This window comes from Myxocyprinus asiaticus, chromosome 4, assembly GCF_019703515.2.
Source record: "Myxocyprinus asiaticus isolate MX2 ecotype Aquarium Trade chromosome 4, UBuf_Myxa_2, whole genome shotgun sequence".
Taxonomy (NCBI): domain Eukaryota; kingdom Metazoa; phylum Chordata; class Actinopteri; order Cypriniformes; family Catostomidae; genus Myxocyprinus; species Myxocyprinus asiaticus.
Window position 1 is genome coordinate 44,216,326 of NC_059347.1, and position 144,179 is coordinate 44,360,504.

Below are 144,179 nucleotides of genomic sequence, written 5' to 3' on the forward strand. Positions count from 1 at the left end.
TCATGTTATGGGAACAGGAACATAAATTTGAAACAGGGTGGAATATTGCAATTCACACCCATTCAGTAAGCCATCAAAATGGTTGTTAATCACCATATAATACAACACTTATAATACACTTATATTAAGTGCTATATAATTGTAAAATGATAAACTACACAAAATCTTCACAACCAAAAATAAACTGAAACTCACTTTTGTCTAAGTGCATTTATCATAAACATACACATGCTTTATGGGATATACTATATGTGAAGCTGATTTTCTCATGTTTTCATGAGTTTTGTTAACTTGAAAGTATCTTTTCCTCCTCAAAATCTTTTTATGCTCAATGCATGTTGATTAACTGTAATGTCATTCCTATTCATTTAATATTATAGCACATTTTTGGTGATAGATTTAAAATAGTGCTGAGCTATAAAAGGGCCATTTACTGTAGACATTTCCAGCGCATGTATTCTCCAACATAGTCTCATGACAACATGACAAAGAGATGGTGAAATCGTAAGATTTATATGACTTGACTATAGGTATAACTTTTAGAATTACCAATCAACAAACAGAATTTCAAATCCAATCAATATGAGCATCAATGTTTTACGCAGCGTTCACATTGTGTGGGAATTACAGTAGTTACGAGATGGCAACTCAGATTCAACTTGGAGCTGTTCAGTCCCTCGGACCTGGGAAATTCTTTGTTTCTGTGGCAACACCCATAATGCCAAAGCGGCTTTGATGATAATAGCAAATTATTTATCACTACATTCATTCATTAATTTACCTCTATATGCTTTTGCAAAATGTTTAAGAACATAAAAAGTGTTCCAGGTAACACTGGCTATAATAAAATGGCATATCAAGCAGAAATATGTTATTTTTACCTTTAACTGTTGAGGCCACTGCCATATTGGTTCTTTTTACGTGAAGAGCTTTCATAGAATTCAGAGTTTACAACTTATAATTACACGTTCTACAAAGACATGAACACTTTTTACAAGTCGGAATCTCATAATTATGGTAATTCTGACATGACATGAACGCACCATTAGCTTGCCTCCAATCAAACACTTTATTTGAAGAACGAAAACATCTATGAAAAAATTTGGTTGCTTATTTAATAGTTTTTAGCCTATGCAATACAACTGGCAGATGTATATCAATAAGCTGTAATACACTTCCCTCGTCTTGTTCAAAACCCCAGTGTTTACTTTTTCCATGGTACAAAAAAGTTAATTTCCTATTAAAATCATGGTTTAGGGTTTGGTTAAACTTTAAGGTATGCTTTAGGGTTTGGGGTTTGGGTTAGGGATTAAACTTAGGAAAAAATCATAAGAACGCATGTTCAAAACCCCATGTTTTCTTTCTTCCGTGGTACAAAACAGTGATTTTCCTATAAAAATCATGGTTTTTATTAGGACAGAAATGACCTGTGTTATTTCTCTGTTTTTAGACTCTGTTTTTAGACTGGGTTCTCTATAGCCAGTGTTTTGGCCCTGTTTTGTCTGACCTTTTTATATATATATATATATATATATATATATATATATATATATATATATATATATATATATATATATATATATATATATATATATATATATATATTTTTTTTTTTTTTTTTTTTTTTGTAAGTCATATAGAGGATTTATAAATTAATTGTAACCTACACACAAAATGTTATAATTTGGTTGTTAAAAGAATTGTTCATGTACTTGGCATGGTTTAATCAATTGTATGTGTGATTCAACTTGGTTTGTCATTTCCAGTTAGTAACTGCATCTCCATGGGCGTTTCTCCCCCGCCCTCACAAATACACACCCACATACTCCCACACATAATTGACAGTGTGTTTAACCGCAGCTGATGAATGCCCTTGATTTCCCATGTGTCCGAGACACAGCAGGAAGTCAAGGTTGTGTGAGGCTGACTCGAATGTAACCGCCATTCATCACAACCAGGAGAACGTGATAGGGGACGACACAAACTGCACCTACTGACTTATCACACACACTCTACCTGAGTGAAATCACAGACCACATTCACAACTTAGAATGATAGATGTTTCACTGTTAAATGCTTGAGTAATATCCTTTCAAAGTGAATTCTTTTCATCATTCTTTTCAACTGTTAGCTTTACCAAAGTCTCGCCAATCGATATTGTTGTTAGATATGAAGGTAATGTTTTATTGTCTTGTATGCATATCTTATCTAGTTATTTGTGCTAAGGTGTCCAGCTTCAAAGTGATGGATGTATTTCTTATCATAAAATCCTATCACTAGAGTACTATTTTTCTAGAGGTTTGAAAATCTAATAAGCAAGTGTTTCCCCAGTGTTCTGTTGTTTGTATATCCATCCAGTTCCTATAATGTCTACGCTGATGGTAAAATGATCTCTACAATGAGTAGACTGAAACTTTCTCCCTACACTGTCTTGGGCTCAGAAGGTTTCTGTAGGCACATGTAAAGAGTTCTCTGACAAAGAAAATCTTATGTACAACGGGAACAAAAAACTCTAGCAAACTTACCAAAGCAAAGTTAACTATTTTCATTTGAATAACGCTCAATCTAAACTTTGTTTTTTTATTTTATTTATTTATTTCCACCTTTTTTTTTTTCTCCCAGATGCAAAAAGTTGCACAGGAATTGAAGTGAGCACAACTCCTGTGGCTTGGGTGGCAGAATAATTTTCTCTTTAAAGTATTCTTTATTCATGTGTTATTTGTTTATGCAGATAAATTATTAAAAATTTGCTGGATTTTGCAAAGGTTCTAGTTTGCAGTTAATGATTCCCCTCCATTCTCTCCCGATGGGTATAGTTCGTAATTTTCTTGAATATAAAAGCTGCATTATTCATGCGTATCGGCAGACCACATCTATTAATTATGTCTTTCTTTTTAGGTGCTTACATTTTTACAATGCTATTTTTACTGCTTAAGAGGGGACAGAGGACTACATTGGAATTAACACTGTGGCCCTGCAGTAAGGTTAAATATACCTTTGAAAGTTCCAGTAGTTCATGGGAACATTAGTTTAAAGAAATTTAGAAAAGGCAAAGAAGAAGAAGGGAAAAGAACAGAGAAGAGAAGGGAGAAAAGGAGAGAGACAAGTTTGTTGAGAAACAGAGATGTAAATGCCCCTGTTTAGAAATTTATAGATGTGGGAATTGAGTGAGACTCTCTTCAGAGTCATAAACTATTGATGTGTCTAATCTTTTAGATCCTGCCAACATAATAATCATGATCTGGATGACAGTGAGAGGCAGAGCCACACCCTCTTCTTCCCCTCATCTTCCCCCACATCAAACACACACACGTGCTCACACGCACACGCACACTCACACGCACACACACACACACACACACACACACACACATATGTCTCTGCATAGACATAATGATTTTTATAGTGTACGAATTATAGATTCTATCCCCTAACCCTACCCCTAAACCTAACCCTCACAAAAAACTTTCTGCATTATTACATTTTCAATAAAACATCGTTTAGTATGTTTTTTTAAGTGATTTGAATTATGGGGATACTAGAAATGTCTTCATAAATCACATTTATAGCATAATACCCTTGTAATTACCGGTTTGTAACCTAAAAAAAAGTCCTGGTAAACCACTTAAACCTACCCACACACACACACACACACAATTCCACTTAATGCTGCTGTGTCTCTTTCTCTCTGTTAAAACACATATTTTTCAATTTCCGAAAACAATTTGAGCCAAACTTTGTAAAGACTACCCATTTTAGTAAAATCAATAAACACTTCACTCTACATTAACATTCACAGTGTTTTTTGCTTAAACAAATACTTAGCTTGCTCTCTATTGAAGTTTGAGGCACACTTACATTTACCCCTACATTTACACAATCCAATTTAAACAAAGTTAGCTAAGCCAGAGTATGTGTCATGATGGCCTAAATGAAATAAATATCACAAATGAGATCTCAATAATATCTCAATAGTTTCTCTAAGACAGCAATGGGATTACACGGAGGGCAAATTGACTTTTGTTTATGAAATCAACTCTCCTGGTTCTTAGATTTGTTTTCCCCGAAAAAAGACCCTATTTATCTCATCTGAAGTTTCAGAAGAGGTCACTACACCTTCATGTCTTCATCTCTACATTTCTCCAGTTGTCTACACCACACACCCACAACCACTCTCTTCCAAAATCCCATCATATGGTTTCCTCTTTCTCTCCTCTATAGAAGACTGAGATCTACAAAGTGCTTCTTTCTAACCATCCTACCACCTGTCCCCTTGACCCTATCCCCTCCCATCTTCTGCAAGCTGCCTCTTCATCAATCTTACCCGCACTCACACACATCAACACGTTTATCTCACAACCGGAAACTTTCCCAACACATTCAAGCAGGCTCGAGTAACCCTAAAGTAAACCCCACAGTAGTCAATAATTACAGGCCAATTTCACTCTTACCTTTCCTGGATAAATCTCGTGAGAGAGTTGTTTTTAACCAATTGTCTGCTCTTCTTACAAAGAACAACTTACACAACAGACATCAGTCTGACTTCTAAAAAGGACCCTCAACAGAGACTGCCATCTTGTGATTAGCTGAAACCCTGCGACTGATGAGAGCCTACTCCAAGTCTCATCTGTCCTCATCCTCCTTAACTTGTCTGCTTCTTTCGACACTGTGAACCACTAGATTCTCCTGTCCTCTCTCTCTGACCTTGGCATCATAGGAACTGCGCTTGGATGGTTTGAGTCATACCTCACAGGCACATCCTTCAAGGTCACCTGGAGAGAAGAGGTGTCCAAGTCACACCAGCTGACCATTAGTGTTCCTCAGGGATCAGTGCTTGGACCCCTCCTCTTCTCGATCTATGCTACATCACTCGGGACTATCATTAAGGCACATGGTTTTTCCTACCACCTGATGTTCTAGCCTGATGACCCCACAGTCTCGTATCTCTGCCTGTCTCTGTGGTGGAATGAGCTTCCAACCTCCACACGATCTGCTGATACCATCTCAGCTTTCAAGATCCAGCTGAAAACACATCTGTTCCACAAGAACTTAACCAATCCACACTAAATGCACTTACTATTTATCAATAATAATAAAAAAAACATTCATTGTCTGTCTCTCTCTTCTGCCACTTTGAGAACTTCAAAGTTCTCTGTACTACTCCAGCCACTTTGAGAACTTGGCAGTGCAATACTGAAGATATTGTTGACTTCTGTAAGACAAATTGCTTGTTAAGTTCCTCATTTGTAGGTCGCTTTGGATAAAAGCGTCTGCTAAATTACTAAATGTAAAAATAAACCTCAAAAATGTCTGAAACTGGGCTCAAGTTGGCCAAGATCCCAAAGTCAGCAATCATATGCCAGAGATTGTAATATGAAGTACATATCTCATCAAATTCTTCTTAGAAATATTTTCTGGCATATGCAATCACATTAATTAAAAAAGTCATATTTTCTTCAAATTATAAGGAATTATAGGAGAAACATCTGAGACAAAGTTGAAACTTAAAACATTATTGTGAAACCCCATTAAGTCTCCTCGTAGGAAAGAGCAACCTCTGACCTAAATATTTACTTTATATTTAATAATGAGAAAAAGAGAAATTGATTACCTCCTAAGGAAAAACAATGTAGCCCTCAAATGCATTTATTTTGTCTGACAATATGTATTCTCCTGATTGAAAAATCTTCTTGTTGAGTGCCATAAAAGACTGGTTAAGTGTGTGATTGTGGTTTGAATGGTTCTACATAACTTGTGCTATTCCAACTGAACAGGCTTTTTTTTCTTTCTTTCTTTCTATCTTTCTTTTCTTTCTTTTTTTCTTTTTTTTTTTTTTTTTTTTTTGTCACAATCAGAAGGAAGCACATTTGTCAACCATCATGTCAAAGATTTGACTTTTATCATTTGTTAGGCCATCTATAATAATGAAAGCAATGAATTATAGAGAGTAGTTTACATCTCATAGCTGGAAGGTCCCCTGTGGTTTTTAGCAATCTGCTAAACAAATGAAATGCTTGATTTCAAACTGATCTTTAACATATGCCACCAGTCATTAATTATTGACTGACTCAGCCACATTTATATGCACTATTGTTTATCTCCAATTAAATATTGCATGCCACATTTTACTGTATGTGATTTGATTGTTTGTGTTTATATGTAAAAGAGCGGTTATGATAGACACAGGAAAGAGTAAAGGAAATATTAATAATGTTCAGAATATTTTATGATTTGCACAACTATACTTACACGGCTCACACAGACTCTGATTCAGTCACTGAAGCATGAAGATGATGCCATTACACAGTTTGATGGTCTGTTACAAGCAAGATGCTTGAACGCAGGAAAGAGTCTGTTTGACTTGTAATACACTCTCCCCAATCAAACCTACACACATTTGTTTATCTTGACTTTCAATAAATTTTCATTTACTTCTGTTGTAGTTTTACTGAGCTAATGATATTTCCTATCCCCTAACCCTACACCTAAACCTAATCCTCACACAAACCTCTATACATTTTCATTAAGACATCCAGGGTTGGGAGGGTTACTTTTGAAATGTATTCCACAACGGATTACAGAATACATGCTGTTAAATGTAATTTGCAACATATTCCGTTGGATTACTCAAGGTCAGTAACGTATTCTAAATACTTTGGATCACTTCTTCAGCACCGGTAGATTTTTTCACTTGTTTTGACTATAAAAACTCTGCCAGTACAGTAAGACAAAATACACTTGTTAAAAATACATTCTCTGAAAAACCTAAATATCTTATGCAGTGTTGTTTCAAAAACAATATAAATCAAATTGATCTTGTTTTAAGGATTTTTAGATATTTTTACAGGAAAACAATACAAAAATTATTATCAAGAATACGATTTTTGCCTTAATATCAAAGGTCTTACTAGAAAAAACGAAATTATGATCCAACGATCTAATGATCCAGAAAAATATGATCGTGCCTGGTAACGTGCATGTAAAATGGTTAGAAATAGCATTTTAGCTTAGCGTAAAGCTGACAATTTACACAAGGTTTATTTCTATTTCTTCTGCTCCAAACTTACTTCAGACTTACTTCTCTGTCTGCTCGTATGAATGTAACACATCTTAAGAAAGCGTTTCACCACTGTTCAAATGCACTTTGGATCTCATCATTTACATGTATAAATATTTTCCATCTGAAAGGACTAAATATTAAATGAAACAAATGACAATAAAATGCAAAGTAATCTCTTCAGTAATCAAAATACTTTTTGAATGTAACTGTATTCAAATTACCAATGATTTAAACTGTAACTGTAGTGGAATACAGTTACTTATATTTTGTATTTTAAATATGTAATCCCGTTACATGTATTTCGTTACTCCCCAACCCTGTAGACATCATATGTTTAGCCAAATCATTAGCTGGGCCCCACAATGTAGCTAATTTCATGTTTCACCATCATTTACAATCATTGCACAAACATTTACTTAGCTATCTAAATGGAGACACCTTAGACTTCTATTAATATACAGTATAATGCTAATTATAATTACTATTGACTAAACCTAACCATACCCCTAAAATAAATTATTAGAAATGTTTAGGGGAATAAAAACAAACAAGATTTTTCCATTTTTCAAATCCAATTTTAGATTTTCCAATTGAGGATGTCCCAAAATGTGCCCAACGGAAGATTTGGTCAGATTAAGCTCACTTTTGCTAAATATAGCTACATGTAAGTATGTACACATATACGCTTTTGTATAATGCTAACTTCATCCAGCTAAGAGGCAGAAGAAAAGAGAAAGGTACTGTACATTCATATGAACACACACGTTCCTGGAGGAACATGGCTGAATTGGTGTTGTTCTTTGGCTTGCCCGTGTGTCTTTGGTGTGGGCCTCTCTGGCATGTTCAGTCTTGTTCATCAAACAGAGGAACTGAAGTTCGTTCATGAGCCCTCTCACAGAGTCTGATCATTTTGGATTCTGAGTTACACATAGGCCATATTATTAACATCACTGCAGGCTATGAGCTTCTCCGAATGGGCATGTGTTATATCCTGCCGTTGGTTTGAAGATGATGAAGATTATTGTTTTGAATGTTCATGTTAGTCTAATTTCTTGGTTTGTAGTACCCAGAGAGAAGAATATGGGTTTTACAGGCGTTACCTTCTACACTGTTGTCATTGGCAACATCAAGATTATTTTTTGATTGGCCAGCTTTTTATTATTATTATTTGAAAATATATCATTCATTGTTTCTAAATGCCTGATGAAGGTCATGCATTACAGAACTTTTTCAATTAAAATAGAATTTCTTTCAAGCTACTGCATTGTATAGGCTTTTTTTTCTCTCTCTCTCTTTATAGTATTTCCTGTGTCTAATGCACCTGCCTACTACCATTCAGGTGTTCAAGGGGTGTTTATGTTCTTTAATGTTTCTTAGTACCCAATTTTCCATAAATTTCATCTTTTTTTAAATTGTGTGCTCAAATATAGTCTATCGTATGTTTTATTTTTTTCTAATCAACATTTCTTTCAACTTGTTTAAAACAGAAACAATTTTGAATTATCTGTAAATACTTGAAATAAAAAGATTCAAATTCAAATTCAAATAATGTATCATGACCATTAACCATTAGTTTTGTAAACACTGTAGATGTTTCATATGGTTGATCAGAGCGATATGAAACCCCCCCCCCCCCCCCTTTTCTTTTTTTCCCCGGCCTTTCTGTCTCTGTTTTTCATCCTTCAGAAACATAATGGAAACTCTTTTCTACACAGTGATTATATGATTTGCTCTGCTAAGGCCTGTGTGTTAATGGACAGACAAATTATATAAATGCATCTCAGAAATAATGGTGCACAATTGCTGATGCATGTAATAGCCATCAGTGTGGCAGCGCCGCGGCTCGTCGTGAGGGAGCAATACAATGTTCCGCAGCTTGAACAACGTTGACCGACTGCCTCTGAACCCATATTACTCATCCGCTTATAAAGATAGGGGGATTGAAATGGTGCAGGGAGAGGATGAGTGATATGCTTACACACGCTTACATGTGCAGGGTCTCAGAACTTTGTTTTATCTATATTTTATTAAACCTTTGTTTGCAAAATGCCAAATGAAATATGCACAGCCTGTTTGAGATTATGAAGTTTAATGGTGGACTTGGGGGTGGGGTCTTCAAGTAGAGTTTTAAGAGGGCAAATTGAATGTGGGGAAATATTAGAGTGATATAAATATATTTTAGTGATACTATGAGAGTAGCCAGACAAGGGTTGCCTAATGAATCGGTCTTTGGGGTTAATGATGTCCTGTAGTTCAGTGTGTCCCATTCGTTTTTGACATACTGTATGTTCCTCCCACTGCCTCAAGGCCAAGTACCTCTTAATCGACACCAAAATAGAAAAGTGCTCCTTTTAACTCATCATAATGACAAAAAGTAAAAAATCCTGCATAATATTACACTGTAAAAAAATTTGTGTGAAATTACAGTATATTCCCGGTTAATAATTGCATTACTTTCAAAGTAATTTCACAGTAGGACTTCTCTTGTGTCTAACTGGTTAATGACAACTTTATAATGTAAATTCACAGTAAACAAGAGCAGTAAATTACTGTGATGTTAGCAGCATTCTGCTGTTGAATCACAGTAATTTGCCAAGCAGGACTTACAGCACTGTATTGTTTTAATGTTATTCATTTAAATGTAATTCACTGTGAAGTTGCAGTTAGTTACTGCCTTATAGTTGCTGTACTTTGACAATAACTTACTGAAGAAAGTGCACGGTTCCTTACTGTTAAATTACAACCCCACAATGACAATTCACAGTAAGCGAGTCCTGTGAATTACTGTGATGTAGCAAAATTTTGCTGTGTAATTTAAGTAAATTGCAATGTTAAAGTTACAGTACAATACTGTGTTTTACTGAGCCTCATTCAGCAGTATTTCACTGTGACATTACAGTTGCTGCCTTAGCTGCAGTACTGGGACAAGTTACTGTCAAATTTCTAAAATTTTATTCCACTTAAATACAGCAAGAGCTCAGTGGCCTGGGCCACGAGGTTCTGGTGATGCAGAAGTATTCTGCTGTATAATTACTGTGTGTGGCTTATGGTATGGATGTGTATTTTATCCCTTTATTTATTTCCTGTGATATCACAGTAATATCTTTCATTTAGCTTTACAATATTGTCTACTACTTACAATATTTTCACAGTATTTCATGTTAATTTTTCTACAGTACACTGCTATGAATATACATGGAAAAACTGATTCACATTAAGAAGTACCATGACAGCTGTGCTACATTCTGCTGCACAAACACAGTAACTACATGTGACTAATACCTTATATCTTGCATTTTTACAATACAACATACAGTAGCTTTGCCATTCAGGTCACTAATTCATTCACATTTGAATTAAAATGATAAAATAACCATAACATTGCATTTCTAACATTTATTCAACACTTTCTTATCAGAAATAGATTGATAATCTGGTTTTAACACAAAAGTACTGGTACTACTACTTTCAGAAAAAGAAAAAAAGAATAAATAAAATGAATAAATAAACAACATTACAAATAAATGTTTGCCACATATTCCTGGCAGAATACAGCAGAACTTAGAACACATTGTTGATCAGAAATGCAAACAAATAACAATTCATGCATAAAATATATCATATTAAATGCATCTCATTCCTTCACCATACATATGTTTAATGTTTAACTCTCATGTTGTCTATGCTGACAGCCACTCAAAATTTAAAAAAATTCCACAGAAGACTGCAAACTTTCTGATTAATGCCATAATGCTTTTCTCTTGATTTAGAGCCTGTTTGCTGATTAATTCCCATGATGCATCTATGTTAAAGGTTAATACAAATACTTTAGTAGCACCCCAAAGAAACACAATAAAAACAAAGATTGAATGCATATTCTTAAACAGAAAGAACATTCTTAAAATTGCCATGTCTATATGAAACACAAACCATGCTTTTCATGCAATGCCTGGGAAGAAAAGGGTTTTATTGATTACGTTCAAAGATAACATAGAAATTAAAGCCTGCAAGTTATTTTTTGTGACTGTTTGTTTGAACAGACCCTGACAGCAGATAACATCAAATGTCCACTAAAAACTAAGTTAGTGTCAAATAACTGAAAGGCAATATTTTCTGCAAACTGCTCTCATGCAAAAGCAAAACATTTATAGCCACCACTAAATTGACTTATTGGGCAGAAACCATTTCAAATGATGCTTTACTTAGTAAAATCTTGGACAAAATGTGTCTTTGAGATGTCCTAAGTATAGTACTTCATAGCATTTGTATTGTGCATCTCTAATACTTCTAATACATTATAGACATTTCAGTATTCAGTATTCTCTGTTCAAAGTTACTGTTGCAGACATAGCTAGCATTTGTTGGCTGAGGGGATGAAATAAACATTTTCTTCCTTCAGCATAGTTGGGATGCAGTGATTACCAGTGTTACTATTACTATCACCAATGCTCCATATATAATGATAACATGACTGTTTGGTTACATCTGTATAAACTCCAGAGTGCATGAGGAATCTTCGGGATACTGCAAATTAAAATTATAATAGCTTGCAAAAATTGCAGCTATGCCATTGGTGAACTCCTTGTGTGGTCCCATGACCACTTGTCCTTTAATGGACAGCATCCAGGCTGCAGGTTTTATCATGTCACCTGAAATAAACAAATATCCATTATTTAAAATTGAGAAGTGTAATAAAAAACAAAATAGTTAATTTAAAAGGTTTTTTAATAACAATATCATGATGGATTGTTCCCCTTGGGACAGTTCTCCCAAAAATAAAAATTCTGTCATCATTTACTCACCCTAATGTTTTTCCAAACATTTATGACTTTCTTCTGTGGAACACAAATGAAGATATTTTGAATAATGTTTGTTTTTTCCCATATAGTGAAAGAGCTTGTTTCAGTGACCACTGACATTCATGAAATGTAAGTTATAAAGGTTTGGAACGACATGAAGGTGAGTAAATGATGGCTAACATAACACTCCAAATTGTGTTGTAAGCTTTGGTCAATTATACAAAGTATGGTCTAATTCAGTTATTTCAGCATTACCTTGGACAATCAAGCGGGGGTGTCTGGTAACATAAAAAGTACTTTCAACATCATCGGGTGTGGCACACAGCTATAAAACAAAATGTACATATCACATATTTATGACAACACATATTTCACCATAGCACAAATGAGGCAAGCTCTCAATTAGTATGTCTCAATATCTATTACAATGAAAAAGCACTTACATCTGAACTAAGTATGATGGCATTCGTGGCCTCTTTAAAGTAAGCCATCAAAAGCAGAAGGATGCATGCAGGCTTGTCTGAAGCCTCTGGTTCATATTCATCCAGGACGCCCTTGATGCCAGTATGATGAGTTTGTTCCTGGCAGAACTTCATAACTGTATTTCCTCTGCTGTTCAGAGCCTCTCTCAACTGGTTGAGGATGGGGACATCAGTTAAAAGCTTAAAATGAAAGAACAGACCTCTCTGAGAGAACAGGAAAGGCCATTCCTCAAACTCTGAAATGGATGGTCCAGGGACATTGTTAATATACTGGCGTTGGAGAATATATGTCTTCTCCATTAGTGGCTCAGCTCTTTCTGTCCCAGTCATTCCTTCTTCAGAAAAGATGTTGAGCAGCTTCCTTTTCACGTTCTCTAATAATACAGTTGTTTCTCCCAAAGGAAGTTCCACGGGACACCACCTCACACATCCACAGGGTCTCTAGTCACATGTCTTTCTGCATCAGTATGAAGTCTCCTTTCTCTCCGTTGTCGTGCAAAAGTATTTTTCCTGTTTTTATATTCCACTCTTGTTTTAATTTGCTGTAGAAGGGAGTAACACCCATCTCCCACCATGTCACCATTTTTTCCAACATCAGCAAAACATTTGGAGTAATCCTTCACAATAGACCGAACGACGCTGTGACACATAGTTCTGGTAGGGTTAGGATCATGATGTAACATCTGATCCACAACTCTCTTTACCATATCTTTTCTGTTGCCAGGTGATGGCCTTGTTTGATTTGCTATAGCATTACAAACTCCCATTGGCATCCGATCCCAGTTGACATGAAAGTCTACATACCATGGGCTGATAATCAGTGGGGATGGCAGTGAGTAGTTAGAAGTGCTCTGGGAGCAGGAGGGTAGTGCATGAGAAGTACTCCAACTGCTTGTGGTGACAGATGGAGAGCTGTCAATAACTTGTTGTGACTGAACTGTTGTTTGATCTAAAAATGATAGTTGAATGGAGGAAGAGGGACAGTATATTGTCTTAAATTATGACAGATTCCTTTGCCATACCTCTAATTGTTTTTAGCCTATGGGCATTGACAGTAAGATAAACCATAATTTTGGGACATTTACAATGCAATATTTAGTGTCAAAATAAACAATTTGGACCAGAGGCAAAGCATTATTCAGTTACAGTACATGTGAGTGAAACAATATACAAATAATTCTGTCATTCTGTCAAAAAATGTCATTTTCTTTTATCTCTTCATTTCTCACAAAATTAAGCCAGAGCTACACAATTGAATTTATATATGACAACCATACTACTTTTACATCACTAAATATGTGGACGCTTTCCTTCCCTAACTGTGCTGCCTCTGTTGTTGAGTTTGCTAGATCCCTGCCTTCTCACAAAGTTTCTAAAAATGAATGGCAAAGAGAGATGAGAAGTATGTTACACAATTCATAAGCTGGAAGTGTATAATAATCAAGCAAATGCGCTTGTTTGATGCAGACATAATTTTTTTTCAGTTGCACCTGATTCACAGTAGACACCCATGTCTCTCAACTTAACAAAACAACAAACAACACAGAATCATGGGCAGTAATAATAATCTTCCCAACATAAAGTTCTTCATCACTATTCCCGAGCAAAACAAACATCCCCTTCCTGTACACAGTGCCATCCACTGTGACTTCATTACATGCCACTGCAGCCTGTGACTGAAAATTGAAACTGGCCACCGACTGCCTAATCCTCTCATTGTAATCATCCACATGAAACTCTGTACCTCTGTACTTGCACAGTTAGAGGGAACAGGTTGTCTGCACTCAGATATGCTTGTAGAAGTTTATGTCTTTCTGCCAGAGTTTTGCACAGATTTTTAAAGTTATGTTGTTTTCTGTTACATTGCTTGAAAAAGGTGTGTCTGCTTTCAAACCTTCAAGTCCACAAGTAAATAAGTGGACTAAAGTGAAGAATAAGGATAATGGCACATATAATGATACTTTGGTTTTAAGGGATGATTAGGGAAAATAGATTTCCTATTGTAGATATACTCCTCAATTAGGATTCTCAGGTATGCTACTTGGCCAGCTGAGAAAGCTGGTGCACAAACCAGCTCCACTATCTCTTTTAGTTGCAAGATGAGCTGCCATGCCTCATTTTCACAGGGATTCATAATTCTATCACTCACAAAGAGAGGCAGCAACCTGAGAAAGCACCAGTTTTGAACTGCATGTCCACTTAATCTCTCACTTCCTTGAGAGAGGTCTGCTGGTTTGTCATTGGTGTCATTTCCATTACATAAAAAAAAATGTTTGCATTGATTTCATTGGATATATGTGAAGTGTTTCTCCTCTGCTAGCTGATGAATGCAAAGCAAGGTCATAAGATACAACACCCTCAAACAAGTTGTGGCCTAAACAAGGCGGAAGCCAAGGCTGGCAAACATGAAAAAATGTAAGCTTGTTAAAAGGAGTGTCAGACTTGATGCCACATACAGGTTGTGTAACGGCAGTGTCTAAATCATTCAGATAACTTTTATATGAGTGTACTGTTCTTGCATTGCCACATAAATGTGGTTAACTCATAAACGTGTCTTTGTTGATATCACAAAAGTGGCGAAAATTATCAGCCCTACTGAAGTTTTTCACAAAGCCACCAATAGCATGGGATCCCAAGTTGTCTCATGAAATAGCAACAAGAGCACCTTTTATAATTCTGCCATCACTTATCACAATGCCTGTGTCCCCTAGAAATGTTAGATATTTGATTAGACATTCAAAAACTTTGTTCATTCAAAAGTACATTAAACTATGCTCCTTCCATAGAAGGACAAGTTGCATTGGGTCTGCAGTGTATCTATTGTGTGGCAAAATATCAGTCATAGTTAAGTATACAGCTACAACTTTGTTTTTTGTTTTTTCCTGAACTAAGCTGGTTAACAACCTCAAAGGCATCTTGGAATAAAATCAGGCCAACAGAAGAAGGTTCTGTTTTCAACAGTACATTAGCCTGAACCCCCATTCCATCTCTAACATCACAATATACATTCTCATTAGGGATTTCCAAAAGTGTTGCAGCATACTGTTCCTGTACAGACTAATTTTTGAACAATGCAGCCAAAGTATCCAGTACTGGAATATACTGGGCAAAGCACACTTTGCCATTTTCATCAGTACCCAGGTACAATTGCACCGGCTCACCATAATTAAAACGCTGTTTAAAAACAGTCTTTCTCTTTTAGTCTGTAATCAAAAGTCCACTGTTGTACAACTTAAGTAGATCCCCTCTATTTATTTCATCAGTTATGCTGTTAACAGTGGCCTCTGGTATTCCAAGAGCCCCCAATTGAACTTGCAACTCCAGGTGTGGAAGTCAGTGTCTTTACTTGCTAAGCAACCCAGGCCCCCCTTTTGTCCGCAACTTTCTTAAGATGTCCACCCACTAAACTCAAGAATGAAGCTGTTTGCACATCAGTCTGATTTCAAGCTGATTGCATATACTGATATCAGTCACCTGGTTCTCGGCATAATTAAGCTTTGGGAGCCAGAGATCACAGGTTCTACTCATTTCTTTAATTGTGCTTCCTTGCAGTAGCGGCATTTTACAAAACCCTATAGCGTATTTCTTTATGCCACACTGACATATAGAACCATAAAAGCAGTAAATATAAAACGATGAGCACAAAGCCATCAACATACAGAGTTTAAGATAAAAGCAATTTGAAAACCAATACAAACACTCACTATTATCATATTACCACATGAATGCTAGTTTATTAAATAAATAAACTGCTTTTAAAGTTACTGTATGTAATTTCTATTGACAGGACTACTGAATGGAACTGTTCAATATTATGTTTATAAACACTGTTTCAAAACAATCCTGTGTGTGTGTGTGACAGTCCCTCAAATAAACAGCAATGTTTTGAAATCAGCACAGCATTTGATTTAGTTGTCTCTGCACATAAAGGTAAAATAGTATAATGTGTTTTGAGATCTAAAATACTCATGTAAGCTTTAATAAGAACACACTTCTTGGGGGCCTGGGTAGCTCAGTGGTAAAAGACCCTGGCTACCACCCCTGGAGTTCACTAGTTTGCTAGTTCAAATCCCAGGGTGTACTGAGTGACTCCAGCCAGGTCTCCTAAGCAACCAAATTAGCCTGGTTGCTAGGGAGGGTGGAGTCACATGGGGTAACCTCCTCGTGGTCGCTATAATGTGGTACGTTCTCGGTGGGGCACGTGGTGAGTTGAGCGTGGATGGCGTGAAGCCTCCACACGTGCTATGTCTCCGTGGCAACAAGCTCAACAAGCCACGTGATAAGATGCGCAGGTTGATGGTCTCAGATGCAGAGGCAACTGGGATTCGTCCTCCATCACCTGGACTGAGGCGAATCACTATGCGACCACAAGGACTTAAAAAGCGTACTGGGAATTGGGCATTCCAGATTGGGTGAAATAAAAAAGAACACATGACTTACCTGTCTGTCATCATGTAAATTCCAAAAGTAGATTACATTCGTTTATCAGTTTAAGACAAAAAAATGTTTTACCAAAGGTGACCATTGTTTTATTAATCTTGCTTTAATGTATTGATTAATGAAGCTGTGCAGATCGATGAAGAAACCGAAGACAGGGGCAACTCTGTGCAGATGCTTCTATAGTGATGGGAGATTGCAAACGCCTCACCTTTTTTATTGTTTATTGTTTCACATTTACTTCATAAGACAGGGATTCCAACATCATAACACACACAAACATGAACATAAAAACAAGGAAAAACTTTACCCCATATGCCTCATCTTGAATGTAGGCAGGAGTAATGAAAAAAGAGCCGTCAATTCGGACAGTTTCAAGTTCATGTGTGGCCCAGCAGTCAACATAAACAAAGCCAAACACCATGATTGTGTTGTTGGCTGCCGGTGAAGTGGACAAATTTGAAATAGGCTAGCTGCTGCTTTTACATGATGATGACTGTGATTTAACAAGTAATTCAATGTCTCTGTTATTTAAGTGCACCAGAATCTGTCTCTTTAATCCATTTTCAATAAGATGTGTTTTCTCTTATATGATTAAAATATAATATTCAATACATTTAGCCTACCGCATGTCATTGAGTAGGACGTTTTTATACATATTTAAAACAGATTTTAAAATGATACAGTTTTATGTCTAATATTTTAGACAAGAGCAAACGCCATGATTCTTTTAAGCCAATGAGCATTAAGCTGCATCATCGGCAAGTTGTTTCCAACCATGCTTTAGTTTGCAGAGTCAGGGGAATGTTTAGAATCTGTGGTTCTGATCCTGTTCAGATCGCATATAAGTGGCCAAGTCACGTGATTTCAACCAACAAATTTGGTCAAAACAAACAGAGGAATGTTTTAAAAGCTCCACTGTACTTACAAGTTAACACAGAAAAAATACACACTTCACCTTTGTGTATGACAAAAAAACAAAAAACATTAAAAAGTTTGTTTGCCAATGTGAATTGACATTGAATTACAGTATTCCACAAATAGTGCTCTTTCAGTTGGTATCATATCCCACAATGCATCATGTTTTTCCACAGTAAAATGACCCAGCATGCATTGATTTCACAGTAGATTTCTGACTACAGTATTTTATTGTAAAATAATACTGTTTAATCCTGTAAATTCCTGGCAATTATTTACAGTGTATAGCTTGCAAAACACACAAAAAAAACTTTGTTTCGCAAGCTATGGTAGTGTGCAGGATTTTTTGCTTTTTGTCTTGTTAATATATTTCCCCTTATGCACCTACCTATAACTTTTCAGGTGTGCAAGGGGCTTTGAATTATCGTTTGAACTCATCATAATGGAAAGAGCTTTGTATTTTTTTGGAAAGTACAGTGAGTATTTTAACATTTGCAGATTGGCCACACTGACTTCCATTGTAAATGTCTCACTGGAACCAAGATTTTTGCTTTTTTTAAAGAAAAGGAGGGACAAGTCAAAATAAATTTTTGTGGTAATCAATATTATGCCACAAATGCTGTCGATGGAGCATAACTTGTATTGAACCTGGAACATTCCTTTAATACAATTTACATTATACTTATTTTGGGTGGATTAAGTGCACTTCATATGAGCTGCAAAACTAAATAATAAATAGAAAGTAAATAAAAAATGTGGACATACATAGACTGCTATAATTTACACTTTCACAACTAGTTAACTGTGACAGCTGTAATTGTAATCTCGATTATTTATTCAGTTAATTGAGCAGTTTTACTGACAAGGGTTATTCACACAAATTGACCAAACTTACAAATAACTTTTAACTTTCCTTAAATCGTAATGGAATGTGTTAAGCCATTAACAACAACAACAACAACAACAAAAACACACACATGAGATTAATTATTTTTTTGTTATTTTAATCTTTTGACAGCCCTAATATATTTATATTATAAGTCATAATTTCTGTTTTATAGATTTAACAAAGCAAAAACAAAATCTTTCCAAGTACCCACATCGAACCTGCATAACTACCCACTGGTTGGAGGTCACTGTTCTAGAAAATGAAGTGTTTATCAGTAGCATAGGATGTGATGAAATTAAGAGAGGTTGGTTTACAGAGATAAAAGCATACTTTGTCAGTGGGTTTGGTCATATTGAAGATAGCTGATGATAATGTGAAGACTTTAATACAATGTAAAATAAAACCATATTTATAGCTGTATTATGGACAAATAATGCACATGGTCAGGGACAGTCACTTGCGGTCATTAATCAGACTGCATGTAAGGTTCTAGTTTTAATACTTACTCCTCCACCCAACATTATAATTTTACAACACAGCATCATTTTTGCTCCAGGCTTTCCATGCATGACCAAGCATGCCCTCTGCAAAGGAGAGTGGATGCTTGTAGCTCATTGTAATCTGTAATTAAACCTGGCGCTAACAGCACAGCTCTAAACCTACACACAGATCAGCTAACGGCTAGCTACCCTGGCAACTATGCTACTGAAGGAGACTCATGATGGGACCTGACAGCACCGCCCGGGGGTTTCTCAGAGAGTGTGGAGCCTAAAAAGGTGGCAGTAAGGAGGGGCAGGGCGCGTTTGAGACTAGCAGCTAGACTTCCTGTTGAAGAATGTGACTATGTAAGGAATTTTTTATTTGATCACAGACAGTGGTTGAATTCAAAATCACATATGTGCATACGGAACGCAGAAGCATACATTTTGCACTTCATGCACACTAAGGCACATTAAAAGTCATGTGGAAAATTAATGTGCAAGTGTGTTTTGCATGAAATCACATGATTACACCTCTAATGCGTGCACTGAGATGTAAAGGAAATATTAAATACTATGAACGTACAGGCATACAGAATATTATAGGACATAGAATATTCAATTCAGACACACAGCATGTGCAGTCCACGTGAGTTAATGTGTTTTGACAGATCATGGAAACACAGGGCTTTTTTTTTTTCCCTTCAGCTATTCCTCTCTAACATTTGCATTTGAGTCATGGTTTTGGCACTGTGCCAAGCATATTCAGACTTTCTCCTTTAACAGCGTGGTCATCACTAGGTTACAAAGGGCAGAGGCTGTCACCATGAGGACATGGGACATTCAGTGAGCCATTGAATTAATATCTTTACTCTTACTTTCTATGGATTGAACAGAAACAGAAACATTTTGTCGACTGATGTCATTATATATACAGTATAAACATGGCTGAGGGATGTTGAACTTCCTCCTGAGTTATGCTGTAGTAAGAGGGTGAAAGGTCATTTAGGATTTTTCCATTAGTGAGAAAAAACAGAGTCTGATAGTCATGAATAAAATATTATAAAGTATACCAGACTGCAGCTTTTACCATTTCAATTCATGAGAGACAAGAAGAGTGAGAGAGCAAGTGACAAAAAATTAGTGGGGGTGGAGGATGAGCAATGGTTGTAGTAACCTATGAAAAATAAATTTTTGAGTCATCAAACAAATTTTTCACAATAAAGAATGCATACTGTATGCACACACTCATGATTATTGTATAGTACTAATACACAATATTTTCATCATTTCTATAGATTAATATTTCAGTGTCATGGTTAGGGGCCAGGTTGTTGCTAGGCAGATTTGGCATTCAGGTTTTCCTTATTTCTCCTTTTACTCAGTTTAATCTGAACATAAGTAAAAGGGCTGCACAATTGATTGAAAAAACAAGATTGAAGATTACAATTACAGTTGTCGCAGTTACAATGGTGGCCAAACTTTTGGAATATACAGATTTTGCTCTGGTTTGGTACTTTTATTCACCAAAGTGGCATTCAACTAATCACAATGTATAGTCAGGACATTAATAACGTGTAAAATTACTATTACAATTTGACAAAAATGTTCAGAACTTCTTAAACTACTTCAAAGTGTTCTCATCAAAAAATCCTCCATGTGCAGCAATGACAGCTTTGCAGATCCTTGGCATTCTAGATGTCAGTTTGTCCAGATACTCAGGTGACATTTCACCCCACGCTGCCTATAGCACATGCCATAGATGTGGCTGTCTTGTCGGGCACTTCTCACTCACCTTACAGTCTAGCTGGTCCCACAAAAGCTCACTGAGGTTAAGATCCATAACACACTTTTCCAATTATCTGTTGTCCAATGTCTGTGTTTCTTAGCCCACTCTAACCTTTTCTTTTTGATTTTCTGTTTCAAAAGTGGCTTTTTCTTTGCAATTCTTTCCATAAGGCCTGCACCCCTGAGTCTTCTCTTTACTGTTGTACATGAAACTGGTGTTGAGCGGGTAGAATTCAATGAAGCTGTCAGCTGAGGACATGTGAGGCATCTATTCCCTATCTGTCACTCACTCGATGTTGTGTCGATGTAGTGACACTAGAGATCACGCTTAGGAGCCCGAGACACCTCAGGTCTTTGATAAAAGGCCAATGAAAATTGGCGAGTGGTATTTGCATGCCACTCCCCCGGACATACGGGTATAAAAGGAGCTGGTATGCAACCACTCATTCAGATTTTCTCTTCGGAGCCGAACGGTCATGCTCACTGAGCTGAATACTACTGTTCATTCACCTCTGCTGGATCTGACGGCGCATTTCAGCGGCTTCTCCCCCCTCTGCACTGGTGCACTGCAGAGAGTGCCCCTGGGTGCTTCAGCAGAAATAAAAGAGTATATTTCTCTAAAAGAGTATATTTCTCTAAAAGAGCGGCACACACGGAACGTCTTTTTAAAGACGCGTCTTTTTAAAGATGCATTTCCAATTGTGTGTTATTCCTGGTTGCGCTCGTTATCTCTCGCCTTCTGATGGTCACGATCACTGTCTTTCGTGTCTGGGCACTGCTCACGCGGAGACAGCGTTCGTGGATGGTCATGTTCTCATTGCGAGAATATGTCCATGGCAACGTTGCGGTCGCGGCTCGCCTTCGTAAGAAAGCGAGCCACCCCAGAGGCTCCCGCCTCAGTCCTTTTACCCACGGGTATGAGGCCAGCGTGGCTAGCACTGGGGGCGATTTGGGGACCCCAATGGGACCGCCTCCGCCGGGTATCCCCCCGCGGACCTCCCAATCCCCAGCACGCTCATCTGCCCCGATCGGGCTTCCGGATGAGTCTGCTGGCTCGTCTCACGGCGAGTTCGACCTCTTATTCGGAGCCCGCGAAAGTGATGAGCTCTCGAGCGCAGTATCGGAGAGCAGGCTCGTTCAGTCGGAAGCCTCAGCTGGGCTCCTCCCTTCGGGGTCGATTGTCCAGTCACAGGCTGACGCGGAGACAACGACATGCTTTCCCGGGCAGCCGCGAGCGTCGGCTAGAATGGAACTCACTGCTCTTCCCTGAACCCTCGCGGCTCTGTGATTGGTTCCTGGGCTCGCTGCACCGCTCAAAGCCACGCCCCGCCCCCGTTCCTTTCTTCCCGGAAGTGCATGAAGAGCTGACAAGGTCACGGGAGGCACTTTTTACTGCCCGGTCCCGATCTTTTCAGCTTCCCCGCCCTCACTACCCTCGATGGTGGGGCAGCCAAGGGCTATTCGGCAATCCCCCAGTGGATAAAGGCGCTCGCAGTGCACCTATGCCCGCAGAGCACCACCACCTGGCGTGGGTGCCCAAAGCCCCCGTCCAAGGCCTGTAGGTTTACGTCGTCTCTGACGGCCAAGGCCTACGGTGCCGCTGGACAAGCCGCCGCGGTCTCTCGGGCGGACGATGGCCACACTAGTGGTCCAGAAGCGCCACCTTTGGCTCAACCTGGTCGAGATGGGTGAGGCCGACAAGACACGATTCCTTGCTGCCCCCATTTCCCAGGCGGGCCTATTTGACAACACCGTTGAGGACTTTGCCCAGCAGTTTTCGATGGTAGAGCAGTAGATGGATGCTAGCCGGCATATCCTGCCCCGGCACGGCTCAAGATCCCGCACCCCGTCTACTCATCGCCAAGGGCGTCCCCCTGCGGTGACTGCACCGGCTCCGCCGCAGCCCGCCCCTTCAGCCCGGCCCCGGCGTGGAGCCCACAGCAGGAAACAGACGCCACCCGTCTTGCGGCTGCCCAGAACCCATGAAAGGCTTCAAAGCGCCCTTGAGACGGGCGACCCAGGGACAATGAAACCCGCTGCTCTGCAGCTGGTAAGCAGAAATCCATCTTTTTGTTACCTTTTGCATTTAATTGCGCTGCATGCCCAAGTGGCTGCAGTACTCAAGAGCTCAGCAAGAGCAGTTTCCTTGTTCCCTGGGTCACATATCCGGTGTGCACGGCCGTCATCACGACCACCGTCCACCACTCTATTTGGCAGGTTTGGTGCTCCAGCGGCGGTCTCCCGCCCCTGAGCGCCCAGCTGTGGCACAAATCCGCCCCTGATGTGACAGTCTCCACGGGTCACGAGGGACAGGCCTCTTCCTCCCCCGTCCCAGGCTGTTCCGGGGGTGGTCACAAGGAGCCAGGTAAGTGCTTCGATGTCCTTAGACTTAGCACGGCCACGACGTGGTGTGGCACCTTGTGCTCTGCCCCGCCGCGAGGCCCCACCTGCCGGTTCGTCCGATGACGTTGTCCCTTTGGTCCCCCTTGCGCGGAACTTGGACGCATGGCTTGCGCTTTCCAATCCATCATGAGGGCTGGTCTGGACCGTTGACTCGGCTGCGCGATTCACTTCGCTGGGCATCCGCCCAGGTTCAGCGGTGTCCACTTCACCTTGGTGAAAGACAATAATGCTTCTACCTTGCGCGGAGATCGCTACCCTCCTACGGAAGGGCGTGATAGAACCTGTCCCTCCAGCCGAGATGAAGAAGGGGTTTTCAGCCCCTACTTCATCATACCAAAAAAAGGCGGTGGGTTGAGGCCAATCTTGGACCTGTGAGTTCTGAACTAGGCTTTACACAGACTCCTGTTCAAGATGCTGACGCAAAAACGCATTCTGGTGAGCGTCCAGCATCAAGATTGGTTCATGGCGGTAGACCTGAAGGATGCGTACTTCCACGTCTCGATCCTTCCTCAACTCAGACCCTTCCTGCGGTTTGCGTCCGAGAGTCAGGCGTATCAGTACAAAGTCATCCCTTTTGGCCTGTCCCTGTATCCTCGCGTCTTAACGAAGGTCGCAGAGGCTGCCCTTGCCCCGTTAATGGAGGTGGGTATTCGCGTTCTCAACTATCTCAACAACTGGCTAATCCTAGCTCATTCTCGAGACATGTTGTGCGCACACAGGGACCTGGTGCTCTCACACCTCAGCCGACTAGGGCTTCAGGTCAACTAGGAAAAGAGCAAGCTCCTTCCAGTTCAGAGCATCTCTTTTCTCGGTTTGGAGTTGGACTCAGTCTCCTTGATGGCGCACCTTACGAACGAGCGCGCCCAGTCGGTGCTGGCCTGTTTGAAGGCATTCAAAAAGAAAACAGTGGTTCCACTGAAACGTTTTCAGAGGCTCCTGGGGCATATGGCATCCTCGGCGGTGACCACCCCGCTCGGGTTGATGCATATGAGGCCGCTTCAGCACTGGCTCCAGACTCGAGTCCCGAGATGGGCATGGCGCCATGGGACACATCGCGTGGTCATCACGCTGGTCTGTCACCGTCTTTTCAGCCCTTAGACTGACCTCTCGTTTCTACGGGCAGGTGTTCCTCTAGAACTGGTCACGACAGGCACCTCCAAAACGGGCTGGGGCACTTTTTGCAACAGGCATGCAGCCGCAGGCCTCTGGACGGGTCCGCGACTGCATTGGCATATCAACTGCCTCGAGTTGTTGGCAATTCTGTTCGCCCTGCGGAGGTTTCGGCCGTTGATCCAGGGCAAGCATGTGTTAGTTCAGAAAGACAACATGACAACAGTAGCATATGTCAACCGCCAAGGCAGTTTGCGCTCTCGTTGTATGTCACAACTCGCCCGCCGTCTCCTCCTCTGGAGTCAGCAGCACTTCAAGTCGCGGACAACCTCAACACTACAGCGGACGCGCTGTCATGACAGGTTACCCTCAGGGGAGAGTGGAGACTCCACCCTCAGGTGGTCCAGCTGATTGGAGTCGATTCGACAGGCACAGGTGCACCTGTTCGCCTACCAAGAATCCTCCACACTGCCCGCTCTGGTATGCCCTGACCGAGGCCCCCCTCAGCATAGATGCGCTGGCACATAGCTGGCCCCCTGGCATGCGCAAATATGCGTTTCCCCCAGTGAGCCTGCTTGCACAGACCCTGTGCAAGGTCAAGGAGGACGAGGAGCAGGTCATCCTGGTAGCACCCTACTGGCCCGCCCAGACATGGTGCTCGGACCTCACGCTCCTCGCAACAGCTCCCCCCTGGCAAATTCCCCTGAGGAAGGACCTTCTTTCTCAGGGACGGGGCACCATCTGGCACCCGCGCCAGACCTCTGGAATCTCCATGTCTGGCCCCTGGACGTGACGCAGAAGACCTAATCGGTCTACCACCTGAGGTGGTAAACACAATCACTCAGGCTAGGGCCCCCTCTACGAGGCGCCTGTATGCCTTTAAGTGGCGTCTGTTCGCTAAGTGGTGTTCTTCCCGTCGGGAAGACCCCCAGAGATGTGCAGTCAGATCAGTGCTTTCCTTCCTGCAGGAGAGGTTGGAAGGGAGGCTGTCCCCTTCCACCTTGAAGGTGTACATTGCCGCCATAGCAGCACACCACGATGCAGTCGACGGTAAGTCCTTAGGGAAGCACGACCTGATCATCAGGTTCCTAAGAGGTGCCAGGAGGCTGAATCCCTCCAGACCGCGCCTCGTTCCCTCATCGGACCTCTGTAGTTCTTCAGGGTCTACAGCGAGCCCCCTTTGAGCCTTTGCAGTCAGCCGAGCTTAAGGCACTCTCCTTGAAGACTGCCCTCCTGACTGCGCTCACTTCCATCAAGAGGGTAGGTGACCTGCAAGCGCTCTCTGTCAGCGAAACGTGCCTGGAGTTCGGTCCAGGTTACTCTCACATGATCCTGAGACCCTGACCGGGCTATGCGCCCAAGGTTCCCACCACCCCTTTAGGGACCAGGTGGTGAACCTGCAAGCGCTGCCCCAGGAGGAGGCAGACCTAGCCCTGTCGTCGCTGTGTCCGGTGCGCGCTTTACGCATCTATTTGGATCGGTCAGGGGTGCCTCTCTAACAGACATTTGCAGAGCAGCAGGCTGGGCAACACCCAACACCTGTGCAAGGTTCTACAACCTCCGGGTGGAACCGGTTTCGTCCCAGGTAGTGGCACGCAACACAAGTGGATAAGCCTGGGATAGTTGGCTGGGTGTATCGCTTGCACATAGCGCCTTCCACCTCCCTTGGAGCTGAAGACATGTGCCATTAATTCCCAGTAGTGTTCACAAACTTTGTTCCCTGGTTGACTTCCTCCGAGCCCTGTGGCAGTCGAGTTTTTGGAGAGACTCACTGCCGGCCCAGTACACGCGCTAACTAAGAGCCCTGTTCTGGGGTAGGTGCTCCACATGTGGCGGTTCCCTGTAAGGCTAACCCCATGCGATATATCTTCCGCTAGTTCGTTTCCTTGCTGGCAAACTGCGTCTTCCTTGGGCAGAGCCCCTCTGCCCAGTCTCCATGTTTGTAGTAACTCCTCCCCCATTGGGCAGGATCTACCTTGAAGGCTCTCCACATGGTTGGAAAGACCGTGTGACGTATTCTTCCACTTAAATATCCCCCCCCTCTTTGGGCGAGGTGTGGTCTCTGCAGTGTCTTCCCCTTGGGAGGGACACCCCCCGACTAGACTTGGCGGCCCAGTCGGATAATCCCCCTTCTTTTTTAGGGAGTGGAAAAAGAGAAGGGGAAAAAAAGCCACGACTGGGTTAAGCCTGTCTCTATCTTTGGGTAGTCGACTTGTCACCAAAAAGGGCCGTTCGACACTCATAACTATGTTGGGGGAGGTTACGTGTCGACCTGGTGTGCTGGCTATGAGGCACACAGCAGTCTGCCCACCACACACCGGCAGTTCACGTAACACAGTTCAGCCAGTTGTGGCGTTTCATATAGGGACCCCTAGTGTCACTACATCGACACAACGTCGAGTGAGTGACAGATAGGGAACGTCATGGTCACTGGTGTAACCTCCGTTCCCTGATGGAGGGAATGAAACGTTGTGTCCCTCCTGCCACAATGCTGAACTACCTGCTGAAATGGCCGGACCTTATATCAGCTCCTCAGCATAAAACCTGAATGAGTGGTTGCATACCAGCTCCTTTTATACCCGTATGTCCGGGGGAGTGGCATGCAAATACCACTCGCCAGTTTTCATTGGCCTTTTATCAAAGACCAGAGGTGTCTCGGGCTCCCAAGAGTGACCCCTAGTGTCACTACATCGACACAACGTCTCGTTCCCTCCATCAGGGAAGGGAGGTTACACCTGTAACCATGAAGTTTCTCAAACTAGATACTCTGGTGTACTTATCCTCTTGTTTAGTTGTACATCTGGCTTTCCACTTCTCTTTCTGTCCTTGTTAGAGTCAGTTGTCCTTTGTCTTTGAAGACTGTAGTGAACACCTTTGTATGAAATCTTCAGTTTTTTGGCAATTTCAAGCATTGTATAGCCTTCATTCCTCAAAACAATGATTGACTGACGAGTTTCTAGAAAAAGCTGTTTCTTTTTTGCCATTTTTTACCTAATATTGACCTTAAGACATGCCAGTCTATTGCACTGAGGCAACTCAAAAACAAAAACAAAGACAATTTTAAGCTTCATTTAACAAACAAAATAGCTTTCAGCTGTGTTTGATATAATGGCAATTGATTTTCTTGAACCAAATTAGCAATTTAGCATGATTACTCAGGGATAATATGTTGGAGTGATGGCTGCTGGAAATGGGCCTGTCTAGATTTGATCAAAAATGACTTTTTTCAAATAGTGATGGTGCTGTTTTTTACATCAGTAATGTCCTTACTATACATTGTGATCAGTTGAATGCCACTTTGGTGAAATAAAGTACCAATTTCCTTCCAAAACAGCAAAATCTGTACATCGTTCCAAACTTTTGGCCGCCAGTGTACATTTTTGTGAAAAGTGTAAATTACAGCATTCCATTTAGGTGTACTCCCATTGCGCCAAACTTTACCATTTACAAAATTTTTTGGGGCCATTGTGTGCATGAATGCAAAAGCAAATCAGAGGTGTTTAAATTAGTCTAAAGACATATCAGTAATGCTCACTATCTAAATTATACTATGTATAATTTATACAAAATGTGAACACTTTGTTTTTCATGCAATTAAAATCATAATGCAATTCACAGTTCTCAGCTTGTTTTGATGCATAGCCCACATAAAGAATATGGCATGTAGTTGCACTAAACAAAATAAGTATTTTAATATATATAAACATCTAACTGAATATCACAATTACAATAGCAAAGGAAATAATCGTGCAGTGATAATGAAGGGTGAACCTGAGAGCTATACCTCACTCTCTGTCCACAAATCATTTTCTGGGTGAAGTGAATACATGTTGCATCCACTAACTGCACTGACTGAGCTTACAGAATTATATTAAGTGTGACAAGCATTGATGGAGGAGGCCATGATGATAATAATGGGTGGAGCTGCAGTGGTCTGAGCTACAGTGATAATGGGGATTTAACAAATTAAGTCACGCAGTTATTGAAACTGAATTCAGAATGGGCTTAACTCATCTCAGTTTGAGAGTAAAAAGTATGACTTTCATTTATGAAAAAAAAAAATCATTTAACACAGTTCTGTTACAAAATACTTAGCCTATATGTTTTGCCAGCCCCAGGGCAAAATGTAAATGCAGGCATTTTTGTCAAACATTTATTACCAGAATTGCATATACAGTAGGTGAACTTGTTGCAAGTAATCTTAAATATCTATTTCTCCATTTTTTTCTGTGCTGCATCAGGAATAACATGTATAGTGGTAAGACTGGCATTGGTGTGGTGTGTGTGGTAGAGTGTGTTTGAGAGATGCATGAGCATAGTGCAAATACTCTCGGGCCTGCACCTTTATACAGTGCACACACCCTTCACTCATGTTTTTCTGTGCCTCACCTGGGGTTTTGGGGGAGTGTATGTGTGTTTGTTCTGTGTATGAGCATTCTGTGGTTCTTCACAAAACTACACAGTTCCATCACCAAATCTAGGATATATAGTTGCATTCATACTAAATTTCAATGGCTCTTTCTGAAGCTATTAAGATCCCAAGTTGCCCCATCTTAATGTAAATATCATCACATGGCATTTTAATGACATTTTGTCAGATCAGACAGTGCAAGCAGCGTGGCTAATGTTTTGCACTGTATGAAGGCTTATCAAATCATCTTTGAGTGCGAGTGTCTGTACACTATGTGTGTGCACCAGAGTTTTGACTGTGCTGGTCAATGTGCACAATTCTGTGACATCATGCCCTGAAGACTGAGTCTAGACCTGAGCCAGCCAAGCTGCCCTGATGACCTACATCCCACTGTTACAGCCATCATTCCATTCACACACACACGCGTGGAGAGGGAGCGAGAGTGGAGTTGGGAAATGTAAGAGAGTGGAGGAAGAAAAGGCAGAGTGAAGTGGGGTGGAAGAGAAAGAATATAACAATGAGATATAATATAAATGTACCATATACAATATACCACACATTTTGTATACAGCATATTTTGTGTTTAAATTCAAACAAAATAAAATTGGGAATTAATTTAAATCTTGTCCCTTTCTTTTATTTTCCCCTCCATTTCCTTCTTCTCTTAATTTACTTCATCTTATTTATTTTTCAACATTGTGTGTTTCAGCACAATAAGTACTGTATGTGCTTTGGCAGGAATCATGCCAATGAAACTTTACTGTACACTCTGAAAGGCAGAGACAATGAAAAGAGAGGGATTCAAAGTTCATCCACAGATATGGGTGGGAAGTAAGTTTTAGTCAAAAAAGAAAATCAAGCATACAGGCTGAAGATATGGCATTTTTTTTCAACAAAAAAACCCCCCAGCAAACTACTAACTCTTTTAGTAGAGTTAGTAGTAGGTACCAAAATGATGCAAAACAAAATTGCTTCTCAGTTCTGGTCACGTGTCTCATTACGTTCAAACATAGTCTCCAGAAGAGCACATCTTGTCTCTGTTTTTTCAGATTAAGCATAAAGGAACCAGACTGACACTGTCAAAGAGGTTTCTCTTTTCCGCACTCGGTTTCTTTTGGTATTGAATGAGTCAGTTGGACTGTGCTAATGTGTATTTGTCTGTGTGTTTGTGCACGTGTGCATGTACATTTTTGTGTATGCATGTGTGTGTAAAAAGCTGTTTCTGAGTCCAGACAGCATACAGAATCAGACAAAAGTGTGTGTGCTTTTGAGACATACATTAAAGCAGACATAATAGCATTGAAATAAAAGCTTACATCCCCTACATATGGAGCTGCCCCCCCCCCCCCCCCCCAGACACACACACACACACACACACACACACACACACACAAACACACAATCTCAGTAAATAGCTACAGCAGGAGACATGACAAGATTATGAACACATTTTCACTTGAAAAATAATTTCGTATGATGTCACAAATTTGTTTATTCCAGTTATCACACCATTTGTCATGTTTGTAATATCAAAAATGTCAAATTCGGTGCTATTATTCTAGTGAGTCAGCTAGACATTATAAACGTGCATGTATAGTTTGTTTCAATAAGAAAGCTGAGTAATTTTCCCAGTCTCTTTATTATACCCCCCCCCCCCCCCCATACACACACAGTTGTTAGAGTTGTTGCAATCCTTAAAGATTAACAATTCTACCTCAGCTGAGACAAAGACAAATTCAGATGACAAATGATCTGCCTAGCAGTCAAAGGTGACAGCATTACAGAGAGGGGGAGGAAGACGCATGCAAAAACAAACACAGAGTTTTTATGCAAATGATGAATTTGAGTTATGGAGAAAAATATGCGGTTTGTTGTTCCACTAAAACACATAGTCATTCCAACAACTTGCAATATATAAGACCTGCCACTGCTCAATAAACCTGCTAAAATTTTACCAGGAATAGTGTTGAGGAAAAGATTAATTATCACAAGAACAAATGCAATATCTCTGAACTCAACTGTTCAAGTGTCTCTACGTTTGTTTGCATGTTTACATGCTTCTGTGTTTTGAGCATCCTCTAATTGTGTACAAAAGATCATTATCACCCAGCAGATTATAATATTTCTATAGCCATCATACGCCTAAACTGCTTTTATACATAATCTTGGATGTGTGTGGTATTACTGCCTGTTTTGAGATGTTGGTATGGTCCCAGTAATCCCTCTCCTAGACTCAGGATTAAGCCAGCCAGGCCTGAGAGGAAAGGAGGAGTTAAAAACAGAAGCCCACCCCACCCCCAACCCCCAGTCCGCTCCACCATCTTTGTCATTGCCAACACACACATGGCACTCACCATTCCCCCCAAACACCCCAGTGTATACTTCCACTGTATAGTTCTCTTTTTAAGATTAAACTTCTTAAATTGTGACGCATTGACTGTGCAGACGTAAAGAGGATAATGCAAGACCCCAGTCTCTGGTGGGCCCCAACTGTGGCTTAACCCCCTTCACTGTGATTTCTGACAGGTTTCAGACATGGTGACAATTGTCAGAGGGCAAAGGTCATTTGTTATGGGTGTAAGATCCCAAAACATCACCCAAAATGCATCATACAATGCATACAATGAAAGTAAATGGTGACCAAAATGTTAACGCTACGAAAAGCACATAAAGACAGCATAAAGTAATCCATATTACTCCAGTTGTTTAGTCCATGTCTTCTGTAGCAATCCAATTGGTTTTGGGTGAGAACAGACCAAAATGTTACCCCTTTTTCACTGTACCGTACATCATGCCATTGCAGCCTCTAGGCACGATCATGATTTCAACGATCTGATGTCAGATTTATAGTAAAAATACTATAAATCCTTTCCTTCCATGAGGAAGGATAATATTTTGGTCTTTTCTCAACCAAAACCGATTAGATCGCTTCAGAAGACATGGATTAAACCACTGGAATCTTATGAATAAATTTTATGCTGCCTTTATGTGCTTTTTGGAGCTACAAAGTTTTGGTCACCATACACTCTGTATGGTCTGCATTGTACAGACCTACTGAAATATTCTTCTATAAATCTCTTTTTGTGTTCAGCAGAAGAAAGAATGTCACACATCTGGGTTGGCATGAGGGTGAGTAAATGATAAGACAGTTTTCATTTTTGGATTAACTATTCCTGTAACAGCAGGTGTAAATATGGTCTTAGAGAACTGAATGGATGGGCCTGATGTGGATATGCCTGGATGTGGATATGTCACCTGATCCTTTTGATAAATGATGAAGTGTCCCAATTCTAGATGCATTATTGTTTTTTCTTTAGTCACTACTGATATTCAGGAACTGTTGTACCACTGTTGCATCACCAACGCATTTGCCACTTCTTGTACGATATCTACATCAAAGATTATCAAATGAAGACATCAATCACCATCATCTTCATCATCATCATCCTCCTCCGGCTATGGCTCTCACAGAATTTGACTTCCTCAAAAAAACCTGTAATCCCTCCAACGGTCCAAGCTGTCACCCGCACTCTGAGGTTTGCTATTATAAATGTGTCTCTGTCTGCGTTTATGAGTCTGTTGCCCCCCTTTTCCACACATCCCTACAAGAATCCCAACACTACTGTAATTTCTCCCTAACACTGGCAACAAGTTCACCTTTGTTTCCTGTTTGGCTCGCGAGACCAGCAGTCTGTAAGCCTTTCTATACTCTCAGAGTGGAACAATAGGCAAGCTATGCAGCCTCTCCTTTGTGTCTGTCTCTGCTCTTGTATTGTAAAGCTACTTTATTTGTCTACATAGCCTAACTATCGGCTTGCATAGGCAAGATGCCCACCAATTCATTAACTTAATCTGTTTTTCATGAGGAAAAGAAGAAAGGAGGGAGGAAATAGTGCTAGAATCCATAATGGTGTTGTGTTTTGTTTAAAGTGATGCCAGAAGATTTGGATTGGTCATCCGCCAGAAGCCTAGGAATGTGTTGCGTTGAACGGTGACAATCTGTGGAACTATGTACAAATGTTCAGGGGAGATTACTGACAGACATCAAAGTGAATAATGGGATGTAAAAAAGAGAGAAAGTCTTTGAAAATGTGAATATGACAGCAAGTTGATCATCAGAGAGGAGAAAGTTAGTCTTACTCCAGATAGCCAGTGTGTGTGTGTGTGTGTGTGTGTGTGTGTGTGTGTGTGTGTGTGTGTGTGTGTGTGCTTTTGTGCAGTAGTGTATATTGCATCAGTGGCTTTCGTAAGGATCGAGTGAATAATTCAGTTACTGCAGGCGCATGTTCCATTACCTCAACCCCTCTGACATCAGTCTTCAGCCCCAGAGGTGACTACACTGCAGCCATTAGCCTCTCCTCATCAGACACTTCCACCATCCTTTGGGGGGGTGTAGAGAGGTGAGGGTCTCTCCCATTAGATCTGTCCCGTTCAGATTCAGAAATTGAAAAAGCCAATTTGGGATAATGGTTGCTAAAAAATGATTGCACTAATCAAATATGTAGTTGTGAAATATTAACTGGGAGTTATGTCTGTGGATGAATAAGGGATGTTAAGTTAATGGTGTGTACAGTATATGTGGTAGACTAAGAAGTTCTGAGAAGTGTCGATTTGTTTGAACTTGGACTTTATGTAGGACATAAAGGTCACGCTTTGACACAGAATCTGCTCCCTTTAGAGGAGTCTAACTACAACAAATGAGGATTTGAATTTGACAGGGAGTTTCAATACATTGGAGCAAATGTTTTGTCAGGTAACCTAAATTGTGCTTCATGTAGTATCATTTGAATTAACTAACTAGTTTATTCAAATCAAAAATATTGTTTACAATAATATAGTGGAATTAACCTGACTATGTTAGGTTACATCAATAAAAGTAATTTTTTAGGGTCAGATCAGGTATAAAATATCTCTTTAAAGGGATAGCTCCCTAATTAAATTATGTCATCATTTACTCACCCTCATGTGGTTCCAAACCCATATGATTTTCTTTCGTCAGTGGAAAACAAAAGTTGATGTTATAGGCAAAACGTCGGCCTCAGTAACAATTCAGTATTATTGCATCTTTTTTCCATACAATGAAAGTGAATGGTGACTAAGGTTTTTAACATTTTGTCTAACAACTACTTTTGCATTCCAAGGAAGAAAGAAAGTCATAAGGGTTTGGAACGACATAGGGTTGAGTAACTAATGACAGAATGAGTACAGTTTCACTTTTTTACAGAGTACAAAACAAAATCGTGGCTTGCTGACTTTTGTTTTATAAGTGCTTGGTACTAATTTAGTAGATTTTAAAGTAATACCCAAGGAACTGCCTTGGCCAGATAGCATCCTAATGGCAGCTAGTGTAGTGTAGCATTTTGTCCAATGCTTTGAGATACATTACTGATTAGACAGAAACTGATAAGATAATTGTGCCATTTTAGGGGCCGTTTACATGACGTTTTCAACTAAAAACTGAAAACTTTTTATGCGTTTTGGTTGTTAAAGGTACACACGACAACGGCGTTTTGGGGCCTGAAAACGCAAACTTTTGAAAACGGGTTTCAAAGTGCAAGTTTTTGAAAACGATGCCGTTATCGTCTCCGTGTAAACATACAAAAACGCGAATTTGTGAAAACGATGACATCATGCGCACGCGTATTTCGTGTTCAGTCTATAGGCATGCGCACGAGTACTTCAAAACAATGCCCGAGACATTCAAAACTACAATGGCAGACTACAGGACTGTAGTGCTGCTCAAGATTTTGAGTTTATTGATGCTTCTCTAGCAAAGTAATTGTAGTAATAAAGCAACCTCATTGTCTGTCCAGACAAAATTGCTCGATGCTTTCACCATCTTCATTGTTTGTATTCACCACTCTGTGGAAATGTAAGCGCAGCGTAGTTCTAGCGGGAAGACTAGCAGCTATACATCTTCACACCATTAGCTAGCTAACTCCTAGCCAATCACATGTAAGCCAGTGTTTTATAAGTCTGCTCACAATCTATCACATTGCTGTTTCAGTGTGCTAACGCGGCAGCCTCCATCACCCCACCACCACCAGTTGAGTCCCGACCTGCACGGGGGTAGGCTCCTCACCCCTGCCTCCTATCTCCGGCAGGATGTGACGGTTCCGAGTACAACTTCTTCGGACCGCCAGACGGGGCTTACGCCAAGGAGAGACATTACATTTCTGTTTTATATTCATCAAATAAATGGCATCTTAATTTTCACTCAAGTTTGCGAGTCTTCCTGAGTGTTTCTTTACAATGACATCGCCAACTACTGGGCTGGCATGCATAATACAGTATTTTTAGTCATTTTCACGGATACGTGTGAACTGGGATCGTTTTGACAACGTTGTCGTCTTTATGCGAAACTTTTCAAAAACGCAAAGGAAAAACTTTTCCGCTTTTAGTACATCGTTGTCGTGTAAACGTACCCTTAGTAAACCTGATTGTTAACAGCGATTCTTGATCAATGTTTTCAAAGGCAAGGCTCGTAAAAACAATGTTTCTGTACAAATTTTTACAATGCCTCACTCAACAACTCCAACATCATCATTTATTAAGCTCTGGAAACTAAATCAGCAGGAAAAATTATTTCGAGAGTTTGCCTTGGGGCAAATGAGGATATTCTAATGTGTCATATAAAAACCCTACACACTCAATGTAACATTAGATTTAATATCTTAATAGCTTTGTTGGAAGAGTGAAGGAGTAAAAAAAATCATGGATTAAGAAAAAAATCCAATTAAAATCAACTGATTGGCAGACTTCTGTACTGTGTTGATGGGAAGGATGTGATATTTTTGCACGATTGGTCTTATTAAGAGCTTTGATGAGAAGTCTGCTTATTACTTGCTGATACAGATGAGATGGGCTCCAACTTTATTAGTTTCACAATAAAATTATAATTCAGTCCCTTTGGCTTTCTTTGGGGCATTTTGACATCCAGCTGAAATGATTCCTTAGAGCTGATCATTTATTAGTGTGCAAAACTTATCAACTTATATTAAAGTTTTAACATGTTCTTGATTAGACACTTCTCAGGGTTTATAATGTTATGATTTATGGAATAAATAGTATTTACTAAGAGAAAATTGTAGCAGCAGTGTAGTAAAAAAATTGATAAAATAATTTTATATATTTAATTTGTTTTGATTGCACGTACTTGTTTATATTTGAATATAATATGTGTGAATACATGCATGTGTGTGTGGGTATGCATGTGTGTGTTGGTGGGTTTGGGTGGTTTACGAGGACATTTTTTTAGGTTATAAATTGGTAATTACAAGGCTATTATGCTATAAATGTGGTTTATGAGGACATTTCTAGTGTCACCATAATTCAAATCGCTAAAAAACATACTAAACAATGTTTTTTTGAAAATGTAAAAATGCAGAAAGTTTTTGTGAGGGTTAGGTTTAGGGTTAGGGGATAGAATCTATAGTTCGTACAGTATAAAAATCATTATGTCTATGGAGAGTCCTCATAATGATAGCCGCACCAACGTATGTGTGTGTGTGTGTGTGTGTGTGTGTGTGTGTGTGTGTGTGTGTGTGTGTGTGTGTGTGTGTGTTTCTGTGTCTGTGTATCTGTGTGTGAGAGAAGTTTAGTGATCTTTTCCACTGCCATTTTTCAAGGTGACACGGCTTGGCTCCTTCAGGGCTTTCTTTCCAATTCTTTTTGGGATTGAAATTATGATGAAGTAATTTTTTACCAGAAAATTGCCTCTGTCACTTGTGGTATCTTTCTGTAAATTTCTCAAGTGTATTTTCCCCTCTGTCTATCTCTCTCTTTCTCTCTCACTTTCTCTCTGAAAGCCAATGTCATTCTCTTTCTCTCTCATTACCACAGCAAGGATTGTGCCTGAGATTCAGCATGTTGACATTTGACATGCAGAATTGGAAGAGGAGACAATTATCTACTGAACTCTGATCTACATACCTAAATATCATGTTGAACAGGGATGGAAAAGACATTTAAATGCAACACAAACACATTCACCAAAGCTTTCATTCACATGTAAAAAAAAAAGAAAAAAAAAGGTCTCATGTTCTGTAGGGCCTATATGTTAATAAATCAATGTCTCAGTAAAATGTTCTCTTACAAAAACACCTGCTTGTTTTCATAGCACAATATAAAGGCATTTGTCATTTGAGAGCTAAGTGGAATCCCTTTGAGAAATAGTGCCCTAATTTTTATTTTCAATGGAAAGTTATCCAATTATATGTAAGTTAACTTCTTGATGGTCGATTCAAGGACAAAGGAGTTGCATAAATATCAGTGTTGTATAAAGTATCCATTTGTCATACTTGAGTAAAAGTAAAGTTACCTTCATGGAAATTGACTCAAGTAAAAGTTAAAGTAGCACATGAGAAAACGACTTAAGTAAAAGTATTAAAGTAACTGGTATTAAATTTACTTAAGTATCAAAAGTACAAGTAAATTGCATAAATTATGGAACAGTTCATTAAACCCATGGCAACTTATTTGATTGGTGGTGCTCATCAATTACTCACCCTCATGTCATCCCAAATGTGTTTGACTTAATTTCATCTGCAGAACACATACAAAGATTTTTAGAAGAATATTTCAGCTCAATAGGTCAATTCAATGCAAGTTAATGGTGGCCAGACATATCAAGCTACAAAAAGCACATTAAGGGAGCATAAAGTAATCCATATTACTACAGTGGTTAAATCCATGTCATCTGAAGAGATTCAGTTGGTTTTGTGTGAAAACAAACCAATTTGTAACTCATTTTTATATTTTATATCTTGCCATTGCAATCACTAGGCATGATCATGATTTCAAGCTCGATTTCACTTTCTAGTGCTTGATGCATGCGCAGAGCCCTAGGTGGCACTATAGCAAGTGTAATCCAGCTTGAAATCCTGATCGCCAACGAGACTGCTAATGTCAAGATTTATAGTCGAAAAAGGAGTTATATTTTGGTCTGTTCTCACCCAAAACCAATTGGATCCGTTCAGAAGACATTGATGAAACCACTGGAGTCTTATGGATTATTCTTATGCTACATTTATGTGCTTTTTGGAGCTTCAAAGGTCTGGCCACTATTCACTTACATTGAATTGACCTACATAGTCGCAATATTCTTCTGAAAATCTTTTTTTGATTGTGTTCTCCAGAAAAAAAATAAAAGTCAAACACATCCAGGATCGAACGAGGGAGAGAAAATTATGAGAGAATTTTAATTTTTAAACAAACTATCCCTTTAGTGGCGCATTCAAGTCACATCAGAATGATCATATTTATGGGATGAGTGTCAGTGAACACCACAGTCCATAAAAATTGGAACACTGAAGGGGGGAGTTGAGTCATATTAGTGAACAGAACAGAGAATTGTGGGGGTGGGCTCTTTTCATTTTGGCCAATAAGCCAATAAGCAACCACCCAGCAACCACCCAGAACACCCTGGCAACTGCATAACAATGTGCTAAAAACAGAGTTAAAACAACTTAACAACAGCATAGCAACAACTTGACAACCACCTAGAACACCCGGGCAACTGCAGAGCAATGTGCTAAAAACACAGAAAACAACATAGCAACAGCATAGTAACAACCTGGCAACCACATACTGTAGCAATGCGCTAAAATACACAGCAGAGCACCTTGACAACTGCATAGCATGCCCTAGCAACCATCCTGAAAACCCTAGTTACCACATACTGTAGCATAAATGTGCTCCACAGCAAATATAACACTTTTGCAACCACCAGAAAACTAGTTTTGCTTAGGCAAAGACCATTCATCCATCTTCATAAAATATAAAAATAAATATGGTTGGACATTTTCATGAGCACTGGTACAGTAAATATTCATGTAAAATATAAATGTAAAATGTGAACGCATGTGATTGACTTATATGAACATTTCTCCTGAAAAGGCAGGAGACTGATCGCACATAACTTCATTATTTAACAGCTTTCATAATATTTAAGCCTAAACTTATCAAATTAATTAGTCAAAAAACAAATTTAAACTTACATGAGCAGTTTCTTGTCTTCCCCAGAGGAGACAGACGACGGAACGCGTAATCTGGAACGCGCTTCGCTTATGATTTTGATTCAGATTCATGATTTGCAAAACGAATCATTCAGACCACTTTTTGAATCTTTTTGTTCAGTTCAAAGGAATCAAATTAAAAAGATTCGACTCAAATGATTCTTTCAACGAATCACACCTCTATCGCCGATCTGCACGCATTTTTGCATGTACAGCTGTTATTTTTGGGGGGTGTTATGTCGCAAAGTAACGAAAGGGTCTAAAGAAATGTATCAGAGTAAAACTATCAATTTTCTCTTCAAAATGTAGTGAAGTGAAAGTAAAAGTCCAAAAAAATATTTATACTCAAGTACAAATATGGAAAAAAATAAACTGTACATAAGTACAGTAACGAAGTATTTGTACTTCGTTACTACACACCTCTGATAAATATGCTTTAAACTTTAAAACCAGAGATATCTATCAACTCTTTTAATGATTCTGTCTTTAGACTTCAGCATCCCTCTCTCAAAAATAATGACCAATATTTAGTCATTTGTGAGGAGCAATATGAGAAATAATATCACAGTTTAGACATTCTATTTGACAGTAGTATGTTACAAAAGCAAATACAATGGAGAGAAGAAATGAGAGAAGAAAGAAGAGGGGATGCACTAAGCACTACGCTTTATTAAGCCTCTGTACAGTGCCAAATGTTTGAAACTTAACCATTTTTCAGACACCATATGGCTGTATCCATCTTTGCATCATTAATTTATTCCAGTAGTTCTGTTGTCTATCTAAAACCTTGTAAAAATACACATATCAGTTAATAATCTGACCATGTGTCTCACATTTCAGGCAGCATAGTACATGAAAAACCTTGTTAAAATACAAATATTGTATGTTGATTTCAGAAAGGTTACGTGCCCTTTAACCTATCTATTCCACTTCACAGGTTACATGTATTTCTTTTTACAACACTCAGCCCTTTGAATAGCCACGAAAAAAAAGCTTTTTGTTCAAAAACAGTGTTGTCACTCCAGGACAGTGCCTTACAGTCTCCAGTGGACCAGTCTGGCTTTATTGTCATGCTTGCTTTTTGTCATTACATCACAATTATGAGTTTGTTCATACAGGGGAAATGGAAAATAAAAAGAGAAGAAAAAAAAAGAAAAGAAATGTAGGTCAGTGGTGATGTGCTTTAGGCAGTTAGTCTCTGCCTTTCCCTGTATGGGTCTATGGCACTGTCTCTGTCTCCACCTCCCCCTACACAATTTCACACTCTCCTGAGCTATTTGCTATTTAAATTGATAGAGTAGATGACCCCTAATGAATTACTGATTTATGGTGAATTAACTAAATTATTTATTGAGCCCAACGTTATACACTTAGCAGTTTGTGTAAAAAATAAATCATTTAAATTAGGCCATATAAGTCATTATTTGCACTGTAAAGAAACCTTTAACCAATACAAGTTACCAGATATTTGGCATCTGTTTACCTCAAGTACTGCATCTGAATCAAACGCCTGACAGATCCATCCTTACTGGCCAGATCATCATATTTATCATTGTAAACAGTAAAATTTACTTTTTAAAATGTTGCCCACGTTGCCCATCAATAACATGCCAGAAATATAACAGAAATATTATTCTCAAAACATTTTCTTAACCTTTAAATGAAAGGATATAGTCTTCATATTTGTGAATTCTGGTCAAAGGACCGAAAGTAGGCTAATGTTGTGTGTCTTTAAAGGCTGTTTGCTCTCTAGCTGGTGTCTTCTCATCAATCACATGTCAAAATGTGAATATCAGAATTAGTTTTATATGTAGGCTATTTATTATTGATAGATATGCATTAAACTTGTATTATTACACAATTCATTAGATGTAATAAGCATGTATTTCACCAACACCAAATATGTCTATCTTTAAAGTTTTGCCTGCATTTTACAAACTAACTTGACATCATATCCTCACATTTTTTTTCTCAGTTTCTGTATGTCCAGTCATGCAGTAGGCTACAGCGCAATCCATCTCTTTAAATTACAATATGAACATTACTTCACCTTGCCTACTAGAACTGCTGCTGCTTCTACTACTACTCCTACTAGCCTACTATAGGTTAATAGTAGTAGTAGTAGTAGTAGTAGTTGTAATAATAATAATAATAATAATAATAATAATAATAAAAGCAAATGGAAAGTAAAAAAAAAAAAAAATAAATAAAAAAATTAAAAAAAAAACATGACAGGTGCGAGAAGTGTTTTTTCTTCTTTTTTAAGGTTTTCTAGAGACTTCACTAGTCACTTTGACGTGCGCTGCGTCGGCTGTGTGCGAACTCTTGCCATAAGCACCAGTGTCTTGTCCGCATACGCGCAGCCCGAAAATGGTCTGACTGTCTGCTTAACACAACTTAATGACTGAAGACACTGGAAAGTGGGCGGAGCGAAAAGTGTCAGTCCAATCCGGGCTCCTGTCAGCTTGCCGTGCGCTCTCTCCTGCGCTCGTGGAGGCAGTGAAAACCTCCACTGGGTATATGCGCTCGCAGATGTCATGTGAAAACCCGCATGCTGGCCTTACCGCACAACTGAAGAGTCCGACCACCGCGCCGCTCGCTCTCGCCCGCTTCACGCGCACCTCTGGAATGGTTTTGCACAGCCGTCTCCCGTTCTAACGTTGACGAGACGAAACTTCATCATCACCGAGGATCTTGTGTTTTGTTTTACTCTGGTTTATGTTTGTTCCTTCATGACTGCGCGTTCGGGAGCGAGTCGCCATCACTATGCGAGGTAGGAATACAACTGTTTTTGACAGCTCATTTGAATAATGAAGTAGGGTTCAGTCCGCACAGTTTTCCATCCTGGTGCTGTTTCTTTATTTCTTTTTTTCTTTCTTTCTTTGAAGTAATACTTTGTTCATGGGGCTTTGAGGGGTCCATGCGTACACAATACTGTATACATTTGTTAGATGAATTAACATATGGATAATTTGTCACGTCATCAACTGCATAACTTCATATTCAGGGTTTTGACCATAGCTACACAAGCAGAAGACTTCCACAGAGAAATAAGCCGCACATCATTCCCAGTCTCATGTTTATGAAGTCCACGCGACGTCCTCAGCCAGTTGTTTTATCTATGGACAACATCTCCCCTCCAACTTTCCTAAAGAGTGGAATTGTATTTATACGAGCCTAAAAACTTAACACCGAAAATGTTCAGTTAGGCTACGTAGCCTACTTTGAGGCTTGTGCTCTAGTTTTGAGAAAGATTGAGATATGTCAGGCTCTTTTTAGGTGAGTAGTATCTTAAGGCAGACCTCCACGGTGTGGGTAAAGAAGGGTTTGTGTCATGCGTTCTACTGACCCATTTCCGTCAGTCAGGTGCCGCTGCTCGCTGAAAGCGTCGAAGTGCAGCACCAATGTCCGAGCGACCCGAGTTCACTCGCGCATTGGAGCAGCGCGCGCTTTCCCTCTTCCAGTCTTCACGCTTGTTGCATTTACACCTGCAAACTAATGGACTGGATACTGGATTTAAAAAAAAATGTTACGTATTTGTCGACTTTTAGAGAATAAAAAAAACCCCGGCAGAATTGAACAGTAAAGTGCAAAAACTGTAGTGTAAAAAAAAAAAAAAAAAAAGATGAAGTGTGGCTTGTAATTTACTTAATATAATATTATTCGTTTATCGCCACTGTCAGCGCACTTCAGTAGGCCTACTTATTAAAATGCATATTTCGTGTTTATATTGTGCTGATAAAAACAAAACTGTTAGCCTATTAAAAAGTTTTGTTTCATACTTTAGATAAAGGCTGATATTTTTAATCAGCTAATAACGTAATAATAATAATAATAATAATAATAATAACGATATTTACAGTCCATTGAGTTTTTTTGTAATTGCACAAATAAGATTCAGATCGTTGGAAAATAGAAGAACTAGGCTACTGATGTTGAGCTACAATCTAAATTGAATTATTTTGCTCCAATTAAGGCGCTTGATTCAAAGTAATATATTTTCCCATTCTAAACAGTTTTCTATTATTTTCGTTATTCGATCGTTTTCGTTATATAGGCCCTAGCCTAAAAAAAAACAAAAACATCTAAACAACTATACGTTCCACAATACACGCATTACATTTCGACAATAAGGCCTACACGAGTTTGTTTACCATAGGCTACTAAAACTTTTCGATGCTGAATGTGGATATTTTTAAAAGTAAAACCTGTCTATTTTACTCTGACTATAATGTCTGCGTCTGTGTTAGCTATTAATCATATTTCTATGTAGGGCCGCTATCTTTTTCACTCTTGCACGGACAAACTTTAAGATCCGCTCTTAAAGTGTCTGATAAGTGCACTTGCCATGGGAAACGCCACAAACACTTTTTCTGCATCTCTGTGTCACAAACTATACACGGCCCAGAGCACCTCCCTGCTTGTCTCTCTCCATGCCCCAAAGGACCGTGTCAGAAAGAATTACATCAGCATCGGAGGCCCCTAACCGAACCCGGCCTGAGTGCCCTGTCTGACATCGGCCTGCCCCGCGGGCCTCATCATGCTTTCCAATACCAGTTCAACCACTTAGTCTTGAGGTAATTTAGATGAACAAAACAAATTTCTTACAATCTTCTAAAAACATGTAATAGTTTTTGAAGTTTGCCGGTTAATCGTTGGGCATTAGGCTATGTCAGAAAATTATTATTTATCACTTGACCTATCAGTGTTTTGCAATCCAGTGATTCCCATTTTCTACTTTAATTGATTGGATGAAAGTTTTTGCTTCTTTTTTTTTTTTTATTTAGCTTTTTATTATTATACCCTACATTTTGTTAATCTCGGCAGCTCATGAGAGTTTCTTTTGTGATGACAAAATTAAATAAATCTTTCACTGATCTCTGATTTACAGATTGTAACAGTGCACTTTAGACTATTTATTTATTATTGCTAGTGTGGGTGTTAATTACCATATATTTACGCTTCATGTTTGTTTATGATCAGTGTATCAGTGTGATTGCCCCATTCAGCAAATGCAGTTCTGTCAATATTAGACATCTTAAATATACACTGATCAGCCATAACATTAAAACCACCTGCCTAATATTGTGTAGGTCCCACTCGTGCCGCAAAAATTCTGAGATGCTATTCTTCTCACCACAGTTGTACAGAGCGGTTATCTGAGTTACCGTAGTCTTTGTCAGTTCAAACCAGTCTGGCCATTCTCTATTGACCTCTGTCATCAACAAGGTGTTTCCATCCACAGAACTGCCGCTCACTGGATGTTTTTTGTTTTTGGCACCATTCGGAGTAAATTCTAGAGACCTTTGTGTGTGAAAATCCCAGGAGATCAGCAGTTACAGAAATACTCAAACCAGCCGGTCTGGCACCAACAATCATCCATGCTATTATCTAATCAGCCAATCGTGTGGCAGCAGTGCATAAAATCATGCGGATACGGGTCAGGGCTTCAGTTAATGTTCACATCAACCATCAGAATGGGCTAAAAAATGTATCTCAGTGTTTTGGACCATGACATGATTGTTGGTGCCAGGTGGGCTGGTTTGAGTATTTCTGTAACTGATGATCTTTATTATAATCACGTTAATTCCCTCCAGAATTGGTGTCGGTTGTGTGCACTTGAGATTAATATGAATAAAACCAAATAATTATTTGGTTCAAGCAAGAAGCAGGAAATCTCTGAACAAGTTGAACCTTTAAAACTTGGTGCGCACCCTGTAGAAATAGCTTGCAGTTTTAAATATCTGGGAACATGTATAGATAGTCATCTTAATTTTACTGAGTATACAGATTATTTAAAAAAAAAAAAGCCATGCAGAGACTGCATCTTATTAGGAGGTTAAACCACTTTGTTGTAAGTAAAGACATTTTAGAAATTGTTTACAAGTATCTCGTGGAAAGCATTATGTTTTTCCATATGACCATGTGGTATGGAAACCTGAGTGTAAAAAACAAAGCAAAGTTGTCTAAAGTTGTTAATGTAGCAAATAAAATTGTAGGTAAGACACAGAGGCAGCTAAACGATATATTTATATCCAAAGTAAAACAAAAAGCTTTGGTGATTATAGAGGATCTTACCCATCCTCTACACAGTCACTTTCAGTTATTACCCTCAGGGAGGCGTTTTAGGCAACCGCGGGCTATCAAGAATGTGTATCAGATGTAATTTGTGCCAACAGCAGTCAGATTATTAAACGTGTAGTTGTATATGTGTGTAAATATGTGGGTAGGTATTTGAATATGCCTGAAGAGGGTATACTTTTAATGGATTATATTTATGTTTTTTATGCTGTTTTATGTGATGTGTTGGTGTTTTTATTGTGTATGGTGAAGCCGAAGACAAATTTCAACATTGTGGATAATAAAGTCACTGAACTGAATTGAACTGATCTCATGGGATTTTCACGGTAGTCTACGGTAACTCAGATAACCACTCTTTACAACTGTGGTGAGAAGAATAGCATCTCAGAATTTTTGCGGTACAAGGGGGACCTATACAATATTAGGCAGGTGGTTTTAATGTTGTGGCTGATCTGTGTACTATACTGATAGTCAGAAAGCTTTTCCCTTCATGTTGGGATTTTTAAGGAGAACACAGATAATGTTTGACAGCTATTGTTAATTTTTATATATATATTAAATATATCTAAAACATAGTGGATAGTAATTTGTATCATCTGTGCTGATTTTGTAAACATTCATAGTGGGAAAACTGGTTTTATTAGAGGTAGAAAATTATCATAAAATACCGAAGGCATTCAATTCTTTTATAGTGCCCATGCCCAACATGTCACTAAAGCACTGGTTTGTTGTTGTGTGTTTGAGGGTGTTAGTTGTGTACACAGAGATGTGTTCTATTGGTCAAAACATTTATCAGATTGCTTCATTGATCGGAGTTGGACTTGCATGGGTTCCAATGCATATATCTGATGGACTGTGGTACTCAATCTAGTAACTCTAGATCCACATCCGTTCCAAATCTCATCTTCTCCATTTCAGTGTGCAGTGCTGCTTCAGGGCTGGTGTTAGTTTTCCCACAACTCTGTCACACGCAGATCACATTCAAACTGAGTTTGCACACACACTACACTCACAGCATATACACAGATTGTATGTGTTGTTTGTTGTTTGTTGTTTGTTTGTTTGTTTGTTTTTAAAACTACAGCAAGGAGACATACAGTATCTGGTCTGCATTTATTCCAGATCTGGGTGTGAATTCCGTACTGGATTACCTTGTTGCTTTGTCCAGGCTCATCTCACTCCAGGCTGCACCCCTGAAACTCTGAGCCATAGACACAAAAAGAGACAGAGTTACGCATGAACTCCCAATGCCAATAGCTTTTAGCATCACATTGGCTCCCAGAGTGAGAGGCCATCTCTCCATCGGCCTGCTTGATGTTGCGTGGCTTAGCTTGCTGAAGAGTTGGATCAATATGCATGGCCCGCTCAACCATGAGCTCTATTTCTACTGTTAACTAACATATTAAACTGTGTGTATACTGTACTATAACTGTGTACAGTATGATCCACTCAAAACATTTATCCTATGTACTGTATGTTTGTAAGTCCCAGCTGATTACTTGTCTTTACTTAAGTGTTGTTTTTCCAGATTGTGAATGTAAGTGTTTTTTGTTTTTGTTTTTGTTTTTTGCAGTTGCAGGTAGGAGTAAGATCAATAACAACATTGTTTGTTTGACTGCCACTGTCCACATAACCTCATCACAGACATGAATTATGCAGTGTACATTGCAAACTCCTTTAAATCTCTAAATATGCAGTAGGCCAACAATAACTACATACAACTGTCAATAACAGAGCCATTATTTCTATGTATTGTGTGTAAAATGAAATAAATCAACAATACAATTTTAATGTGAAATAATAGAAACCCATTCTATAAGTTAAAATGAAAACAAAAGCATCAAGTGTGCCGATAGAAACTTTAATGTATTCACCTAAAACATAATTATAATTAATAATTATAATTTAATTTATTTATCACACATTATACATTTGCACATATACAGTGAAATTCTTTTTTTCACATATGCTGATGTGTTACTCCAGATAAAGGACCGAACATTTGCTGATGTTTTTAATTTCAGAAAGAGTTTTCAAGCACCCAGAACAGCAGCAGCAGACAACATTTCTGACTGGAAAACTACAAGACAGGGTTGCGGTTTTATGTATCGAAATTTCACCACATTGTTTTCATCAGTGCCGTCAATTTCATTTTGGTCCTGTCTTTCTGTTTGAAGCCCAGATTTGTATCGGTACTAATATCATATGATCAGTTGTAGCTGTACAAGTAGTTTGTAGTTTTTTCTTTTCTAATTTGCTGACTAATGCCTTGTACTTATGCAACCTGGGAAAGATTTCGCAAAGAAAAGCAGAAGATGTAATCTCCTAAAGTGACGCACAAACTGAGTTGCACAGCCAGCACAAACCTAATCCATTCATTGAGTTGCGTTCTTTATTCTATTAAACTTTAAATTTTGAGGGGGCAAACTACTCGTATTATACATACTGAGATCAGAGGTAAAATTTTCATTCTAGGTAACTGCATAATGTCAAGCAGATAGTGTGTCTTGACATCTGTTTTAGAGTGTGACAGTGTTGGCTTTGATCCCCAGCAGTGTTTTTGTAAAAGCATCTTAGTTTTGACTGAGAATGTGCAGACTAGAGTGTGTCATCTGTTTGCTGAGTCCTTGTTTGAGATGGTTCAGTGTGCATGAGTAGCTTGAAGAGAGACTGAACTGTAAGGCTAAACATGTGCATTTGTTTTTTACCCTCCCTGCGGTATTGTTGCAGTGTCATCTCTGCATGTTTTCTCTGCTTTGCAGCTTGTTGGTTTTATTAGCTCTCTTCAACTGGTCTCGCCTTCACTAGGTGTCCATTCATTCAGTAATGTGTGCTTTAGACAGTGGCACCTGGGGATTTTGATATGGTGCAGGAGGGGTCTGGGGAGCTTTATGCATCCTTATCTTTAAAAAACATTGACATTGGAGACAATTCTCTAACAACATCACAACAATGTTGCATATTGAATGCAATATATACTACCTGAACATACAGTATGAATTTCATGTCTTTTTGTTTGTAAGGTTTTAACATCTTGCAGCATGATATATTGTGTCCAAAAAGGAACTTTGTGCTGAAAGGTGCACTGTTCCACCTCAGGCACACAGGAGAAAGAGAAACATAGTCTTATGCTTTAGAGAGAATGAAAACACATGGTTATGTAACACAGAAATCGGATCTAGAGTGGAGCTCTCTCTTTCTGTGATGTATGAGTTTGTATGCACACTGCTCACAGTTAGTTTCCACGTACTTCAGTCTGTTTACACAGACTTGTTTAGCCATACATGTCAAGACGTACAGTACATGTCCATTTAGTGGAATGTAGAAAACCCACATATACACAAAGAAATCCAATTACCTCGGATCCATTACACCATGCACAGAGCTGACCTCATGTGTGTTTAAGGGCCCTGACTGCATGCATGCTCTTACACAGCAAACTCTCATAACCAGATTTGAAAAGCATACTAAGGTGATTATATCTGTTTTAGGAAGCCTCTAAGAAAATTACATTTAGGAGCGTCGTGTTGAGTGAAACAGAGAAAATAAAAAATAAAAAAAAGCAAATAACTGTTTGTGTAAGCTTTTGAAATAGAGGCCCTCGAAGAGATTTAGAAGAAGAGCAGGAGAGATCTTAAAGAAAGCTTAAGACAGATAAGGATACTGAGATGGAATGATCAAGGGAGATGGAGAAGAGAGACGAGTGAGATGGAGAGACTGCACTCTCAGGTGAAGAGAGGCCCTTAGATTGTCTTTGTGATCAATTTGCTTCTTTCAGAGAGGGGCTCCTGGGGCCACTTTAGTGAAGGACCTCGTTACATGGAATTAAATTGTGGCCTAAGGCGAGCTATTACCATCCCGTCCTGAGAGGAAAGCCGTAAAGAGGCATACAGCGCATACACACAAACTACTAGATACCAATATTTAGAGAGCATAGGCATTTTAGTGAATATCAGGCCAATTTTACCATTTAGCTGCTGACAGCCCCAGATTTTCTCATACAATATATGTTAGAAAAAGTATCATATCCTAAAGCGTTTATATGTAAACGTTTCACAGCTATCTGAGCTTCTTCATTCTTTGTTTAGAGCCAAAAAGAATTTCGAAACAGCTGAGCAACGACATAATGTTTCCAAACATTCACACTGGGACAGGCGTTAAGATGTACATTTAAATATGAGGATGATCAAGACTACGTGTAAAACCTTAACTAATGTGACATTAAAATGTGTTTTCAATGACTTCATGCCTCATTCTGTGAGTAGAATTCACACTAGATCAGTAAAAGAAGCTGTTTGAACTTCTCATTGATGATTAAAAGTAGTATACGTATATGCAGTAGATAATGTGTATTTGTTGTTTACCTTTGCATTCATAGCGCTAATGCACTAACATGCTATACACGGCCATAATATGTGCCAATTACACTGATATTGTATTTTATGATGACACTGATACTACTGCAAAGATGGGTGTATAAAAGAGTGTTAATGGGCAGATTACAGACAAAAGAATGAGGATAGGTATATCTTACATTGGGCAGATGTGTGAATGGCATTCGGCCGCAGACAGCATGAGTGAAGCAGTATATCAAACAACAGAGTGAATGGGCACTTAAGAGTATTTGAGTAGATACTCTTTTTTTTAAACAAAAAAATCGCATGACATATCTCTATGCGAACAGTCGTACAAATGTAGGTTAATGTGCACCAGCTTGCAAATACCTCTGCACGCCAGTGTGTTCACTGAGCTCAAGGTCATCGTACCAATGATGTGGACCAATGGCAGTAAGAGGGTGTTACAGCCGATGCAAAGTTTTCCTAAATGTTTGCACTGGCGAGCTGTTATGTACCGCCGAAATGTACTCAAAACACCTTCATTTTGGCCAAAAATGACACTTCTTCGATTTCATTTAAAGTGTACTCATATCAGAATCATGTTAGTTGCAGAAAGCACTCAAGAATTGGCATATGTTTTATAGAATATTAATATTCTAATTGAATATAGTATTATTTAAAGGGGTCATGACATGAGGAATACATTTTTCCTTGATCTTTTGACATAAGTGGTCAATGTACTATAAAAACATACTGTAAGTTTCAGAACTCAAAACTTCCTCCTCACTGCAAAAAGATAATTTGTTGAAACCAAGCTGCCAAAACGACTCGTTCTCTACTTCCTCCACATTGTGATGTCACACTGTGGTAGATATTTGCATCTGACTGCCTCCACAATAATATATCAATGCATATTTTACCTTATCACTTCCGTAGCCCTGCCCAGTAGCAGTGAGCAGTGAGATGGCAAGTAGAGAGCAGATCAGTCGATAGCAGAGAGCCAATTATAAAAGTTGGCATTTACTGTCAAGTCTTAAAGGAGGACCAGCACCAAAACCGAGCGTGTTTCACAGAGGGCCATAATGGGGGTGAAATATTATCATGTTTTACAAAGATATGACTGTTTTTTGTGCAAAAATTTTTATCGACTTTATAAGTGAACTTCAAGGAACATATTCAAATAATAAAAAGGTCTAGTTATGACCCCTTTAATGCTTTAACCATTTAAAACTGTGCCCAAGAAATTCTAATCTTTAAATACAGTAAAATCAAAAAGCTTTTCTGATTGTACTGAAGTAACAATAATTGACCTTTACTTGTGTATGATGTAAAATATATTTCTGCAATTTTTTTAAATCATGCTGTATTCTGTTACATTAGGCCAGTAATATACTATGCGTGGGCAGGTACGAGTGCTTAGCTGACACGTTGCCAACGCACTGTGTGGTTGAACATTGATAACATGCATTCTTGCAAAACTGTAGCAGTAGCAATCCTCAGTACTTAAGGAGGAGATAGAGTTATCGTCAAAAGTCTGTGCTATTAAACTTGACTGAGGTGGTTTGCTCAGGTGTATTCTCTTCAAATTGTTGCTCCGTGTGGTGATGTGGGCATGGCCGAGCGACGTCTGTAGAGAGCGAGGCCGGGAGAGGAAGAGCGGTAAGGATTGAAACCTGTGGGAAATTATCTCTAACAACTGTTTTGTGTTGCAGTGAGAGCTGAAGGGTGATAAAAGGGCAATCCAGACCGCCGGAGGGGAGAGAGAGATGCACGAAGCCGTGATCATGTGTGTTTGGTGTTGTGCTGAAAAGCATTAGTTTATGTGTGAATAAAGCCTTACATTGGATTGTTTAACCGGCTTCCACTTCCTCCTTCCTGAAGAGAACTAGAGACTTGTCACACTACGCCATGACAGTAGCTGACTTAGAGAAAACTCACTGTAAAAGTTGACAGTTCCCGCTAATGTCCGCTATAGCGCCTCTTGAGGCAACCTTGAGAACGCATACTTGCGTTGTGTTATGAGTTGCAGCCTGACACATTTTGGAACAATGCACAAAATCGATCTTGCATAGCTAGAAACGTCTGCGTTCACGTACTTGTGCATAGTATGTTTTGTCCTTTAGATTAGGTACGTTCTCTTAAAAAGCTGTCTTCTACATTAAAGCACATCTATATTTATATTTAAAATAATACAGTACATCCTTCCACCAATCATGTAGGATTATGTAATTCTGAAGAGAGAAGAGTGAGAGAGGACACTGTCCAAACACCCAGATATAACATGGCGATGCTACCCTTAGGCTGAATGACTTACTAACCCACTTTAACAGTTTACACCAAACACACACAAACTCACATAAGCCATAGGGCTACAGTGACAGTCCGCTCCATAAAGCCTCGGCATGCTACAGAAAATTTGTGCAAGCTCTTTCAACTAGAAACAACCTGCATGCACAAAACAACCAACCATGTAAAAAGCTCAAAGGATACATCAATGAATGATAACCAATAGATACAAAATGTCAGTAAATCTGAAGAGAACTGAGCAATTTGACTGTTTTGATATTTTTTATATCTGTTTTGAACTGATAAAGCATATTGTTTGAGACTGTACTGTAATAAAGAAGCCACTACAGAAGCAGCGATCTTTTTCCTGTCTAGGCAGATGGCTTGTCAGAGAGAAAAACACTTGTACTTGTTCATTCCAGCATACACACACAGACACTCACAGTTTCTTAAAGGAAAGCTCAAAGGTTGACGAGGTCAATGAGGTTGTGTTGGTGGAGGACAGGCAGGTCATGAAGGTCAGACTGATGGAGTGATTCTCTCAATAAGGAGTGCAAGTCCTTTTGTCCCTTGTAAACGGTTACACCCACAGTACCATGACTACCACTACACAATTTCTTGATGCTTTTTACATATATTATAAGTACATATAATAAATATCAGTTACGCACTTAACTGTATATATAGTTATATAACTTAACTGTATATATAAATACAGTTGAGTGCATACTGTATACATATGAGTCTGTTCATATTTCACTGTACTATTGCTGATGTTTTACTGCTGTCTCTTTCTAATACATTTTGTAGAACATATATGTTCTAATTAAAATACTGCAGGGGCTGATCACTACAGAATATGTAGTGTAGCATTCTATAGTTTCAGATATGTTACTTTATATACTTCAAATGCTGGATGTGTGCCAGTATGTCCCCTTCTGTAGCCTCAGTGAGGCAACCAATCACGTCTCAGATCAAAGATGCCTGAGTCTGGCACAGCTGATGACAAGCCAATGGGGAAATGCCTGCAGCATCATCAACAAATGCACTGCACCAGAGAAATAACCCCAGCACCTCTGTGCCCTTCTGACATATAAGAGCTCACTCATATACACTACACATAGACATACGGTAGAGGGGGGAGATGGTTTGGGAATGTTTTTCTTTCTCTTTCTCACTCTCTTGTTCACACATGCATACAGATGCACAGACGGCCGGTGTGTACTGGGGGAAGGGGGTTTGAAGCATTTGAAGCCGAGATGTTAGCCTTTACCTTCATCCTATAAAAAGCAAAAATTAACAGATCAAATCAGAATAATTAAAGGTGCACTCAGTAACTTTTGCTCGTGTCATCTTGGACTTACAGTGAAACCTAGTGGTGTGGATGTTGCATCATTCAAAATCAAAAGTTTTCAGTTACAGATGCCATTGTAGAAATTCACTATTCACAATCAGCCATGATTAATTTCATCCAAGAGTGAAAGTGTCCAATAACAAGACTGTTACTGAGATTAAGCGAGTGGTATTCAGCTGGTCATGTGATTCTAAAATGGCAGCCCCCACGAGGGCACCTCTGCCCCATGCAGAATAAAACAGTTTTTATAAGGTTACTGATAAGACTAGAGTCCTCATCTCATGTGAGTGGTCATGATTTTATACATATGTTTCAATATTACAGTTCATTTCTTTAGGAGTAAAACTTTTTTAATTGGGAAAAAATTACTGAGTGCACCTTTAAACAAAGTCTTTCTAGCAAGTCAGTCCACTGTCAGCCATTTTAGGAACGCTCTTGGGAGGCTATTTCCAGTCATGCCAGTGCAGCCTCTATCTACTTGAATGGAGAAAGACCAAAATCTAAAAAACGGTTGGTCAAGATTACGATCAAAGAACATATTTCAAATCAGCAATAAAATCTGACAATACTGGAATCATAAAATGTGATTCTTTACCTCATATTACGTTAAATAACAAAATTTTCCCAGCTTGTATAGCTAATGCGCATGCGCATTCTAGAGTTGATTGACAGGTGATGTCTGTATCTAAAAGGTGATTGGCTCTTTTAACTGTAAGGCAGGATTTCCTTTATACATCCGTTGACCGTTGGGCGCTCAGAGCTCCTTGGTTGAGCATTTCAATTTCTCCCATTCATTTTAAAAGAAGTGGCCCATCTCTGCTAAATAATGTGTGCTTTAAATGGTCCCCCACTTATCTCCTAAAAAGACTTGCTACTGGTGTACCATACAAAGTGACCTAAAATGCACCCAAAGCCTCATTCAATTCTCTTTAGGAGAACTGTCTCATCCATTAATTTTAATAGATGTGCTGGGACTGAAAATTCACAAAATAACAGTGCACTTTGCCATGCAAGGACACATAGTGTCACAGGACACAGAGTAATTGCATTTAGATGGAACATTAATAGATCCTGGAGTTCAAAACAATACACAGAGATAATAATTAGCTTATTAAAATGACGTACAAGAAACATAATGATGTGGATTCCATGTCAAGGATTATATCAGTGAGCCAAGAGGCTGTCCAAGGGGATTTTTGGTTGCTGCAGGCGTATCAGACGTATGCAGTGGCTGATGAAGCTGTTGTGTTTGAAGCTTGAATATGTTAAGTTTTAAGTTAACTATTAATATATTGCAGGATGTCTGAAATATCTAAAATTGGATATCTGTTCTATTCCCCTTTGGAATTCTCCTAATTATTTTCTTAGCAATACACAGTTGGATCAATGCTAGATTCAGGATGCAAATGTTGCTGACAGTAAAGGCTGTTTAGTATGTGCCTGTGGCCTTTATCTCAAAGTCCTTCCCTGAAGCAAATGATGTAAAACATGGATGAACACCACATGCTGTCACAGGCTGCCCCCTTGGTCTACAGTTTGCAATCACTACCACATAGGCCCCTGTAAATCTGTACAATGTGACACCTAATGTTGACAACCTGTAATTACAATTACCCTCTCACCCAAGCTCACCCCTGCCTCTTCAAACATACATGTCAGTTTGTCTGCAATAGATGGTCAGTTCCTCATACAGTACACTGCCATGTCTCATGCCATTTTGAGTATGCGTGTGTCTGTTCTTGTCTGTACTATAGGGACATGGATTGTTGACATGCTCACAAGTGTGTGTGTGCTGAAGATAATCTCCCACCTACACAATGTATTAGTATGACTGTTTAGCACATCCCAACAAGGTTTTAGAATATGTTTGGGCCGGCTGCCAGGTGACAAAACAACATCTTATCAAATGCATACAGGCAAGATTTACAACACACACTTTAAATGTCCCTTCTTCTGGAGGCTAAAATTAAAGACATCATCAATTATCAATCTAGTCACCTGATGTAATGCCGCAAACAAGGTTGCAGGGTATCGTTGAAGTAACTGACAAAAATCACATCTCAGTCGAATTAATACAAACAAAAATAGTAACATTCCTAGACAAGAAGAAAATTCTAGATCAGTGGTTCTCAAACTTTTCAGAACAAGTAACACATCTGATTAAATTTACTCACACTCATGTTTTTCCAAACCCATATGACTTTTTCTTTCTTCCATGGAACACAAAAGGAGATTGGCAGAATGTTAGCCTCAGTCACCATTCACTTTCATTGTATTGAGAAAAACAAGATGCAATAAAAGTGAATGGTGACTGAGGCTAACATGCTACTTAACATCACCCTTTGTGTCCCACATAATAAATAAAAGTCATACGGGTTTGGAAAAACATGAGGGTAGTAAATGATGACAGAACTTTAACTATTTACAGTACGTACGTTACTGCTAACATACTGTAAAGACATGGGCTTTAATAATTTGATGCACAAAGCTATGTTTTAAAGTTGAAAACATATCAGAAATTAGAAAACCCAAAACATTATAATAAAAAATAATAATAATAATAACCTCCTTAAATATTGTTGCTATTTTGGTTTACCAATCAGTGTACCACCTGCTTGTTTAAAATATAAAATAAAAAAAATCAGTAAGACCAAATGCTGTACTTCAGTGTAAACTTACAACTTTTTCAAAATACACAGCTGCCACGTAAAAGTCAGTGAAACTCTAAATGATGAATAACAAAATGATTGTATTGTGAACCATCTTGGTACACATTTGTCACCCAGACAACTGACTTGACAGCTGTGGCATTGATGCCAAATAGGCTATTTATCGGTGTTCTCCAGTGTGTATGGGTGTGCATGTGTAATAACAAATTAAGTTGCAGGGGTGCTCATATCCACTTTAAGGAAGCTAATTAAAGAACTATTTAGAGAGACAGGGAACATCTCCTGGGACAGAAAAGAGATTTATATCATTAGGAATCAATTATACAATCCACGTGCCCCCAGTGAGTGAGTGAGTGAGTGTGTAAGTGACTCCCTCTTTCACATATACAAATTAATCTCTTAAAGTCCCACAATTGGCCCAAAAATATTTGGACACTTAAGCCACATTTAAAAATGTTTGAATGGCTTTCTATTATATGACAAAATATCAAACCAATTACCATTTATTTTAAAGAAATATTGCAAATTTTTTAAGCAAAGCATTTCACAAAAAGAATGTAGATTTTACATTCAAAATTAAGACCAAAAGTTTTTTGACACTTTCTGATTGTCAAACGTTAGTGAAACATGTTCATCTGTGGTTACTCTGTCTGGACACTTGTGTGAACATGAGGAGAACTGACAACCATTAATAATCACCTTGAGACCAGCTGGTTAAAAGGAATTGCAAAAATGGCTTAGAAAAGTGCTGTTGGTTCTGAGAAAGGTCTAACATCATTATATATCTAATGCAATGACATTCATAAATTTGTATGTGTGGCTTAAGCATCTAATAGTGTCCAAATACATTTTGGGACCACTGTGTATAAAACATTTTCTCCACATTCAGTTAGTGGCTTGAGTGTGCTAAGCTGCTATTGCTAACTGTTAGACGAGCATGTGCGATATTCTGCAGCTCCTGTCCATTCTTGGCTAAATCTACAGGGCTGAGCTCCTCTTAACTATGGAATCACCAGCACTGCACTCCCTCTCTTATGTAACCCTCTGATAGGCCTAACCCTTATGCGTAACCGTGGACAGTCAGGGGCAAGGAACCTTGCAGTCTGCAAGAACAAGCACATGCTTGTTTTAACTCAATAATAGCGTCATTTATGCATATAAACTATGTATACACTAATTCTGATTCGTTGGTTCTGCATTGATGGGGTTTCAACAGATACAAAATGCACGCTTCTTGATAACGTTAAATAAAAAAGGAATTTGCAAATCTGTCATGGTTTTAGCAGCACTAAGATTTTAGCATCTGAAGGGGTAGTTAATTCCAGCACTAACATCCCTCTAGGTTTTTCCTATTTGCATATTTGAGAGGATTTATCTCGTCCTTTTAGGTTTGTAATCCTTTATGAAAGTAAAATTAGAATAGGTAAGACAATGACAAATGTGCTGTGTTGTTGTATTGGTAGAGGTGGCGATGACATCATGTCCTGTTGGAATGTCATGGTGGTGTGGATGATTGCTCTGACAGGCAGACTATACAGGCCTCCTACCCACAAACCCAGGGAGGCTGTGGTCGTCCTGGCAACAGTGACACAGACACGGACGTCTCCTTATTTCATATGACAGGTCTACACACACAGGCCCTGTGGCCATTCTAATACACAAACAGACACATCCAAAATATTCATTCAGACCAAAAACTCTCATACACAACCCACAAACCATTTAAACTCTCAAACAAACAAATTCCAATCATCAAATTCAATATATCTCGAATTCTACCTGCAATTTATCCAATTATATTCCTTTTGCTAACAAGTTATCTAACATTTTTAATTCTGCCTTAGATGTTAGTAATTAAATGAATTAATACAAACATGAAAAACACAGTTTTTGTCTTGTTTTCTAGTAGAAATATCTAAACATCATAAAAAAGATTTATAAAATTACATTGAAGATTTATACTTTTATAAAAGTCTTATTAAATTACTTAATAATTAAATTAGACTTGTTTTTGGAGGATATACCTTCAATTAGTTTGACATTTTTTAAACATAAACCGTGTCTCATTAAATTTTGTTAGTTTTATTTGCCATACACACAAAACATGGCTTTCACTATCATCAGTCAATATAGCCATGGCCTATCTGTGCCCTGCTTTTAAAGTGCTATAAATAATATGATGCCTGTTGTGTGCAGTTTAAGGGTAAAGCAGTGTTTACCATACTGTTTTGTGTTTAAATGTGTTCACTGCTGGTTCAGGCCTCTATGCTCATTTGACCCAGTTTGGCTCTGGCACTGGTCAAAGTGGGTCATGAGAGGAACCGGTCCAGTGTTCTGAAACTGGGGCCAATCGCTCAGAACTCACACTCCTTGTTACTACACAAAAAGCCTGTAAATTTTCTACCCTGATTTAGAATACCAGCACATTCAACAGAGCACCCATGACTTGATGGATCATGCTGAAAACGCCATGCTCCATTATTTGACCTTGAAAAAAGGACAGGGTGTGCTAGTTTTTTCTGGTTATAGCTCTATTTTAAAATATTTTACTATATGTGAACTGGAGATGGCAATATCATTGCCTTAAAATCAATTAAACTAGTTTTGCCTAATGAAATGCCTAATGGAGTCACATAATTATGTGAATGTATGGAGGATTCATATCAACACCTTAATATTCTACGGTGACGTAATTTTATCATCGTTGCCGGTACTGCCGTAGTATACCGGCTCTCTTCAACCATTGGTTCTTGTCAATGAATGTCAAAATGGTTCAAAAATCGCTCTGAATGATTTATTAGTGAATCAATCTGAATAAAAATAATTTTTACGCCTGAGAAAGTCGTCTCATTTCACTGGTCAAAAAGGGTTGGAACCCTTTTAAATGCAGGGGAGTTCCCACAGTGAACTGGAGAAGTCTGTTGGATGAGAGACTTGAATTCTACCAGATATTCTGCATAATAAACTACCACATAATAAACTCTAAATTATTGAAGGGGCCATAGTCTTTCTCTTTCCTTGTCTTTTTCTTTCCCTGTCTCTTTTTGGAAATATACTAGTTGAAAGAATGTGTTGCATTTACAGTATTCTAAACCAGTGGAACACTGAAATTATCTTCCAAGAATGTTACTGCAGTGTTTGCACACAATTTTAGCAACACACATGGCTGCAGTTACTCATAGTGCTTCCATTTTCATAGACCAGAATGGGGACAATCAATTGACTCAAGGTGACATTGCTATGGGAACGACCTTGCTTGTGCTGTCTGTAGCTAAGGGTCATTGAGCTCGTATACCCACCCCCATAACCGCCAAACCCACAGACACTGTAGCTTAAATCTAGTGGGCTAGAATTAGACAGGAAGAGCTACAGCACTGACTAGCCACAGCTTAAACAGGCAACATTAGTCAATGTACTGGATGTGTGTGTGTGTGTGTGTGTGTGTGTGTGTGTGTGTGTGTGTGTGTGTGTGTGTGTTAATCTCATTACATTTCCAATACACATCAACTTTTCACACATAATACCTATTGCACAAAAGCACAGTTGCAAATAATGTTGAACAAAGCGGATGTACAAACATAGACGTAAGCAGCACACAGTATGAATACATTACACTCATTAAACTCTGCAACATACAATATTCATCCTGTCATATCCACACTAGTCAGCCTATATTCTCACAGTCAGATTAACAGCACACGCACATACACAACCAGAGATGCACTCACACTTACAAACCCCTGAGCTTCACACTGCAGTCTCGAGTCAGGTGTGTATTTGCAACTGCAGTGCTTCTGTCTGAAAATGAAGACAGATGTTGTAGGTAAGAAAGCATTTCAGGTTTTTTGAGCCCATTGTTTCATTTTTTATTTTTTTTATTTTTTGTGTACAATAAATAAAACATTTCATTTATTTATTTAGTACATACTAAGGAGACAATGAATCATACATGTAAATCTATTAACAAAGAATTTCAGAAGTAGAACAATTTGATTGTGATTCATTGCTTAGAGATGGTTTTGTGGTTCTTAATTTATGTTTAAGGGTAAAAAAGTGTGTAAATTAATATTGTGATTATATCTTAGCTCTGTGTGCTTAATACAACATTTAAGGAATGTTACTGGTTCAATAAGTTAAGCTTGACCGAAACCATCTAAGGCATACTGTCAATTTCCAGAGAAAATTATTTTGACTTCACAGTTTATAAAAAAAAAAAAAAGCATTGACAGGTACTTGCATAGAAGTCTTTGAGGAATATTGTACGTACAATTATTACCCTGTAGTTTCAGTTATTAGTGGATTTCTATCTGTGTTTTTTTCTTGTTTGTTTGTTTTTCTTTTTTTGACATCCTTTAATGTCACACAGCTAAAATTTGCTCATACTACTTTATATGGCCATACAGTATTAACTTTATTATATCAGTATATATATTTACTGAATTATATATATATATATATATATATATATATATACATATATATTTATATATATATATATATATATATATATATATATATATATTACTTGACGTGCTATACTTCTGGTTCCTTTGCTTTTTTTATTTTTTACTTATCTACTACTTTTCTTGTATCGTTTATTTTTGTCTAAGTCCACGTCAACACGAATATATTTTCGTTTCAAATAAGGCATTCATTTCGTTAAGTCTGCAGCTCTCATACACACGAGAACGGCATTTTCCTCCACCTACAATTGTAAACTTTTGAGAGAAAAAAAACACTCTCCATAACTGCATACTTTGGATAACAATGACGTTAGGAAACTGAAAACGACATTTTTACACTTTAACAGATTATTGTGGATGTGGCCTAAAACGTATGATTTTAATGGTGGGCTCATAGAACAAGACATTCAATTGCCAAAAAGTATTGCTGCAGCTGTATTGTTGCACATTTGATAAATAAACTTTGAATTTAATATTATGGTGAGGAGAGCTAATATTTTTTTGAGAGTGCTGAGTTTTCATAGTCTTCAGGACTCCAGTTTTCAGAGTACTGAGTACAGGGCTCTCAGAATTGCATCCGAGACTGCCGTTGGTTTGTATTTGATTCATTATCATGCTATTTGTACTAAGTGGGAGTCCCTTTGGTCCAAAATTTTTGCCTAAATAAAAAAAAAAAAAAAAAAAATACAAATGTACATGAAAAAATAAGCCATAAGCGCACAAACTCCTGGAAGTACCCTACGGAAAGGAATATGTTGCATTTGTGCTTTTTTCGTACATTCTTCTATGTCTTTACAGGCAGAAGTGAATTTGTATTTGAGTGAGGAAAGATTAATTGAGAATTGCTGCATCAGATAAGCCAGTTGCAAGTAGGGGAACAAGCATGTGGAGAAATAATTTAGGATTAGATTGGGTGGCTAATCTCTTTATTGTGAGTATGCAGTCTCAGCAGGGTGATGGGTTTCTCCCTCTGTCTTCCTCTCTGTCTCTTTTTCTCATTTTTTCTGCCTTTTATCTTGTTTAATTTCCTAGTGGCACATGCCAGAGAAGGAAAGTTTGAAGATGAGCCTCACGACCATGTATTTTGTTTTCAATTACTCATTAATCTACTTGACATATTCTGGTTATGTAATTCAGTGTGTAGCTTGCTCCTGACTTGGCCTTGTAGCTGTGCATGGCTGTTTTCAACAAGGAAAACTCATGTCTGATTGAAGCAAACATTGTTTAATGACCCTTGAAATTATAATTGTAGTTTTGTGGCATTTAGTTCTTTGTCTATTATTATAGCATAGAAGCCATCTATATGATAGTGCACTCCTAAAAGTTGAAGAAAATTAACTTTCAACAGAAGTATTTACGACTCATCTTGCAAACAGGGACTCGTACAAAGTTTTTGCCCAATAAAATGCTCTCTAGAATGAGAACGTCTCTCCCCAGCCACAGTGTTTACACTTTTCAGGGAAATCAATAAGAATGGCTTAATTACAGTTGTCTATGCACATTAAACTGGGATATATAGGAAAAATAACACACATCACATTTCAAATGGCTAATGAAAGAAGAGATTTTTTATTTTTTTAAAAGTACACTTGGCCCCCTATTCAAGTAAGAGATTTAACTCATTCGACTTTTCTTGTGAACCTGAAAGCAGAAACAACCTTAACATACATTAACATAACATACATACATTGAGGATTTTGGCCTTAGTTTGACTCCTGTGTCTCAGCAGGTCCTATGATCCATGTCTTTCAAAAACCACAGATTACAAAATGTCAAAATGTCTTGAGAAAAATTAGAAAGGCACATCCTGTTCTGCTCTAAAGGCAACATCACCCTTTGAATCGAGGTGGTCATTGTGTCACATGGGAGGGGCTCGAATGTGTAGCCCACAGGCTTTTTCAAGCAAACAAACAAAAGTTTTTGTCTCTTTTCAGCCCAAATTGAAGTCATACCATGCAAAATCTGTGGAGACAAGTCATCAGGCATCCACTATGGAGTCATCACATGTGAAGGCTGTAAGGTTAGTGGAAAGTCTATTTGTCTTTGTATTTGTTAATCATCCATCAATTCTAGCAATCCATGGCCTTTGCAAAAATGTCATAATCATTTATGTAACTCTTGGTTTCAAGATTGTATTTAGGACTGACTATTGTGTTATTTTAGACAGTATGCAGTGGCCACAAAAAGTATTTAGACACTTACTGTAAGTCATCCTTAAACATGGATGAATGGTTGTGCATTAGATAACAAAATATCAAACCAAGTGGCATTTATTTTAGATAAAGAAAGCACAAGCACACTTTTTACGTAAAACATTTCACAAAAAGAAGTTTGTTAGGTTTTAAATGATAAAATAATTGACATGTTTTTCAAAAATAAGACAAACTGATCTGGAAACTTTCTGGTTGTCAAACTTAATGAAACACATCCAAAGTTAATGTGATTAACTATACCTGTGGTTACTCTGCTTGGTCACCTGTGTAAACTTGAGGGTCATATATGCCATATAAAGGACCTTGGGACTGGTTGGTTAAAAGTAATTGCTAAAATAGCCAAGTGGAAATGTGAGGTTATTTGTAAGAAAAGGTCTTGCATCATTTGTTTGCAGATGCTGCTTGGTTTATATATATATATATATATATATATATATATATATATATATATATATATATCCCAAGGTCCATATATACCTTTTTTGGAACACTGTAGGCTGATTGTTGTGACTTTGTTATAGATCAGATCATATCTTATGACCAGTTAATGCAGAAATCAAGGTAAATTCAAGGGTTCAAGCCCTTTTTTATTGCAACTGTAGGTTTGATTGTCAATAGGCCGCATATATCCTATCTAAATCTTCTGTTGTCATGTCCACTGTAGGGTTTCTTTAGGCGCAGTCAACAGAACAACGCCTCCTACTCGTGTCCCCGTCAGCGCAACTGCCTGATTGACAGAACGAACCGCAACCGCTGCCAGCACTGTCGACTGCAAAAGTGCCTGGCTCTGGGCATGTCCCGGGATGGTGAGAGAAATCATATTCTTCCTTACAAACAAACTCACACTCGTCAGCTGCTTGATGACTAGATGGATTAATCATCTTGTAAACCACTTTAAAACGTGTCCTAAACATTATTTGTTTTCATTTGTCTTGTCAAGTGTTATATAGTTTTGAAATTTGTATTTAGTTTTTATTTCTATTTTATTTTCAATTTAGTTAATTTTCGTTCGATTTTATTTTATAACTGTTAGTTTTCATTTTTAGTTTAGCTTTAGCTTTTCAGTATATTTAGTTTTTATTTTAGTTTAAGTATTTTAGCGCTGCCAAAGTTGGTGCTTCTAATATGTTTAACATTACATTTTTAACAGTATTACATTTCTAAGGCAGTTTAGTGTTTTCACTGTCTAGTGGCATTTTCCTGTTTAATAAATGCAGATTTTATCAGAATTAATTTGTGGTAATTTCAATTTTATTTTAGTTAGTTTTGGAGTAATGAAAATGTATTTTCGTTTTGTTTTCGTTTTTCCAACTATACTAGCTTTTATTTTTGTTTCATTTAATGAAAATGTTTTCATGTAGTTTTTAGGTTTTAATTAATGATAATAACACTGATTCGTTTTCATTTGTCCTCTCCCCATCAGCTGTTAAGTTCGGCCGCATGTCTAAGAAGCAGAGGGACTCTCTCTATGCAGAGGTTCAGAAGCACCAGCAGAGGCTGCAGGAGCAGCGGCAGCAGCAGACGGGTGATGCGGAGGCCCTCTCCCGTGTTTACTCCTCCAGCCTCACCAACGGCCTCAGCACCCTCAACCACGAGATCGGAGGCACTTACGCCAATGGTCACGTCATAGACATGCCCAAGGGTCAGCAGAATGGTGCTCCCGGAGGCTACTACGGCATGGACTCTACCCAGCCCAGCCCAGATCAGTCTGGACTGGATATGACTGGAATGAAGCAAATCAAACAGGAACCCATATATGATCTAACCCCTGTTCCCAACCTTTTCACCTACGGCTCCTATCCAGACAGCCAGCTAGCACCTGGAGTGTCCATGGGGGAATTAGGTATGATCGACAGTGAGAGGCCCTAGAGTTGCATGATTCATGTACACCATCAGTGTACCATCAAGTTTGGACACACCTACTCATTCTTTATTATTTCTTAACCACATTTTAGAATAAAAGTAAAGTTGTAAAAATTATGAAATAACAAAAGGAACTATGGGAATTATGTTGTGACCAAAGTAGCCACCCTTTAACTAGATAACAGCTTTATACACTCTTTAGATTCTCTCAACCAACTTTGTGAGGTATTTAAGGAGTTCCAATTGGCACTTATTGACTGCTTTTTCTTCACTATCTGGTTCAAGGCATCCATTGAAAAATATTGCAACCAAAATAATATTTTCAAAGTAAATTCATATGGTACTATTTACATTTGGCTACAAAACTCATTTGAAGCAGTTAAGCATAAGTCTTAGGATCAAAAAGTTTTTTTTTTGAGATCAAAAAATTAAATTTAGTCAATTGTGTCCTAACTTTCATGTGTATGTGTGGTAGCAGCCAAAGGCTTGAAGCCATTTTGTTTTTACATGAAATAGCAATACATTTTTTTAACCAACAAGTTTGCCTTGTTTGGAAGAAATAGTGACAAAAATATCTGCAATATTTAACTTTAGTTGCACTGTATTTAATATTCAATGACAGTCATTCCCTGCTTAACGTTAGGTTGTTCTCATTAACAGACCGAATTGCACAGAACATCATAAAGTCCCACCTGGAGACGTGTCAGTACACAGCAGAGGAGCTACAGCAGCTAGCCTGGCAGACGCACTCCTACGAAGAGGTCAAGATGTACCAAAGCAAGGTGTGAGGTCACTCCCTCGATCATTTTACGTGCAGAACACTTCCTCTGTCCCTCTATCCCACTCCCCTCTTCATGTTCTTTGTCTTACATTTATTTAGATGCGTTTGCACCTAGTGCTGACTCTCATTCCTCACTCTTTCACTCCTCTTTGTTCGTGCTTAGTTACCACTTTTTTTGTCAGATTGCACGCTTGAAATCAGAGTTCATTAGAGTATCTCAGCCCCCCAGAGCTGATCCTATCCAGCCTTTGCACTGATACAGAGAAAAAGAGAAAGAGAGAGAGAGCACTAACGGATTTAGCTAACAAACACTCAAAGCACAATAGAGTAGGGTGCCAGATGTAGTACAAGCCCTCTTCATTTCCCTGTGTCAAATGGATTATGAGTAATTACCGAGAAGCCCTTTGAAATAGTGTCTATGAAGATTCTCTGTACAGGGGGAGAATTACAGAGCGCACAAAGCAATTTGCTGATATCACATTTTCAGTATTCTGTGTGCTCTGTGAGGACGTATCATAAATGGAAAACTACAAATTCTGTCTTTTTTGTTGCAACTTGCCATGAGTAGTTGGTAATAAAATTTCAAGTATTATTTTTTTTAAACTAAATTAAAGGGAGATATCAAAGTATACTCTATTTGGTTTCACTTCACTGATGAATATTAATTATATTTAAATGTAAAAATCCTACTGGATATTTATATTTCTTTTTGTATACATTGAAGGATTTTATGATAATAAGATTAAGGGATACATTTTATGTCATTTTAAACAACAATATTTGAAACAAGAATCTATGTGTCTACCAAATAAGCGATTAAAGAATTATTAATAAACAAATTCCAGAAGGATGCACTAATTTTGCCAGAACAATACACTGATGACAAGCTTACCCATGAGGTCTATGTATGTTTGTTTCAGACACGGGACATGTTGTGGCAGCAGTGTGCTATACAGATCACTCATGCCATTCAGTATGTGGTCGAGTTTGCTAAGCGCATCACTGGCTTTATGGAGCTTTGCCAGAACGACCAGATATTACTACTGAAATCAGGTGAGAGGAACAACCTTGGGTCGCCACTTTCACGAATGGAGACTGTGTATCTGAATTATCAATAAATATATTCTAAATACTCTTTACTGCTTGCTTACTGATCATTAGAATGTAGTCCTGTGAATATATATATATATTATTATTTTTTTTATAGTAAAATACATTAGCCAGCTTAACACTTCTCTTTCTCATACAGGTTGTCTAGAAGTTGTGCTGGTCAGAATGTGTCGGGCATTTAACCCTCTAAACAACATGGTTCTGTTTGAGGGGAAATATGGAGGCATGCATATATTTAAAGCTCTGGGTACAACAACTTTCACTTCTACAATTTCTGCATTTTTTTTTTATTTTTATTTTTTAAGAAAAGATGTATGGTATATACATTGTATGACTTTAGCTATACATTAAAGGTGAAGTGTGTAATTTCTGTGTTTGAACTTTTGTATTGTTTTCCAGCAGCTTTCCCCCTAAGCACTACCTTGTCTTCCACTGGTCGAACAAACAGATAGTCCCTGGCCCAAACTCATGCCATTGGTTGCGCCACATACACACAAAAAAAAAACTTTCACTATTGTCAGTTTTACACAATCCTCCCATGTTCACGTTACTCAAAACATTCAGGTAACCAAGGGAACTTAAATTAACGTTGATTCGGCTAAAAAGTGTCTTGACAGCTTTACTTAATCCATGTGCGTTGGGACAACATGAATATTTTGGTTAACTAAAACTCGGCAGAGGATTTCTAGTTCCCAGCATGTTTTGCATAGGACTCGACAGGGAGTGTAAATGTTAAAATTAAGTGTTATTTTATGTGTCTTTATGCAAGAGGAATATAAAGAGGGAGACTTGTTAGTCTTTAATATTTTGTTATGCTGAGATTAAGAAGAATTTTATTTATATTTGAATGTTGTAGTTTTGGGGGTTACCGTCATGGTAAAGAGTGGAGCTTGAGCATAGTTTTGGGGGTTACCGTCATGGTAAAGAGTGGAGCTTGAGCATACCTTTTGAGTATTTTCATATTGTTTTATCCATTGAGCAACTGTTCAATGGATAAACCATAGCATAATGATGAAGTTGCACTCAGTTGTGCTTTCCACCAGCATAGCTAGCATATCACTAAAAGAGTTTTGACTTATTTTTACATGTAAAATTTTGTTGGGTTTACTTGATTTAGTTAGGTTACCTCTACTTGGAGTATTTAAATTAAAATTACATGGTAATTTTAACTGAAGAAAACTAATTTCAAACATACTGTCCATGGATGAATCAAGCCACAGTGTTTACACTTTTCAGAGAATTGAACATTGAAAAAATTACATACTTCACCTTCAATTTATGAAAAACACCACATTAACTGACAAATTAATGTAAAATGACATGTGCTGATTCTTTTTCTCCCTCTTTTTCTTGCAGGCTGTGACGATCTGGTCAGTGCAGTGTTTGACTTTGCTAAGAGTCTGTGTTCACTGCAGCTAACAGAGGAGGAGATTGCCCTGTTTTCTGCTGCAGTGCTCATTTCTACAGGTCAGGCCTCACTGCAAACCTGCTAACCCCTGAATACTAGCCTGTTAGCTCCGAAACTAAATCATCTCGTGTCAGTTGGGACATGAAGAGAAAGTCTTGATTGAGCATTGTGTCTAAATCAATCATTTAGTCCTGTCAATTGTCAACTGTTCCTATAGCTCAACTGGTAAAGCATTGCAATAGCTAACACCAAGATCATGGGTACAACTCCTAGGAAACACATACTGTACTGATGAAATTTATAGCTTAATGTATATCAAGTCACTTAGGATGAAAGTGTCCGATAAATGTCAATTTAATTTACTGATCTTATTGCTACTGTACATACAGTACTGTGCAAAAGTTTTAGACACTTGTGAAAAATGTTGCATAGTGAGGATGTCAAAAATTAATGACATAAATAGTTTTCATTTATCACTTAATGTCATACAAAGTCCAGTAAACATAAAAAAGCTAAATCAATATTCAGTGTGACCACCTTTGCCTTTAAAACAGCACTAATTCTCCTAGGTACACCTGGACACAGTTTTTCTTGGTTGTTGGCAGATAGGATGTTCCAAGCTTCTTGGAGAATTCGCCACAGTTCTTCTTTCTATTTAGGCTGTCTCAATTGCTTCTGTCTCTTTATGTAATCTCAGACTGACACGATGTTCAGTGGGGGGCTTTGTGGGGTCCATGACATCTGTTGCAGGGCTCCCTGTTCTTCTATCCTAATCTTTTTTGTTTGCAAAAGTAATGTTTGGGAGTCTAACATTTATATTTCCAGTTGACACACTAAAGCTGAAGATATAAATAACCATCTTAAGACAAATGCTTTTGTGAAATATCTTATGTGCCTAAGACTTTTGAACAGTACTGTATAATGGCAGAATTCTCAATGTTCCTGCTGTATTTCCACAAAAAAAGATATTAATAGATGACTCTCTTGTGTTTCCAGACCGGCCGTGGTTAATGGAGCCGAGGAAAGTGCAGAAGCTACAAGAGAAAATCTACTTTGCCCTGCAGCACATCATGCAAAAGAACCATCTGGACGAGGACGCGCTGGCCAAGGTATGTCTCTAGTGTCCTTCAAACAGCAATTGATCTGAAACCACCCTGATATAACCCAAACAGATTTTTGTTTGTTTTTGTTTTTATGATGTTAAAGCAATAGTTCAACCATAAATTAAATTCTGTCATAATTACTCACCGTTATGTCTTTCCAAACTCATAAGACTTTCTTGCCTCTGTGGAAGTCAAAGGGAAATGATGACAGCATCTTTTATTTTTTCATTGAATGAGAGTGAATGGTGACTGAAGCTTACATTCTGTCTAACACCTACTTTTGTGTTCCATGGAGGGGAAAAAATGTTTTTGGGTGAACTATCCCACTGTGACCCTTATTCCAGTGTACCTCTGTCCTCTTTTCCGCAGTTGATCAGTCGGATCCCCACACTGTCAGCTGTGTGCACTCTCCACACAGAGGAGCTCCAGGCCTTCCAGCAGCTCCATCCAGAGACGGTTAACATGCTCTTTCCCCCCCTCTATAAAGAGCTCTTCAATCCTGATGCCACTAGCGTAATGCCCAAATGACCGCACAAGTTCACACCCAAATTTGGCAAAAAGAACAGGTCTTACATTCAATGATCAATGGGCTGTCCCTGGAAGGTGTCATTGACGCTGTTGATGAGCATCGTGTCGCAGCATTCAAGGCATTTTGCTGCCACAAAAAACAAACTCTAGGAATGTCCTGCACTTCAAAAATCCAACTCAATTTCACCGGTACAGTCATAAGAATGTATATATGCGCCAACAGCAAAAGGCACCTTCAAATTGACAAGAAATGTACAGACTTTAGGACAATTTAAGCTGTCTTTAAAATTGGGTAAGTTTATTTGTTTGTTTGACTTCTCTTTTTTTCTTTTTTTCTTTTTTTTTTTTTTTTATGAAAAAATGTTATATTGAAATAAGGGTGGGGGATTGCATTCAAAAATGATAAATATGTAGTCATTTCTCTAGTACAAAAGCGGTATTCCAGTATTAAATCTTGTTCTGTTAATATTTTAGTCATAATTTAAAAACAACAGTGGCCTGAAAGGCCCATACCCTGTCTATGTAATTTTTCCTATTTGTTTTGTAGATGTACTTGTACAGAATTTGTGAAGTTGAAACTAGTATAAGGTTAACAGGGGACTAACTTTGTCTGGCCATGTTTAAAAGCCTTGTCTGGGCTGTATGTAGATATGTATAAACAGCACCACAACATTAATCCAACAACAAAGGATTGTTGAGGTGGAAAAACTGATAATGGACACTTTTCCATGCGAAAGTATAGAGATATATATTTGACAAAAAACTGTATCTTGTCAGTCATAGTTGCAATAACAGATACTGTAATGCATTAACTGCTAAAAAAACAATCCAGTCAAATGTGACTTAATGGGTAGCTATCAGAACTGCTAATCTATAATCCTGTTTGCTCTAAATGCCTCAAAAACAGTTCTTACTGCCACACTGCCAAAACTAGTACACTAGCATAATGCAGCAACAGTATAGCCCTCTTTCTGTGGAGACATACTAGATACTGTAGCTACTGTAGCAAGCAATCAGCTCTATTAGTTACTGCCACAGATATTTCAAGTCCACTCAACTCTTTTCTGCTGCTTCGATAAAAGATTCTCGTATGCAAGCAATAATGTCAGAAATGCCCAGATCAAGGAGGGGCTGTGATATTCTTAATTACATAGTAAGAGTAACACTCAAAGTACCCAATGTATAGTTTAAACACAAATGAATACATCTAAAAATCCCATTCTATTCCATTGAAACCACGTAAAATGGAGTTTCAAATATGTAAAGTAATGTGGTAAAGCCATCAAGTTAGATTTGGGATTCCTAGTGAAGTTCCTGTTTACTTGACTTGGACTCCTAGTCAAGAAATATTTAAGGAATGTGTACAGGATTTCTATTGGATTAAAAAAATACTTTGAACCAATCCTAAAAGGATAAAAAAAAAAAAAAAAGAAAAAAAAAAGAATCCTTTAAGAAACACATAAGATTATTCTGCATAAACTGAAATTCCAATTTATCAGTTTGTTTATTCTTTCATACATTTTCTTAGCCATCAAGTTACATCGGGACATTATGAATAAAAAAAAGGAATCTGATTTGGGGTTAGGTGATTGTTTTGGGATTTGGTTGGCCAAGAAACCATTTTAGCAAAGCAGATGTATATAAGGCTGCATTGACAGTTGTTTTTAAGCAAGCAGAGAGCTGTTTAAAAACTATAAAGCTTAATGGTAGTGTAACTGACAATCATCTTTGATTCATTATTTATTTGAATTTCCAGTGCTCACATTTCAGTATAGAAGTGTAGCTACTGTAGGAAGAGTGAACTGTATGTCAATCATGCACTCGGAGTAAGTCTAAGAGACTTCAAATCATTCTCTGGTGAGGACAGTATGGGTCTGGACTCTCTTGGTCCAATAAAGTACCATCTCATACCACCAGATGGAGATACTGAGTGTGCTACTCCCCTTCTCTTGACTTGTACTTATAGGATCTAAAGCCATATGTCAGTTTGTTATTAAGGAAAAAAACTTTACAATAACACAAGGCAGGAGTTGACATATTCGGTTTCACCAAACAGTGAATTTTTTATCTTGACGCATTTATATTGTGAAATGCACTTGAAAGCACTTAACTAACATGAAGTAATAACCACAGATACATGGTATTAAATAAATGCACAATTATAGACTGCTGATAAGCAATCATTTCACCTTTTTCAAGTCCTCCTACTTAACCAAACACTCTCAGCCCAACTTTAGGGAGTGTTTCCAATTCCCTTTATGTCAGTTTCCTGTTCAAGACAATCATTTCTGGGTGCAAATATTTTGGCATCTATCTCAGGGACTTCTCTTTGAATATTTTCAATAGAAAGAGAGTACTATTTTAGAAATATGGACATTTTTAGGGAATACAAATCTAATTGCAATGGTTTCTTCAATACGAAACCTACCCAGACAAGGCTTTGGTGTGTGTGTATGTGTGTGTAAAGTGTGTACCCATCATTGAGAGGCGAAACAGGCTGAATTCACTGGCTGGCCTTGCCACACTGCATTGCTTGTAGCACGTCCCAGCAAACAGGTAGCTCTCGCTCTCTCCCTCTGTAAATATCAGTGTGCAGCCAAGCACCAGCAGTGGTGCCTACGCTCCAAATTAAAGCATTGTAATTATTAAGCATCTCCTGAAATGAAATGGATTTTATGTAAGTTAGATTATTTATACAGAGCATGAATAAGCTGCTCTCTATCTGTTTCTATGCTCATTACAGAAAATGTATTCAGTCAGAAATCACATTTTAAACTTATGATGAAGGCTGTTTTTGTATTAGACTGTGAATTGAGGGCAAGAGTAATTTGTAACTATATGAGAGGTTCAATACTATTAGGTACTGTAGCAATAACTGGAAGCATTTACTACAGTCATGTTTGCATTCTAAGATTATTTTTATTTTATTATAATTATATTATTATTATTATTATTAGCCTATTGTTGTTCAGTTATCCTTGCATGCTGGTTCATAATAATGGAACCTTTGGGCTTTTGTGTTTTCTTATGTGTTTCTGATGGGGTGGGGTGGGCAGCGGGGTGGGGGGTTGGTGTCATTTTATTCTGAATGTTACCGGGGAGGTGTTCAGTGTTTAAGACTGACTGCAACACACCCTGCTCATTCTGTTCACACGCACACACAGACAAACACACATACATACACAATACAGTATTTTTTACTGTGTAGGAGTAGGAGAGAAAAGGGCACTTACTCAAGTTTACAGAATACTGGTTTGAAGGGACAGTTCACCAAAGAAATTAAAATTCTGTCATCATTTACTCAACCTCATGCTGATCCAAACTCGTATGACTCTCTTTCTTCCATGGAACACAAAAGAGATCAGTCACCATTCACTTGCATTGTATGGAAAAAAGATGCAATGAAAGTGAATGGTGACTGAGGCTGACGTTCTGTCTAACAACTCCTTTTGTGTTCCACTGAAAAAAGAAAGTCACATGGGTTTGTAACAACATGAGGGCCAGTAAATGATGTCAGAATTTAAATTTTTTGGCCAACTATCTCTTTAAGGCATGCACTTGCCCTACACTTGAAATGAAGGAAACAAATGTGTGCCTGTGTGTTTGAACTGTGCCCATGTGTGACCACAGACAGCTATGTTCTACTGATGTTCCTCCAACACTACTGATTCATAACACACATCATTTATTTCGTTGATTTATAAATCAGAATGTGTCTGCCTCCCTGGATGAAGAATAAAAAAAAACAAAGGTAGCATCTGTTACCAAAACCCTTAAGACTGTACATAACGTACAGAACATTTTTATGTACTAATTAAGTAAAATGAAGCAACATTTTTGTTTTCAAGTGCCATAGCCAGTGTGAAGTGATGCTGAATGGCATACGGGGTAGATGCTTTACTGTATAAGTTGTTTACTTGAGAATCAATGCGAAAAGTGGAATTCAGATGCAAGCGTGAATATTCAGACAACCAACTGTTTGTTTTTCATGGAGAACAGGGTCTGATTGACAGAACTTTAACACATGTCCACAATACAAGTAAAGCACATGTAGCATGGGGGGGGGGGTCTGTTAACTTGCCAAGAGTGTGAGTGTGTGTACATGTGTGCAAGCTGGATTTTAAAACAGTATATAAGTGAAGGGTGAATAGCACTTTGTGTAATGAAGTGAATGTGTGTTTGTATTCGTATGAGTGAGCAGGGGTTTGAGCTTGAGGTGCGAGCATTGTGGAATGGACATGTAAAAGTACTGATAAATCGAGACCATAAGGTGTCTCCTCCACGTTGTACATACTAATCGAAGGACTAAAGTGATTTTTGTTAAATTCTATATTTTATGGCTTTTGTAGACATTTCTTTGTGGGATAAAAAATAAAGAAAATTTTATGGATGCAGTTGCTTCTTCATTATGTTTCATGTTCAGTCAATTTCCCAGAGGGCGGTTTAAGGCCTTGCATATTATTCTATTTTGATTTATTTCTCTTTGAATCTAAGACAAAATATATTTCATACATCTGCTAAACTATGTCCTCAACATTTATTTTGGTACAGAATAAACAAACTAATAAAAGAACAACAAAAATGGTTTAAATGCAAAAAACAATAATACAATGGCTGATCTCGAAATTATGAAGTAATGTCCCTTATCAATCAGCTTAAAAGGGAATATATATATGTATATACATATTGTCTTATGCAGGGACATATCTAGCTATGAATGTATTTGTAAAGTAGCATTTAGGGCGTTTTTCCCATGACTCACTTCTTGCCAGTAATGTGATCAGTGCACTGTGACACTTTAGAAAATAGCAGCAAATAACATAAATATAAATGTAATGTTCTGTCCTCTTAAAGGAATAGTTCACCCAAAAATGAAAATTCTCTCATGATTTATTCACCCTCATGCTATCCCAGGTGTGTCTGACTTTCTTTCTTCTGCAGATCACCAATTAAGATATTTAGAAGAATATTTCAGCTAGTGATGCATTGTGCAAGGAGCTTCAAATTTTTGGCACCCATTCACGTATATTGTATGGGCATGAGGGTGAGTAAATGATAAGAGAATTTTCATTTTGGGTGAACTAACCCTTTCACAGCAGCTCTATGCGTTTTATACTTTCTTTATATATACTGTATATTCAGTCTAAAAACTGCAAGTATGGATAAAAGGATGAAATACTGTAAGAAGTGAAAAACAATTTCTCCTGGAGAATGAGCTGTGTGTTGGACAGTCTTTGCAGATTCTCTGCGGACATGATGAAGTTTACTTGCAGGTCAGAAGTTAAACTGTGCTGCTCGCCACATCAAAGGCAGGAACTGATTTCCTCTGGCTGATGCTCTTCCTCAAATCTGAAGAGCCAAACACACAATTGCAATCTATTTTCATAATTTATCACAGAGAGTTACTTTTCTTAAGATCCTAAATTAAATCTGTGGATTTAACATTAATAATTTGTTTTGATTTGATGTGGTTCTTGGAGAGAAAAAAAAACAAATATTTTCACCTTTGAAATATCAAACAAATGTGGCAGAGTGGTTTTCGTTTGTTTGTTTATTTTTTTTACCCATACTTCTGAAGCAAAGCCTCCCTCTTGATACAAACAACAGGCATCTCAAATGTTTTCCATGAGACAGTAATTAATATCTAATCAAAGTCAACACTCTCCAACGCACAAAGAACTATTAAATATGTAATCAAAGAGAACACTCCACATGCCACAAAGGAAACCACGCCCCTCTTTTGCATGCCTTTGCTGTCATGGAAATGCAATAATTTCTGCCTCATTAGAATTTTTTTTTTCGAAACCTTCTGGCTTAATTAGACTGCTTTTCCTGTTTATTTTATAAAGTTTTTTTGACTGCTACTTTAACGACCAAATTTAAAGTTGGAAACATGGAGGAAAAGCCATGTGTACGCATTTAGACAGAGACCTGCCATGGCAGGAAATACAATTATATTGAAACTGACGTTCACCTGTGAGATGAGTGTTACCTCACCTGAGAGACCAAGCTTCTTACAGCAGGAGTTGCAGGTGTGCTTGAGAACAAAGCTCTGGATTGCATAATCACCCAAATTGGCAGGTCCAAACGCCATCTCTCCAGAGGAGCTACAACAGGAGCAAAGTTTACTTAGTTGCAGATTAAACAAAAGTATTAAGAAGTTATTTTTTTCCTTTTAAGAAACATGATTTCCAAACATTTTTAGCAAATATGGCCTTGTTCACACCTGGTATTAAAGGAATATTATGGTTTATTAAGTTAAGCTCAATCGACAGCATTTGTGGCTTAATATTGATTGTTGATTAACACATTGATTAACAAATTATTTTGACTTGTCCTTCCTTTTATAAAAAAAAAAAAAAAAGCAAATATTGAGGTAAGGTGAATATGGCCCAAAAGTTGTTGAGCGGGGGGTGTCACTGTCCTTTGCTGCATATCGCTGCCCCCTTCGGCATATCGCGGCACCGTTTTGTGGCCCGTTCTGCATAACGCGGCGGCCCATTTCAGCTTATCGCGGCCCATTCAGCCCTGTTTCGCGGCCGGCCCACCGGGAAAAGTCCCAGTTCTCCCAATGGCCAGTCCGCCCCTGCCAGGTGTAAATGTTAATATGTACTTGAAAAAGAGGGCACATGCATACCTTTGATCATCAGCTCTGATCAACGAGGGGTCTGTGAGGTCCACTCCCACCCCTTCAGCCAAACATAAAATTATATAAGGTCATTTTACTTTACAATGGAATAATTAGATAATTATACAGGCTCTCAGAGTAAGCATATCAATACCTTGTAGATCTAACACTAGCAGCTCTTTGTTGGTGTACTCATATGTCCAGTGAGAGAAAGCTAGCATTGTCTCCTCTAGGCCAGAAGAGGGCGAAATCTCCTCTCCTGTGTTATTGTTGTATTTCCTGAAATGACCACTCATGTTCTTCTCTATAGTCAACCACTGACCATCTGAGCGCCAGTGCAACAAGAAGACATCCAGAAACCTGCACACATACACATGCGTAGAGTTAAACTCATATGCACATAGTGATGGTAAAATCAATCTCTCATCTGCATAGTGATTGATTCATAACTGGTGTATATTGTTTGGGGGTTTGACTGACCTGGAACTGTAGGGCACACTGCTGGGTTTTACTTGGTTGAATCTCTGCATGAGTTTCTGTGCTGCTCTTTGTTGTTGGATCTCCTACAAGTTGGAGGGGAATTAGTCAATAATTTGCGATTTCAGCGTTTTTTCTAAATGCTGCCATTGTTCTAACTTCAACCACATGCCTCAACCATCAACCATCGCTTACAGCACCTTTAATGCTTGTGAAGTCAACATATACTGTAACTTTTAAAGCTAATGCATTAATGTATCATAATGCATTGATCTAGTAATGAAAATTAAATGCATTAAATAGAGAATTTAAAGCGTTAGTTCACCCAAAAATGAAAATTCTCTCATGATTTGCTCACCCTCATGCCATCCCAGATGTGTATGAATTTCTTTCTTCTGCAGAACACAAATGAAGATTTTTAGAAGAATATCTCAGCTCTGTAGGTCCATACAATGCAAGTGAATGGGTTCCCAAATTTTTAAGCTCCAAAATCCACATAAAGGGAGCACAAAAGTCATCTATATGACTCCAATGGTTAAATGCATATCTTCAGAAGTGGCATGATAGGTGTGGGTGAGGAACAGATCAATATTTAACTCATTGATCTGTTTCTCTCCCACGTCTATCATATTGATTCAGAAGATATGGATTTAGAGTCATCTGGAGTACTTTTATTTTGCCCTTATATGGATTTTGGGGCTTCAAAATTGTGGCACCCATTCACTTGCATTGTATGGACCAACAGAGCTGAAATATTCTTCAAAAAAATCTTAATTTGTGTTTTGCTGAAGAAAGCAAGTCATACACATCTGGAATGGCATGAGGGTGAGTAAATGATGAGAAAATTTTCATTTTTGGGTGAACTAACCCTTTAATATTTGAATACAGTATATTTACATTAATATTATCCAAAGCACTACAGTTCATGTTCACTTTTTATCCAAAATAAAAAATGTGATCCATTTTCAGTTGTAAAAATCCATCAAATTCAGATCCTCAATCTACTTCCACCAGTTATATTTGTCTTTTTACTATTTTTGAAAATATTTTGTCCCAAAATTGAATCAGACCGTACCAAATCGTGCCCAAATTTCAGATTTCATGATGCAATGCATAATTTCTTAAAGAATAGTAATCGAATCTAATCATCGTCAGGGACAATATTTACACCCCTGCTGTTCATAATTAAATCAAAATGACAACAATGTACCCGCAGACAGAGATGAAGGGAAGTGCTGCTCGGGAAAACTTTCTGCCAGATGCGGACCACCTCTGGCCTGAAGGCCTTCATCACATACACTGAGCCAAGTTTCAACACATCACCCTCAGCCCAGGTACACACCACCTTGGTGGCCCTCCGCAGACCTCCATCCAGCACCTCCTGGTGAGCTAACGGCTGCAGAACAGCTGTACGCCCGTGCTGAAGCCAGGTGGAGATGCTGGAGGACTGATCTCCATGTGAGGACCCTACTTCTGTCTCCTCCAGTGTATAAATACAGACCTCAACGCCACCTGAATACAGAGCAGAGGACATCTAGGACATCTTTCACACTAGTTTAATAAGACTAGATCTATGATATTATATCATATGTATCAAATGTATATGACATTTATTATGTAAGGGGTAATATACTGCCCAGACAGCTTTTATTATGTGAAAGGAAACAAACTACAGAGTGCTATGCAGAGAGACTTAAAATTAGCACTGAGTATGTAGGAAATTTGTTGCCAGGAACAAGTCAATTATACAGTTTAGCTGTAATTATACAAAATATTTGACCGTATGATGCAGGGATTGACCAATCAGACTCAAGAATTTCAGAGAGCTGCTTAATAGAATATGATATTAACATTTATTTTTTAAACTTGGCTTTCCCTTTACCTTGACGTGTTTCACAAGACCCTCTAAGATTGTCCTGTTTGTCTGTTAATTACTCAGGTCTTTTTCAATAATTTTCAATAATAATTTAACAATCATGGACTATAATAACAGACTGTTCAAAAATCTTACCCAACAAAGACACAGGGGTAAATGGTATAGAGTGAGCCAGTCTCATTAGGTTGTTCCTTTCCATTGCTGGAGCAATAAAAAAAATGACCAATGGAGATCAAAGGCCACATGAATACAAAGTTGCAACAAAATGTTTCATATTAGAAAAGTCCAGTTACTCACCTGAGTAGTGCTGGCCTAAATCTTCTTTAAATTTGAATGTAGAGCTCCTTACTGACATCAGACATAGATAAAGCACAAATGGAAAAACAGAGCACAAATATTTTCCTTTCCGAAATCAAACTTCTAAAAGCATAAATTAGTAATGGTAAATAGTATAAGTTAATTACCCTCTGGCGTCATACTGCATACCCTATGAGAGGTAGAAAAGATTTGCAGTTAGCAAGGCAAATGCTGTCAGAATATTTTCCTGTGTTCAATTAAAATGTGTCAAATCAAATCCCACTTACGAGGGTCTTTGACTGATAGACCTGGTCCAGCTGCTGAGCAGTGACTGACCAGGACTCACTGTGTTCTGAGGAGAGACAATGACATTCAGCCATCAAATTTCTGACAAAACAGGAAACAATTATTGAAATCACATTTGTGGTGTGTGTATTACAGGTGAACTTACCAGCCATGATGGGGCCAATTTTGTGAAATCTACTTGATCAACATCTAAAAAAAAAAGGGAAAATGATTCCTCAGAAGACCAAAAAAGAATCAATCAATCTATCTATCTATCTATCTATCTATCTAGCAAGTTAGCTAAATGGTTAAATATTACAGAAATAATTAGCTGCTTGTTTAACTTTATTGAGAAAAGAATGCCTCTACATTTCGTGTGACGTATGCCAGTTGCAAATTGAGTCATTAATTTACATCAAACTGGATAGATAATGAAATTATTCCATTTTGTTGGAGGATATAAAAAAATATTTGATATTTTAGAGCGGACTGTAGAGGAAATCTCCTTCTGTATGATGCTCCACGACTCAAATATGACGTTATATGGTGAGCAGGTAATGGAAATCGACCACGGACGGGCACAACACTGGACCACGAAGAAATGGAGATGGCAAGTTACGCCACTCACATCCAACTCGCGACGCAATTTCCATCATTTCACCCAAGACCGCACCCAAATGCGCTCAACCTGTTTCATTTGAGACACGGAATGGAGTTCCAGCCACATCAATGGCAGCACACCCGTACATCCATTTTTGGACAGAAAACATACAGAAACTGTTGCATGTGTGAACAGCAGATATACCGGTAAAGGAAATCCAACATTTTTACTGCAATGTACCAGGTTGCATGTGTGAAAGGGACTACTGTAAATATGTAATATGGATGAAAAATTACATACTCAGTTGGGTGAGACTGACAGAGGTTCTGAATCGCCGATCAAGGAGGCCCTTTACTTTTCTCTTCACTTTCCTGCGTGGGTCAAACTCATGCATGCATCCTCGTGTTTCATCTTGTTTTACCTATGAGGAGAGAACATTGGACCACATAACAATGACCTTAATGGAAGAAGACAAGTAGGGCTGTGAAATTTCTAAAGTTGAAGTAAAACAGAAATAGCAGGTTTACTTACATTCTCAGAGGTTCCTGATCTAGTCTTTACAGACTTTCTACCAAATGACCTTTGCCTCTTAAAGATCTTAGATAACCCTACAACCACATACACAGACTGATCATTATACAGAATCTGAAAATGGAACTCATTTAGTATGTGGTTCATAACTTGTTTCCATACTACCTCTCTGCTCATTGCTATGGTGGGGAGGAGAAAGTGTCTGTCTAGCGGTTTGTTCTGATGTTGCTGTGTTAGGCATGGCCATAGTCTCCACACTGGCAGACAGCGAGCGGCTCTGCTCAAAGTCAAAGGCAAATTTCCTTCCTAAAAGTCCTTGAGCTTGAGCAAAAGGCCCACCAACATCAAGTCTACAGAATGCTGGGTTTCTAATGCCCACTGCTCGATCTCCATCTCTCTGGGTGTCAGAAAGCAGGAATGTGTGACTGGAGGCTCTGGATATCCTGTGAAAATCTTCCTCATCATCATCCTCTTCCTCCATGGTGGGAGAACTGGTGCGTGATGGTTCCTCTGACCCATATATTCCCTTGTCCCTCCATCCAACATATAGGTGAGGCAAAGATCCATGTGAGAGGCGACAGTCTATCGATACACCTTCCCTTGAATCACTTTGTTGAAGAGGCCACCTAAATCCATCATCTTCTTCCTCTGGGTTTCCCATCATGGACTTGCCCCTGAACTCAAAGGGTCCAGAACTGGCTCCTGGTGGCACCTCCAGAGAAGGTCGCTGCCTGCAGGGGCCCAAGCCACGGAGAAGGGAAGGGGGAGTGCTGCGGTAGTTTTTTGGGGATGGAAGGGCCTGGCTGGGTGCGACACTTCCACCAATGCGGAGGCAGCAGCTATGGGATAATTGCTCGTGGCAATGACCAAGGCGGGCCACCTCTTGCTGCTGATTGTCTGAGGCGGACAGGAAGTTAAGAGTGTCCACCGCCAAAGCGGACAAGTCCTGCAATTGACCCAAGTGATTGTCTAAAGTGCGCATGTTGTCGTGGATTATATTAACCTTCTCGGCAACCTCAACTAATACTCCAGCCATCTCCTCAGCCCTAGAAACAATCATCATAGACACACAATTACAGCTAATAACATCCGTCTAAGAAATAACAGATAAACCCAAATGTACTGTTATAACTGAATAGTCTTTAAGGCTGTCAATCACTTATATTTAATATTGAAAAATATAAAACATATTTTAAAATATACAATATTTTATAAAATTAATTACATGATATGCAGATTAATCAAGTTAATCACAAATAATCACATATATCAATACTTGCTGAAAAAGGCACTAAAATGAAGATAATTCAAAGACATTATTATTGTGCCAGACAAGTACTGTAAATGCATTGCTTAGACATTGCAAAAAGTGACTATTCATCACAATATTTTTTTTATTTTTATGTCATTGAACATAAGCCATTTCATTATCGAGTTTGTCAATCTGTACGAGGTATATTTTTGTCTGCGCTATTTTTTTTACTTGTTATGCTGCTGCATTGCGTCTTATGTGAAATTGTGAAAAAAGTTTTTCACATTATTTATCTATGATTAATTGTATTTAATTACTGTGTTTGACAACACTAATATCTTCATTTACATAACTCTATTCCGAAAAAAGTTGGGATAGTACAGAAAATTTGTATAAAAACAAAAATGAGTTATTTGTAAATTCCATTCACTCTGTGTTATATTGAAAGCACTACAACAACACATTATTAGATGTTTTACCTTGTGAATTTTCACTTGTTTCAAATCAGATGATTGCTACAGGCTCAAAAAAAGTTGAGACAGGGGCAATAACAGGGGCAAAAAAAGAGTTGAAATAACAAGGTTATGTGAAACAGGAGATGTTAAACACGAGGCAAATGTGTTATAGAATTTAAGGAGCCTCCAAAAAAAGCCTAATCTTACAAGAGCAAAGATGGGTCGAGGCTTGCCAATTGGCTAACAGATCCATCAGCAAATAATCCAGTGCTTTGAGAACAATGTTCCCCAAAGACAAATTGGAAGAATTGTGGGCATTTCACCCAGTACAGTGCACAATATAGTTAAAAGATTCAGGGAATCTTTGTGCGTAAAATGCAAGGCCGAAAAACACTTTTAAATGCTTGTGATCGCCGATCCCTCAAACATCACTGTCTTAAAAACCATCATTCATCTGTACTGGATAACATGACATTGGCTCGGGAAAACTTCAGTAAACCTTTGTCAGTCAACACCATTCACCGCTGCATCTACAGATGCAAGTTAAGGCTTTACTATGCAAGCAGAAGCCATACATCAACACTGTCCAGAAGCACAGCCGACTTCTCTTGGCTAGGTCTCATCTGAGATGGAAAGTATAACAGTGGAATTATGTTTTGTGGTCCGACAAGTCCACATTTCAAATAATTTTTGGAAAAAACAGCCATCTTTTTATCTGGGCCAAAGAGGAAAAGTATAATCTAAGATGTTATCAGCATCAGGTCCAAAAGCCAGTGTCTATCTAGGTATGGGGGTGAGGGCACCATTAATGCAGAAAGATATGTACAAATTTTGGAGCAGCCTATGCTGCCATCTTTTCTAGGAATGTCCCTGCATTTTTCAGCAGGACCAATGCCAACGCCAAACCATACACTGCCCGGATTACAAGTGTATGGCTGCTTAAGCAGAAAGTGCGGGTGCTAGATTGGCCTGCCTGCAGTCCTAACCTGTCTCCAACTGAGAATGTGTGGCGCATTATGAAGTGCAAAATATGGCAATGAAGGCCATATTTTAATGGATAAATGGGGGAAAATTCCACTTGCTAAACTTATCAATCTTGAGTCTTCAGTGCCCAAATGCTTAATAAGTGTTATTAGAAGAAATGGTGACGTTACACAGTGGTAAACACTCGACTGTCCCAACATTTTTGGAGCGTGTTGCAATCATCTGATTTGAAATGAGTGTGTATTTAAAAATATATCTATATTAATGCACTAGAGAAAACATGAATTCACAACAACAACAAAAAACAGTTGTTGTAGTGCTTTCATAGCACAGGGTGAATAGAATTTACAAATCTATCACAACTGTCCAACTGCCCCGACTTTTTTGAAATTGGGGTTGTATATCTATAATTTCAAATGAATGACAGTGACACACTAAAACAGCTGATGTCATTTCCTGCTCATGGAGTGAAGGCCAAATCCCAAATGAGGTCTGTAAGTTACACTCACTTGTCGGCTACAGAGCGTATCCTGTTGATCTGGCTACTGTGTTGACTCTCCTTTTTGTCTCTGAAATATCCAGCAACACATTTCTCTTCAAACTCGTGCAACTTCTTCAGATCATCAGGGGCCAACAGTAATTCTATAATCAAACCAACAACACACCAGCTACACATTTACCAAAATGGAAACATTCTGTATGAAAGTGTCAATTTTGAAAGTCTTAAAGGGTTATTCACCCAAAAGTGGAAATCCTGTCATCAGGTTGTACCAAATCAGTCTGACTTTCTTTCTTCAGTGTGTATGTGTGTGTGTGTGTGTGTGTGGGGGGGGGGGTTCCTCTTTGCATTAAAACATTTATCTAGAGCAGAAATTTTGAAGAATGTTGAATGATTCATTAAAATTGAATAGGGACTGAGGGTCGGTCTCTTACATTCTACATTACATCTCCTTTTGTGTTTCATGGAAGAAAGAAAGTCATACCCTATGGGTTTAAAACAACTGGGTGACAGAATTTCATGTTTGGGTGAACCATCAAAGTTAACATAAAAACCTCACACACTTACTGAGACCAGTTCTCCCATGTTTAGACGCCCCTCTGTGCCTATGCCAAATTGAGCTGAGACACAGGGTCATGTGACTGAGCAGGATGAGAGGGGGCGGCAGCCACGGTTTCTCCTGATAGGTCATGATGTAACGATAGCGGTTGTATTTCCATAGCTTACGAGAGATGGAGCTCATGTCAATATAAACATTGCTGTGAAGTGCATAATAAGACAAAGTAGGTTAAACAAATCGCAAAGCAAACAAGACTCTACAGTGCATCAATATCCACTTGAGAAAGGCTTTTCCCATCTAAATGTAATGGTGTATATTAGCACACATCCAACCGCTCAACACAATTAATTAAACATCAGGAGACAGAATAATTGGAGAGATTACACTTAGTGTAAGTCTTATCTAAAGATATAGATAAGGTGCGTACTTGAAGAAGGCAATGAGCACATTGACCATGATAATGTACTGAACAAAAAGGTAGACTGCCTGCAGGAAGGGGGTAAGGAAGGCTCCAGGGACACAAGTTTCAGGATTACTACAGGCTGCCAAAAACACAAGAGACACTCACAATAGAATAAAAACTATGATTTTGTTCTTTTTCTTAAAACGATCCATAAAAGTAGCACTGACGACAATATCAATATGGTGAAAAAAACAAAAACAAATACAATACAATACAATAAAATAAAGTGGCAGTGGTTATGATCACTCAATAATATTAATAAATAACAAGAATAATGAGGCTGATGAGGCACAGTTATTTGTGGAGTTGATCATTATAAGATAATTCATAGTCCTTTAATAAGGTTTGTTCACATTAGCCATGCATTAACTCACTAGTGTGGAAAATCCAGTTTTTTAAAATAACTTACCATCAATCTCTGAGGCATACACTTCTCCAAAAATCATCCAGTAGGGCTGGAAGACCACATCTCTGAGCAGTCTCCAGGATGGATTCTCATCAGGTGACAAGATGGACTTCCTGGACGTACCAAAACTAACCAGCACAATTGCCATTATGACCACAATGTAGAACATGTTGCTCATCTGTGGGAGGAAGACATAGACACACAGGACTGGACATTAAAAAAGCAAAATATGTACATATTTTTGTAAATTTTATTAATGACTCTGAATGGTGCAAACTGATAGGTTCTTTGAACCTGTTATCTGTTAGCCAATCAGCTCGCTCACATGTGATCTCTCCAGCCAATCGGCCACATGGTGTAAGCTGATAAGTCCTTTGATGTGTAACTGGGTAGCCAATCAACCTGTGTGCTCTCTCTTTGACTAACATTTAAATTTGCTCAGTTTGCAAGTAAGCTGGTTTTACTGCAGTCCGCTGCGTAAGTTTTCTCTGAAACCCTCCTCCCCAGCTCCACTTGTCTAGGTCTGCTACATGGGGATTGTATTTACAGTATGTCTAATTGAGCAGCAGCATGTCTCGTGTTTTTCTAATTGTGCAGCAGCAGCCGCATGTCCACATGCTTAACTCAGTATGTCTGTGTATGTTCTAGCACAGGGGTTCTCAATGGGGGCGTTCAAAGTATGCAAGGGGGTGCTGAGAGCAGATTAGGGGGGGGGGGAGGCATTATGTTACCAATGGGGAGCATTTATCACTCATAATAATCAAATCTATTGTCAAGTTCCTCTTTGCAAATCTAGACTTGGAGTATATCAGTTGGTTCTCAATTATACAGGTTGGTACGCATTTGTACCGCGGTTCATCTGATTTTGAAGTCTAGCAACGCATCTGAAGTATCTGGATTAGCAGCGTCAAATACACAGGCAGAGGCACAACCTCTGCTAATGCACCTGTATGGCTCTGTAGGTGGATGCAAAAATGCAAAGAAGGTGCATTTTTACTCGCAGACCGGTCTCGAGCTCTTAAACGGGCAGCTCTGCGAGAATCAGTGAGAAGCAAGGCGCAAGATGCCGAAACTATTTGAATTCGGCACAGAATTCTACATAATCACCTTTGAATTTACTATAGTAACACTAACTGTACTTTAGGGAGAAATAGATTGATATTAAATATTATCATATCACTACTTCAGCTCTATTAAATGTGTCATAGGCTACATTAGGGGAGTGAGGTAATACAGTATAATTATTGTTACAACTTACAAGTATTTATATTTTGTATTTATTGTTTTTACATGTGTTTAGAGTAGGTCTACTGTTTATAATTTAAAAAATGCCATAGTTTGTTTTATAAAAATAATGTTACATCTAACCATGGTAGTGAAGAAGACCCATGCTTCCATATGCTTGTTTACTATGGTCTTGTTACAAATACCATTGTTAAAATTATAATAAATAAATAAATAAATAATTTCAAAAAATCTATGAATAAAAATACAAAAATTCAAAATGGCCAATGCAAAATATACTTTTTTTTAAATTTTTTAGATGAAACAGAAATGTGCAAATCCTAAACAATAGGCTAAAATATTTTTGTTTGAGTGTAAGAAAAAAAATAACTGGCTTACTTTTTATAGATGTTATAGATAACTTTACTGTTATAGAGTAAATGTACTTTTTTATTCTGGTAGGGGGGCGTTCATCAAAAAAAGTTTGAGAACCACTGTTCTAGCAGTTGCAAATCTCCGTACTTGCTTTGCATCAACAGCGTAGCTGATCTTGTCTGCCAAGACATATCCTCAATATATCATATTCACATTAACATACTAAATCTTTCTGAGAGTTGTCATGACTGAACTGTTGTTAGGAAATACATAACAAAGATATAAAAGACCTTTCATTATGGGGGCTTGAGAAAAGCATATAAGAACAGTGTTTCTTGCATTTCTCATGTTGCAAGCATGTAAGCATGTAATTATTTACTCATACATTTCAATTACACACCATTTTGGTGATCATGGTCAGGTAGGGTCCCGCATGCTGATTGACAGCAAACAGGTCCAGGAGCCTGACAGACCAGAAGATAAAATCCAAAGAGTAGACAATGTGGCCAGCTAAGCGTGTTTCTTGGTACCACCGGAGGGAGACCCCAACCAGGAACAGAAGGATGCCCATGAAGTCATTGACATTCCAGTACTCACTGAACCACACCTTCAGTTTCTTACTGAACTTCCTGGGCTCCAAAACCCACACCTAAAAAAAACACATGGTAACCATTACCATAACAGCACTTATAATGCATTATACAAATATAATATACTGTATTACGTTTTAAATAAATGTCAATTAAATTTATCCTAATAAATAAGAACATTTATTACACGGTTCTTTGGAACACTCGATTCTGATTGGTCAGTGGTACCATCTAGCGGTCTGATTTCTCTCAGTTACAACCGCACCTCCACGTATCAGACCGCTCATCCGGGTATCTGAGCCATCTTTACTAATTCACGGATCACTGTGCAATCTCTGCAAGTAAGCTAATGCAATAATTTCAACTCAAATCAATGTTTCATGTGCATTTTTTTATTTATTTGGCAAGTAGTGTTGTAATAAGATGCATAATGAGCAGTCAGACAGTCATTAATTACAAAATAAACACCAACAGAACTCCAACGCAAACCGGAGGTGGATTTTAGCTGTTCAGCGATTTCTTTCTTCTACCATAATTACATAATTTCAATACAAATCAATTTTTTATGTTCATATATATATTTATTTGATTAGTAGCCATGTAATAAGTGGAATACTGTATGTTCAGCCAGTTATCACAAAATCTTCAGGGTGATATAAGACCTAATCACCCTGTCAGAGTTTATTTTGCGATAACACCCGACTGATTGTATATTATGCCTTACATACTATATTAAAAATATCATTTTAAAATTGCAGAATAGACTAAACATGATTACTTTAAAAAATTAAAAAAATGAATTACTTCACCAGGCTGTTTGAACAACAGTCTTTTGTTATATAATGCCTAAAACCAATTATTTTGTTACATGTAGTTTAAATTGCATGATGACTGTTCAGCTGGGTGAAGATTAATGACATTTTCAGAAAAAACTAACAGCTTCAGTAAGATCATATTTACGCTATCAATACTTCAGGTGCTGATTATGGTGAGACTTGTTCTCATTACATATATTACATAATATCCGGTAAGAAATTGTTACATTCAATTCTTCTAGAAATATTAGCACATTATATTTATGTTCAAAATGTGTCTGTTTTTGAGTGTTATTCCAAACACAATGCAATAAACATCACACAACTATATTGTGAATGGCAGCACTCAGTAATAATTCCCACCATCGCACTGCTGCAGAGTTCATTGAGATAATGGAGGGAGAGCAGGGGGAGACAGTGAAATTCTCATGGGTAAACTTGAGAACACTGTAATCAGAAAGAGATAATACCTTACAGAAGACCTCTGAATCCAGCTTAGTAAAGATAAGACCTTACAAAGACACACTATTTTCTTTAATTGCCCTGAATAGCTGCAAAGTGCAATGAGCCAACCATTCATAGACAAATGCAGACACTGATGATTGTGCCACATATTTCCTTTATCTTCTAACAGTGATTCTTGAAATGTCTGCAGCAGAAGGTTGTGATTTTAAGAGCATTCACCTCTCGAGCTTTCTCTGCTGCCATAGTCAAGATGTAAGTTATGACTAAGCACTCCTGAATGTTGGGTTTCTCCTCCATCCTCACCAGCACAGTGTAGGAGAACAGCATAAGAAAGCCCAGAAATGCCATCTGAATGCACAAATCAGAATCTAAACATGGATGGTTAAAGACAAAAACAGGAATATAGAGCAAATGAGTTTATAAATGGAGGAATAAAGTGAGCTCTATGAAGAAACCTACTGTGTGAAACCAGAATTTGACCACTGGAGCGGTGTAGAAATCATACACCTTTTTGGTCCAAGGAAGAAGACATTTGCTCCCTCTCTCCTCATCACCCTGACTCTAGAGAACAGTCATTGTCATTGGAAAAGTATAAATAGTACCTTAAGTCTTAAGTGTTAGAGTGCATTATGTGTTTTTATTTGGGTAGTTCACATTTTAAGTACTGACCTGCAGTGAGACCTGCTGTACTTAATTTAAAACTATTTTAAGGAAAATTTCTCAGTTTAAGGACTTGGTTTTTGTCAACTACTCATGTGTATGAACAGTATTCTAGTGTGTAGTCATGTCTTAGTTTATCTAAATTCCTTACTGAATTTGTAGCCCCTTCTTGCTCTGATGCCCCTGGGCTCCCTGGGTCCCATCCGAACTGCAATGCTTCTTGGGGTTGAGGAACATGGGACATCTCTGCCTGACTCTTAAACTCTAACAGCTGAATGGCTACAGGCATCATGATACTGGCAATAATCTGGAGAGAAAGATGTGGCTTTGGACAACAGGCTCTTAAAATCACAGATCTGGGTCAGGGTAGAAATGTGCTTTAATCGTGTGTTAAATATCAAGAGAAACTCTCAAAAAGACACACATAATATCACACTGCTTATCAAAAAGTTTACAAGTGAGATCTCTAAATTCCTTGATCTGCAGGCATATGCACATAGCTGGTGTGTGGTGAGCGTACTGGCACACTATGGCTGCTTTCGCAACACCCAGGTGGAAGCTGCACACTGGTGGTGGTTGAGGAGAGTCCCCTGTTCACTGTGTAAAGCACTTTGAGTGTAGTGTCAGAAAACCGCTATATAAATGTAACATTCATTCATTCATTCATTCATGCATTGACTTGACAAATGTGTTTGAAATGCGAGTTGTTTGCTTATCTATTTATGTAATTTCCTTTCTACTCCTGGGAAAGCTGACCAGCTTGAACAATTTCTGAATTCATACTGTAGCCCTGCTGTTTGCTTTCCGAGAAACAGTGTGTATTGTAGCTGATGACTGAATATAGTTTTACAATTAAATCTTAAAAGTCTTAATAAAGTTTTGCTCTAAGAAATTAACAGTACCTTCAAGCATATGTTAATATGTTACTTAGTGTTAATAGTCCCCTATATTAAAGGTGCACTCAGTGTTTTTTACCATTATTACAAAGTTTTATTCCTAAAGAAATTAACTGCATTTTTTAAAAATATGCACATAAAAAAAAGAGATGAAGACTCAAATCATATCAGTAACCTTACAAAACGTCCTGGTTACTTTCATTACCTCTGTTCCCTGATGGAGGGAATGAGACGTTGTGTCGATGTAGTGACACTAGGGGTCACTCTTGGGAGCCCCAAACACCTCTGCTTTTTGAAAAAAGGCCAATGGGAATTGGCGAATGGAATTTGCATGCCACTCCCCCGGACATACGGGTATAAAAGGAGCTGTTATGCAACCACTCATTCAGGTTTTGTGCTGAGGAGCCGAGACAAGGTCCCAGCCATTTCAGTGGGTAGTTCAGTGTTGTGGCAAGAGGGACACAACGTCTTGTTCCCTCCATCAGGGATCGGAGGTTACAAAAGTAACCAGGACGTTCCCTGTCTGTCACTCACTCGACATTGTGTCGATGTAGTGACACTAGGGGTCCCTATACAAAACACCACAACTACCTGAACTGTTACGTGGACTGGCGGTGCGAGATGGGCAGACCGCTGTGTGCCTCATAGCCAGCGCACAAGGCCGTCATGTAACCTCCCCCAATGCTCTTATGAGCGTCAAACAGTCCTTCGGGAACAAGTCGACTGCCCAACAAATAGGGACAGGCTAACCCAGCTGTGGCCTCTTTTCCTCTTTTTTCTCCCTAAAAAGAGTGGAATTTGTTAACCGACTGGGGGCCATAAATGTCTATGTCGGGGGAGTGTCACTCCCAAGGGGAAGACACTGCGGAGACCATACCCCGCCCAGAGAGGGGGGGTATTTTGAGTGGAAATACGTCACATGGTCTAACCGAGTCTTATCGGAAGTATGTCATGTGGAGAAGTCGCATGGTAGGTCCTACCCGAGGGGGGAGGAGTATCTACAAGCATGGTGACCGGGGGCAGAGGGGCCTCTGCCCAAGGAAGACGCAGTTTACTGACAGGGAAATGATTTAGCGGAAGATATATCACATGGGGTCACCTATGGGGAACCAGCGCATGTGGAGCACCTACCCCAGTACAGGGCTTAGTTAGCACATGTACTGGGCAGGCAGTGAGTTTTGCCGCAAACTCGTCTGCCACAGGGCTAAGGAGGAAAGTCATCCAGGAATCACAACTTCTGAACATGACTGGGAGTCAAAGGCGCACGTCTTCACCTCATGGGAGGGGAAAGGTGCTATACGCAAGCGGTACACCTGGCCAGCTGTCCCGGAACATATTTGTTCGGACCTGACAACACACGGGACAAAACCGGCTCAACCCGGAGATTATAGAACCTCACAAAGGTGTTGGGTGTCGCCCTGCCCGCTGCCCTGCAGATGTCTGCCAAAGAGGCGCCACTGGTCAGGGCCCATGAGGCCGCTACACTCCTAGTAGAGTGGGCTCATAGCACCACAGGGGTCAGCACGTCCTGATCGTGATATGCCATCACAATGGTGTCAAAGACCCAGTGGGTGATCCTCTGTTTGGAGACAACGCTTCCTTTCCGCTGTCCATCAAAGCAGACAAAGAGCTGCTCGGAGCATCTAAAGCTCTGCGTGCAATCCAAATAGATGCGTAAAGCATGCACCGGACACAACAACGCCAAAGCTGGGTCTGCCTCCTCCTGGGGCAGTGCTTGCAGGTTCACCACCTGATCCCTAAACGGGGTCGTGGGAACCTTGGGCACATAGCCCGGTCGGGGTCTCAGAATCAAATGAGAGTAGCAGGACCGAACTCCAGGCACGTTTCGCTGACAGAGAACACCTGCAGGTCCCCTACCCTCTTGATGGAAGTGAGCGCAGTCAGGAGGGCAGTCTTCAAAGAGAGTGTCTTAAGCTCAGCTGACTCCAGGGGCTCGAAGGGGGCTCCCCGTAGAGCCCAAAGGACTACAGAGAGGTCCCATGAGGGGATGAGACGCAGTCTGGACGGATTCAACCTCCTAGCGCCTCTCAGGAACCTGATGATCAGGTCGTGCTTCCCTAAGGACTTACCGTCCACTGTGTCATGGTGTGCCACTATAGTGGCTACATACACCTTCAAGGTTGAGGGGGAACCCTAGAGGGAGCCCTAGCCTGAGTGATCGTGTCTATCACCACGGGTGGTAGGCCACTTAGGTCTTCCACGTCCCATCCAAGGGACAGACGTGGAGACTCCAGAGGTCTGGTCGCGGGTGCCAGATGGTGCCCCGTCCCTGAGAATGAAGGGATGAGGCGAGGAGCATGAGGTCCGAGAACCACATCTGGATGGGCCAATAGGGTGCTACTAGGATAACCTGCTCCTCGTCCTCCCTGACCTTGCACAGGGTCTGTGCAAGTAGGCTCACTGGGGGAAACGCGTATTTGTGTAGTCCAGGGGGCCAGCTGTGTGCCAGTGCGTCTATACTGAGGGGTGCCTCGGTCAGGGCGTACCAAAGCTGGCAGTGGGAGGATTCCCGGGAAGCAAACAGGTCTACCTGTGCTCGACCAAATCAATTCCAAATCAGCTGGACCACCTGGGGGTGGAGTCTCCACTCTCCCCTGAGCGTAACCTGTCGTGACAGCGCGTCCGCTGCGGTGTTGAGGTCGCCTGGGATGTGAGTGGCTCGTAGCGACTTGAGGCGCTGCTGACTCCAGAGGAGGAGATGGACATGAGTTGTGACATGCAACGGGAGTGTAAACCACCTTGACAGTTGATGTACGCTACCGTCACTGTGTTGTCCATCCAGACCAACACGTGCTTGCCCTGGATCAACAGCTGGAACCTCCGCAGGACAAGCAGTACTGCCAACAACTCGAGGCAGTTGATGTGCCAACGCAGCCGCGGGCCAGTCCAGGACCTGGCGGCTGTGTGCCCGTTGCTTACGGCGCCCCAGCCAGTCTTGAAGGTGTCTGTCGTAACCACGACTTGGGAGGGGGACCAAGGGGATAATCACGTCGGACGCCGCCGGGGCCGGGCCGCAGGAGGATGCCCTTGGCGACGAGCAGACAGGGTGCGGGGTCTTGTGCCACGCCGGGGCAGGATGTGCTGTATAGCCTCCATCTGCTTCTTCACCACCGAGAACTGCTGGCGAAGTCCTCGACAGGCACAGGTGCACCGCAACCGCCTTATCCACCTGGGGGATCGCCGAGTACCCCCTGGCAGCCCCACCATCGATGGTAGTGAGAGTGGAGGAGCTCAGAGACAGGGTCCATGCAGTGAAAGGTGCCAGCCACGACCTCGTGAGCTCCTCATGCACCTCCGGGAAGAAAGGGACCGGGGCGGGGTGCGGCCATGAGCGGCGCTCCGGGCCCAGGAACCAATTGTCAGGCTGCGAGGGTTCAGGGGGGGTGGAGGGTTCCACTCCAGCCTGACACACGCAGCCGCCCGGGCAAGCATGGCTGCCAGCTGCGCGTCAGGCTGCGACTTGGCGACCACACCCGAAGGTGGGAGCCCAATAGAGTCCTCAATGTCAGACTGGACAGCCCGCTCTCCGATGCTGCAATCGAGAGCTCATCCACTTCACGAGTGCACATAAGACCGCGATCGTGGCCATCGGAAGCGGAGAGGTAACGACCGCAACCAGGAAATACACAAACGGAGAGGCATCTTTAAAAATACGCTCTCCGTTAATGCCGCTCTTTTAAGAAGGGAAAATATACTCTTTTAGTAGGAAGAATATACTCTTTTAGTTGCTGAAGCGCCCAGGGGCATTCTCTGCACTTCACCAGTGCAAGAGGGGGAGAAGCCGCTGTAATGCACCATAAATCCAACAGCTTTTCGAGGTGATTAGATCAGCAGAGTAATTCAGCTCACTGAACACAACCGCTCGACTCCGAAGAGAAAATCGAAAAAGGTTATTTGTACATCACCACCACCATCATCATCCAGCATCTCAATTAAACATACCTTGAACCAGGAGTTCTTACTCATGTTGAGACGGCCCATCCACAGGTCTGTAAGGAGCATCTGAGTGCAAGTATGGGCCACGAAGGGCCTGAGTCTTGAGGAGACGGCCATCTGCAGACAGGTGAAGTTACTCCAGTCCTTCATCTCCCAAGTCAGCAGCTTCATTGCCATGCGATCATTCTCTTTGAAGGCCTTGTCCAGGAGATCCACAGCCAGCTCACCAAACTCTCTAAGAGATAAAAAACAAACATGCACCTTGAAAATAAATGTTGACTTCTTTGCTGTTCATAGACAAGTTCTAAACACACATATTTAAATCCTAAGTGTGTAATTGTTTCAATATTCAAATACTTTTTCCTATCCTAGCTTAAAATGCAGAGGCAACTATGCAGTAAATAAGCTATTCAATTTGAAAAAGTGTAAACATTAGTCTGGCTCTATGGTGCTTTCAGAGCATTGCTCAGTTTGTTTGAGCATCCCAATCAGTTCAACACACAGCAACATTAGCCGCTTTCCACCATCAGGATGAACAGTTTTCATTGCAAAACCGTGCTGTTCCATGGCAATCAGGGCCAGTTGGCAAGGTTACAGTTTCTTTTTCCACTGTGGTGCTTGAATTTACATAACAAATGTCATTTGGTGACGGCGTGAGAGGTAAACAATGGTGCGAGTGGGCTACAGTGAATGATCGCATTTCCCATTTTTGAGGACTGCTTTTCCCCTGGATTTTACTTTGCTAAAGCACAGGAAAGACATGTCACATGTCACAAAAAGAAAAGCAAACAAAAACAGGTGAGAGGTTTACCATCACTTGCAAAGGAAGGTAAAAGTTCCCAGACTAGCTAAAAAGGACATTATTGACAAAACAATATACGAGTAACATAATGATACATTGTGTGAATTTTAATGAGCTAGCTAGCGCAATCTACCTCCCAGGTGAAAAAGGCTTTTAGAAAAATAATGTACTATTTAAACCATCATCATAAAATCATGAAGATACACCAAACATACACAATTTTTCCATTAAATTATATTAAACTCACCATAGCGAACTTTGCCAGCTACCTAGAAACAAATGAGTAACCTTGGCATTGGCATGTACTAAAGCCATTCCACCAGCATGGTTGAGCACGGTTAGCTAAGTGTGCAGAGAAATACGGACCGAGAACGGGTTGTTCCGTTCCGGTTCATGCCGTGCCGAACCATGCTCAAGTGGAAATGCTACTGGAAGCATTCCTCACCATGCTCAGAACCGTTCAGATTGATGGTGAAAAAGCGGCTATAGACCTTATTTATGCTATCTTTGATTTTTAATGGGAATGACAACGAGGCTGAGAGGGACAGACTTACAGTCTCTTCAATCATTCCACATACAAAACATTGATCAAATATCTGTCCAAGAACATTCAGTATACAAAGAACTCCAGACAACATGAGTTGTGGAAATCGATGTGATCTATGAGCTTTATGACACCATGACACCATGATGTGATCTAGGAGCTATTTTAGTCACCATGACAAATTCCTTGTGTGTGTAAGCATACTTGGCAATAAAGCTCATTCTGATTCTGTTTCTGATTTATACAGCTTCATACCGTTCATGCCATTGAAGAGATGGTAAGTCTATCCCTCATAGCCTCATTGTCATTACATTTAAAAATTAAAGATGGCGCTTGCATGAATAAGGTCTATTGGCTCAACCAGTTGCATTAGTTTGGGGCGGGACTATCTTTTTGTCCGGCCAATGGCAAAAGAGGGGGAATGTTCGGGAAACCGATATGTAAACAATCATTACTTCTGCAATTCGGTTTGGTGATGCGACTGCCACCAAAATGACACACGTCAGCTTAATCTGTTGATACACGGATTTAAAATAATTTGAACCTGCATTTAGACTAAAAAGTTCAATGTACTCTCCATTCATAGTTGAATTCAGCACATGGTGCTTGTATTACAATCTTCAGAATGAGCAGGAAAATAAAACAAACTGACAGCGAATTCTTCTTCAGCTCCTCGGCTGTGCTGTCATCCATATTGCTCTCCTTGGCTTCCACTGCCATAGCGCGGTAAAGCTTGCAAGCTACCACTGCCCTGGCCATAGCCTGCTCTCCATGCTGCCACAGGAACAGCGCCATCTCTTGCCGATGCTTTAGCACTGCCCACACAAACAGGTCGTTAAAAGTGCAAACAAACTCTGAGCTGGGAGCTGACTTCAGGTCCTGAGGCACTACCGCACCCTCCTGCAAAGACACAATTCTGGGTGTTTTTAATAAATGGCTTCATTGTGAATGTATGTATGACTTGTGTCTGAGAGTAGAATGGAGAAGTTCAAAGGACCTTGTGTCTATAGGGCTGAGCAGTTCTGTAGAAATGGGAACGAGATGGGGTGGTCTCTGGAGTCAGAGCTGCTTTCCTGGCTTTGAAGGGGCTGGAGCTCTCCTTACCGCCCTCCTACCTCAGACCAAAATAGATCATTAAATTCCATAAGTTCTAATGGAAAATGTACAGTCAAGGCCAGAAGATTTTGAACACCTCATTTTGTTACAATAAATGTAAATATACTGACAAATATGTTTTGAAAAATTATTATGACACATCTGCATATTAAAACAGTTTTACAAATATTCTTATATGGTGAAAATTAATGATTACTATGTCAAATGCTGTTCAGATTATTATGGAATACCATCTTATTGTTTACTGAATAATGCACATTATACACTTACACTATGAAAAATAGTATGTGAAACTGTAGGCATTATTTAACGATAAAAGTTTCAAACAACAGTATGCTACGCTGTTGTCACATCATGTTGCATGTGAGTGGTGTCCAGTAATCATCACAGAAATAAAAACGGTTATTTTCCTCTTTTAATTGAACTCTATGAAAACATTTGGCAGTCCAAGCAATAATAAGTCAAAATGGACATTGAAAAAAACAGCGGTAATTATTTCCAGTTCATTCATACACTGGAAATGGAAGTTGAGCACAATGCATTGCGGGATACTGTATTTAGTATGCTTTATTGTGTACTGCACATTTTAAATGTAATAGGTAATCCAGGTATTCCAAGTATACAGAAATTTTGCATACTGTGAATAGTAAAAATACTAAGTAGTATTTTAGTATGCTGTTCGGATCGCAGTCAAAGTTAGCTTAAATGAACAACATAAATAATATTAGTTATTATGTAGACAATACATCTGGTTTATAGAAAGAAGACAGACCTTCACTGGGGTATGGAAGCGACTGTACATGGCTCTGAAGCTCTTCCGTGTATATGTGCTTCGATAAGCTCCACCAATCAGGTATTCAATCACCATTCCAACATCAATCAAAGAGATCTTATAACTCATAGGGAGGCGAGTCTATGCAAACAGTCAGAAAATGCTTAAGGAAACTGTAATGGAATTCACAAGGCAGAACTCTCTCAAGTTTAACGTATTACCCTCAGCAAACCTTTTTGGCATCCTCAATGATGTGTCTTAGAAAATGATCTGGGGAGCTTTTTTGCTGGAAAATACAAATACATTGATTTTAACCAGAACCAGAGACACTAGCTTGTATCAGTGACAAAAGCATCATGCAAGTGGTGAATGGTCATTACTATGTTGTAGAGCTGTTCCAGACGAGAGATGGTCAGGAAGCAGCTCATGGTCATGCCGTTCTCAATCAGCAGTTTCACAAAACTGACACGGTCCATCACCAGCGCATCCAGCATGGTCTGCTCAAGAGATCCCACCTACAATATCCAGTGATATATTATACAGTACCACTCTTAATGGGCAAAATGCTCCATTCCTGTCTGTATATTCATAAATGGGTTGCTTTACCTGCCACTGTTGTCCATACACTACAATGTGTTCCTTTGCGATATCAGCTCTGTCCCAGGCCAATGTTATATTAAGCTGCTCTTCAGGGGAGGATCTGGTACCTGTATGCAAAACAGTTTAGGGAACGTTTCATATATTAAACATAAAAGGGGAACATATTGTCAAAACAGGGTTTTCCGTTATCTTTTGTACTATGTAGACATACTTTAACATTCACAATGTGAAGTTCCCTCCCCAGTCCACCCAGACCATTTATTGAAACTAAGCTGCAAAAAGATAATTCAGAAAAGGTTCTTGTGACATAACACATACATACACACATGCCTACATGTACGTATAAACGCCTGTTCAGATTTCTGCACTTTTCCTGCCCTGATGAATGAGTGTGAACTATGCCAGTACATAGTTAGCCAAACATACAGTAATAGAGAGGTCACTGACATATAAAAGTCTTAAAGGTACAGTACAAAGGTACAGGGAATTGTCACGTAAAATTAAATAACTAAGTTATGGGTGTTAAAATATTGACTAAAATTATAAGCGGACTTGGTAACACTTTACAATAAGGTTCCATTTGTTAACATTAGTAAATGCATTAGGTAACATGAGCAAACAATTAACAATATATTTGTTACATCATTTATTAATCTTTGTTAATGTTAGATAATAAAAATACAATTGTTCATTGTTAGTTCATGTTAGTTCATAGTGCATTAACTAATGTTAACTAATACAATCTTTGATTTTAAATATGTATTAGTATATGCTGAAAATAAAATTAAGTTTATTAAGATTAATAAACGCTTAATAAGTATTGTTCATTGTTAACTAATGTTAACTAATGTTGTTAACTAATGTTAACAAATAGAACCTTATTGTAAAGGTTACCATGGACTCCAGGGGAAAAATAAGTAAAATAACTCTACAAGTGTAGAATTTGGTTCTTTTAATTTAACATTAAAAAATGTCATAGCAACATTCTATACCTCTCAGTGATGTAGTCAGAATAGCAACATCTGCCTCCTGAAGGTCCTCAGATTCTGAATCAAAAATGCTGATCTAAAATATAAAAAGGCATTTTCAGAGATAAAACCTCAATAAAATCCAATGAAAGTCAAATTAAAGGAATATTACGGGTTCAATACAGTTAAGCTCAATCTACAGCATTTGTGGCATAATGTTGATTACCACAAAAATGTATTTAGACTCATCCCTCCTTTTCTTTAAAAAAAGCAGAAATCTGGGTTACGGTGAGGCCAATTTTTGAACGATAAAATACTGTTTTAAAAGTATTGCCACAAGATGTAAACAATATGTGTGTAAACATGATTTTAGTATGATAAAATCACTAACTTACCTTTTTTCTGCAAAGTTATATCCAATTTTACAACTTTGTTGCCATGAAGACGTAATGCTGAAAAACCTAAAATGACTGTTAAAATAATTTAAAGGGATAGTTCACCCAAAAATTTAAATTCTCTCATAATTTACTCGCCTTCGTGATATCCCAGGTGTGTATGACTTTGTTTCTTCACTAGAACACATTTGAAGAAATACTGAAAAATATTTTAGCTCAGTAGCTCCTTAAAATGCAAGTGGATGGTGATTCGACTTCTGAAGCTCCAAAAATCACAGACAGTCAGCATAAACGTCATCGATACGACTCCAGTGGTTAAATTAATGTCTTCTAAAGTGATACGATCACATTTGGTGCAAAAAAAGAAAAATATTTAAGTAACTATAAACCAACGGTTCTGGTAAGCTCCATGAGAGTGCTGAGTTCACGTGGTCTCTCATGTGATGTATTTGCGTTGCCATGTTATGGATGTAATCTCACGTTCTCCTCTCGGTTGAGACATCCAGGATAAGCACACAAACGCACCATTATGAGTAAAAAAAACAAACAGATACAAATATAGATCTAAACCAAAACCAACAAAGCTTCTGAACAGCGTTCCTCCTTTTCACTGGTAAACAGCACTGCTTTTTCCAGGTGTGTCGCACGTGCGTCAGTTCTAACGTGTCTCACATGCCAAAGCGATTACGTCACACGTGCATACCGCTGCTGACCGGAAGTGATTATTTAGAGATAAGAAGCACTTCAATACTGATCTTATTTGCACCAAAAGCGATTGTGTCGCTTTAGAAGACTTTCATTTAACCGCTGGAGTCATCGATGACATTTATGCTGACTGTCTGTGATTTTTGGAGCTTCAAAAGTCTGATCATCATCCACTTGCATTTTAAGGACCTACAGAGCTAAGATATTTTTCTCTTTTTCTTCAAATGGGTTCTGGTGAAGAAAGAAAGTCATACACACCTGGGATATCATGAGGGTGAGTAAATGATGAGAGAATTTTCATTTTTGAGTGAACTAACCTTTTAAACAACTTCACAACTGAAATAATACACAATTTTTAACAGGATAATTAACATAATTGCTTTCATAAAGTTATAAGCATCACATTTCTGTCTTTAAACCCTTAAAAAATTGGCCCCCCCTTCACTTCCATATCTAACCTCAATTTTTGATTTTTTTAAAGAGGAGGGATGAGTCAAAACATTTTTTTTTTTGTGGTAATCAACATTATGCCACAAATGCTGTCAATTGAGCTTAACTTGTATTGAACCCAGAATATTCCTTTAAAGCCAATTTTAAAAGGATTTAAAATACTGCACATAAAAATTTATTTTAAAAAACACATATGACCAGCATTAAAACAGATTTGCAAACTAGTAGTGCTGCCATTGTGTCATGTTCAGTATAGCCAGCAGTTATTTATTTTGTTGGTGTTAGTATGAAACCATCAGCATCCCATGCCAATAATATAAATGCATGTAACTCTATAAAACACCCAGAGGAGATGTTCCTTCTCTTTACATGCCTTTGGCATTTCGTCTTCACATGAGTGATTCATACCCAATCAAAGAATCTGAGCGCCTGGGGACCAAATTAATCCTTTCAACTCGATTAATATGGAAATACATTTCATGCACCATCATTCCAATTATTCTGTTCTCTCTCAATTTAGAAGCTTGGAGATGCAGGATGGGTGTGGTGAACTACAACATTCTGTTTGATGGAAGCTTAACATCGGAGCTTTCGGCGTAATGATAGAGGCCGATCCACAGCAGGCATCTTATCACACAAAACAACCACTGTTTACCGAGAAGTAGGAGGAGAGAGGAAGAGACAGATGAAGAGGAAACAGCGAGAGAGAGAGATGGGAAGAGAGAAATAAAGTGTATAAACACAAAAGGGGATCTGAATATTCTGTTCAGGGTTTAGAACTTTGAGGACAACTTTCGCTAAAGAGTGAGGAGTTTAAAATTGAGTTAGGATGATATTTCCTGAACAGCCGATTAAAATCTGCAAGTGAACTTCCTAAACGATCGCTATCTCTTGAGAGCAGAAGTGGAAAGTAATGAAATACAACTACTCTCGTGACAGTGCTTGAGTCAATTTTCACATTTTTCAACTTTTTTTTTAAGTATAAATAAATAATAGTACTTAACAATAGTTGATTAAAAATGAAGTATTCAACTTCGCTACAATTATTTTTCACCACAATTACAAAGTACAAAAATATACATAATATTTCAGAATTTTTGGGAAGAAGAAATTTATAAGCGCTAAATCTGTTTATAAACTAATACGCGCTGTGTGCGGCACGACGGAAGCCCGCAGGGCACAGCATCATGAGCACAGCAGCTCACATAAACTGCCGGTGTCCTCTCTTCTCTAGCTTCTCCAAGACTTTCTGCCCTGTCACTATACAAGAACTGTAATATGGTGATTTTCTGCATATTTCATTTTATTCTGGAAAGGAGCAGTTCATTCAGGTACAAGGAAACCATCTAAACACGTTTAACCACTGATCAAACTTCACTTGTTTTTAAGGTAGGTATTGTTTTAACTGTGTCAAACATTATCACAATGTAGTTTGACATATATGTGGGGATATCTTGTTTACTTGCAAAAATATCCACGAAATCCAAAATATGGGGGCATAAAATGCCCATGGAACGAGTTCCCATGTTTTATTAATAATATCTGATATAGTTACAATTACATACATTGCGATCTTTTTTCCCGCCGTCCAGTTCCTTGCACCATCGCGTGCACATACGGGCTCTCCCTTCTATCAATCCACATCAGCTCGGTATTGTACTCCCGCATTAAATTCCATAACCGTTTGCCCCTCTCGTTCAAAATAAACTGTCCTAGCAGGTAACATTCACGGTGCTGTACTGTACTTCCCTGCCCTGTGCTGCTGTTTATCTGTCTGAAAAGCCTCACCCGCTAGAGGCCAAAAGTACACAAGGGATGGATGTTAAATAAAGAAGGTATGAGAAATCACAAAACATAATGTAACCAAATGCTACAATTTAGTTTATAATAATATCTCAATATGTTAAATAACCATAATGTTAATTAAGACTTTATTTTTACAACTGTAATACAATAATACATATACAGAACAACCACTTTTAGTGTTTGAATCAATCATATCTCTCACTAAACACTATGTGAAACGTTTATTTTTGCCTTATTTTATTCAGTTGGCATGTAGGAGTTGATAACAGTTTGCTTAATATTCTCATTCCATATCTGGATAATTGCTGCAATATCATAGAGGATACATTTCCTCTATGATATTGCATTATATTAGTTTAGTACAGCATGTTAACTTAATAGCCAAAATACTTGGACATACGTGAATGAGAATAAACCTGAAATAGGAATGTGTTTCAGTCACAATGCACATTATGTAGTTTAGAGATGATTTAGAGACATTTAGAATGTTCCAAATGACTATTTTTACATAAATAATTGTTGTATTCTTAAAGTTTTCTGTTTGTCCAAGAATCCTCTTGCAGCAATGCAGGTCTTTGGCAGCTGCTATTTTAGGACCTGTGAGGAGTCTGTTCCCCTTCTGTCACTCACTCGACGTTGTGTCGATGTAGTTACACTAGGGGTCGCTCTTGAGAGCCCCGAACACCTCTATTCTTTTAAGAAAAGGCCAATGAGAATTGGCAAGTGGAATTTGCATGCCACTCCCCCGGACATACGGGTATAAAAGGAGCAAGAATGCCCACTCTCATTCAGATTTTTTCTTCGGAACCGAGCGGTTGTACTATCAGCAAGCTGAATACTACTGCTGTTCCATTCACCTCTTAAGAAGCGTATGCTGTTGGATATATGGCGCATTTCCAGCGGCTTTCTCTCCTTCTGCACGACGAGTGCAGATTTCACCCCTGGGCGCTTCGACAGCGCTAAAAGAGTGTATATTCCTGCTAAAGAGTATATTTTCTCTATTAGAGCACACACATTGACGTTGAACGTCTTTTTAAAGACGCGTCTTTATAAAGATGTCTTTCCGTCTTTGTGTGATTCCTGGATGCGGTCATTATCTCTCCGCCTCCGACGGCCACGGGCGCTGCCTCACGTGTCTGGGTAGCGATCACACTGAGGCAGCGTTTGTGGATGGTTCATGTTCTCATTGCGAGAATATGACCATGGCAACGTTGCGGTCGTGGCTTTCCTTCTTCCAAAGCCACTCTAGCCGCCCCCGTGCTGCGCCTTCTACCAATAAGTATGAGGCCAGCCCGGCTGGCGCTGGAGGCGATTTGGGGAGTTCAATGGGCACAGTCTCGCCGGGTAATTCCCCGCGGACCTCCCATTCCCCAGCACGCTCGTTTGCTCCCGTCCGGTTCCGAAATGAGACCAGCCCGCCTCATGGCCAGCTTGACGTCTCTTTCAGGGCCTGCGAGCAGGATGAGTTTTATATCGCTGCATCGGAGAGCGCACTGGCGATGAATGGGCTGCGGTACCCAAATTGTCAAAAAAAGAGCGGTTTCCTCATTCCTTGGGTCACATAATCGGTGTTCACGACCGCTGTTGTCACGGCGACCAGACACTGAGCACTCGCAGCCAGGGCCCCGCAAACGCAGTCCCCCGCTTTCACGCGCCCGGCTGTGCTATACCTACGGCCAACCGGTTGTGACGAGTCTCAAGGATGACCTGAGAGGTCCTCCTCCTCAGTCGCTAACCTGCCCTATGCCGGATACGCAAAGCATGGTAAGTGCTTTGAGGTCCCCCTCAGCGCAGCCACCTCGGGACTAAGTAACACTCCTCGACATGGCGTCACCTGCTCCTCCCCGCCGCGAGGCCCCACCACCAGGTACGTCACAGACATGATTGTCCCTTTAGCTTGGATGCATGGCTAACGCCTTCCAACCCATCGCGGTGGCTGGCCAGGACCATCCGACTCGGCTACACGATTCAGTTCACCAGGCGCCCACCACGGTTCAGCGCCGTCCGCTTCACTTCAGTGCAGGGCAAGAATGCCGCCACCCTGCGTGCGGACATCGCGACCCTTCTTCGCAAGAGCCTGTCCCTCCAGCCGAAATGGGGGAAGGGTTTTACAGCCCTTACTTCATTGTACCAAAGAAAGGCAGTTGGTTGCGGCCAATCTTGGACCTGCCAGTTCTGAACCGGGCCTTACACAGACTCCCGTTCAAGATGCTAACGCAGAAACACATTTTGACATGCGTCCGGCATCAAGATTGGTTCGCGGCGGTAGACCTGTAGGATGTGTACTTTCACGTCTCGGTTTTACCTCGATACAGACCCTTTCTACGGTTTGCTTTCGACAGCCGGGTGTATCAGTACAAGGTCCTCCCCTTCAGCCTCCCCCTGTCCCCTCGCGTCTTCACGAAAGTCGCAGTGGCAGCTCTTGCCCCGTTAAGGGAAGTGGGCGTCCGCATACTCAACTACCTCGACGACTGGCTGATTCTAGCACACTCTCGAGAGTTGCTGTGCGTGCACAGGGACCTGGTGCTTAGGCACCTCAGCGGTCTAGGGCTTTAGGTCAACTGGGAAAAGAGCAAGCTCTCCCCGGTTCAGAGCATCTCTTTTCTCGGCATGAAGTTAGACTCGGTCTCAATGACAGCACGTCTCACAAGCGAGCGCGCACAGTCAGTGCTGAACTGCCTGAAGTCATTCAGGCGGAGGACAGCGGTTCCACTGAAACACTTCTAGAGGCTCCTGGGGCACATGGCTTCCTCAGTGGCAGTCATGCCGCTCGGGTTGATGCATATGAGACTGCTTCAGCACTGGCTTCAGACTCGAGTCCCGAGATGGGCATGGCGCCGCGGCACACATCGCGCAGCTATCACGCCGCTCTGCTGCCACAAACACATAGTCCCACCCCCAACTCACACCATTAGTCTAGTTAATGTTGTTGTCTCTCTTGAGATGGGTCGCTCTAAAAATACAGAGGAATTTTCATAACACCAAAGAGATACAGTGCTTACAGTTTTCAAGAAAATTAACCTATGAATGGCTTACTTATAGTTGTCTCTGCATATTTAGCCTGAACAGGAGAAAGTATTTTAACACTGAAGAAGTTACACACTTCAGCTTTGAGGTTTTTTACTTACAGCCTCTCTGTATTCCATGCATTCCATAAGTATGTTGAAGAGCTCAATGGCTTCTGGTCTCTCCACACAAAACATCTCCTGAATCCGCAACAGGAAATCCTCTTTAATATCAGAATCTAACTTTCTATGGGGAACATAGAGCAAAAAGGAAGTGCAAATACACAAATGTAAGTAATCTGCAATTACACAATAAAATAACAAAATTATTGTGGAATAACTCTAGTTATTAATGTTTTCAAAATGTACTTAGTTGTTCATTACATATCAATCAGGAATTGGAAAAAATACATATGCGACTACACAACAAATTAATTTTATTTTTTAAATTGCAATTAGCCTTCATTTATGACCATAACACACTGAAAAGCACCAGGAATCTCACCAGAGCACTGGATTAGACCTTTGCATCACTCAAACATTACCAAAATAAACAAATTCATATATTTCCTATACTCAGGTAGGAAGAGGTGTACCTTTCTACAGCTGTCTGTTTGTGTACTAAGGCAAAGAGGTCAGCTGCTCTGCCTGTTCCCTCAAACACCAGCACAGGCACAGGAGAAGCTCTACGCACATAATCCAGGACTACAGAGAGGATCGCAGGGCCTCCCTCTACTACAACACACACCAAAGGCACATGCTGTGGCAACCCTAAAATGAACACACAAATACGGCACAGACAGGATCACAAACATGCATATATAATTCAACATATACCTTTTACTAAAAAGTAGTTTACACAGGCCCACACACATCCTACAGACACTTACTGGGGTGGATCTTCTGCAAATGTATGTACCTCTCCAGTCTCTTCCTCAGGTCTATCTGACAGCCTGATTTACCCATAGTCCCATCATCAATTAAGAGGAAGTGTGAATGCATGCCGTTGAGACTGGCACGTTTACTCAGAGGATTACCAAGAGCCTGGTAGTGTCTCAAAACCTGACATAGGACAAAAAAAATCATTATGCTGCTCATGAGGAATCTTAAATGCCCTTAAGAATACTGATGAATGCACAGTTATTACACTAAGATTCAGTACATATATTGCAATTTTTTCTTTATTAAACTCACATCTCTGCCAATAAGGTCAATATTATTCTCAATGATCCCCCAGGGTGTCATTCCTAAAACATTCCTCTTCCTGTGGTCATGTGAACCATATACTTTCACAGCATCACCGACATACCTAGATACACCTGGTTGAAAAAGAAATATGGTCATAATAAAGTACAGGAAGATAAACAGAGCAAACACATGTACATATAACAGAGAGTTATATGTACTCTACATTTCTCCTGTAACATGTACTCTAGAACAGGGGTTTTCAAACTTTTTGATGCCAAGGACCCCCAAATATGATGATCCCCTTGCAAGGGACTCCCAGTGTGAGAAAAATAGTAAACATGATATTATAAAGAAAAATTCAGAATCATAATCAGAATGAGTTTATTGCCAAGTGTTCTCACGTACACAAGGAATATATATATATATATATATTTTTTTTTTTGGTGATAGGAGAAACAAGTGCACACAAAACATTACAGTGAGACACAGAATATAATACAAGGTAAGAGTATAAACAGACAAATAACAGGACATATAACAGAATGGTGTATGTACATGTGCAAGTGGTAATGTATATGTGCAAGGTAGGGGTATGTACAGTTATTGAATTAAATATATGAATTTACATATGTACATGAGATAGGTATTTACACTATTGCACTATGGGGGAGTCCTGAGGCAGTTTAATTGTTCATGTGGAAAATGGCCTGAGGGTAAAAACTGTTCTTGTGCCTGGATGTCCTGGTGCTCAGTGCTCTGTTGCGCCGGCCAGAGGGCAACAGTTCAAAGAGGAAGTGGGCAGGGTGTGTGGGGTCCAGAGTGATTCTACCTGCACATTTCCTCACTCTGGAGACATACAGGTCTTGGAGGGTGGGCAAGGGGGCACCAATAAGAAATAAATTCATTGTAGTTTCCTTCTGTCGGATTTGGTGGCTGAACCAAACCACAGTTATAGATGTACACAGGACAGACTCAATGATGGCCGAGTAGAACTGTATCAGCACCTCCTATGGCAAGCTGAACTACCTCAGCTGGTGAAGGAAGTACAACCTCTGCTGAGCCTTCTTCACAATGGAGTCTATATGGATGTCCCACTTCAGGTCTTGAGAAATGGTAGAGCCCAGGAATCTGAATGACTCCACTGCTGCCACAGTGCTGTTCAGGATGGTGAGGTGGGGGGAGTGTTGGCAAAATTCAAATAATTGGCCTTCATAGTGTCATTGTACTAAAGCATTGTACTTTTTTGTAGTAAAACAAAAAAAAACTTTTTGTTTTACTTTTTACTATTTTCTCTAATGTTTTTTTTTTTTTTGTCTGCAGAACCCAGTTTGAAAACCTCTGCTGTAGAAAATAGTTTGATGGACAAGAAAAACAAGACAAGTTAAAGGGAGAGTTCACCAAAAAAAATGAAAATTCTGTAATCAATTACTAATGTTCATGTTGCTCCAAACCCCTTTGACTTTCTTTTTTACATGAAATACAAAAGGAGATTAGGCAGAATGACACCCTCAGTCACCATTCACTTTCATTACATTTTCTTCCATACAATAAATGTAAATGGTGACCTATGCTATTATTCTGCACATCAACTTTTGTGTTCAATGGAAGAAGGAAAGTCATATGGGTTTGGAACAGCATGAGAGTGAGTAAATGATGACAAAATTTTCAATTTTGGGTGTACTATCCCTTTAGGAGCATTCCAAAGACACCAATGTCAGCCCACATACAAACCCGTATTAATTCCGTCAGTCAATATCCATGCTCCGGTGCTCTCTGCAGCTGTGATGAGCCCTGCGCTGAAGGCCTGGCACACCCGTGGAGACAGAGGGAAGTTATCTGTCCCTCCGTGCACTGAGATCACCAACTTGGGCATCTCCATGTGCCATTCTCTTAGCATCAGCTGGAGAAGGTGCTCTGGTGGAGTGTCACAGGAAAGACGCACATACTGCAGAGAAAAGAGCATATTAAAAACTGCAGTTACAATGTAACTATATAATTGTCCATAGTTAGGATAGCAAAAATATATAGGCTTAGTAAGCAAATCAACTTTTAAAAGGAGGCAGAAAATGCTTCCCATTCTTTTATTGTTGACATCAAAGGCTATGCATCCAATTAACCTCTTGGTAGAAGCTAGCCAACATGGACAGGTTGCATGACAAAACCATAAACAAACCTATGCAAGGTGAAAGAAAATGACACAGACTACACAAAATATGGGTTCACTAGCAGCTGCAATTTTTTATTAATATTATGTTAATATTAGTAATATTAATACATTTACATTTTTGATCTACAGGACAATTTTGTTTACTTTTGAACAGTAAGAAATTCTGGTACAGTACGGGGTCACCACTAGTTGTCCAATGTAAAATCTGGAACCTGCTATATTATACTGTGTGTATGATCCTAAATTACAGGCCAATATGTACTGTACATCGTCACAACACACACATCTACAAACTTACTTAGCCCTTGTGTACACCAACCTTGGCACGGCACGTACGCTTTGTGCTGCCCTGGAAGTCCAGTGATCCAAAAGCATCAGTGGGGCTGACACTGGTGTGTCGCGCCACAGACCACTCCTCCTCACCAGAGGCATCAGGGTCAGGGCCATGACCCAAGAGGCCTGAGTAGGGACCCACATGCTCCCCGATCAGCCTCCCACAACAACATCTGAGGAATGAGAGGTGAGAAGAGCCAAGACAAATGAGAGAAGAAGGGGGAGGAAGGACACAGTTATGAGACTATTATAAGGCTATTTATAGTCAAAACAGATATTTTAGGTAAAGAAAACAATCAATAGATATATAATATTAAATAAAGAAATACATATTTTTTTTTAAATAAGCAGAGGATGTATGTATGTACATATGAAAAACATAAATAATACCTTACTAAGCTTTGGCATACTTGACACACTGGGTAACACCTGCAAAACAGTAAGAACTGCCATGTTCATCCTTTAACCCTTAAATGAATGGATATTTCACCAAATACCCCACTACATACTCAGGTCTTTAGAAAACTGGCACATACTGTATATCTATCAAAATCTCAAAATCTACAAAATGCCCAGATAGTGTAACATTTTCAAAATATTTTTAAGATAATTATGCAAAAAATTAGGACAAATCTAGAACAGGATTAATTACTTCCACACTGAAATTTCATGAGAAGTAACTGGCTGTCAAACACATACTGAGCTAAACATAACACAGAAACTACACATATGTATTTTCTCAGGCACTTACTGAGTCTAAATAGATGCACAATTTGCATAATTTTAATACTACACCCAAATGACAAAAGCCATTTCATACTGTTCATGTGTAGTACTTGCTATAGTTTACTTCCATGTTGTTTCTTCTTCGAATGGCAATGTCAAATGTAAATCAAGTCAATCACTGAAACATCAGTGCCACCTTAAGTAACAAATAGCAAGTACAGTATAATATGTACGTATGTTTACAGGCATACGGGATACTGATAGTTCATCATTGTTGCACACTGCACAGAAAATCAACGTGATATAGTAGTCATTTCTATAAATATTTGACTTGTAATAAACAAAAAATAGATAGCCTGTGTAAACTTATATAGATATAAATATAACAAATTTGACTTATGAAAATAAATTTAAAAAATGACACTGTTACATACCTAGGATCTCTAATGACCCTATACAATTTTGGTACTTTAGCCAGATATATATATATATACACTACCGTTCAAAAGTTTGGGGTCACTTACCTGAAATGTTTCTCAAGATTTTAAAAACCTCTTGATCTGAAGGCATATGCTTAAATGTTTGAAATTAGCTTTGTAGACAAAAATATAATTGTGTCAATATATTAATTTATTTAATTACAAAACTCAAATTTTATTTAAAAAAAAAAAAAAGTTGGACTGGGACCGAATAATAAAGAAAAGCAGCCACTAAGTGTCCAGCATATAGATGGGAACTCCTTTAATACTGTTTAAAAAGCATCCCAGGGTGATACCTCAAGAAGTTGGTTGAGAAAATGTCAAGAGTACATGTCTGCAAATTCTAGACAAAGGGTGACTACTTTGAAGATGCTAAAATATAACATAGTTTTGATTTATTTAGGATTTTTTTAGTCACAACATAATTCCCATAGTTCTATTTATGTTATTCCATAGTTTTGATGACTTTACTATTATTCTAAAATGTAAAAAAAAAAAAAAAAAAATTTAAATAAAGAATGAGTGAGTGACCCTAAACTTTTGAACGGTAGTGTGTGTGTGTATATATATATATATATATATATATATATATATATATATATATATATATATATATATATAGGTACATTATTTATCAGTTTGTAAGTGAAAGATTTAGGATTTCTACAGAGGTGTGGGCACAACTCCAAAAAATGGATGAGGGTCAGGTGATGGAATAATGTCCCGGGTCACTAAAGACCAGAGGTATGAATTTAAGGGTTAATAGGGTGTTTTATAACATGGATCATGATTAATAATGACATATTAGCATAGCTAAAGTATGCAGTGTGTAAAATATGAGTACTTTTTTAAGCTCACCTGTGATGATCACGTGAGGCTGGCAGAAATTTAACACATTCTCTCTTGTAAAAGGTGGCCTGGATCCAAGTCCTTCTTGACTGGAGGGAGATAAGCTGGTATAATGTTTTCCAAAACACAGTACTTAACACTGAATTAGAAGTTTACCAAGAAGAGAAAAAGTTAAGATAATTCAACAACATACCATTTTCTTCTCAAATCTCTGTCACACCAGTGAGAGAATGAGTCAGTCCTGAATATTTTCAGTCATTCCTCTGGAGATCTTTGCCAAATAAAAAACAATGCATTCGCGTGAGGTGGAAAACTACGTCTATACATCCTTTTCCGGGAATTATTAGGTAACATTATGGGACTCCAATGAGAAACACAATCTCCCAAGTTCAAATGCCGCCATCTAGCCTAAGACACGAATTAAACGTAAAAGGGTGGAGGGTGTCCTTACAAAAACAGTGCCTGAAACATAGTTTGACATACTGCAACCATCTAAACAGACATATGAACTTATCGCTCCAGGAATAGATTTGTGCATTTGGGGAAGAGGTCGTAAACAGCCTGCACAACAACACGTCTATGTGGAATGGGGATGAAATAACTCTGACTGAAACGCAAGTTTTAACATGCCTTAGAAACCCTGTGGATATAACATTTCGTTTTCATATATAAAGGCAGCCATTAACCAAGATAGCATACGCTACTGTACTATGTTCTTTATTTACCTGTGTAATGTCAATAGCCTCGTTTTCCTAACGATGCTTACCATAAATACAGCGTCTTCATAATTCCTGCATTGACTTCGCTCATAATTGAAGAGATGCAATCGGCTAGGAAGTGGGTGGTCTTTAGTATAGGCTGTAAAGTGTCGAGTGTGGACACGCCACTGGAACTTTAACTGCAAAGTTTTGTTCAGGAAAGGTCGTGCCTTCTCAAGAGAACCCAATAGAAGTTGCATAAGAAACATAACTGCGTTTTTCTTCATCAATTGCTTTCGCAATGCTTTTGGATGTCATAAGACCGGAATGATTCTTACTTGTCCACTAATACTTAACATATTTAATGGTGGTTTCGCGCATTTGTTTCATGTGCAGCCGAGCAAAAACGGAAAATAACGTGGTCGTCAATGACTAACTAAAAACGCTCAGGTTATTCAAGGTAGTTAAACAGCGTATAATGGAAATACAGTAGGAACACGAGCAGACCGATGGCAGTTGTAGTGTCTGCTGTGATAATTAATTCAGTGGGTTCAACATTGGATCACGAATGATTATTTCTCCATAAAATTTGGTTTTATATACATTATATAAATAGACATTAATAAAGATCCTCCAAGAAACAGTACAAAGCTTTGGAGAAGTGCTTTAACCTCAAGAAAAATAAGGAATATATACACACACATACACACACACACACACACACACACATATAAATATATATATATATATATATATATATATATATATATATATACTCAGCAAAAAAAGAAACGCCCTCTCACTTTCAACTGCTTTTATTTTCAGCAAACTTAACATGAGTAAATATTTGTATGAACATAAAGACTCAACAACTAAGAACAAGTTTCACAGACAAACTGAACAAGTTTCACAGACATGTGACTAACAGAAATGGAATAATGTGTCCCTGAACAAAGGGGGGGTCAAAATCAAAAGTAACTGTCAGTATCTGGTGTGGCCACCAGCTGCATTAAGACAGCAGTGCATCTCCTCCTCATGGACTGTACCAGATTTGCCAGTTCTTGCTGTGAGATGTTACCCCACTCTTCCACCAAGGCACTTGCAAGTTCCCGGACATTTCTGGGGGGAATGGCCCTAGCCCTCACCCTCCAATCCAAGAGGTCCCAGACGTGCTCAATGGAATTGAGATCCGGGCTCTTCGCTGGCCATGGCAGAACATTGACATTCCTGTCTTGCAAGAAAATCACGCACAGAACGAGCAGTATGGCTGGTGGCATTTTCATGCTGGAGGATCATATCAGGATGAGCCTGCAGGAAGGGTACCACATGAGGGAGGAGGATGTCTTCCCTGTCCGATGATGCTGTGACATACCGCCCCAGACCATGACAGGCCCTCCACCTCCAAATCGATCCCGCTCCAGAGTACAGGCCTCGGTGTAACCCTCATTCCTTCGACGATAAACACGAGTCCAACCATCCCCCCTGGTGAGACAAAACCGCGACCCGTCAGTGAAGAGCACTTTTTGCCAGTCCTGTCTGGTCCAGCGAAGGTGGGTTTGTGCTCATAGGCAACATTGTTGCCGGTGATGTCTGGTAAGGACCTGCCTTACAACAGGCCTACAAGCCCTCAGTCCAGCCTCTCTCAGCCTATTGAGAACAGACCGACACTGATGGAGGGATTGCGCATTCCTGGTGTAACTCGGGCAGTTGTTGTTGCCATCCTCTACCTGTCCCACAGGTGTGATATTCGGATGTACCGATAATGTGCATGTGTTGTTACATGTGGTCTGTCACTGCGAGGATGATCAGCTGTCCTTCCTGTCTCCCTGTAGCGCTGTCTTAGGTGTCTCACAGTACGGACATTGCAATTTATTGCCCTGGCCACATCTGCAGTCCTCATGCCTCCATGCAGCATGCCTAAGGCACGTTCACGCAAATGAGCAGGACACTTGGGCATCTTTCTTTTGGTGTATTTCAGAGTCAGTAGAAAGGTCTCTTTAGTGTCCTAAGTTTTTATAACTGTGACATTTATTGCCTACCGTCTGTAAGCTGTTAGTGTCTTAATGACCGTTCAACAGGTGCATGTTCATTAATTGTTTATGGTTCATTGAACAAGCATGGAAAACATTGTTTAAACCCTTTACAATAAAGATCTGTAAAGTTATTTGGATTTTTACAAAATTATCTTTAAAATACAGTGTCCTGAAAAAGGGACGTTTCTTTTTTTGCTGAGTTTATACACACACACACACACACACACATATATACATATATATATATTCTTTATTGTTCTTGAGGTTAAAGCACTTCTCCAAAGCTTTGTGTTGTTTCTTGGATCATCTTTATTAATGACTAACATCAGGACATATTCTCCATTCCTTTCAGCCAAAAGAATCTTAAGACATCCCAGAAAGCAAAAACAATAAATAAATCAGTGATTCCTTGATATTGGCCTGTCATCTTAAGCACATACACGTAACAGATATATCCACATCTCCCCATCTCATGCACATAATTATTTAGCATTGGAAAAGGAAGATTCAAAATGACTTACATTTTACTTGAATACTTATTTAATCAAATGAACAGATCTGTGTCTGAAAGCTTATCACCAGCAAAGCAATCCCGATAAAGGCAGATTGCTCTCAGCACACATTCTCTCCTAGATCAAAGGTCATGAGCACCTGATACAATAGTGTGGAAATAGGTATGTTTCACTTCCTTTTGATGCATTCCACGTGGAATAGCAAAAGCAACCACAGACAACTCAGTGAATCATAGTTCAGCTGTAAATAATGCAATCAGAAACTTGGAAAAAAAGACAAACGTGTATGCTGTATGAGGCTGGCAAACTGACATGCTGTCCAATGTCAAAATATAACATGAAAGTAAGTAAATAAAGGCTGTGTTGCAATGCCATAACAAAACAATGCAAGCAAATGTCACATAAAAAAACATTTTATTGCTGTTCAGCAATTTCAAAACATCAGAGTGCAGTTACTCTAACAGCCACTAGAACATACAAATCACTGCTTCCCCCCCAAAGTTCTGAAGACCACTGACACAAAAATGGACAAGTGTCCATCTTACAAATTGTGGCTGGTTCAAAATAATACTATTGCTCAGAGAAAAGGAACAAAGACCTAAAGTTTAAAAACTAAAACTATTTTTAACAGTGAGGAAATAAATGTGGCTTACACTTACTGAACCCCATTAACACAAGGCTCATTCATATACATTTGCTTTCAGAGTTAATTACAGGTCTATATACAGTATATAAAAAAATCCATGATCAGTCCAATATGCACAATTACTAAATGCTTCACACTTCTGAACACTTGATATCTGTGAGAGAGGGATTTTAGATTGAATGTTTCTTCTGGGGGCCTCCACACAAGACACAAGGACTTGTGCATACATCCAATGCAGATCAAGTGATGTCAGGTCAGGTCATAACACCTAGACAGACAACATCTGAACATGAATAAACCAGTCATTGTGCACTGGCAATTTCCTCAGGTTTCCATCGCCTCTAAGTCTTTGGCTGAAAAGGTTGCATTGGGCCCATCTGAGCACTCAGTCTCCAAGAAAGAAAGATCCAGCTCAGGTAGTGGAACACGCCAGAACTGGAAGGAATTGAAAGCAGAGAGGTACTCATCTGTGCGCATCATCTAGTGGAACACACAGAAATTATGACATCAGATCTAAAGACTAAAGTGTTCACAACAGCAAAAAATTAGGTAAATACAAACAAGTCCCTTTTTTCATAACTGGTCTGATAAGAATATTATTTTAGTAAGCCAACACTTGGATGATGGGGTGTCCTGTTTTCTTATGAACGCTTTATGCAAGAATTTTTTTCCCAGTCCCCCAAGAGAATATGCCATATTTTTTGGTGCAATTCTGGATTGTCAAATTATTATTTCAGACTTGTCCCAAGGGTCTTTTATTGATCAATGCCTTTTTGTGAATAGTAGCTTTTCCAATAAAAAATAAGACCAATTCTCAATACAACAGAGATTTCTTTACCTGCTTGTGTAAGCTTTTGGAAAAACAGATTAGTGATATAGAATGGAAAGAATTCTGGCTTCTTTGAAAAAAAAATTGTTCTGTCCAACAAAGTAGTTGAAGTCTCTCTTAAGATTAGTCATAATTGCTACCCAGTAAATCACATACTAGAAAAGTTTAATGACAGTATTTCACCCAAATGTTCCTTTTGCCCTCACTTTGAAGAAACAGTTGACCACCTGTTTTGGAATTGTGTTTACTGCAGTGTTTTGGATTGACTTCACATTTATAAAAAAAAGAAAAAGAAAAAGAAAAAAAAAAAGGAACAGATCCCCAAACTTCTGTATTAGCCAAAAAGTTTGGTAAATCTTTGAAATTAGACCCTTTTTATATACATTTAACAATTCATTTATTATTATTTCATTTAATTTAGATATTATTCTTAAATGTAAATTCTCAAAGAAAATGCCTGCTTTTACTAGGCATTTCTTTTTGTTCATTAAAGATGTTGAACTGTGTTTAAAATATTTAAAGAACTCTGCAAATTTGCTAATAATACTCTTTTATGGTGTGCTGCTTATGATAATAAGCTATAATCCAAAGAATAATATAATCTTTTTTTTTTTTTTTTTTTTTAACCATCCTGTAATTTATCGCTATTTGTTTGTACATTTAGTTTTGTATTGCAAAAAATAAAAATGTAAACATGGGTAAAGTTAGTCGGCTGTGTCTCGTTTCGAAGGCTGCGTGCTAGATAGGACGCATCCTTTGAAAGCTGCGGTATACCAAGCGTCCTCCTTTAAACAAGTCTCTTTTAAACGAGACGGCCTTCGTAGGACAAACGGAAACGGAACGTAACATGGTTGCTATGACAGCACGCCACTCATTAACAAGCGCGACATTTTAGGAGAGTTATAATGATGTAAAGAGGGGAAAAAAATAGATTTTACAGGTGTACTTTTAGTCTAATACTTTATTTGAATTATATATTAATATAATTATACATATTATATATTCTGCACCCATCTACTGAGGTACTTCAACTTGGGAAGTAACATTACTTGCGTTTGAACATCACATTTACGGGCAAATTGGCGTTATTTTGTTTTAGACATTTCCGTTGAAGCAAAGAATTGTGGGTTGTGAGTGCCCACGAACCTCCGAATTCCCGTGAAAGGTCGCATTCGAAGGCTGCATTCGAAGTGTCTTACTCGCTTTTCTGAAACGAGACAGCCTTGATGACGGACTTCCAAACGAGACACAGTCAGATAATGATATTAAGCAAAACGCATAAAACCATGAGGAAACAAGGCAAAACCACGTAGAAGCAGCTACCGGCAAAACCAACATCTCACCGAATCGCATTTCAACATGGAGGGCACATTAAAAGCCTAATATTATCCTGTAGCGCCCCCATGTGTTTATCTGCAATCAACGCATATTAGACGAGACTACGCAGTCATTGGAGAAGGTCCTCGTTGCAGGCGCGATGACGTAGTGGACCTAATCCTCTGCGTAGTGGATTTTGGTGACGTTGTGGATGTTTTGGTTATGCCCCACAGTGAGTATATTAGTATTACACGGAGACATTTGTTTAGCTTAGTTTTTTTAAATGGTCATAACCATAACAATGGTCGTAAATTACTTTGCCTTGTTTTTCCTCTTCACCCACAGAAAACAAATATATGAATTAAGCAATATACTCATACTGCTTACTATAATGTGCTCCTCATTTTAACATCTCCTCCGCTGTACGTAAATGCCATGGGGTGAATTATTTGTACTTGTATATTAACATGTAGTGGTCAAACATACTTGGAAGTATGCAAAAGTGAAATGAAAGTGAATCTAACTTTCACGCGAGTTTGCAACATTTGCTGGCACTGAGCTATTGACTGAGTGAATCTTTACCTTCTCTCCTGCAGTGAGGTTATTCTTTTCCTCTGGCTGTTCACTTGACTCAACTTCAAACGCGCGTGATGACAGCAGCGCGACAGGTCTGCCAGAATACTCGTATTTTCTACACTTGGTCGTGTTCTCATCTGCAAGCACTGAATTAACTATGTTTGCAGGCACTTTTCTCGGCAATTTATCTGTATCCAGTAAGTCTTGGTCCTCGAGAGAGTTTGGCCTTTTTCTGCACCGCTGTCCAACCAATGATAAAAATGATGCTGCATTATCAACATCTCTGACCGGGTTGTCGACGTTGGAGAGAAAACGAAAACACCTTTTATGGGGAATTTCAGGAGGCAAAATGTTCTCTGCTCTTCGCTTGGTCATGTGTGCGATCAGTTTTATCCAAAACCGTCACTAGAGTTGAATCGCGTGTTTATAATATAGCGCCCTCTGTGGCCAAAGTGGTCGAACAACAACATCACAGTCTTGTTTGTTCATATTGGTAAACAGTGATGTACAGTGTGTGTGTGTGTATACATTATATATATATATATATATATATATATATATATACATACACACACACACACACACACACACACTCTGGCGGCCAAAAATTTTGAATAATGTACAGATTTTGCTCTTATGGAAAGGTACTTTTATTCACCAAAGTGGCATTCAACTGATCACAATGTATAGTCAGGACATTAATAACATGAACAATTACTATTACAGTTTGAAATGTTTAGAACTTCTTAAACTACTTCAAAATGTTCTCATCAAAAAATCCTCCACATGCAGCAATGACATCTTTGCAGATCCTTGGCATCCTAGCTATAATTATAATTAATTATAATTTATAATTTATAATTTTCTTTATTTATCACACATTATACATTTGCACATATACAGTGAAATTCTTCTTTTTCACATATCCCAGCTAGGCTGGGGTCAGAGTGCAGGTGCAAGCTGTCATTTTGTCCAGATACTCCAGACATTTCACCCCATGCTTCCTGTAGCACTTGCCATAGATGTGGCTGTCTTGCCAGGCACTTCTCACTCACCTTACATTCTAGTTGGTCACACAAAAGCTCAATGTGGTTAAGATCCACAACACACTTTTCCAATTATCTTTTTTCCAATGTCTGTCTTCTTTGCCCACTCTAACCTTTTCTTTTTCTGTTTCTGTTTCAAAAGTGGCTTTTTCTTTGCGACTATTCCCATAAGGCCTGCACCCCTGAGTCTTCTCTTTACTGTTGTACATGAAACGTCTTGGTTACTATCATAACCTCTGTTACCTGATGGAGGGAACGAGACGCTGTGCCGATGTAGTGACACTAGGGGTCGCTCTTGGAAGCCCCAAACACCTCTGATCTTTGAGAAAAGGCCAATGAGAATTGGCCAGTGGAATTTGCATGCCACTCCCCTGGACATATGGGTATAAAAGGAGCTGGCTCGCAACCACCCATTCTGGTTTTGTGCTGAGGAGCCGAGACAGGGTCCCGGACATTTCAGCAGGTAGTACAGCATTGTGGCAAGAGGGACACAACGTCTCGTTCCCTCCATCAGGGAACAGAGGTTACGACAGTAACCAAGACGTTCCCTATCTGTCACTCACTCGATGTTGTGTTGACGTAGTGACACTAGGGATCCCTATACAAAATGCCACAACTAGCTGAACTGTATTATGTGGACTGCCGATGCAGGTGCAAGCAAGCTGCTGCGTGCGTAATAGCAGGTATACCGGTCTGCACGTAGCCTCCCCCAACGCCCCAAAAGATGTCATGTAGTTCCCCACATCCCTGGGGGGGGTGAAGAGACGTAACTAGTATGGGAGCAGGCCTTTTCTCTCTCTGTTTTTTTCTCTCCACAGATTTTTTTAGATTCGGTTGGGGCCATCTAACGCTATTATTTGCGCCGGGGAAGGAGTTCTTTTCCCTTCCTATTCTTTCAGGGGGAAAAGACAACGCGGAGACCACATCCTGCCCGAAGGAGAGGTTAACATGTGGCAAATACGACATGTGGGCTCACCAGCCGCACACGCAAGAGGCGCGGTGGTAGGTCCTGCCCGAAGGGGAGGAGCTCTACAAACACAGCGATCAGAGGCAGAGAGGGCTCTGCCCGAGGGAGACGCGGGTCGACCGATAGGGACACCGTACTGCGGAAAATACATCACAAGGGGCTACCAGAGGTAACCGGCACCTGTGGAGCACCTACCCCAGTACAGGGCACGCTAGCAAATGTACTGGGTCTGGCTAGGTATTCCGCCACCGAATTCACCAGCCACAAGGCTAGGGAGGAAAGACATCCAGGGTTCACGGACTTGTGAACTCGCATGGTAGAAAAGAGCGCACGTCTTCGCCTCACAGAGGGGAAAGGTGCTGTACGCAAGCGATACACCTGGCCATCTGTCCCGCACACTTACCTGTTCGTACCTGACAATACACGAGACGAAACCGGCTCAACCCGGAGATTATAAAATCTCGCAAAGGTATTGGGTGTTGCCCAACCTGCTGCCCTGCAAATATCTGCTAGAGAGGTGCCATTGGCAAGCTCCCACGAGGATGCCACACTCCTCGTAGAGTTTGCACGTATTCCCAAAGGGGCGGGCATGGCCTGGGCCTGGTATGCCAGCACGATGGCATCCACGATCCAGTGGGCAAGCCTCTGTTTGGAGACAGCATTCCCTTTCCGCTGTCCGCCAAAGCAGACAAAGAGCTGCTCAGAGCGTCTAAAGCTCTGCGTGCGATCCAAGTACGTGCGCAAAGCACGCACCGGACACAGCAACGATAAGGCTGGGTCTGCCTCCTCCCAGGGCAGCGCTTGCAGGCTCACCACCTGATCCCTAAAAGGGGTCATGGGAACCTTGGTTTGAGGCAATAGACCTGAAGGACGCGTACTTGCACGTCTCGGTTCTACCTCAACACAGACCCTTCCTACGGTTTGCTTTCTGGGGCCGGGCATATCAGTACAAGGTCCTCCCCTTCGGCTTGTCCCTGTTGCCTCGTGTCTTCATGAAAGTCACGGAGGCAGCCCTTGCCCCGCTAAGGGAAGTGGGCATTTGGGAACCAATCGTCAAGCCACGAGGGCTCAGGGATGGGTGGAGAGTTCCTCTCCAGCCTGACACTCGTGGCAGCCCGGCAAGCATGGCGGTCAGCTCCGCGTTGGCCTCAGACTGGGCAGGCACACCCGAAGGTGGCAGTCCAGTCGAGTCCTCGGCATCTGACATCACAAATGCGCTCTCCGATGCTGCCATCAAAACCTCATCCATCTCGTGAGCTCCAAAAGAGACATTAGGCTGGCACTGAGGCGAGCTGCCTGTCTCATCCCAGAACTGGAGCGGTGTAAACAAGCGTGCTGGGGAATGGGCGGTCTGCGGGGGATTACCTGGCAGAGCCGTACCCATTGGAGCCCCCAAATCGCCTCCAGTGTCAACCAAGCCGGCCTCATACCCGTAGGTAGAAGGCCCGGTGCGGGGGGTGGCTGGAGTGGCTTTCCCCCAGAAGAAGGAAAGCCGCGACCGCAACGTTGCCATGGTTATGTTCTCGCAATGAGAACATGAACAACCCGCGAACGCTGCTTCAATGTGATTATGGCCCAGGCACGTGGCCGTTGGAGGTGGAGAGATATCGACCGCACCCAGGAATTACACAAAGACGGAAAGGCATCTTTAAAAAGATGCTGTCCGTCAATGCATGCTTTTTTAGAGGAAAACATACTCTTATTTCTCAGAATATATACTCTTTTAGAGGCTGTCGAAGCACCCAGAGGCATACTCTGCACTGATCGCGCAGAGGGAGAGAAAGCCGCTGAAATGCGCCGTATATCCAACAGCATACGCTTCTTAAAGAGGTGAATGGACCGGCAGTGAAGTTCAGCTGTGTGACAATCAACCGCTCAGCTCCGAAGAAGAAATCTGAATGAGTGGTTGCGAGCCAGCTCCTTTTATACCCGTATGTCCAGGGAAGTGGCATGCAAATTCCACTTGTCAATACTCATTGGCCTTTTCTCAAAGATCAGAGGTGTTTGGGGCTCCCAAGAGCGACCCCTAGTGTCACTACATCAACACAACATCAAGTGAGTGACAGATAGGGAACTGGTGTTGAGTGGGTAGAATTCAATGAAGCTGTCAGCTGAGGACATGTGAGGCATCTATTTCTCAAACTAGAGACTCTGATATACTTATCCTCTTGTTTAGTTGTACATCTGGCCTTCCACATATCTTTCTGTCCTTGTTAGAGCCAGTTGTATGAAACCTTTGTATGAAATCTTCAGTTTTTTTGGCAATTTCAAGCATTGTATAGCATTCAATCCTCAAAACAATGATTGACTGAGTTTCTAGAGAAAGCAGTTTCTTTTTTGCCATTTTTGACCTAATATTGACCTTAAGACATGCCAGTCTATTGCATACTGTGGCAACTCAAAAACAAACACAAAGACAACGTTAAGCTTCATTTAACAAACCGAATAGCTTTCAACTGTGTTTGATATAATGGCAAGTGATTTTCTAGTACCAAATTAGCATGATTATTCAAGGATAAGGCATTGGAGTGATGGCTGGGAATGGGGCCTGTCTAGATTTGATCAAAAATTACTTTTTTCAAATAATGATGGTGCTGTTTTTTGCATCAGTAATATCCTGACTATACTTTGTGATCAGTTGAATGCCACTTATGTGTGTATAGATATATAGATAGATAGATATAGAAAAAACGCATGGATACAAAAAGTTTATTTGTACCATGGCTTTTTAAAGAAATGTTTTAGTCAACAAAAAAAAGAAAAAAAAAGTTTTGTTTTCCCTGTGATGGTAAACAATTTTATTACAGAATATGCACATAATTAAATTATTTAAAATATGTAAAGTTTAAAACAACTTTTCTTTCAGTGCTGCCAATTGTTACAGTTCTGATGGCAAGCAAAGTCCCTCTGAGAGGCTGGAGTCATTGTGACAAGTAGTTAGCAGCAGGCTCTGTAAAATTGATAATTCTCTAGGCAAAGAAAATTGGAATAATGTAAACAAATGCCAGAAAATTACTGAAATGTATTTATACGCTGTGTGAGAAGTATCATTTGTAAGATGTGAAGCAGCACCCAAAACCTGAGAATATGAATGGAAAGTGAGGCACCACTACATGACATACACATATTTGGGTAAATGTCTGAAATAATTCAGCACATAATAAAGCACTAGTATTACCAGGTATTTGCTATAATGCTGGCATTCATGAATTAAAAAACCATAGGTTTATTGTTGGGTTTATTTGTTGGAGCCGATTGACTGCAATTTCTCCAGAGCTCCAGTCTTCTCAGTGTCATGATGTATTTTCCTCTGTGTTTCCTGTCTGTAAAGAATTCTCAAACTGGTCATCTTTAGGTGTCTGGTCTCCATTGATCAACTGATCTGCAGGCTTCCGTACAACGAAAAAGACACTGTCATAAAGGTACTTAAGCATGGAGCGATCGTTCTCTGTGTATGTGCTGGGAACAGTATCTTTTTCCAGCTGTGGATTTAAAATAAACACCAAGAAAGAAATGCAATACTGATTTTTTATTTATTTATTTTCCATTTTTTAATATTAAATGAATTGGTAAAAACTGGTGGTGAACAGTGATTAATGAATGCATAATAGGGCAAGTTGATTTTAATGGCTTACCTCCAGAATGAATCCATATTTTAAAATGACAGCCTTTATGTCCTCATAGCTTAGCTCAATGGACAATTCATTGGCCATATTCTCATAGTGGTACAGAAGTGGACCTTTGAAAACAAAGACAAACCATGAAAAACTTGTAACCACACCCATGTTTTGAGCAGCTCTTATGATATATAACTTTTATGTTAGGATACATTAGATCACGTTTAACTCAAAAAATTATTCTGATTAAGATTTTGGAACTGACCCAAATTGATCCAGACACCACCAGGTTTTAAAATATTCCAGATGGTTTCAATGTAATCAAGAACGTTGTGGGCGGTGTCAATGAAGAAACAAGTAGCAACACAATCCCAAATATCTGTATGGGGGACCAAGAAAAAATTATGTGTTTAAAAAAATTACAGTTTGAAAGGTTAAATGTCTTTTTCAAAAGGTACAAAACAGACTTTCCTCAGTTTAAGATGATTTAGTGATTTTGTGTGTGTGTGTGTGTGTTTATTAAAAGAACTCACTTGGATCACTGTATACTTCCTGAAAGTCTCCAGCGACCATTGAGAAGTCTGAGTCTTCTGGGAGACTCTGGGGATTGACATCTGGAAAGGTCACGGGTCTTGTCTGATCTGAGGCCATTTTGTTATTACTGAACTGGTGAATCCAGGGATACACAGTCCAAGCATTCTCCCTATCACACCTGAGGGACACAATGTCAGTTAGCTTCCCACATACATTGTCCTCAGTTCAATTAGAAATAGAAGCTCCAACTTAACATTGGGCAGTTCCCCAAAACTGTTCAACTGTTCTTGTTTAAATATACAGTTTGTAATACAATTATCAATGTGATTTTTTTTTAATGCAAGTTGTTGTTCTGCTTAAACTGTGATGATGAGCCTGTGTTGTACCTATTCAGAACAAAATTAGAAGAGAAAAGCATAAAGAAGCTCCACTCGTTTCCTTGGCATGAATAGCCCAGATGAGCGATTTCCCATGCCAGCCGACCCAGACCTGCCCCCGGCACTAACACTCTGACTTTGGACACGTCACTGCAGAGAGAAATATTAAAAGACCCATAACTTTTTTCATTCAAATTCATAAATCATTATAAATCAAGCCCAGCTGATAAAAAACATAATGACACTAAATTATTTACATGTATTCATTTACAAGATACTTAGATCCAAAGTGTTTTACAAATGAGATATTCAACAACATAAGTTACTCATCCAATGGAGACTGCAACATGAGAAGTGCCGCAAAATAAGATTCCAAAATTGTTCAGAAAAGTACATGCTAGAACAGAGATGAAAGTGAGACACAGTGAAACAGCAGTGAAAGAATAGTCTAGTACATTTTTGCTTTTTTGTTTCAGCATTAAAGGGATAGTTCATGAAAAAAAAAGAAATTCTCATCATTTACTCACCCTCATGCCATCCCAGATGTGAATGACTTTCTTCTGCAGAACACAACGAAGATTTTAGAAGAATATCTCAGCTCTGTTGGTCCATTCATAAATGAAGTCAACTTTAAAATAATCCATATGACTCAAGTGGTTAAATCGATATCTTCAGAAGTGATATAATAGGTGTGGGTGTAAAACAGATCAACTTATTTATTTATTTTTTTTACTATAAAACTACTTTCAAACACCATAACAATGCACGTTCACGAGATTTCTTCTGTTTTTTTGCCAATTCACATTCTTTGTGCATGTCACCACCAACTCCTATTTATTATTATTTTCCTTTGCTTTATGCCTCCTCTTTTAATCTTTCTCCTTCCTGCCTAGCAGCTGTCAAAATGCACAAAAAATTTGAATCACTAAAAAACAGAAGGACTCGGTCCTCTTGTGAACACGCATAGGAGGGCTGGTGATAGAGTAGATTTCTTGTAAAAAGGACTTAAATATTGGTCTGTTTCTCACCCACACCTATCATATCACTTCAGAAGACATGGATTTAACCACTGGAGTTGTATGGATTACTTTTATGATGCCTTCATGTGCTTTTTGGAGCTTCAAATTTCTGGCCACCATTCACTTGCATTGACTGGACCAACAGAGCTATTTTCCAAAAATTTGTGTTCAGCAGAAGAAAGAAAGTCATACACATCTGGGATGGCATGAGGGTGAGCAAATTATGAGAATTTATTTTTGGATGAACGATCCCTTTAACGGTTTCAAACTTTTTCAGTGTGGGGCCCCCCTTGTGTATGGTACATCCCTTTGGGTCCCCCGACAAGGGTAACGCATGATGATATTTAATCTTAAACTTACAATTATAAATCACAAAACATATAATTTAAAAATGAATAATACAACATGGAACATCAGTTTAACATCACTATAAATGTGCACAGCTTGTCATAGTGAAAGGATAAAGTAAGACTGTCTTTCCCTGCATATCTTGACAAAAACCAATAACACCCAAGTCATGGTGGGGAATGATGTCTCACAAATATATGTGATTAGGACAAGCAGCAATATCATTTTTATTCATATTTATTATAATTGTATTAATATTTCCTGTTTTCTCATTGTGACATCTGACACCTGAACTTATGATCTTATATAGCACCATAAGAATAAAAACTCTCTAGTTTATCTATCCTAATGAAAAATACATTTAAAAGTAGACGTACCATTTTAAAAAGTCGGCTTGTTAGGCTATGTTCAGACTGCCACTAAAAATCACATTTTTTGCATATCCAGATTGTATCCAGATGAGTTTTTTAGTCTGGAAAGCAAAAAACCACATGAAATCTGATTTTTCAGAATCTGATTCAAACCACATCGGGAGGTAGTTTCAAATGCGATTTAAATCTGATTTTTACAGATGCGTCTCAGTCCGGACGCTCTGGCTGCTCAAATCGGATTTCAAATGGTCTTTTGCATCACTCTTAACGCGACACACAACAATGATGTCAAAATTCGGTGACGGAAATGCCGGAAGTATTCATAAGCCAGCCTTGACTGCGGTACGGAACATCACAATATTTACCAGTCTTCTGCACCGCGACTGGACAAGGCGAGATGATGCACCTCCATTTTCCCCGCATCTGTTTTGAAAGCATCGTCACGTGGGTACGCCTACGTCGTTACCAAAACAACCCATGCAGCTAGGTTGGTTATGTCTGAACATGCAAAGATATTCTTCTAAAATCTTAATTTGTGTTCTGTAGAAAATAGAAAGTCATGCACATCTGGGATGGCATGAGGGTGAGTAAATGATGAGAGAATTCTCAATTTTGGCTGAACTATCCCTTTAAAAGCATGGGTTCTCTCTCACACATGGATGAGCGCACGTGCTCGCTCTCTCTCTCTCTCTCTCTCTTTGATGAGCGCAGGCAGGCCGAGAGGAGAGAGAATGAAGCCGCATAGGCATATCACGTTTAAGAGGATTACTCAGATAAGAGTTGCTTTCTTGCTTGTTTTTTGACTGTCAAGGTGACGGACTGCGTTTTGAATGATCCGTCAATGTATTTAAAATCTGGTACAGGACAAATGTTTTAAATGTGCCGCTCAGGCGCAAGACGCTGATAAAAACATTGAGATGCGTCGAAAGGGTTAAAAGATGTGCGTTTACATCAGAAAAAATTGCACGGTGTATAAGGATGCAAAAAACAAACATTTAAAAAATGAGAATTAGTTTATGTGCGCATCATAGGAAACATATTGCTGACGTTTTTAACTTTCATGAAAAACATTAACAGCATTAGGCTATTTCATCAGCCTATAGGCTACACATTGCTGAACAGATTAAAACTTAAAATACATTTAAATGAATGTTCATGACTAATCTGTTAAGAATTCTATAATGTTTGTTAATGACTAATTAAAGTTTAAAGTGTTATCAATATATTTTCATAAAGGTGATCACAGTCATGACTCATGTTTTTGATTAACTGAAAAAAAAAAAATAACTTGGAAAAATGTTTATCAAAGAAGGTGTCTAATGTACTTTGTCAAGTATATCTTTTGTTTTTGAATTCTGAAGTAATTCTTAATGCCTGCTTGTGCATATATTGTATCGTGAAAAGTCTTTAAAAACTGAACTCTGCCACTAAATTTTTGACTTTGCCACTAAGTGAAGCTCTAAATCTACAAACTGAAGGTTTTAAAAATTGATTCCATTATTTTTGTTGGTATTTGTGTAAACATGGGGGGGAGGAGGGGGGTTGGTACTGTGTCAGCACCAAGAGAGATTCCTTGTATATTTTTCATTTCACCAATTCAATCCTGAAGTTTTAGCAGTTATATAAAGATTTACGTCCTTCACATTTCCACTGATGGTTGATGCGGTGTACCAAATTAATGAAAAGCAAAGACATGTTCGTCAGAGTATATTTACCACTGGTCAGAAGGAAAAAGTCTCTGAATCTCCTCTATAATAGGTTTATAGCAGCTGTCCCTTTCAGCCTTTCCTCCTTCGCTCCAGTCACGGACAAACTGCTTTATGGTAGATTTCAGCTTGTCCATGTCAAAAGTCGAGGACGGCAGTACTTTCCTTGGGTTACCCTGAGGGAAAAAAATCAAAGATGACTGCCCTCAGAACAACTTCTATACAAGAAAATATAAAAAAAAAAATTTCTTCAAGTAGTACACACAGATAGCACACACACGTACATATCAGATAAGTCTGTTTTAGATCTTTTCATCTGGAAAGTATCGCATTCAAATTAAGATCTGCTAAACATCTTAAAAAGATCAAATTTACAAACATTCTAAATCAAAAACATCTCAAAAGACATCTGATAGAAACATCTTATAGAGGTATGGCAGTTGGGAAACAACCTAAAAAGAAATACGCCTTCCAGGTGTAAACTCACGCATTAAATAGACGTCTGGGTCATGGGTACATGTGCTGTTAGTAATCACAACAACCAAATGAAGAAAACAACAACACAGCATTGTCAATTGACCTACTGCCACGGCATGCCACCTACATCCTCTCCATATTCCATGTTCTCAAACATATGGATGCAGTTGTGCACTATGGCCTGTAGCACCTCCTGGTTGCGGTCAACACAGTTACGGATCTTAGTCAGGTTGGGCAGGAAGCTTGTTAAAAGTTGCTGGTGGTGATGTGGAATGCATCGGAACTGCCTCTCTGCTCGATTCACTCGTTCATGTACGTGAATTCTAAACATAGCGGGGGAAAGTGAAGTAAAACAAATAAATAAATGCATATAGGTAAAAGTGAGACTTATATATATATATATATATATATATATATATATATATATATATATATATATATATATATATATAGATAGATAGATAGATAGATAGATAGATATATTTATATGGACATTGTAGGAACCACAAAAAGCCGGTGGTTATTTAAGGTTTTCGCGAAACCTACTATATTTTATTTTATAGTTAATTAAATGTACAACACAGACATTACATCCCATGCCATCACAGATGATCTACACAGCAATATGTGGACTCAGTTTGAAGTGGTGTGGAGTAGCTGCCTGGGACATTTGTGCTCCACGAATCATTTTTTACCTGTAATATTTAAACGCATTGATGACATTCCAGAAATGCTTTCTCTCTAATTTTGCCTCTTCCTCGGGGGAACATTTAATCCTCTCCCGATAGTTGTAAACTCCGTCTTGTTTGGATGTTGCTACTGTTTCATCCGTGCTGTCAGCCATTGCTGAACACTGTAGGCGAAAGTAATCGACAGTCGAAATGAATAACAGATCTTATTTACGCTAGCGCCATCTTTGATTTTTAATGGGAATGACAACTTGGCTGTGAGGGATAGACTTACCATCTCTTCAATGGCACGAACAGTATATAAAGCTGTATAAAGCTCCTTGATCACATCTGATTTTCCACAGCTCTTGTTGTCTGGAGTCCTTTGTATACTGAATGTACTTGGGCAGATATTGTATCAATGTTTTGTCAATGGAATGATCCAAAAACATTTCAAACTGCAGTATAGCCCATTGAAGAGACTGGTCTCTATCCCTCACAGCCTCGTTGTCATTCCCATTAAAAATCAAAGATGGCACTAGCGTGAATAAGGTCTATAGGGATGATAATCGAACTTGCGCACTCAATTCGGTGTGCACGTGATAATTAATTATTTTTCTAAAATTTACATCTGTTCACTGAACATAGAATATTGATTATCATCTCTTGTGAAATTGTATGATTCAGGAGATAGATTGGACCTAAATGGATTTCCAACAACTTAAGTATTTTAATCTATTGACACTCCTAGTCTCTGGGGGATTGGCACCTTCAAAAATTGTCTGGGACAACGAGGGTCTGTGAACTCAAAAAAGTTGACAACAACTACTGGTTTTGTCAATCCATTCGACTTTGTGTGTGTATACTTTAGTCCACTTTATGTTTGTTGCAGTCAACGCATACAGGTGTTGTCTTCAAATAGTGTAATCGCCATACTCGCTTAGCTCAACAAACCCCAAAAGTACTTTTTTTTTTTTATGTTTGTAAGACTGACACAGAATTGTTTGCATTACTTCCGGGATATTCAAAGAATTCTGCGAGAACCAACGTCACAAAACTCTCACACAGAGGAGCATCTCCACCTGAGAAAACAAACCCTACTGATTGGGGACTATAAAACGCAATTCACACTCACATCTGCTCTCTCTCTCTCTCTCACCTCAGGTCACCTTAAGGACACTAAAAACTAAGTTATGACTTATCCTGTTCTGTAATGTAAAAGGTTTTCTGATCATACATGTTTGGTATCATTCAAGAGGTCTCAGTGCGACTGGTAAAACGGTCTCATTCCTTTTCAGCAAAGTCAAATCACAAGTAAGATTTAAGAACTTAATAAAATACAGTATCCTATCCGGGGCATGCCCCTCCCAAGTCTCACACAGAGACCAGATGCTGTATGCAGATTAGGTGTATTCTTTGTAAACATCAAACAACCTACTCAATCAAAGGTTGACTTACAACTCCCTAAATTATAAACCAAATCCTAAATAACATCAAACACACACATCTGAAATAACAATGGAATCGTTTGGTACTTAAGGAGGGATGGCAGAGAAGCTCGGGGAATCTGCAAATCAGATCTCCCATGCTTCGTCGTTTGCATGTAGTTTTTTCACTACCAGGTAATTGCAATTTGTATTTCTTATGTTTGGTAAATGTTTGAATGGAATACAACTTTAAATATATTATTATGTTTGGTTCACTGATAGCTTTGAGTTTGATTTATTATTTTAATTGGATTGTTTGAATGTATTACTATTACCTGGTAAATAAATTGTTATTATGATTCATTCTGAAGGACTGTTTTCTAGTATATTTCTTGTTAACTACAAATCTATGGTCAGAGTTGGCTTAATTAAGCTACTTCAGAAGTAACCCATTAGTTAAGTATGTAAGAGGCTAAACGGCAAACCGAGAATCTATAATAGATCTTAGCCAAGTAGAATTAAATGGGAATACTCAATGTAGGACCGAGAACCTGTAAAACAGGACTTAATTGACTGGGGTTAAATGGTAAACCGAGAATCTATTATAGAACTTAACCAAGTAGAATTAAATGGGAATACTCAATGTAGGACCGAGAACCTGTAAAACAGGACTTAATTGACTGGGGTTAAATGGTAAACCGAGAATCTATTATAGAACTTAACCAAGTAGAATTAAATGGGAATACTCAATGTAGGACCGAGAACCTGTAAAACAGGACTTAATTGACTGGGGTTAAGCGGTGAACTGAGAATCTATTATAGAACTTAGCCAAATAAGACTAAACGGATAAAGCCAAGAACCTATATGGACTTAGTCTAAAACTTACTAATATCTGAAACTGATGAATTTGTAGTTAAAAGGACCTGTGTCTGACCAGCACAGGACCCAAATAACATTGAAGTAACAAATGCAGTCTAGAAGAGAGAATTACTAAAATTCAGAGCATAGATACATCAACGAGGTTTTTCATAATTGGAGTCAGATGAAATAAAGAAAATAATTAATGATAAGATTAATAAAAAACATGGAACTCAAATCAAATAATCAAAGTATTATTTAATGTCACGCACGAGAAGACAGAACATGCAAGAGACCTTCAGCCACGCCATTGGATACCGTCCTTGGGCCAGTGGGTGACTTCCCCCTTACAAAGTGGTGACCGACCTTTTTTTTTTTTTTTTTTTTTTTTTAATTCTTTTTTTTTTTATTTTTTTTTTTTTATTATTGAAAAGAATAACAAATTTACAAACAAAAAAGGCATTAACAAACAATATTAACCATTTACAGTTCTCAAAAGGCAGACATAGTTAACAATTATAATACGTGACAGCAATAAATTTAAATTAAATATAAAGTAATAGAGAAAAAAAAAAAAAAAAACATTGAAGAGATACGTTTTTGCAAAGGGGTATCAAAAAGCTATGGGGTACTTAACTCGTTGAAAAAGTTGGCTACTGTAATAGCTTTTTCATTTGAAAGGGTACCAAGAGATGTGGCAACTGCTTTAAGTTCATTAACAAAGTAAGGAAAGGAAGGAGGGGTTTTTAAAAATCTGCATTTGTGAATAAAGTATTTAGCAAGTTCAAAAAGGTTATTCATCATATAGTGTTGTGAACAATCTTTCTTAAGTACACCAAACTTAATTTGTTTGTATTCAAGAGGATTTACACATGTAATAATACATGACATTTTACTATATAAATGGGACCAAAATCGTTTGGAGTAATTACAATAAAAAAAGATATGCTTAGTGGTTTCAATATCAGTTTCACAAAATTGACAAGTGTTTTCTCCAATATCAAACTTTGATTTAAGGAATTCTTTAGATGGGTATATGTCATTCATTATTTTGAAATGAAGTTCTTTCACTTTAGGGAGACTTGGAAAAGTAAGATAATTCAGTCTCATTTCCTTCATCTCTTTCGGGTTAATATCTTTGAAAATATAGTGACGTTTAATTCGATTTGGATTAAATCTACCAATGAAAATACTTCTAATATATTTGTTGTTACACTTATGATCTCTAATAGATAAATTACCCAGACAAAGAGATGGGAGAGCGAATGTCACAGAATAGTGTGAAAGAATCCCTTTTATCAGTAGTATCATGTTTTTTGGTATGGCATATATAACTGTATAAAATTCTTTAGGGTGACATACAAATCCATGTTTTGAACAAAAATCATTGTAATTGAACACATTACCAGAATCGTCCATCATATCCAATAGGGAATAAATATTATATTGAACCCAGTTTTCATAAAATAAAGACTTGTTATGGTGAACAATAAAACGATTGTTCCAAATACAAGTTTTATGTGGACTAAAATTGTGAGAAAATGCTAATTTCCAATAAAGGAGAACCTGCTGATGGAATGCAGATAATTTAAGAGGCAATTTGGACAACTCAAAGTCACATTTAATCAAAAATTCCAAGCCACCTACTTTCCCAAATATTGAAGAGGAGACCGTAAACCAAAGGCTGTTTGTATTACGAAGAAATGATCTTAACCACTGAGTTTTTAAAACACTATTCATTATCTCTAAGTCAATAACATTTAATCCGCCTTCTTCGTAACTATGAACTAAATCATTTTTGTTGATATAGTGATGCTTATTTTTCCAAATAAAGTTAAATATTGCAGTGTTACATTCTTTTACTAAGTGAGGTGGAATAGCTAAGGAGGAGGCTGGATAAACAAACCTAGAAAGTAATTCCATTTTAGTTAACAAGATTCTTCCATAAATTGAGATATCTCTTTGTATCCAAAAATTAAGAATATTTTTTGCTTTTAAAAGATTGTTTGCAAAATTTTCTTGGATGTTTTGATTGCTATCTCTAGTAATAGTTATCCCCAAATATTTTACAGATTTCTTTATTGGTATATTACATAAAGAGTCTAATTCACTATCATGAATTGCAATTAACTCACATTTATTTATGTTTAAGTACAGACCTGATGCCTTGGAGAACAGATTAATTAATTGGATAACTTTTACAATTTGATGTTGGTCCCTTAAAAAAATCACCGTATCATCAGCTAATTGGCTAATACCAATCTGTCTTCCAAATACATTCAATTTATCAAAGTTACTGTTTTTATCTATCAAGACAGCGAGCATTTCTACTGCTAAGATAAATAGAAGAGGGGAAATGGGACATCCTTGTCTAATTCCTCGAGAAATATTAAATCTTTGGGACGTCCCAAATGAAAGTGAGATAGAACTATTGATATCTTTATATAACATTTTTATAAAGAAATAAATTTACTGCCAAAACCGAATTTTTCAAGAGTGTAAAATATGAAATTATGTTCAATTGTATCAAATGCTTTTCTAAAATCTAAAAAAAGAATATAGCCGTCATCCTCAATCCATTCATGATAGTCTAAAATATCTAGAATTAATCTGATATTATTATGGTGACCGACCTCCGTGATCTCCCAACCACAAGCGAGTGACGTCTTCCGAAGCGCGACATTCAGTTCCATTCCACAAAGGACATGAGGTTTGGTCTTCTTCTCTGCCTTCATCTGCTGTGGTAAGTCCATTCTTTTTGCCTATTAGAAGTGTTGAGGGAAAGCACAGACGCACCCCATATAGACACATTTTGTAGAACGGGTCAAAATACCCACTGTTAGACCGGAGACCGAAAAAATCCGGTGGGGCTAAAGAAATTAGAGTAAACCACATGTGTGTCAGGGAAGTGGTAGCGGCAGGATACGAGAAACTAAATCTCTTGCTCTTCAAATTAATGATCTCTTAATTCGCCCAAGCGACAAGAGATCAAACTTAAACTGGAGATAACATCATCCAAAAATGTATTCTGGTATTCAAGGGAGGATTGCATCTGGAACTTTAATTCTAAAATCAATGAACACCGTCGCTATTGTTTATTTACTTTGCTACAACGAACTCGCAACATTTCAAAAGAATGAGCGGGTAGCAACAATAAACAACTAAAAAGTAGCGATTGAGATATAAACATTGCATGTTGATGTGTTTGCATATGAAAAGCAAGGCTGGGAAAAACAGAGTGATGTGATAAAAAATAAATAGTAACAAAAGAAATGTCACTAATTTATAAGTCAGTAAAGAGTACTATAACAACCTTTTTTTAAATTTGCAAGTGTGCTAAACACTGTTGTTATCATAGAACACACGTGATGATAGTTGTTTGTGATACTGCATGTACACATAAGCTAATGCAGTTTATTTCTGAAAACACTTGACTGTTTCTGCTGTAAGTGTTACAAGAAACACTTAGGTTAGAGGTTGTAAATGCTTCGGGCATTCTAGATTCTTCGTCTTGTGTAAAGTTGAAATAACTGTAATCACGTTTCTCTTGAAATTGTTCATCAGTTTCAAGCTGAATGTGTGACTATGTCGGATATGTTTGTCTCTGATATGGCACACTGTGCTATTTACCTTATAGCTGCAGTTAAACCATACGGAGTACAAAATTCCATGTGACTACCAGTGATTTTACACAATTACCAAACTCAGTAGTTTTACACCATTACCAAACTCAGTAGTTTTACACCATTACCAAACTCTCAGTAGTTTTACACCATTACCAAACTCTCAGTAGTTTTACACCATTACCAAACTCTCAGTAGTTTTACACAGTTAGCATTAACCTTCAGTATCTTTATAAAGACTGAAGAACTTCATTAAGCCTTTAAAATTCAAGAATACTCTTTGCGCCTTGCATCACCTCTGACTTTGCCCAGCCCCCTCTTCATATTCAAATAGATTCGCATGAGAATACACCTAGTGACATCTTAACTCAAGAAAATGAGAAAACTGCATTCGATTTCATATTGTAATCGCAAAAGCTCTGCAGCTTGAGCAGAAATTTGACCCATATAAATATGTGCCTGCAGTCACTGGGTGTTTACAGCAGCATGCCCAAAGGCTTTCAGCCTGACCTGTGCATACAAAGCATCTGATACAGGGCCAAATCAAAAGGCATGTATTTTTAAAAAAAACAGCGAGATGACAAATATCTCATTCTAGAAAACCTCCAGAGACCAGTAATAAAATTATTTTAATTTATACTATTTTTAATATAATATAATTGTATTATAATCACATTATAATATGCATTATATTATAATGGCCAAGCATGGCCATGTATATATGTAATGACACTGCCAACCGAACAACCTTACAGGTTGAAGAATTCTTGCTATTGAATTTCATTGGTTTGCTAATCAGTGCCAAGAGGGAGGGTATACAGTCGTTTTTCTGCTGTGCATCAGTGCTGTAAAGAAATTGGCACATGACAACGAACCAAATCATCTCTCGCTGAGAAGCACCAATTCAAATTAAATCTGATCAGGGGAACCATTCTACTGTGTAGACAATGAAAAATGTGTGTAAAATGCTAAACATCAGGCAGAAATTTCGCAGCCCTGACAGACCACAGAGATCATAGATGATCAACGTGTGAATAGCACCCTTAAAAAATGCTAAGCAGACAACACATCACCAAAAGAGGTGCAAGAACAGCTTAAGGTGCTACACACTTCAAACTGCACTAAAATATCAGCAGTAATTCAGATCACCAAAGATGCTCAGTCTTATTTGATCCCTGAAACTAAATTTGCATTTGACATTGTAATGGTACATGTTTTTGTAAAGCAAAATGCATCTTCCCCTTGATGGCACAAGCCATAGAGTATGAGACAAAAGCTGTCTGTAAAAGTTTGGCTTTGACCATCAGAGGAAAATAAAGTACCACATGTCTAAATGCAAATTATTTAAAGGTTCAATATTAGCTGTTCTCTCTCTGTGGTTATTCCCATTTCAGGTTGCAATCTCGTGAGGGACAGATGCCAAAAGGTTTCTGATCCCCCTGCATCAAGCCAGGACAACAAATTGACCATGCAGGAGATGGGTGCGAAGGCAATCTAAAGGGGCCATTTACACCTCACAGCACTACAAAAAAAAAAAAAAAAAATATTAGCTATATGGCCTCCCGGTTTAGCACCGGAACCAAATTGTGCAACACCAATTGTTCTAGAACAGGTTCCACCCGTCTCCCAGACATGAACATACAGAACACACACTTTCATCACTACACTCATGACATCTTGGCCTGGTACAGACAGTAAAACTAGCCAGGCTCAACCATTACACATCATGGAACACAATAATGGCCAAGATTCCGAAACTACTAATCCACTGAAGATCTGGCCTGCCTTTCACAAACACATAGCCTCTCACATATACGACATTACGAACCTGTTTCCATAAAATAGTCATAATTATGGTGCACATGACATGCACTATTTACAACTTCCCAACAACTTATTTGAAACACTGTAATGTACATGGGACATGTGCATGGCTACAGTCACACATCGATGATTTAATTACTAATTGCAAGCAAACTTGCCACCCAAATTTCAACATTTCCACCTGTATAAAATCGAACCAATTGATTGTTGTTGGCATGGCTGCAAACCAGAGAACCCCTGGTTTTCAACACATCGCTAATTACAATGCAAACATAATAAGAAGTGGATGATATGAAGTGCAGACACTTCTATCGATCCACTACACACTTTGAAAATAGACATGTATCATCGATTGTGACTTGGCCAGCAAATCACACACATTGGTCATTTTGAATTAGCACTGTGATTATTATATATGTAACTGTGATTCAATCATAGAATTATTATTATAACTATAGGCTTAATTATATATACTGGTGATGAATGTTCTGATTGCTTTGGATTCTCTGCCACCTTTTCTTTAATCCGTCCAGATCAAGCTTTTCCAAATTCCACTACTATAAACCCGATTGGCGTGGTAGTGAAAAATTCAGATAGTACTGGATACATGACCTTGAAGGGTACTGAGACCTTGTTTACCAGTCGCACATGTCATTAAACTCATAACTATGTTGTTTGTACATGTAACACCTTACAACCTTTTTCTCATAATGACACTAAGCTCATAAATGTTCAGCAATTGCATGGCCATTCTGACGCAGTCCAGGTGTCACATACTCAGTGGTGTGTCATCAGTGAGGTGAATTCCTTCACTTATGGAGGACTGACCTGTCCTGCCAATCACTCATTTTGCTTGGAGATAACAGAGGACTTTTCTATGGGTCAGATCAACATCCTAGGGAGGATACCCCTGGACACTGAAGTTTCCCCATGGTGGGATGACACATTCTACGAGCACAGCGCACAAGCTGTGGCAGACACAATGGACTTGGCACAAAGAATGATCCTGCAGATCCAGCAGACATTTTACAATGACCCCACCAGGACGTTTCTGGAACTGTCCCTGGGGGGCCAAGCGGAGGAACTGTAATCAACTCAAATCAAATAATCAAAGTATTATTTAATGTCGCGCACGATAAGACAGAACACGCAGGAGACCTTCAGCCACGCCATTGGATACCGTCCTTGGGCCAGTGGGTGACTTCCCCCTTACAAAGTGGTGACCCCGACGTGATGATCCACTCCGAACCGATAGGTTGTCCCCCTTACAGCTGTTCAAAGTCTTTATCTTGAAACTTCTTTGTAGACATTCAGGAAGCACAACAGATGAGCACAGCTCTTTTGGTTTTATTTTTGTCTCAGAGAAATAAAGTAGACACAGTGTTTACAGTGAGATCCTTGTGCAGAGCATTTAAATGTGCAAGATGTAATATATTTACTGTACTAAAGCATAAAATTATCATAATATGTTATCAGATATTTAGGAAACATGCTAAGTTGAAATACTGGTTTCTCCGAAAACAATGCTACAGCCAGTATATTCTACTTTGAAATGTTCGTTCCGGGCTGGAATTTCTGTTTGTGTTTTGGCCTGTGTGATCCCGCCCACTGCCCATTTCCCAATAGTATTTCGACACCCCGGGTTGCCAGATTTGAAACAAGTTAGTGGGCAAACACAGCACACTGCAGCAATGGAAGCCAGCAATACATCTAGCTAACATTGACAGAGTTATATAAAAAAATCCACATGAGCTGATTTATAATTAGTAAATAAACATTGCAAACATAAATATAAACATAAACATAAATATACATTAGCTGATCATCTTACAGTGTAAGGCTCGTCGCTTGCCATTGTCAGTTTGCTTGTTCCTGTTGCGTGTCGTCAACCTGGCAACCCGCATGAGCTTCGAGTCTGGGGAGGAGGGAGCCTCTCTCCATTATTTTTAATTTGGACTGCTGTACCCATTTTAAATGCTTGATGTCAAAGTTACATATTGCTCCTTTAAATATATGAGGCAGACAAAGATCATAATAAAGTAGTAGTGTCAACAATGAGCAAACAAATCAAAATCACAATCCAAAACCAGGTAAAGAGCTGGATCAAACTAATCAAAGGATTCATGCAACTAAGGGAATCCTGCTACACAGATGCAGATGAATGATGCTTATGATCAACCGATGAATCAATTCATTTTGGTGATGCGACCTCTGGTTGGGAGGAAGATGGTGCTGCAGGCTGATGTCACACTCTTGTGCTTCTGTTTTGATGAAAGGCTTTGCTGAAATGAATCTCACCAGAATACCAGGGGCCTGCAAATCCTCAGGCAACACAGTCAGAGACTGCCAATTTTAGGATGGAGAGTAAGGACAGGTAAACCCATATGTGTGCATCCTCCTGGCAAGTGAAAAGATTAAGAATAAGATTAGCCAGCACTTTGGTGAGATGTCGCAAAAATTCAGCTATCTGTGAAGTTATATATAGAAAAATATCTTGCAGGAAACCCCAGCTATAGTCATTAGCTGGTCTAAGCTGGTTTAGGTGGTTGATAAGCTGGACTACCAGCTGTTAGAACCTTTTACAATCCTTCACTCTATTATTTTATCATTGCATGTAAATATAAATTTCTTTTGGGTCCTTTGCATTGTCATCAGAAAAACTGATAAAATCTACTCAATATAAACCAGGCGTATCTCAAATGTTCAATTCAAATTTTCTACAATTAAGGAATCTTACCTGTCAAAAAGCTTCAGATGCAAATGCTATATATAAAAAAAAAGAACCCCTTCCTAAATGATTCTACATGGTGCACAATAGGAAAACAGCCAAGATGACTTATTGTTAAAGAGGATGTGAGACTTTTCCTCTGTCCTATTTTCTGATGTTATGACATTGCTTGTAAGTTGCATTGGTCACATCAAGCTTGTTCTCTGCAATGCTGGTTTCATCATCAGGATTTACAAATCAACAAAGTTCAATGAGAGAAGAAATTCAGAGTGCTGACAGAGTATTATACTATCTTTATTCATATCACACATCTACAAATTCAATCAATTTTCTAGGATGATCAGACTTTCCTTGGGTCATCCTTAAAAGAACAGAGAAAGCTGTCACCTTGATTCATGTAAACTGATTAAAGGAAAAGTTTACCCAAAAATGAAAATTCTCTCATCATTTACTCACCCCCATGCCATCCTAGATGTGTATGACTTTCTTTTCTTTTGTTCTTTTTGGAGCTTCAAAGTTCTGCTCATCATTCACTTGCATTGTATGGACCTACAGAACTGAGATATTCTTCTGAAAATCTTTGTTTGTGTTTTGCAGAATAAAGAAAGTCAGACACATCTGGATTGCATGAGGATGAGTAAATGATGTGAGAATTTTCTGTTTTGCGTGATCTATTCTGATAAGGCCCTTTAAAAGTTTTCTCAACCGACAGATGTGAATGAGAGATTAAAAACCTGAGCACCTTTGTCATTGAGTGGTACATAAAAACTGCACTTTGGTACTCACAAAAAACAAAAGAACAAATAAATTATTTCTTATAACACTTACTACCACTGCATGCCACCTAACAGCTGTGGTGTACCAAATCCGTAACAAAGACCCGTTCTTGTACTGTAACAACAACATGTAGCAAATCCGTAAAAATTTCCCTCATGGTGGGTTTCATTCAGGGAATTATGAGAAGATTAAGAAATTTGAGCTTTAAATGCAAAATGGGCTAAATTATAATACAAAAGCTCATAAAGCAGCTGGTTTCAACTATTTTAATTGATCTTTTTGCCTGGCATGCATATAGCTAACACCCCACGGATGTATGAGTGAGCTGGCATGGTTCATTCTGACTCATTTGAGCTTTCTGTGGGCAGAATAATCTAAACGTTTTCAGGTGTGGCAGTCTCAAAAACTGCTTACTATGGTAACATGGGTACAGCTTGAGTTTGCTGTACAAAGTCAGCACCTATGTAATCTTACAAATAAATTTGTTTTAGTAATCTTGAAAATATAATTTTCAAGCATGCATTGATGGGCTTGCAATAGAAAAAGTCAAGAGAACTCAAAATTTAGATGATGGAGATGTGAACTGTGAATCGGAAGGGCGTTCCGACACATTATTATGGGCAATGTGTGCACACAAATAACCACAATAACACTGAGCATTCCAGTTTGATGGCTAGGTTAAAATTAGAAGTAAATGCTACATATTAATAACGTAGCACTGAAATATATTTTACAATTAATTTGATAATAAATAACGCTTATGCAAGTCTTGATTACGTACTTGTGTGCAGATTCTACTGCAGGTTTCAAGTGAAATTGACAGTACTTTCAAAGGTAATTTAAGGTTTGTTTATGGAAATGTTTATAAAGTCCTTCGTGCTAAAACACGTTGGTTTCTGTTGTTACTTTTAAGTTATAATAAATGCTTTTTTTTTTTTTTACCTCAGATGTTGCTGGATTCCTCTGCTTCATTCCTAACACAAAAATGTTGTCACAAATGTTCACCAAAAATTAAAATTCTCTCATCATTTACTCACCCTCATGCCATCCCAGATGTGTATGACTTTCTTTCTTCAACAGAACACAAATTATAATTTTTAGAAGAATATTTCAGCTCTGTAGGCCAACACAATGCAAGTGTATGGGTGCCAAACTTTTTATGCTCCAAAAAGCACATAAGGCATCATAAAAGTAATCCATATGACTCCAGTGTTTTAATCCATATTTTCGGAAGTGAAATGATAGGTGTGGGTGAGAAACAGATCAATGTTTAAGTCCTTTTTTGCTTAATTCTTCTCCCTACCCACTAAGGGGCGATATGTATAAAGAATGTTAATCACCAAAAACAAGATGAAGATGAAAAATGTGAAAGTGATCTGTTTCTCACGCACACCTATCATATCACTTCTAAAGATATTGATTTAACCACTGGAGTCATATAGATTACTTTTATGCTGACTTATGTGATTTTTGGAGCTTCAGAATTTTGGCACTTATTTACTTGCATTGTAATGACCAAAAGAGCTGAGAAATGTTTGGGTGAACTATTCCATTAACTACTATGTGATAACATTAAAATCAGGGCTGGAACAAAGGGGGTGCTGGGATGGGCTTTGCCTCCCCAAATTATACCTATGCCCCCCAAGCGCAAATGAAGCAAACGATCAAATTGTATCATCATGGCGCTAACCCTTAGGAAATGCGCTGGAATGAAGGTCACACGCACACCCTCGTCGATGGAAGACACACTCGTGCATAAAGTGGGTCCTTATATTCTATATGCTCCCTCACTACATGTTGCAGATCACTACCTCTTGTATGAAGGATTTTACGAAAGAAAAAATATATTGCTGCAAACACACATTTCACTGTAAACACTCCACTCAAAAATGGCACATCACCTTGTTTACAGATGCAATGTTATCTGTTGACCCAGCTATAAAGGTCACTGTACACTTTTTTATGCTTAGATAGCTGGTGATAATGGATGCAGATATTACAGAGTCTCTCTCTCCAGTCAGTGTAAGTTCTTACATTATAGTAATGGTGCCACCTAAAATAAGATTCATAATGCGTTCTATTGGCGGCCACTTGGTTTAAGAAGGAAGCCAGTGCCTTTGTGCTGCTGAAGTCATTTACATGGATGAATGACTCTGGTGGAATTGATAGCTCATAAATTTCCCTGGGTGGGCCAAGCACGACAGGTACACTCCCTGCCTGAAGGGAGTTTCTCCACAGTTTCTCAGTAATGTAGTCTGTGGATATTGAGTTTTCAAAGGCAAGGTAGAAGTAGCATCGAGATATAGTGGAAAGCAGCTTATTGTTTGAGAGTGGACGCTTAAGCCAGTGACCATATATTTCTATCAGTTTAGAAGGAATGTGTTTCTTAAGCTGCTGGAAAACTAGAGAGCGATTCTGATTGGCTTTGTATTTACTAACCACCCAGCAAATTAAGCAGTCTCCTTTCTTTGGAATTACGTATGTGTCATTAGGCACATTTTTTGAAAGAAGCTGTCCATATGGCATGAAAATGTCAGCATCACGTCGATAGCTCATTGTCCAGTTGAACAAGCCATTGTAGTTGCTGAGGTTGTGGTTGTTCATGGGGGGCTCCAGTGATAACCAAAGCCACTTCTGCATCGGTGGACGGGAGAGGTGAAGAGGAAGTTTGGAGCGGCCGGTCCAGAGTTCATGGTGATGGAAGACCACAACATCTGCTTGAGTAAAGATGGATTTGTTATCGTCCAGATAGCATCCAGGGATTCGATATTTGTTCAAACACACATTTTCATCTAGTTTGTGGTGGACTCCAAAAGGCCAGTGCCACAGAAGGATGGTAATGTTCTCCTGGAGACATTGGGGTTGGCTGGTTCCAATTTGATTTAAGAGTAGCAGGTTTTTACTCCAGAATAAGAAATTGTAGAGCAGTACACAGGCAAACAGACAATAGAGGGCATGACCATGATGTTTCATTAATTCCATAGTACAAAGACTGTGAAGACAAAGAGGTGATTTGGTCACAGATCTCAGAAAGCATAAAATCAATTTGGACTCCACTTTGTGTTGAAAGTAGTGACTTAAACTGCAAGCTATATATCTGTGGTGAGGTTTTTTTATTATTACTAAATCTGAACCATCATGAGTGAGCAAGACATTAGTGTAGTCGATTGTGTAATCACCAGTGTTAGGTGTAATCTGATTACCAATTAATTTTTAATAAAATGTAGTATAACACATTACATTCTAAATTCATGAAATGAGATTACAGTTACTGACATTTAAGTAATTACTTTTATTTAATTAATTACAGTTACATAATATTACTTATGTAGAATACATTTAAAACATGAATTATATTAATCTTTTTGCATTTCTTTGAGAGCTGAATGGCACGCACCCCCTAACAAGTCATTGTAAGGGATGAGATCAGGCTGGCGAAATGTGCAGTGTGAAAAGTATACGAAATTTATGGGAAAAAGTGGAAAAAGTCTCAAAAACAAAATGATCTGCACTTATTTTTCTCAATTTCTTTACATTTTATTTTATGTCTCACAGAACAGGAGAACACAAAAAGAGTGGAAAAACAAAACATTTTTAGAAAGTAATTTAAAAGTAAAGTTATTAGTAATGTAATATCCAAAGTAATATTATTACAATTTTTGAGAAGTAATAAGTCATTTTTAGTGGAATAATTTTTTGAGTAACTTACCCAACACTGGTAGTCACTTTCCTATTGTGTAGTAACATTTGACAGTTTCAGTCATACAAGAAGGAAACAAGGAAAATTATGGCGTGAACATGTAGCAACACTTCAGCTTTGCATGGGATTTTTCTAAAAATAAAAATACAAAAAATACAAAAATAAAACAGGATGAAATAACTATACCACTTTAATAGCCAAATATATTTTTCAATTCACAATAAAGGCAAACAATTCACATCTATCCATTTTTATATATGCATCTAAACATTATATGAATAATTACTGAGATAGTATTTTACTCAAGTGATGTACTTGCCTAGGGTTGAGAAAGGGCACCCAGGAACGAAATGAAGAAAGAAGTTAATGGTGAGCATGTATATATATATATAGACTGCCACTGCTTGTATGAGACTTATTCAGAGAGAGTGTATCCTGTTTTGCCCCACCCTAATGCCCATCACAAACTGTTTCAACCACACATAAAAAAAATCACACACCCTTTTCTCAGGGTTTCTTTTAAATACTAATCATTAGTATCATGACACTAACTTTTATTTCAAAAATAATATTTTAAGGAAATATTGGGAGGCTATAAATCAGGAAACCTAATGAAGACTTAAAAAATTATTAAATTAATGATTTATTGGTGAATTCTTTGGAGGCACACAGTTTAAAAGAACAGTGAGTAGGAGTCATGTGATGCCATGTGAGGTTCAGACGTGTGAACGGCGAGCTCTGCGCACTTTGCTAGTTTTGATACTTTTTGAATCATATGAGTTTCGATACACCCTGATCCATAACTGTTCTAGGAAGACAATATGTCAAAAAATTCAAAATCCTCGGGCTCTGGAGACTTTAATCAACTCCCTGGCTCAAGGCCTCCGGAGGGCCATCAGCTTGAGTACGTAAGTGTCTTTTAATAGACACTTACATGATCAAGCTGATGGCCCTCTGGAGGCCTTGAGCCAGGGAGTTGATTTGGCCAGAGAGGTGAAAGAAATTCAGTGAGAATTGCTGAATGTATCGGCAATGCTGACGAAGGTCGTTGCTGACTTGGAAGATCTTGCTGCAATACGTCGATCGATTATGGCCATGGAGACGAAATTCACCGAGGTGGTTACAAGAGTGGTGGATGTCGAGAAATGGATCGATTATCTGGAGTCATCGGAGAGGGAATTAGCTAGTGACCAAGGCGGATTTGGACCGTGTCTTTGAGTAGCTGGAGGATATGGAAAATCGTAACCGTCAGAATAATGTCCGAATTGTTGGAGTTCTTGAGGGAGCAGAGGGTCAGAATATAGTGGAATTC

At 39.0% G+C, this 144,179-nt stretch overlaps 4 protein-coding genes and 1 pseudogene across 8 annotated transcripts; 1 reads left to right on the plus strand and 4 right to left on the minus strand.

The window, feature by feature from the left end:
- Positions 1-10,386: 10,386 nt before the first annotated feature.
- LOC127439765 (uncharacterized) lies at positions 10,387-41,554 on the minus strand (annotated as a pseudogene).
- LOC127439569 (nuclear receptor ROR-beta-like) lies at positions 41,321-70,754 on the plus strand. Its single transcript, XM_051695735.1, has 10 exons — positions 41,321-41,565; positions 61,917-62,002; positions 62,860-63,001; positions 63,619-64,038; positions 64,719-64,840; positions 65,760-65,892; positions 66,089-66,196; positions 67,306-67,416; positions 68,354-68,466; positions 68,830-70,754. Exons 1-10 carry the CDS (start codon positions 41,559-41,561, stop codon positions 68,986-68,988), a joined length of 1,401 nt encoding a protein of 466 aa, XP_051551695.1. The 5' UTR covers positions 41,321-41,558; the 3' UTR covers positions 68,989-70,754.
- Positions 70,755-73,433: 2,679 nt separating this feature from the next.
- Positions 73,434-111,112, minus strand: LOC127439568 (transient receptor potential cation channel subfamily M member 6-like). Of its 5 annotated transcripts, none has more exons than XM_051695731.1 (40): positions 110,955-111,112; positions 110,382-110,459; positions 110,198-110,277; positions 108,525-108,563; positions 108,121-108,307; positions 107,366-107,579; positions 105,641-105,765; positions 105,337-105,508; positions 105,043-105,217; positions 104,570-104,693; positions 98,110-98,182; positions 97,124-97,224; positions 96,898-97,032; positions 96,750-96,803; positions 96,518-96,658; positions 95,627-95,740; positions 95,282-95,529; positions 93,290-93,518; positions 88,582-88,737; positions 88,230-88,331; positions 87,990-88,118; positions 86,301-86,549; positions 84,305-84,479; positions 83,860-83,974; positions 83,441-83,631; positions 82,884-83,016; positions 79,849-80,729; positions 79,684-79,760; positions 79,453-79,573; positions 78,718-78,761; positions 78,554-78,618; positions 78,434-78,456; positions 78,267-78,317; positions 78,105-78,170; positions 77,304-77,605; positions 76,097-76,179; positions 75,771-75,976; positions 75,626-75,677; positions 74,986-75,095; positions 73,434-74,337 (listed from the first exon to the last, which is right to left on the minus strand). In XM_051695731.1, the coding sequence occupies exons 2-40, from the start codon at positions 110,382-110,384 to the stop codon at positions 74,270-74,272; spliced, it is 5,613 nt and encodes a 1,870-aa protein (XP_051551691.1). In that variant the 5' UTR covers positions 110,385-110,459; positions 110,955-111,112; the 3' UTR covers positions 73,434-74,269. The 5 variants fall into 5 exon arrangements, 4 of the variants coding, with proteins under 4 accessions (XP_051551691.1, XP_051551692.1, XP_051551694.1 ...); XM_051695732.1 differs by having other exon boundaries at positions 110,914-111,112; XR_007896992.1 differs by lacking the exons at positions 73,434-74,337; positions 74,986-75,095; positions 75,626-75,677; ... (13 more) ...; positions 83,860-83,974; positions 84,305-84,479 and adding an exon at positions 87,669-87,752 and having other exon boundaries at positions 86,504-86,549.
- Positions 111,113-121,595: 10,483 nt separating this feature from the next.
- LOC127439975 (carnosine N-methyltransferase-like) lies at positions 121,596-128,125 on the minus strand. Its single transcript, XM_051696301.1, has 8 exons — positions 127,957-128,125; positions 127,389-127,584; positions 126,794-126,960; positions 123,350-123,490; positions 122,963-123,141; positions 122,695-122,808; positions 122,448-122,551; positions 121,596-122,294 (listed from the first exon to the last, which is right to left on the minus strand). Exons 1-8 carry the CDS (start codon positions 128,103-128,105, stop codon positions 122,106-122,108), a joined length of 1,239 nt encoding a protein of 412 aa, XP_051552261.1. The 5' UTR covers positions 128,106-128,125; the 3' UTR covers positions 121,596-122,105.
- Positions 128,126-140,710: 12,585 nt separating this feature from the next.
- LOC127439659 (alpha-(1,3)-fucosyltransferase 7-like) lies at positions 140,711-143,002 on the minus strand. The gene is made up of 2 exons (XM_051695902.1): positions 142,877-143,002; positions 140,711-142,159 (listed from the first exon to the last, which is right to left on the minus strand). Exons 1-2 carry the CDS (start codon positions 142,912-142,914, stop codon positions 141,088-141,090), a joined length of 1,110 nt encoding a protein of 369 aa, XP_051551862.1. The 5' UTR covers positions 142,915-143,002; the 3' UTR covers positions 140,711-141,087.
- Positions 143,003-144,179: the final 1,177 nt, after the last annotated feature.

What these genes read in the sequence shown, in the direction of transcription:
- LOC127439569 (XM_051695735.1), top strand. An exon ending in TCTGGGCATGTCCCGGGATG is followed by an intron (nt 63,002 to 63,618) that starts GTGAGAGAAATC and finishes TCTCCCCATCAG; the next exon opens with CTGTTAAGTTCGGCCGCATG. An exon ending in TCAAGATGTACCAAAGCAAG is followed by an intron (nt 64,841 to 65,759) that starts GTGTGAGGTCAC and finishes TGTTTGTTTCAG; the next exon opens with ACACGGGACATGTTGTGGCA.
- LOC127439568 (XM_051695731.1), bottom strand. An exon ending in ATGCAGTATGACGCCAGAGG is followed by an intron (nt 78,318 to 78,433) that starts GTAATTAACTTA and finishes GTCTGATGTCAG; the next exon opens with TAAGGAGCTCTACATTCAAA. An exon ending in ATCAGAGCTGATGATCAAAG is followed by an intron (nt 75,096 to 75,625) that starts GTATGCATGTGC and finishes CTCCTGTTGTAG; the next exon opens with CTCCTCTGGAGAGATGGCGT.
- LOC127439975 (XM_051696301.1), bottom strand. Translation starts at nt 128,105, where the DNA reads ATGGCTGACAGCACGGATGAAACAGTAGCAACATCCAAACAAGACGGA. An exon ending in AATGCGTTTAAATATTACAG is followed by an intron (nt 127,585 to 127,956) that starts GTAAAAAATGAT and finishes CGCTATGTTTAG; the next exon opens with AATTCACGTACATGAACGAG. An exon ending in TCTAATTTTGTTCTGAATAG is followed by an intron (nt 123,142 to 123,349) that starts GTACAACACAGG and finishes TGTGTCCCTCAG; the next exon opens with GTGTGATAGGGAGAATGCTT.
- LOC127439659 (XM_051695902.1), bottom strand. Translation starts at nt 142,914, where the DNA reads ATGTTACTACACAATAGGAAAGTGACTACCAGTGTTGG. An exon ending in AAAGTGACTACCAGTGTTGG is followed by an intron (nt 142,160 to 142,876) that starts GTAAGTTACTCA and finishes TTGTCTTCACAG; the next exon opens with TCTTTGTACTATGGAATTAA.